The sequence below is a fragment of the Mirounga leonina genome, unplaced genomic scaffold (assembly GCF_011800145.1).
Source record: "Mirounga leonina isolate KUSES-001 unplaced genomic scaffold, KU_Mleo_1.0 Mir_125, whole genome shotgun sequence".
Lineage (NCBI taxonomy): Eukaryota > Metazoa > Chordata > Mammalia > Carnivora > Phocidae > Mirounga > Mirounga leonina.
The window spans coordinates 30,544,559-30,688,737 of record NW_023270305.1 but is presented as its reverse complement, the minus strand read 5'-3'; the positions used below and the strand labels follow the sequence as shown (position 1 = coordinate 30,688,737).

The following is a 144,179-nucleotide window of genomic DNA, read 5'->3' as shown; positions in this document are numbered from 1 at the left end:
TTTTTTATTTTTTTAAAGATTATAAAGATTTTATTTATTTGACAGAGAGAGAGATAGGGAGAGCAGGAACAGAAGCAGGGGGAGTGGGAGAGGGAGAAGCAGGTTTCCCGCGGAGCAGGGAGCCCGATGGGGGGCTCGATCCCAGGACCCTGGGATCATAACCTGAGCCTGAGGCAGACGCTTAATGACTGAGCCACCCAGGCACCCCTATTTTTTTAAAAGATTAAAAAAAAATTTTTTTTAAGTAATCTCTACACCCAACATGGGGCTTGAACTCACAACCCTGAGATCAAGAGTCACACGCTCTATCAACTGAGCCAGCCAGGTGTCCCTCAATATTGAAATCTTAAAAACATTTCAAGCGAGTTTTGTTACCTATTTATGGGAAAGGTTAAAACTGACTGTAAATAGTCCTTGTATTATGGTTCATCAACAAACACCTTAATTTTAAATGCAACTCAAGGGAATTTGGGGACCATAAGAGTTGTGATTTCATATCATATTTGACCCACCCATTGGCTATAATGCTGTAAGTGAAAAAGAGAAAAATAACAAAAATAATGTAATAATGGTTTCCATTACTGCTGATGATCCGTAAGATGCTATATGCAGAACAAACACACTTTTTTCGGGCAGTGATACGGTAAAGTGATCAAGACCTAAAGAGCTGAGATGAAATCCTGCCTCTGTTACCGTTGTGATTCTGGACAGTGACTTGACCTTGCTAGGATAAGGGTTGCTGCTTTTCCTGGGAGAGTACTGTGAGGATTAAATAGGCATGCAGATGGATTCTTAGAACAGTTTCTGGCTCAGAGAAAATACTCACGATGTCTGCTGTGGTCCTGTAAAGCATCAGACAGGTAAAACCTCATGAGGACATCTCCCAGAGAAACAACGGGGCATTTTCCTATTAATATCCCCCATGAGCATCTGGGTCTGTGAAGCTGGGCCTTATTAGTTGTTTTAGGTTGAACAAATAAAATTCACTAAGTGGTATGTAAAATATAAGTGTCCCTGCCTGAGTGGGTGCCCCCATCAGCAGTCTTGGAAATGTGCCTCTCAGCTGCATTACACCGACTCCCGACCAACCAGCACAGAGCTGCTTATCTACGCCAGGTAGCAGAACCCCGTAACGGAACTGAATTCCACAGTGGTGTTGGAGGCCACAAAGCAGAGGGAAGTCACCTGAGTTTGACACTCAGTGTGACACTTCATTACCTTTGTAACTTAGGGCAACTTTCTTAACTCTTTGGGCCTCAATGTCCTCATCTGTAGGATGGGCGTGATAATGGGAGCTCTCCCCCTTAGTGCTGTCATGAGGGTGAAAGGAGGTAAGCCTTACAGGGTGTTTTGCACAGCGTCTGACACCTACTACATAGTGAATATTAAGTTGTGTGCGGTAAAAAGTGCTTACTGCATGTCTGGCCCCATGCTGAATTTTTAAATCTGAATTAGCTCTTGTAAAGTATCTCTGAGGTAGGTGCTAGTAATATCCCTATTTTATAGATGAGGAATCTGGGCATCAAGTGTTTGAAAACGTTGCCCAAGATCAAGTGGCTAGGGAAGGAGGAAGGCAGATTCGTCTCCAAGGATCCCCACCGTACCCACTGCCCTCTCGGGCAGGTCTTTGTTAGATCAGGAATCCTCCGTGCTTGCCCCTGGCCTTGAGCTTCCAAGTCCCTCCATGCTCAAGGTGGTGGGAAAGGAGAAGGGGGAGCAAATCCCTTGACCCGGAAAGCTGTCCCTAGATCACTCAGATCCCACAAAATGTACCAAATGGACACAAAACAGTGATGTCTTGGGTTTGTCTAGCATCTTCTATACGCGGGCACATAAAAGTCTGTGCATAAGGTCTTTGCGTGTTGGAGGAACCTGGAGGAATGCAATGCTTTAAGCAGTGTTGGGGGGGGGTGGCTGGAGAGGGGTCTGAGCACTCAAGGAAAAGGATCACCTGCAGCCTTTAGGGGCGGGCCTCTCTTCAAGGTATGGTTTGCCTAAGGCAGGGTCTGAAGGAAGTTTTAAAGAAGTTGCCTCATAATTGCAGGATGACTCCCCACCCTGTTCTGCAGCCACAGAGGCTCTGCTTTGCCTTTTTGGCCCAATCAGTGTCCTCGGCGTTAACAGTAGGGGGCGTGGCCTTTGTGACACTCCCCAGCCCAGCGATCCTATCTCTCTGGCCATTAGAGGCAGTATCAGCGTAAATGCCTTCCTTCCAGGGAGCCCTTCCTTTGGCCACCTGCGTGGGCCTTGTCATTTTAATGAGATGGAGGCCCGGGTTGAAATAGCATTCCATTTTAGCTGTTCACATCTCCCCGTCTTAAGAACTAGAAGAACATATACTTCTGCTGAGATAGATGTTCTGCACACCCACTGATGGCTTGAATCATGTTCAAGTTATTTTTCTGGAAATACGTACGGCAATAAACTTGATATTTCAGACTTCACAAGGGGTCAAAGGAAGCAAAGGGAATAGCAAGCACAAAGGACATCGGTGCAGCAAGAAGGTGGTAAAGTCTTCTTCAAATACTTGTAATATCGAAGCGTACATAATGGTGTCGTGGCTGTCTCTCCTTCCAGCCTCAGGGAGGGATTGGCTTTAAAGGATGTGAAGAACTGGCTGTATTCAAAAGCTGCCTAAGCTGTTAGAAGGAATTTTAGAAATCTTGGAATTCAAACGTTCACTCGGGCGTGTCACGCCATGTTAGACTGACCCTGGCCAATGCATGCTTGGGGAATAAACTAGGAAGAAAGTCAAGGTGGCAATATGCTAAAATCAGGGTATCAAATCAAATCAAGGTATCAGTTACCTCAGTGGGGAGGGATATTTGTGATCAGGAAGAACCTTGGAAGACTGCAGGGTTCTATTTCTTGACCTGGGTAGAGGTTATATTCATACAATGTATTCAAATAATTCATTAGACAGTATGTATATCTCTTAAGCATTTTTCTTTATGTGGACTTTTTTACAATGACCAAAAAAGGAAGATGTGACTCACACAAGCCTAGGCCTCTCTCTACTCTCTACCATTTCAGTGATCCTTGGCAGCACCATTGAAGATCTAAGACCTGAGCATTATTCTTCACTCGCTTTCCTTGCCTTTCCTTCTACGCCTCCATCCATCCCATCAGCAGCCCAGAAAGTTCTCTCCTCGCTCCAGGCCTCAGCACCTCCACTTCTCCCACACTGTCCAACTCCGCCAAGCCTTGCATGGATAGCTGGTCTCTTCTCATCCACTCATCCTCCCCATACAGGCAGTGAACTTATAAAAATACCTTCTATTTGAAATGATTATAGATTTACAGGAAGTTGTAAACATAGTAGAGAGGTCTCATGTGCGTCCGGTTGTCCCCAGTATTAACGTCTTCAGTAACTATATTGTACCATTAACACCAGGAAGGTGATATGGGTATAATCCACAGAGCTTATTTGGATTTTACCAGTCTTTTTTTTTTTTTTTAAGATTTTATTTATTTATTTACTTGACAGAGAAAGAGAGAGAGAACACAAGCAGGGGGAGCGGCAGGCAGAGGGAGAAGCAGGCTCCCTGCCAATGTGGGGCTCGATTCCAGGACGCTGGGATCATGACCTGAGCTGAAGGCAGACGCTTAACAACTGAGCCACCCAGGTGCCCCTGGATTTTACCAGCCTTGCTCTCATCTGTGTGTGGAGTATGCGTGTGTGAGTGGGCAGGTGGGTCTCTGTCCATGTAACTGTATCACGAGTGTAGAATCATGTAACCACACCACAATCAAGATACAGAACTGACCCGTCACCACAGACATCTTCCCCCTGCTTTCCCCTAAAGTTCTGCCCAGGCTTCTCCCCTTCACCTAGTGCCTAAGCCGTGGCAACCACAACTCTCTTCTCCATCTCTAGAATTTTGTCATTTTGAGAATGTCGTATGCATGGAATCATGCAGTATGTCACCTTCGAGACTGGCGTTTCTTTTTCACTCCGCATAATGCCCTGGAGATCCATTCGTGTCGCTGTGTGTATCCGTAGCTGGCTCCTTTCCATCGCTGAGTAGTATTCTATGATACGAATGTAGAGTAATTTTTTTAAAAACAAAACCTGTGACTTTCATGTTCAAATAGGGCCTTCCCATTGCACTGGGACCAAACTCCACACTCCCTGCCCGGCGGGCCTGCTGCCTTGTCTCTGTCTTCTCTTGCTACCCTGCCCCTGCCCCTCACACACGCTGGCCTTCGGTCCCTCCTAAAACCCATCCAGCTTGTTTCTTCATGCCCCCCACTCCTCGGGTGACCTCCCCTACCTTCCTTGTCCTCCTGGTCCCTGCTATGTGTCACCGCCTCACACAGGCCTTCCCAGCACTCTCCTATATAAATGCTGCCATCCCCACCTTTTCTCGCTTATTTCTTCCTTTGCACTAATTACACCTGGTAACATTTTTTTTTCCTTGTTTACTTGTCTAATGTTTGTCACCCTGCTAGGAGAGTGGCCACAGTGTAACAAACTCTCACAAGGGAATGAATTGAATCAAGGAGTTGATTGGTCTCTGAAAGACAATGCTGATAATTAGTAATGTACTTGGCCTCAGATCCAATGGGAGTCCTGACAAGGGATACGCCCCACGCAGAGAAGACAGCCAGGTGTGAACACTAGGCAGCCAGAGGTGGGAGTTACGCTGCCACAAGGAACATCCAGGGACACCAGAAGGTGGAAGAGTAAAGGAAGGGTTCGCCCCTCGAGCCTTCAGAAGAGGGAGTGTGGCCCCGCAGACATCTTGCTTTTGGACTTCTAGCCTCTGGAACTGTGAGTGAGTACATTTCTGCTGTGTTAAGCCAACAAGTTCGTGGCAATTTGTTCTGGTGGGCTGAGGAAACTGTGAGACAGGGGACTGCCCACTGAAGGGAGTTTTAACTGCTCAGGCAACCACCGCCATATGTAGAAAGCTGGTTATGGCCAGAGGAATAAATTTGGCAGAGAGCTCTGAGAGAGAGGGTGGCCAGCTTAGGGGAGGGACAGAGGGTGACAGCACATGTCATGCATCCACCCATTAATAAGTGAAGCGGGCAGCCTCATTCTGCAAAGCTTATTGGAGAAAAGTAAAATTCTCTATGGAAATCAGGTGACTCATTACTAAAAATGGACTCAGTGTTTGTGAGGCAGTGGCCTAAAGTGGGGGTCATCAGGGCCTGAAGGAAGCCAGATACAGTTCAGCCCAGGGGAGGTGGAATGGGACCCCCCGGCAGAGGTGGGCCCACGCCAGCCGCAGAACTGCTCCCTCACCACACGGTTAAGGTTATTGCTGGGTCCTGCTGTGAGAAGAGAATGACTGACATGTATTTACTGAACACCTACTTAGAGGCAGGCTCGGGGGCAGCATGGACTATTGCGGAGACAAATGCTGTTCTCACCATGGGCTGGAGTTGGAGGCTGTGTGCTAATAAATCGCCAGCAGCATGATGTGTGGTAAACACCACGACAGAGGAAGTTCAGGTGTGTTAGGAACACAGTGGAGGCACCTAACCTGCTCTAGTAGGAGTCACGGAGGGCTTCCTGAAGGAAGTGACAAGCTGGAGAGGAGTTTGCTAGCTGGGTAAAGAGGAGGAGGGAGAGTGTACAGAGGCCTGGAGCCCAGAGATGGCTTGCCATGCCCGAGGGACCCCTTCAGTGCGATGTTGGAGGTGGGAGGCAGGGAGGGGTGACAGAGAGGTGGGCAGAGGCTACACCTAGAAGGACCCTGTGGACCAAGTGAAGAGGTTCAGTTTTATCCTAAGGGTAGTATGGAACACAGGGAGTTCTAATCCCAGGGCAAGGGTATGGAGAAAAATTTGAGGACTTGGTGATTAACTGGGTGGCTGTTGATTGTCTGGCTTGGCTGAAGTGTGACCTTCACAAAGATGAGAAAGAGAAGGTTTTGGGGGAGTGAAGCTCAATTTTTGACCTGATAAATTTAACAAGAATTTCAATTAATTGTATATGTAGGGTTTTTATTATTATTATTCAGTATAATTAACATAGAGTGTTATATTAGTTTCAGGTGCACAATATAATGATTCAAAAATTCTATACATTTCTCAGTGTTCATCAAGATCAGTGTACTCTTCATCCCCTTTATTTCACCCATCCCCCACCCACCCCCCTCTCTGGCAACCCCCAGTTTGTTCTGTATATTTAAGAGTCTGGTTTTTTGTCTCTTTTTCTTTGTTTGTTCATTTGTTTTGTTTTTTAAATTCCACATGAGTGAAATAATATGGTATTTGTCTTTCTCTGACTGACTGCTTTCACTTAGCCTTATACCCTCTAGATCCATCCATGTTGTTGCAAATGGCAAGATTTCATTCCTTTTATGGCTGCATAATATTCCATTGTATATATACCATCTCTTCTTTATCCACTCATCTATGGGTGGACAGTTGGTCCTATCTTGGCTATTGTAAATAATGCTGCAATAAACCTTGGGGAGCATATACTTTTTTTTTTTTTTACGATTTTATTTTATTTATTTGACAGAGAGAGACACAGCAAGAGAGGGAACACAAGCAGGGGGAGTGGGAGAGGGAGAAGCAGGCTTCCCGCGGAGCAGGGAGCCCTATGCGGGGCTCAATCCCAGGATCCCAGGATCATGGCCTGAGCCGAAGGCAGACGCTTAACGACTGAGCCAGCCAGGCGCCCCAGCATATACTTTTTTGAATTAGTGTTTTCATTTTCTTTGGGTAAATACTTGGTAGTGAAATTACTAAGATCATATGGTGATTTTATTTTGAATTTTTTGAGGGACGTACACACTTTCCCACAGCAGCTGTGCCAGTTTGCATTCCTACCAACAGTGCAAGAGGGTTCCTTTTTCTCCACATCCTTGCCAGCACTTTTTCTTTATCATGATTTTGATTTTAGCCATTCTAGCAGGTGTAAAGTGATATCTCATTGTGGTTTTACTTTGCATCTCCCTGATGATTAGTGATGCTGAACATTTTTTCATGTGTCTGTTGGCCATCTGCAAGTCTTCTTTGGGAAAATGGCTATTGAGGTCCTCTGTCCATTTTTAATCAGATTATTTGTCTTTATATATTTTGGATATTAATCCTGTATCAGATATATCACTTGCAGATACCCTTGGTGAAAAAAATTGTAGATGACACAAACAAATGGAAATATATTCTATGCTCATGGATTGGAAAAACCAATGTTGTTAAAATGTCCATACTACCCAAAGCAATCTACAGTTGTAATGCAATCTCTATCAAAATACCAACAGCATTTTTTACAGAACCAGAACAAATAATCTTAACATTCAAATGGAACCACAGAAGGCCCTGAATAGCTAAAGCAATCTTGAAAAAGAACAAAGCTATAGGTATCACAATCCCAGATTTCAAGATATACTATAAAGCTGGTACTGGCACAAAAATAGACATATAGATCAATGGAACAGAATAAATAATCCAGAAATAAACCCAGATTACATGGTCAATCAATCTTCTACAAAGGAGGCAAGAACATGCAATGGGAAAAAGTCTCTTCAAAAAATGGTGTTGGTAAAACCGGACAGCAACATGCAAAAGAATGAGACTAGACCACTTTCTTACACCATACACAAAAATAAACTCAAAATGGATTAAAGACCTAAATGTGAGCCATGAAACCATAAAAGTCCTAGAAGAGAACATAGGCAGGAATTTCTTTGATATTGCCATAGAAACATTTTTCTAGATATGTCTCCTCTGGCAAGAGAAACAAAAGCAAAATATGTAGGTTGTTTTTTTTTTAAATTCAATTAGCCAACATATAGTCCATTGTTAGCTTCAGATGTAGGGTTCAATAATTCATCAGTTGTGTATAGCACCCAGTGCTCATCACATCCTGCTTTCAGGATTTTCTCTTTATCTCTGAAATTTGCAAGCTTCACTATAATATGTTGGGGTGTCATAGCTTTAAAGATATTGATGTATGGTCCCTCCATCCCTACACTGTGGAGAGTTTTAATCAAGAAAGGATGCTGAATTTTGTCACATGCTCTTTCTGCATTAATTGAGAGGATCATATGGTTCTTGTCCTTTCTTTTATTGATGTGATGTATCACATTGATTGATTTGCGAATGTTGAACCACCCTTGCATCCCAGGAATAAATCCCACTTGGTCGTAGTGAATAATCCTTTGAATGTACTGTTGGATCCTACTGGATAGTATCTTAGTGAGAATTTTGGCCTCCATGTTCATCAGGGATATTGGTCTGTAATTCTCCTTTTTGGTGGGGTCTTTGTCTGGTTTTGGGATCAAGGTAATGCTGGCCTCATAGAACGAGTTTGGGAGTTTTCCTTCCCTTTCTGTTTTTTGAAACAGCTTCAGAAGAATAGGTATTAGTTCTTTAAATGTTTGGTAGAATTCCCGTGGAAAGCCATCCTACCCTGGACTCTTGTTTGTTGGAAGATTTTTGATTACTGCTTCAATTTCCTTGCTGGTTATGGGTCTGCTCAGGTTTTCTATTTCTTCCTGTTTCAGTTTTGGTAGTTTACAAGTTTCCAGGAAGGCATCCATTTCTTCCAGATTGCCTAATTTGTTGGAATATAGTTGCTTATAATATCTTCTTAAAATTGTATTTCCTTGGTGTTGGTCATGATCTCTCCTCTTTCATTCATGATTTTATTAATTTGGGTCCTTTCTCTTTTATTTATTTATTTATTTATTTATTTATTTATTTATTTATTTATTTAGATAAATCTGGCTAGGGGCTGATTGATCTCACTAATTCTTTCAAAGAACCAGCTTCTAGTTTAATTGACCTGTTCTACTGTTCTTTTGGTTTCTATTTCATTGGTTTCTGCTCTAATCTTTTTTCTCTTCTCCTGCTTGGTTTAGGCTTTATTTGCTGTTCTTTCTCCAGCTCCTTTAGATGTAAGGTTAGCTTGTCAACTATTGAAAGATATGAATTTAATGCCATTGAATTACCTGTAAAGTCCCTGTTTCTGTAGATTGTTCTGTTTCTTTCTGGTCTATGTTACTTTTGGGCCTCTCTTCAGTTACAGGATCCCCTTTAATATTACTCCTAGGGCTGGTTTAGTGATAACAAATTCTTTTACTTTTTTTTGTCCTGGAAGCTCTTTATCTCTCCTTCCATTCTGAATGACAGCCTTGATGGACAAAGTATTCTTGGCTGCATGTTTTTCTCATTTAGTACCCTGAATATATCATGCCAGTCCTTTCTGGCCTGCCAGGTCTCTGTGGATAGGCCTGCTGCCAGTCTAATGTTTCTACCATTGTAGATTAAGGAGCTCTTGCCTTAAGCTGCTTTCAGGATTTTCTCTTTATCTCTGAAATTTGGAAATTTCACTATTATATGTCAGGGTGTTGACCTATTTTTATTGATTTTGGGGGGGTTGTCTCTACCTCTTTCACTTGAATACCTGTTTCCTTCCCCAGATTAGGGCAGTTCTCAGTTATGATTTGCTCCAATATACCTTCTGCCCCTCTCTCTTTCTTCTTCCTCTGGGACCCCAATTATTCTAATATTGATTCACTTTATGGTATCACTGATTTCTCAAAGCCTCCCTTCATGGTCCATTAGTTGTTTTCCTCTCTTTTCCTCAGCTTCTTTCCTTTCCATCATCTTGTCTTCTATGTCACTGACTCTCTCTTCTTCCTCATTTACCCTACCTGTTAGAGCATCCAATTTAGACTGCATCTCAGTTAAGGCATTTTTTTTTTTAAGATTTTTTAATTATTTATTTGACAGAGAGAGATACAGTGAGAGAGGGAACACAAGCAGGGGGAGTGGGAGAGGGAGAAGGAGGCTTCCCGCAGAGCAGGGAGCCTGACATGGGGCTCAATCCCAGGACCCTGGGATCATGACCTGAGCCGAAGGCAGACGCTCAATGACTGAGCCACCCAGGCCCCCCTCAGTTAAGGCATTTTTAATTCTGGTCTGATTAGATTTTATTTCTGCATTAAGAGATTCTCTGGTGTCTTTTATGCTTTTTTCAAGCCCAGACAGTAACTTTATAATTGTTACCCTGAATTCCAGCTCTGACATTTCTCTTATATCCAAATTGATTAGATCTGTGGCAGAGGGTATTACCTCTGGTTCTTTCCTTTGTTGTGATTCCTCCTTCTAGTCATTTTGCCCAGAGAAGAATGGATTAATGAGAGAACAAAATCAAAAATATCAACCACAACCCAAGCAAAATATATACTGGACAAATCCAAAGAGGTCAGGAACCAAAAAAGAAAAGAAAAAGGGAAAAAAGAGAGAATATAATCTCCCAGGTTATAAACAGGGTGATCCACTTGGTCCTGGGTGTATTTGGTCTGTTTATTAGAAGACACTAAATCCCAAAATTGTAAAGAAAGCAAAACTTATATATATACAAAAATAAAATTGATTACAGTGAAAGGAAACCAAAAATGAAGAATACAATATATCTATAAAATGTAAATGTAAAAATGAAAGTTAAAAAAAAGGCTTAAAAACAAAGAGTTGATAAAGTAAGAAACCAGTTGAAAAAGAAAAAAGAAAAAAAAAAGAAAAGGAAAGTTTTAAACTGAAAGATAAAAGAATCGTGAGAAAAAACCCTTGAATTCTATATACTATTTTCCCCTAGTGCTGGAGTTTTGCAGTCCTGTGTGCTCTGTAAACTTGGTGTTCGCCTGTTGTTCCGACTGACCTGGGGAAGGGGCCTGCTGTGCTGATTCTCAGGTGTCTCTGCCTGGGTGGAGTTGCACCACCCCTTGCTAGGGGGCCAGCTCAGTGTAAGCTGTTTCTGGTTGCTCTGTATGGCTTTTGTTCCCTGAAGGCTTTCCACACCACTTTAGTGGATGAAAATAAAAATGGCCGCACCCTGATCTCCAGCCCTGGAGCTGAAAGATCACAGCCCCCTCTCTTCAGTAAACCCTCAGAGAAGGACAGTCTTCACTTTTGTGTGTGCCAAACTCTGCAGACTCCTGTGATGCTCACCCATGCCAATCCTCCCAGGGGAAGGCAGAGGGTCACTGTGTTTCTGCCCTTTGTGGGACACCCGCACGGAGAGGGGTCACCTGATTGTGCTGTGGTTCACGATTTATGGCAAACCAAGCTGAAAGCCCACTCTGGAACTCACTCACTGTAGCCAGTTTTGCCGCTCCTGGGAACTCTGCTGGCTCAGGCACCCCCAGTGCTTTCTGTGACCCCAGGAATCCTGAGACCACACTGTCCCACCTAGGATTCTGCCCTGCTTTGCCACCTGAGCACCTTTCAGGCAGGGATATCTCTCACTGGAGCAGATTTCTAAAAGTTTCAATTTTGCACTCCAGGATATATCACTTTCTGGTAGCCGGCTTACAGAGGCTCCCTCCCCCGCTCCCTGTTTATCTTCCCATATATCCCCTCAGATTCACTTCTCCTCACCTTCTACCTTGCAGAAAGTGGTCGCTTTTCTATTTGTAGAATTCCAGCAATTCTTCTCTTACATCTCAGGTTGAAATCATAGATGTTCAGAATGATTTGATAGTTACCAACCTAAATTCAAGGGACCAGATGAAATGAGGTCTCCTACTCTTCCACCATCTTGCCTCCCTCAAAAATATGTAGTTTAAAAAAAATATACAGGGTTGGAGGTTTTTTTTGGGGGGGGATGGCTATCAGTGATTGTACTTTTACTGTGTACCAGGTGCTATATATATAATATATATATTTTTTCTAATGCATTCAACTACTCTATAAGGCAGGCATTCTTTTTTTTTAATTTTTTATTAAAATTCAATTTAATTAACATGTAGTGTATTATTAGTTTCAGAGGTAGAATTTAGTGATTCATCAGTTGTATATAACACCCAGAGCTCATTACATCAAGTGCCCTCTTTAATGCCCACCACCGAGTAACCCCATCCCCCACCCACCTCCCTTCCAGCAACCCTGTTTGTTTCCTATAGTTAAGAGTCTCTTATGGTTTGTCTCCCTCTCTGTTTTTGTCTTATTTTATTTTTCCTTCCCTTCATCCAAGTTCATCTGTTTTATTTCTTAAATTTCACATGTGAGGGAAATCATATGGTATTTGTCTTTCTCTGACTGACTTATTTTATTTAGCATAATACCCTCTAGTTCTATCCATGTCATTGCAAATGGCAAGATTTCATTCTTTTTGATGGCTGAGTAATATTCCATTGTGTATGAAATCTTCTTCATCCATTCACCTGTCAATGGACATCTGGGCTCTTTTCATAGTTTGGCTATTGCGGACATTGCTGCTATAAACATTGGGGGGCATGTGCCCCTTTGAATCACTGTTTTTATCCTTTGGATAAATACCTAGTAGAGCGATTGCTGGGTTTAGGGTAGCTCTATTTTTAACTTTTTGAGGAACCTCCATACTGCTTTCCTGAGTGGTTGCAGCAGTTAAGGCAGACATTCTTATCTTCATTTTCTGTAAGAGGTTGCAGAGCTAAACTGCCTGCCCAGGAATCACACGCAGAAATGGTGGGGCAGCTGAGTTGAACCTAAATCTTCATTCCGTGCAGGGAGTCATGCTGCTTCCCAAACCACAACCATACTAGGCCTACTATGAATCAAGTGTGTTCATGACTTATTTCTAATCATTTCTGTAGTTATACCTATGTGATTAGTTATGTCTATAAAACCCATCCCAGAAAGTAGAAAGGATAGGGCATGTCCTTTGTTCACTAATACATGCCCAATGCCAGGCATATATCAGGTGCTCAATAGATATTTGTAGAAAGGAAAGAATGAAGAGAGGGAGGGAGGAAATAGTGAAGGTTCCAGGTATTGTTACACATAGGTGGTTAATTGGTTTTAACCAGTGAAACAGTCACATTCAAGGTTTTGGTAGAAAGAGTAGGGGAAAACAAAATTCTACCTGTATGTACTACATGTTACAAATGAATACAAATAGAAAATTTCTGGGAACTGAAGACAGGTTCTTTTATTTCACCAAGTTTTAAAACTTTTTATTTTTTCGTTACAAATTTTTGTATATTGCTCTGAGCTGTTTAATGTATGCTAATTAAGTGAATCAGTAAATGGCATGTATCTACACAATATGCCTTGAAGTCTTCTTATTTCTTGTCCTAATGTTGTTGTTTTTGGTGTTATGTCTCATATCGTGGAATGTAACAGAGGTGACCACTTAAATCAAGGTTCATTTATTTTTAATTATTCTCTATACCAGGGGAATGGATTAGATATAGGGTCACTTGACTACTTGCAAAAATGCTTCACACAAAGATATAGTCAGTCATAATGGGATCCTGAAATACTTGCCTATGGGCAAAATACCACTAAGGTCTTCCTCAGTTGTCCCCAAAGTTCAGGGTACAAAAGAATTCCCCGAGAGTGAGTTTCACATGCTGATTCCCATGCCTGACTCCAGTCCCCCATCAAATTCTGATTTGTAAGATAGGCAGTGAGGTCTTGTTCTTAGCAATCACTTCAGGAGGTCCGAGGACCACACTTTAAGATCCACTAACTTATCTAGAAAGTGTTTGTAACCAGACAAGTCTTTCTCAACCTCACAGTGCCAGGTTGCATCATGAGGTGTGAAGGGGCTGACCTCAGATTGACTGGCCAATCTGTCAGCACGATTCCTAGGAAAGATGCTCCTCTCGGCACTTCATTCCAATGTGATGGCATGAAGGGAGATCCCCTTGCAGATTACGCTGCCAGTGCCAGGTCAGGCAGGGAGGGACAGAGGTGTGACTTACTGGTCACCTTGCCCTTTCAACATCTAAATGGCCCGACCCACCACTGACCCCAGACTCACGGCCCAAAAGGCATTTGAAAGAACTTAGGAAAGTTGACAGAGGTCCTAAGAGACAAAATAAGGGCTGCTAATATGTTGCTGTAACTGCTGGCAGAGTAAGGTCTCTAAGGGACAATATTCTTCTTCTAATTCTTTTGGGCAGAGAATCTTCACCATTACCACCTTCATCTTCATATCATCATCAACGATCACAATAACCAATAGTTACTGAGTACCCTTCTATAGAATGCATCTTAGATTTATGATGGGCAAGAGACCCTGGAGGTTATAAATTTCCATTCCATTTCCAGGCCTTTGGGTAAAAGCATTTTATCCAGCTATCTGCAAGGGTAACAAATCATTCTTTTGTATCTTCACAGAAATGGTTTCTCCTTCTCATGAACATGGACATCCTTCCATTTCAGCTCATCTGAAGATCTATTTATTTTTCTTTAAAGACGTACTAGTATTTCATAGTGTGGGTGGACCCATATCTATTTAATCAGCTCCTGCTGATATAGATTTAGCTTGTTGCAGGTATTTGTTATTTCAAGCAACGCCATAGTGAACATGTCATGCCTATCTTTGCACACGTGAGTGATCATTGATGTAAGGGCAACATCTAAAAGCGTAATTGCCAAAGGTCAGAAGGTACAGCCATTTAAATTTTTGGCAGGTACCTCCAATTGCCTTCGAAAAGATTATGGTAGCTTATACTCATAACAATAGTGAATGAGGAAGTGCCTGTTTTCCTCACACCAGGACTGCAAATTATATTTAAAACTTTTTTTGGTGCTCTGATAGATGGAAATTTCCTATGTTTGTTTGCATTCCTTTTGATTTGATTCCAATGATGTGTTTATTGGTCATTTGTGTGTTTTTGTTTTTGTTTTTTTAAGATTTTATTTATTTATTTGAGAGAGAGAGAATGAGAGACAGAGAGCATGAGAGGGAAGAGGGCAGAGGGAGAAGCAGACCCCCTGCTGAGCAGGGAGCCCGATGTGGGACTCGATCCCTGGACTCCAGGATCATGACCTGAGCCGAAGGCAGTCGCTTAACCAACTGAGCCACCCAGGCGCCCCATTTGTGTGTTTTAATTCTGAGAAATACCTGATCTTCTACTAAACATGTGAAAAAATTTTAAATTATTAAACAAGCTAATTTTTTTGAAATATGTCATTTTAAAAATAGTAAGCTTCATTTATTGAGAAAATGTATGATATGAGGCCACTGAGCACCTCATCCCTCACCTATATCACATATTTTGAGCCTTATTGTAATAAAATAGATAGAAGCTGATAATCTGGATGGATTTTTTAAAAAATGTTTTTGAGCATGACTGAAATAACAATACAATAAAACAAATTAAGAATTGTAGTTTGAGCTCTCTCCACCAGTCACCAGGCTAGATGTAGCCTAATGTCTTAGTATTGACTCTTCTTAACAATTCTTTGGTGTTGATAAGATTCTCATCCTCACTTCAATTGAGAATTCATCTCCCTTTCTATGGGAGAGATTAGAAAAACACAAAAATGAAGCAGCCAAAGATGAGGACAGTGACCCTTTCCGGGGCCTGACAAAGATTCTGCTTCTGACTGGGAAATGGCTCGCATGCTGAAACATTGGGATTTCCAGAGAGATGTCAATGACTTCCATCCAAAGACCATCAGGAATCTGCAGGGACTTGAACAAGTTGGGGTTCTGTCCAGTTGCAAAGAGGGAGGAGACACACGACGGGAAGCTGTTAGAAGAATTAGGTGTCAAAAAGTCTTTATTTCTAGGGTATTTGGAATGATTTGATGTTCTCTAGTTGTGTTCAAGGGACAAGACCAGCCTGGGGTCCTCCTACTATGCCGCCATCTTTCCCATATGCTTTCAAAAATTATTATAGGATTTGGGTTTGTATTTGGTGATTTGAGGGTGGGTTCAAGGAAGCGGGGCTTTGCTGTGGATTGGACATTTTCAGGAAGCAGGTGACTCTGTAATGGGGTATCTTAAGAAGTCCTGTCTATCATGCAGGAGGAATGAGTTCAGGCTTCAGAAGAAGTGGAGGCTCATTAGCCGGGGTAGGGCAGTGTTTGGTCATTTTTGGGTCTAGGACAATGCTCCTGGTTTGTGTGTGTTCAAACATAATTATCCAGTTGTCTTGCTTTTGTCATGATCCATCGTGATCACAGTGGTCTTGTCCAACATAGGTATTCTGTGAAATTGTTTATGTTCAACCGGAGAACACCATGTGCTCTCCGTATGGATGCCAGCCTCTAGATCCGCTTTTCACTGTCTTAAGGAATTCAGGACATTGTTTGAAATAAAGACCAGCCCCCAAATTCCGGCATATAGCATGCCCTCTTTAGAACCCCATCCTATTTCTCTCCAGGGGTGCAGAAGCCATATGGTCCAGTGATTGAAAACATGAACTCTGGCCTCAGGCAGCTGGGGCGAAAATCCTGCCTCTGTCACTTAATACCTGTGTGGAACCCTAAGCAATTCACTAATCCTTTCTGTGCCTCATTTCCCAAATGAGGATAGTAAGGAGGATCTATATGGTAGGGTTATGCTGGAGCTGTCGGGACAGAACCCAGCACAGAGGATGTGCTCTGTTGTTAACACTATCCCCAAATGTCCGGTCAATTCTCAAGTGCCTGGCTGGTGGTAGGAGCCTCCCACTGCTGTCATTTCTTCCCTGCCTTCTTCCTCCCTGTCTGTGCTGTGCCCTTCCCCCACACTGGTCTTCTTTAAAAAGTCCCCTTCATCATGTCCTGTTGAGCGGTATGCTCCACACTCGCTCTTGTTTATTGAGTGCATGCCCGGGGCCAGGCGCTGCGCTGAGCAGGGCATTTACAGTATTGTAGTCCATTCTCCTGCCAAGTAGGTGTTTTTAATCCCCATTTTACCACTTGAGAAGGAAACTGAGAAGATAATATAAGGAACTTGTGCAAGGACACCTGGTTTTAAGTGGCAGAGCTGGGTTCAAATGCAAAATCATCTGACTCTCAAACCCTTTGCTGTCTATACCCAGCCTCCCCTCTGAAAGTCCACACTCCTTAGCCCTGCATGGAAGGTGTTCAGTGTGTAGCCTGCGCCTGACCTTTAAAAAGCCCCTGAACAACCAAAGAACACTATTGGAGGGTTTAGCATTTATCAGCCTTGTCTGGCAGGCTCAGGAGAGGCCAAAGACAGTTCAAGTCTTTTGGGGAAGTAAAAAATGCATACCTAAATAAAGGCACGGAAATGGCATCAATTAAGTGACAAATCTCTGCCGGAGTGTTATAAATGTTCAGAGAGGAGGGATGTGGGTGAGCATGAGTGGGCAGAAAGTGGTTCCCACCAGAGGTCGAGGGTTGCCTGAACCTTCAGAGATGGGCCAGATTTGGACAAAAGGAGGTTCTTCATTTAAGACTTGATTTCGTCGCATCATCTCTGCCACATGTCTAGTCCCCTCTTACACCAGATGGCCCTCACTTCTGGACCCCCTACCTGTACTTGCTCTCTCTTTGGGCACTTCCTCCCTTCTCCCCCTCACCACTTTGTCAAGTTCTACATGGCAGGAACCTTGTGTTTTCCATCTTTTATTTTCACCCTGACAATGCCCGCTTCCTACTTCTACACCCGGGACACACACAGCAACAGACGTACGCCTTGCTCACCTAAGGCCGCCAACGGTTGCATGTTGAACAAATGAAGCAGAAGACCCTACGGTCTTATCCCAGGTTAACAATTTCACAGGCTTTTTTGGTATCAGTTCTCGCATACTGTGCACATCTACCACCCATGTGCGCCCCAGGCCGGGGCCTGATTGGCTCTCTGCACTGGTACAAGTCCATGGAAGACTCTGGTCCTCACCTCCCTCCTCTATAAAGAGCTAGGGGTGGCCCGGTCATAGTTTCCTTGTAGGTGAGTTTAAGAATCATGGTAATTTCTGGTGAAGGTAGATTCTGGGCTTGGCTCCTTCTCCCAGAGTTTCCGACGCGGAAGGTTGTAGCAGCAATCTAGGTTTTAATATGTATCCAGGGGACTCTGAGGCAGGTGGTCCCTGGGCTGCACGAGGTGACCCAGCTATGGCTATGAATCTAGAATGGAAAATGTTGACAGACCCCGTGTTTGGGGCCGACAAAGGCATCTGTGTGAGGACAAACCCCTCTGAGGCACAAACAGGTCTTAATTTTCAGAGTTGTCCACTTGAAAGCTAATGACCCGGTTGTGTGAGTCCCCAGGGGAAATCTAGAAGAGTGAACCTGCAGGACAATCTAGCCTCCGGCCCCCTCTCCAAGATGAGGTCCTTCCGCTGGGCCCTCCTGCGGCCCTGAGCTGTAAGGCAGTGGCTGATTCTGATTAACCCCGAGGATCTGTTTTTGTTTGTTTGTTTGTTCTCCACGTGAAGGGGTGTCCATTTCTGTGGCCGGCCCTCCCAACTAAGGCACCCTGTTTGGGAAAGGCGACGTTTGCTAAGCCCTTTGGAGGCTCCTGGCTCCCGGAGAGGGATCGGTATCCCCATTGCTCTGGGAGGAGGCCTTTGTAGTGTCGACTTGCTGTTTGTGTTTCAGGCTCTAAGGGAAGGTTTGCTCCTAATTAAAGGCGTAAATGCTTTAATCCCTGGCCTGAGGGCTTCCCATAGCGCATTAGCCGTATTAGGAAGGAAATGGATTGTAATCCCTTTAATATAAGCCTGGAGGAACTCGAAGGCTTCTGGTTTGGGAAAAGAATTTCCTCCTGTGATTTAACAATGTTAACATGCCGAATTTGCATAGGCAGAAGCTTGGGGCCCAGCTTTCCCTCCAGAAAGAGCCAAGCCGATTCTCTCACAGAGGAATGAATGTTACAATAATTAAGCTCCTACAGCATACCAGACTCGATGCCAAGGCACTGTACATATTTTTCTCCTTTAGTTTTGTCATCCCACCCTGTCCATATGTATTTTGTCCATAAGGAAATGAAGGTAGAGAGGTGAATATTCTCACCGGAGGAAGGGGAGGAGGATCTCGGTGAGAGCCGTTGGTGTGCCTTGTGCTTTGTATGGACTGCTTATGGACTGCTCTCCACGCAATGTTTTTCTGTGGGTGCTTTTAAACATTGACTTCACCCTAACCATGCTTTTAGAAACACACTCCTAGCAGTTTCTATTGTGCAATTTCGTTTGTCTTACCTACACAATCTGAACCCAACGCTTGTATTTAGGCTTAAAAAAAACACACACAAAAACCAAACAGGATTTGCTTTCTGGTTTATTTTTCATCCCTGACAAAATGTTGAAAAGATCCCCCTTGCGTGCTGCTAAAGGCGACAGCAAGAACCATGAGAAACTTAGCTGTGCTCCTTCAGAAAAAGAACACGGATCACCACGATAATTTAAACGTTGGTACATGATGGTTTTGCCAGGCTTCGGGCTGAGCTTACAAAAGTTCCTGACTATGCCGTAGTGCGGATGGAGGAAGTCTCGACGTTTCAGTTCTCAATGAAGAAACGAGGGCACTGAGGCTCTCGGAGTGGACCTGCCCACGACGTGTGGCCACGGGTGGCCCAGCTGAAGCCCTGCCAGGCTCCTGCAGTTTGTGGCATGGACACTGCTGCATTCGCTCTGAAGCCCAGAGGTTCTGCAGAAACCTGACCGCGGCGAAATCGACAACACTGGAAACCAGAAAGAAGACTGAGTACGTGGACCCCTTCACCCTTTCCCTCCTGTGGCCGGATTTCCCTTCCTGCTGCCCTGGAGCACCCTTTTAGGGAGCCAGCAGAAAGTTCTTCAGGGCAACCTCGCACTGCGGGGCCATGTGGGAGGGAGGCTGTGCTCCCCAAATACCGCAAACCCTCTCTCTTAGCTTCAAATACCGCCTATATCACCAGCAATTCCAGAGTGTCCAGGGCTTTCTTCCCGGGGCTATAGATTCTCTTACCCAGGTGTGTACCCGCTTCTCCACCCGGAAGCCACGCAGGCCACACAGATGCCATATGGTGGTCTTACTCCCCAAGCTGGCTCCTCCGCCTGCATTTCCTACCTCACCAAAGAGCGACCGACCCCCAGTGGCTCATCCCAAAAATCTGGGAATCATCTTTGATACCTCTCTCTGTCTTGCCTCTGCCTCTGTCTTGCCCCTGCCGATTCCTGATAATGATTAAATTCTATAGAGTTTACTTCCAAAACGCCTCTTGAATCCACCCATATCTCCATATCGCTGCCATCTCCTCCAACCTGTCCCAGCCACCACCATCAGCCAGTGGCCCGATCGCCGGGATCTTGTCTCATCCTCCCCCCAGGCCATTGTCCACCAGTGATCTTTTTGATATGTTGCTTCATCCTTCTGCTTAAACTCTCCAGTACTTCCAGTACTTATTTTAAGGATAAAACCCACTGATCCTCCTGTACCCCGCTGGATGAACCACCCCCACCCCCAGCCTCACCTGGAGCCACACGTGCCCCTCTTATTCTGCGCTAGCAGAACAGCCTCTGTCTTCCACACAAGACTGAGCTCCCTTTAGCCCTACAGCAGTCACACAGACCGGAGCATGCTCCTGCCTCCCTAGGACTGAGGTAAAATGTCACTACTTGACACAAGTCTTCCTTCCCTCCAAGACCAGATCAGGTCCCTGCACCCCATTTCTCTTCCATGGCATTGTCACAGCTGTAATTAAAAACTCACTTGTATAAGATATTTATCTATCATCACCCTGTAACTTCACGAAGGCAGAGGTTACTGCTGGTTTTCCTCCCTACTCTGATTACGGGCCCTGTACCATGTCTGGCAGAGAGTGGAAACTCAGAAAATGTGGGTGAAGCCTGACCTGAAGAACACCAACGACCATCACAGACACATCCGTTTGACTTTCTACATTCATTTCAGGTGGATATTACATACCCATTTTACAGATGATCATATTGACTTCTATTGAACTTACATGATTTACCCAAGGGCATGAAGATAGCAAGTATCAGGATTTAAAGTCAGGACTCCAAAATCTACTTGGTAATAGTTCCCTGAAAATATATCCTTGAGGCACAAAAATCACTTGTTTTAGCCCAACTGTCCCTCCACTTTCAACTCCGTGGCCACTCTGTTCTTCATCCCATTCTTTGCCATTTCCTTCAGGATTATATTCACAAGCACTTCTTAAATCCCTGCATGTAAGTGACCACGCACTGAGCGATAAAAAAGTGACCAAGACCAAGTTCTTTACCTGAAAGATACCACAGTTTGTTAGAAGTAACCACTTTAGTTCTCCAACCTTGAATTTGTTGGAACTGCTTCAGCTGTAAGTTACATAAACTCAACTAACACTGGCTTCAGCAAGAAAAGGAATATATCGGCTCACATAAACTGCAAAGTCCGGATGTAGTTAAGCTTCAGGCATGGTTGTATCCAGGGGCTTAGTTAGTGTCCTCATGATGCAGTCACTCTCTGTCTTCATCTCTTGGGTCTTCTTTTCTCTACTGACTTTATTCGTGGCCAGGCTCCCCCCTTGGTGGCAAAAATGGCTTCAGACAGCTCCAGGCTCCCACAGTTCTTAGTGCCTACTATCACAGAAAGACAGAGACTCTGCCAGGAGCTGAGGGTGATGCTTATCAGCCCACTTCTGGTCATGAGCCTCTCCTTGCATCAATCACGGTGGCCTGGGGGATGGACTATTCTAGGGACAACACACTCATTTAGAGCTGGAGTAGGGTCAGTACCACACAAATCACATTTCTCCAAAGGGAAACTGGCATGCCCTTACAGAAAGGCGAAAGTCAGAGATTCCCAACACTCTTGCTCTTGGTTTCTTGCCCTCACCCACTCCTTTCCTGGGCCCCCCTCATTCCCCCTTGTTCCTGTCTTACAGGCTTTGCACTTGCTGACCTGTGCTGAGAAGCCCTGTCTTCCAGATCTTTCCATGACTGGTTCTTACACTTCAGTTCTCCACTCTAATGCCACCCTTTGCGAGAGGCCTTCTCGGACCTCCCTGAAGAGCCACTCAGTCATTCTCTCAGACTTCACTTTGTTTATTTGCTGGATCTAATGGAGCGGTTGAGCAATTATTACTTTGTTTACTCTGTGTTTTGCTCTCATCAGAATGTAAACTCTATGCAATCGGGGGGATTCCCAACTATTTTGTTCACTTGTTGAATCTGCACAGTTCAGAACAGCGTTCAACACGAAATAGTGCTCAATAAATATTGGTTGGATAAATGAAAGGAATCTGTGGTGGCATCTAGTGAGAGACCAAGGAGAGCTTCATGGAAGAGGTGGCCCTTAAAGAAAGTGAATAATTTTTATTGCGGTAAATATATATAACATAAAATTTTTACCATTTTAACCATTCAAAGTATACAATTTAGTGGTTTAAATATGTTTGCAATGTTGTGCAATCATCATCACCCATATCCTTTTCCAGAAAGTTTTCATCTTCTTAAAATGTTTCCCCTTTCCTCCCAGTCCCCTGGCACGGGGGGACTCTACTTTCTGTCTCTATGAACTTGATGAGCCTAGGTACCTCATGTAAGTGGAATCATACAATCTTTGTCCTTTATGGTCTTGCTTATTTCACTTTGCATGTTTTCAAGGTTCATTCATGTTGTAGCATGTGCTACAATTTCTTTTTAAAACTGAATAATATTTGAACAAAGGAAAAAAAAAAAGACAAACCGAAAAAACAGACTCTTGACAATAGAGAACAAACTGCTGGTTACCAGAGGGGAGGCAGGTGGGGGATGGGGGAACTAGGTGATGGGGATTAAGGAGTGTACTTGCCAGTGATGAGCACTGAAAAATGTATAGAATTGTTGAATCACTATATTGTCCACCTGAAGCTAATATAACACAGTACGTTAGCCATACTGGAATTAGAAATTTTTTAAACTTTTTACAAAACAGAATTGTATTCCATCATATGTATACATCACATTTTGTGTATTCACTCACCTGTTGACGGATACTGGGGTTGTTTCCATCCCTTGGCCACTGTGAATACTGCTGCTGTGAACATGGTCGTACAAGTTTGTGTTCGAGTCCCTGCTTCCAGGTCTCTGGGGCACACACTCAAAGGAGGAATTGCAGGATCGTACAGCAATTCTGTGGTGATGTGTAATTTTTTGAGGAACCACCGTACTGTCTTCCAGAGCGGCCGCACCAATTTGCATTCCCACCAGCAGCACATGAGCACTCCAGTTTCTCCATATCCTCGTCAGCACTTATTTTATTTTTCATTTTTGGGATCATGGTCAGCCTCAAGGGTGTGAAAGAGGGTGCAATTCTGACAGACAGAGGAAGGACAAGCCAGCCTTTCAGGCAACAGAGGCCTGGAGGGGCTCCGGTGTGCAGTGGATTGAGTCGCCCGCGGTCTGATGTCAAAATCCATGTGGGGTTCTGTTTACCTCCCTCTCCTGGAAACGACCGATTCTGTAGAGTATTGGCAAGCCCCCGCCTCCCCGGCACCTTCCAATGCCGCTGCCGGGGTTCCTGTTGGCTCAGGTGTTCTGGAAGCCAGCGGCTTGCCGTGAGAGGCTGGGCCAGGGACCTGGGCACTGCCGCACGGGAGGTGAGCCAGTCACCCATCACAATAACCAGGGACTGTGACCAAAGCAGCCTGCATCTCAAGGACAGGTGTGGCAGTGCGACAAAGTGGCGGGACTCTTCACGCAGCAGGGCACCTGGAGTGGGAAGGGCAGGAGCATCGTCATCCTCTTGGCAGAAGGAGGGGTAGGTGCTGTTTGCACTGAAGCTGGGTCCTAGCCCCAGGAGGGGAGCTGTCCATGCACAAAACGGAGGGGACATAGGGACTATTTGAGGTCTGGCAACTGCCGTGCTCGGCCACAGCGCACTGAATGGAGTGAGGCTCAGGGCGGTGTTCCGCGGGAATGGAGTGGAGAACCAGTCAAGAACTGGGAATTCAGATTGCTCCCCAGTGCCCAGCTGTGAGGCTCCCCACTAGGACTTCAGGGCTGGGGAGTGAGGGGCAGGATTGGACGTATCTGCTGCTATTGTTCAGCTGGGAAAGCAGAGCCTCACGACTTTCTTCACCTTGGATACTCCCAACCCCACTAGAAAACATGGTTGGTGCTTCTGAATCAGGGCGCCTCTAAGTCCTAAGCCCGCAGCCTGCTTCTCCAGGGCAGCTCAGAGCCCTGTTCAGTGGGACCCGAGTGTTGGAGTCAGCTCATCCTGGCTCTGGGAGCCCATTCTGTGTACATTTGCGCAACCCCACATTAGTGACATTATGTCGATAGCCTGAAATGGGCCGTGGTGGGAGCATTTACACCCCAGAAACTGGTAAATGCCACCAACCACTGCTTATTTATTTGCCTCATAAAGGTGGTTATTAAAGATTTACCAGCACACTACCTGCCCTGCTTGAGAGGTGAATCTGATGTTCTCATCGGCTCTGATTCCTTCTGGGACCTGCTCCTGCCCCTTTGTCCCAGGACCCCTGTCCACCTGCCCATTGACCCTTGCTGCTGCCATCAACCCCTGATGACGGAGGGGCTGATGGCTTCTCATGGCCCGTGGCGGAAGCAGGGCTAACCAACCTGTCTGTGTCTAGGTTGTCTACTATGGCAGGTGTGGTGTACCCCAGACAGGTGAGTGTTGTGGGTTTCTGTCGCCTGTGACCACCTCAAGGTTGAGCAGCTTTAGCAGACAGGCCCAGGCACCTTGGGCTCTCTCTGGTTGTCATTCTGGAATGATGTGTGTACGTGTGTGTGTGTAATAGGCAGAGGAAAGTAATGATGTATGGTTTTCTGGGGGCTCACTTATTTATTCAGCATGCATTTAATAGGCACCTGTGGTGTGTCAGGCCCTGTGCTGGGCTTCGAGCCTGCAGAGATGCCAAAGATTAGGTCCTAATCTAGTATACTTCATTAAATCAGTTACAATTACCATGGTAAGTGCTGTAGTGAGGGATGCAAAATGTGCTGTGAAAGCAGAGGAGAAAGAGTTTAATTTGGGGGAGGTGAATAGAAGAGTGGGATAGATGTTTTGGGGGAGAAATTTAATCTGGGTTTTGGAGGATGTGTAGGAGTTTGTCAGTCCATGAGGAGTACCACTAGCATTTCTAGCAGGAGATAAGAGCATGCGCATCTGTGAAAAGTGGAGTGTAGTGAGGCTGGAGTGCAGAAGGCATGGAGGGGAGTCAAGCAGGGCAAGATGGCAAAGGTCAGTAGAAGCCAGATCATGGGGCCTCTGAATGCCAGGCCCAAAAGTTGTTCTTGGTCCTATGGGCCATGAGAAGCCATCGAATGCCTTTAGGTGGAATAATGGCAAGATGAGGTCTCTTGTTTTGTAATCTCCCTTGCCCTTCAGGCCCCTGTGGATTTAGACACATACAAAAGCTCCTACATGGTTGACTATCAACACTACGGGAAGCACAAATACTCCAGAGTCACACCACAAGAGGTAAGAAGTTATTTGGTCTTGTCTTCTGTTCAGTCGCCCACTGAAATCATCTTTACTTCATCTTTATTATGTGTGGATATTGGGGGCACTTATTTAGAACAATATCTGATGCCAGGAGAGCTAAAGAAGTCTTTTATGTGTGTGCTTTATGTGTACATTTTATTTTTTTTAAAAAAATTTATTGTTATGTTAATCACCATACATTACATCATTAGTTTTGATGTAGTGTTCCATGATTCATTGTTTGTGTATAACACCCAGTGCTCCATGCAGAACATGCTCTCTTTAATACCCATCACCAGGCTAACCCATCCTCCCACCCCCTCCCCTCTAGAACCCTCAGTTTGTTTTTCAGAGTCCATTGTCTCTCATGGTTCGTCTCCCCCTCCGATTTGCACCCCCTTCATTCTTCCTCTCCTGCTATCTTCTTTCTTCTTCTTTTTTTTTTTTTAAACATATATTGCATTATTTGTTTCAGAGGTACAGATCTGTGATTCAACAGTCTTGCACAATTCACAGTGCTTACCAGAGCACATACCCTCCCCAGTGTCTATCACCCAGTCACCCCATCCCTCCCACCCCACCCCCCACTCCAGCAACCCTCAGTTTGTTTCCTGAGATTAAGAATTCCTCATATCAGTGAGGTCATATGATACATGTCTTTCTCTGATTGACTTATTTCGCTCAGCATAACACCCTCCAGTTCGATCCATGTCGTTGCAAATGGCAAGATCTCATTCCTTTTGATGGCTGCATAATATTCCATTGTATATATATACCACATCTTCTTTATCCATTCATCTGTCGATGGACATCTTGGCTCTTTCCACAGTTTGGCTATTGTGGACATTGCTGCTATAAACATTGGGGTGCACGTGTGTGTACATCTTAAAAGGTACATCAGCCCTAAGTCATGCACACAAGAGTGTAAATGATATACATTCACAGTTTAAATAACATTGACAAAACAAACACCAGTGTACCTGTTATCAGCCAGCTGAATGAAAACATAGCACATTAGAAGTACCCTAGAGCCCCCAGGGGACCCCTCCGTGCTCCCACTCCTCCTCCCACCTCCAGAGGTAGCCACTCTTCTGAATTTTGGGTTAATCATTCCCTTGGGGGTCTTTTAAAAAAACAGTTTTACTCTGTATGTATCCCTATAAACTGTTGAGGTTTGCCTTTTTGAGCTCTGTTACACATTGGATCATACTATTTGTACTCTGTGACTTTTACTTTTTGCCAAACATTATGTTATTTATAATATATTATTCATTTTCTGCTGGTTGTATTACATTGCATGAATACGCCACCATATATTTGTCCCCTCTGCTGTTGGACATCTGGGTTTTTACTTGTCTGCTACTTCTCCTATTGTCCCATGCTGCAATGCGGATTACACAGCCTAAGGCGCAGGAGTCCCCGGCCCAGGAGGGGAATTGCTTGTCCCAGGGAACATCGCTATTGGCCAAAGTGGCTGCGTCACTGGAGCAGGGGATAGTCCGTTCTGTGGCTCTCCAACCTTGCCATCAACTTGGTATTGAAAGACTTTCCAATTTTGGCTAATTTGGTGGGTTTGAAAGAATATCTTCTTGTGCTCATAATTTTCAATTCACTGCTTGTTAATGAGGTTCAGCATCTTTTCATATGTTTATGGATATTTATTATTCTGTGAGATGGCTGTCATGTCTTTTGCCCGTGTTTTTATTTTTATTTTTTTAATTTTATTTTTTAAGATTTTATTAATTTATTTGACAGAGAGAGAGAGACAGCGAGAGAGGGAACACAAGCAGGGGGAGTGGGAGAGGGAGAAGCAGGATTCCTGCGGAGCAGGGAGCCCGATGCAGGGCTTGATCCCAGGACTCTGGGATCATGACCTGAGCCCAAGGCAGACACCTAAAGACTGAGCCACCCAGGCGCCCCTTGCCCATGTTTTTATTGGGATGCTTGTCTTTTTCTTCTTAATTTGTAGGAGTTCTGTAAATAGACATGTTTGTCAGTTACAGAAATGGCAACACTCTTCACAGGCTGTGGTCTATCTTTTCACTCCCTTTCAGTGAATAGAAATTTTTACTTTAATATAGTTGGATGTACCAGTCTTTCCCTTTATCATTTGTCTTTTTTAAATCTTGTTCAAGAAATCCTTTCCTATCTCCACGTAGCTCCACTAAAAATAAGAAAATCTGTACAAACAAAGATGGAACAATTTCTGGGATATAGAATTTAACGGAAGCAAAATGCAGAGTGGGATTATAATGTGCATCAGTTGCATACAGGCCAGGCGGTGTAAAATTCATTGTGTGTTTATACAAACATAAGCTATATCTAGAAAGATAGAAAAAACGCTTACCTCGGTGGTTGCCTCTGGAGATGGGATCCAAGGGAGGAGGAGGGGTGGGAAAGAGACTGACTTTTCACTAGAAACCCTTTTCTACTATTTCAGTATTTCTCTGGGTTGTATATATCACCATTCAAAAACCAATTTAAATTTTTTTTAACTAAAGAGAAGTGTGCTCTGTCTTGGATGAGGCCGAGGAAGCTTGCTTGCTTCGCCTTTCACCTCTCTCAGCCATCCATTCCTGTGTGACTTATTTCCACAGCAAGCGAAGCTGGATGCCCAACTCCGGGACAAAGAATTTTATAGGGTCGTCCCCAGCTCCAAGCCCAGGCTAGAGGATGGATACCCCGCCTTCAGAAAACCCCACATGACCGCCAAAGACCTGGGACAGCCCGGCTTCTTCCCCGCGCAGGATCAGGACCGTGTGGCTGCAGCGGAGGACGAGGGCAGGTTCACCAGTATATGCCCTTCCGTGTACCCCGTTTCCCACGGCCTGTACCTGGCCCAGGGTGTCCCCAACCGGGTCCGCCAGAGCGCCGGCTTTCCGTGCCTCCTGGAGCCCGAGCTCCAGCCTGCGCCCGAGGAGGGCAAGGGCTACTTTCTGCTGCCTGGCTGCCTCTGTCCGTATCACCATGAAGTCAAGTTCCCCATCTTGAACCGATGGGGGCCCTTGGTGCCATTTTACCAGTAGGAAGGGTGAGAGCGCCTTCAGGGGAACCACGGACATCCCCCCTCCCCCAAGGAAGTCCGCGCTCAGCACTTGGAGAAGGGACAGGAGGACTGAAAATAAAACCCTGGGAAGACGTTCCAGCAGCACTGAGGGTGTTCTACCTTGTTCCCTGGCCTGTCCCGGGACAGCATCTGCACCCGCGCACCACCTGCCGAGGGGAGGGGCAGGGACGGCAGAGGGGAAGAGGGGAGGGGAGGGGAGGGGGGGAGAAAAGAGGGAGGACAACTGGTGTGTGTGGAGGCTGGAATGTGTGTGACGTCTCATGACAACGAAGAGTCCTGCTGGAAAGATTCTTGTTTTAGGCATTTACTTACAAAATGGGACAAATCTCATTTCCCATAGTTGTCTGAACGTTGAGGGTGACTGTAAAATGCTGTTGGGTACCCTTCCCTCAGACACTTAGTTTGCTCACCACGCCCACCCCATAGCCCATTTCCAGGGCATCATTTTAGACTTTCCTTCTTGTTCAGTGGAGCTTCTGTAACCATATCCACGTATGAGTGGGTTAGGAAGCAGGTAGAGCTGCCGAACTAGGAACTGAGGTGCAGTGGCTTGAACATCCTAGTTTCTCCCAGTCTAACAGTTTGGAGGTAGGCGGCCGAGGACGGTGGGGTGTCTCTCCTGTGGTTCCCATCTCTGCATCCAAGGTGGCTGCCATAGACTAAACTGTGTCGCCCCCACCCCCCAGATTCATAGCTAACCCCCAGTGTGACTGTATTTGGAGACAGGGACTTCAGGGGGTAATTAAGGCCCAATGAGGTCATAAGGGTGGGAGCCTGTTCTGATAGGATTGGTGGTCTTCTAAATAGAGGAAGAGAAAGAGAGCTCTTTCTCTCCCTCTCTCTCAGCATGTACACACACACACACACACACACACAGGAACAACCATGTGAGGCCACAGCGGGGAAGGCAGCCATCTGCAAGCTGGGAAGAGAAGTCTCACCAGAGACCAAACTCTGCCAGACCTTGATCGTGGACTTCCAGCCTCCACAACTGTGAGAAAATAAATTTCTGTTGTTGAAGCCTGCCGGCCTGTGGTATTTTGTTATGCTACTCCAAGCTAAGAGAGTGACTCATTCAGTTATTGACATTTTCCCAGGAGCAGAAAGCAAGAAACGCCCAGAGGAATACAGGTGTCTTCCCTTTCAGGGGCACAGACAGATATGATATTCTTCTTCGCTACCAGTCCTGTCCTCTTGGCCAGAGCTCAGCACATGGTCCCACCAAACTACAAGGAAGGCTGGGAAATTCACCTTGGTCCTGGGTGGCCCTGTGCCCAGCAAAAAATGAGAAATTAGAAGAATAGAAGGAGAGGATTATTTGGATGGATGACTATTTTTGCCACAATACATGAGAAGGCTTTCCCGTTGGAATCATCCTATACACCATGCTTCCCTAGGGGATCTTGTTAAAATGCAGATTCTGAGTTGGTTGGTCTAGGCTGGGGGCAAGATTCTGCATTTCCAATAAGCTCCCAGGTGCGTGGTGCTGCTGGAAAGGAGACTGTACCTGAGTAATGAGGCTCTCTACACAATACTCTGCGTCTTCCTTTTCTCTTCACAAGTCATTACTTATAGGTCTAATTATTTTTAATGGCTGCCTGGTATTCCATTGAATTGATAGATCTTGATTTATTCAACTATTTCCTTATTGGGGGGCAGTCATGCTTTTCCAAATTCCTTCCTACAAATTATGCAGCAATAACAATTCATGAGCATATATCCTTACAAATGATGCTTTTATTTCTGCAAGACAGAGTCTTTTTTTTTAAGATTATTTATTTATTTATTTATTTATTTATTTATTTATTTATTTATTTATTTGACAGAGAGAGACACAGTGAGAGCAGGATCACAAGCAGGGGGAGAGGGAGGGAGAGAAATAGGCTTCCCGCGGAGCAGGGAGCCCGATGCGGGGCTCGATCCCAGGACCCTGGGATCATGACCTGAGCCGAAGGCAGACGCTTAACGACTGAGCCACCCAGGTGCCCCATCTGCAAGACAGAGTCTTACGAGTGCTGGCTTTGTGCTGGGTCAAATGGGGTGGATGCTTGGTGCTAATAGATACCACCCGAACAGCCCCCTTCCTCCTTCCCATCTCCTCACCAGCACAGAGATATTATCAATCTTTTTTTGATTTTTGCCAATTTCATGAATAGAAAATGGTATCTCATCTCGGCTTTAATGTGCAATTACTTGGCCACTAGTGAGATACAAGATCTATTTTATCTCATTAGCCATTGGATTTCTGAGTCGCATCTTTTTTTAAGATTTTATTTATTTGTTTGACAGATAGAGACACAGTAGGAGAGGGAACACAAGCAGGGGGGAGTAGGGGAGGGAGAAGCAGGCTTCCCGCCGAGCAGGGAGCCCGAAGCAGGGCTTGATCCCAGGACCCCGAGATCACGACCCGAGCCGAAGACAGACGCTCAACGACTGAGCCACCCAGGCACCCCTGAGTCACATCTTTTGCCCTGAATTATCTTTCTTCTTACCAATTTATAGGGTTTTTTTTTTCACATGGCCATGTTAGCCCTTTATCTAGGACATGTTCCAAACATGTTCTGTCTTAACTTTTAAATATACAATTTAAAATATGTAATCTGAACATATTTTGTTCTAACATAAAATGCATACCTTCAGTAGAAAATGTTGCAAAGTGAAGAAGGTGTGAAGAAGGAAAAGAAATCACCTCAATCCCACTGCTCAGTCAAGAGACAGCTCCTGTTAACACTTTGATGCCCAGGCTGCCAGACAATGGTTAGATCCTTGGGCTGTTGAGCCAGACAAATCCGGGGTTCCACCCATGCCTCAGTTTACATCTTAGCAGCTGAGGGGTATTCTAGAAAGTTATTCCATGTCTCTGAACAGCAATGTCCTCATTAGTAGAAGCACTAATAACGCTCCTACCTTTTGAGTAAACACTGTTCTCACAGCATCTGAGATATAGTCAGTGTTCAGGGAGAACTTTTATAGGCCTTTTTACAGATCTCATACTGAAGATGTAATTTCAAATCCTGCTTGGTCTTTGTGGCATTAACTCTAAGCATTGTCACTCAACCTCAAACTTTATAAACATCCTTGCACGAACATACCATAATTACTATTGTTAGACATTCAAGTTGTTTCCAATTATGTATTTTTCTCTTGCAAGTTAGGCTACAGAATAAACTTTTTTTCTATAATTAGGGAGAAAAAGAAGCAAAGTTACTGTGTCAAGGTGTATGGATATATTCTCAATGAGTATTACCAACTCGTTTTCTAAACAGGTGTTATCTTTAATATTAAGGAATCATTTCTTAGGTGTGATGATGGGATTTTGGTTATGTTAGAGAGACTTCATTTTGAAATACTTACAGGAGAGATGATGTCTGAAATTTACTTTAAAATGCTGTAGCAAAGGGCGCCTGGGTGGCTCAGTCAGTTAAGCATCTGCCTTTGGCTCAGGTCGTGATCCCAGGGTCCTGGGATCAAGTCCTGCATGGGGTTCCCTGCTCAGTGGGGAGCCTGCTTCTCCCTCTCCCTCTGCTGCTCCCCCTGCTGTGCACTCTCTCTCTCTGCCAAATGAATAAATAAAATCTTTAATAACTAATTAAATAAATAAAATGATGTAGCAAAACAGTGTTATTAGAAAAAGGGAATAAGTAAAACAAGATCAGTGACAAAATAAAAGCTGTAGCTGGTGATGGGTGCACGGAAGTCCATTATACTACTCTCTCCACTTTTGTGTGTGTTTGAAATTTCCCATCATAGACATTAAAACAGGAAGGAAAGGAGGAAGAGAGGGAGGGAAAGGAAGAAAGGAAAGGAGGAAAAAAGAAAGATGCACCCCTTTAGACTACTGCTAGCCATTTATAAGCATGTCTAATTCACACTATCCTTGTCATCCTTCCTACTCTCAGTAAGAAAGAAAAAGAGAAAAGAAAAAGGAAGGAAGGAAGGAAGGAAGGAAGGAAGGAAGGAAGGAAGGAAGGAAGGAAGGAAGGAAGGAAGGAAAGGGAGGGAGGGAGGGAAGGAGGGAGGGACAGAGGGAGGGAGGAGAGAGAAAGAGAAAGTCTGTTAGTTGGATAGTATAGTCTCTGGTCCCTGGTGAAGTTAAATAATTTCACAAATGATCCTTATCTCTTCATCGCTTGTCAAATGCTTTCTTACCAGTGTGCATTCCCTTCTCCCTTACCTGTTACAATCCTTAGTGAATCTGTTTTATCCATAACACCTTCTACGATGTGTGTAAAAGAGTGTCTATGAGTGAAAGTTTACTACTTTTAAATAACATTTTTTCCAGTGCTGGGTCATGTAGATCAGCTGACAGTTTTGTTTTGTTTTGTTTTTTTAAAGATTTTATTTATTTATTTATTTGACAGAGAGAGAGAGAGACAACGAGAGAGGGAACACAAGCAGGGGGAGTGGGAGAGGGAGAAGCGGGCTTCCCGCCGAGCAGGGAGCCCGATGCGGGGCTTGATCCCAGGGCCCTGGGATCATGACCTGAGCCGAAGGCAGACGCTTAACGACTGAGCCACCCAGGGGACCCTCAGCTGACAGATTTAACACATAGTTACTTCCACAAAATGATTTAGTTGAGGTGAAAACATTCCTAACAATAGCTACCCTTTATAGAGCACTCATCCTATGCCAGGCTCTGTGCTGCACACATCACATGCATTATTTTGTTCTCACAAACTGATGAAGAAACAGAGGGTCAGGGAAGTTAAGCGCCCTCCCAAAGCCACATGTGGCAAAGCCAGAATGTGAATCCCAGATTTATCTGATTCTAACCCCAATGGTTCAGTCATTTTTAGAATGTTGCATGTCTTTTTTATTCTACATAAATGATGGAAAGCCCTTTAATATGATAGCTGTCTTGCTCCCTAATGTCCAAGTTTCCTGGATTAACCACCCCTTTGGGGGGAACAATGGCCCAACTAAGAAGATGGGTGGATTCAGAGCTCCCTCTGGATTCTGAATCCGAGGTGTTCAGGAAGTCATAACCCCCATCATAGACTCACAAAGGCTGCGACTCGCCGTGCTTAAGATCTGAAATGGGTCGGGGCACCTGGGTGGCTCAGTCGTTAAGCGTCTGCCTTCGGCTCGGGTCATGATCCCAGGGTCCTGGAATCGAGCCCCGCATCGGGGTCTCTGCTCGGCCGGCCGGGAGCCTGCTTCTCCCTCTCCCACTCCCCCTGCTGGTGTTCCCTCTCTAGCTGTCTCTCTCTCTCTCTGTCAAATAAATAAAATAAAATTAAAAAAAAAAAATCTGAAATGGGTCACAGAGACAAGTCTGGACGGCTCCATGGGAGCCAAGGGACACAGCCGGAAGGCTAGCTGGGGCCTGGGCCCCTTGCAGCAGAGCACAGGGAGGGACTGGCTCCAGCCATGAGGATGAGTGGAGACCCCAACACGCTGCACTTGAGACGCTGGCCACCCAGTCCCACAGAGAGGCCTCAAGGTCCTGAGCTGAGTCTGGGCAAGAGCCACTGAAGTCCAGAGAACCCGCCTCAGAAATCTCTCTCTCTTCGACTGGGCCCTCCATCAGTCCCCGCCTCGGCCAGCTTGCTCTGTCGGCATCCAGGAGCACCCCCTGCAGGCCCTCCCCATATCTCCCCACCCTCCCCACCCCCCGCCCCAGGGATCAGAAGGCAGATGTGATTATTACTCATCTCCTGCATAACCTGGCTCTCTGGCCCTCCACGTGAGCACGACCCTTCCGACCCGGGTTCCCCACGCCTTCCCCATTGCCCACCTCTGGGCCTATGCACTTGCTGTTTCTTTCTGTCCGCTAGAAAACCCTTTCGTCTGCTTTCCCCCAGCTGAATTACTGTCTTCTTGGAAAAGCCTGTCTGGACCATCCCCTGTCCCTAAGTTTGCCATTCCTGCGAGTTCCCAAGTTCTGTCATTCCTACATCTCTCCGAGGGGTGCTGTAAGGATTACAGGACCCAACACCTCGGGCCTGGCAGAGAAGCTCAATACTTCCTAGAACTTTTTCATTTTAATTTTTATTGTCTTTAAAATTGTTACGGTTGTATTTGTGTCAGAGAGTCTTTTATTTCTCTTTGTTGCTCCTGGAAGCTGGCGTAGAGTAGAGGCTCAATAAATATTGAAGAAATGAAGGGGGTAGGGCTTTCTAAGGGGAAGCACAGCAATGAGGTGGCCCAGGCCTGACCTCCAGGCATTTTCTATGGCAGCTCTCCTAGCTCTTAGCCCGGCAGCTTCGGGCTCCCTGCAGGGTTGTGTGTCCACCTGGGGAAGCTCTCAGTACCCGGTGATGTCAGGTTACCTGAGTGACCTTCCTGAGGATGGCCCACAGCTTTGCCAACTGAATTCTACTCTTAACCAGATGGAGTCATCTTTGGGAAGACTGCCCGTCTGTGGGAACTCCAAATTGGGTTTGGGCCACCCCCTGTACGTTTCTAGTCTCAACTCTGGCCTAGTGCAATAACTGTATTTATTTATTTATTTTTAAATATATTTTTAAAGGATTTTATTTATTTATTTGAGAGAGAGGGAGAGAGAGCAGGAGCAGAGGGGAGGGGCAGAGGGAGAAGCAGGCTCCCTGCAGGGAGCCCGATGCGGACTCGATCCCAGGACACTGGGGTCATAACCTGAGCTGAAGGCAGATGCTTAACAGACTGAACCACCCAGGTGCCCCAGTATAACTGTGTTTAATCAGTAGATTCAGGAGAAGCCTGTTTTGGTCAGTGGACATTGTAATATTCTCAGAAGAAGATTCCTAGCTTCTTGTCCAGTTTATTCCTGGGGCGGAACATGGTTGCATGCCAGCAGCCACCCCATCTATCTTCACTCCTCTTGCATTTTTTAAGGCCCCCTGAAACACCTCAACATGAGGGAGAAAGCACAGACTTTGGAGCAAGTGCCGTGGAGTGGACCCCTGGTGCCACCGGGCGTGCCAGCCCGAGTCGGGCTCAGCACAGACCTTATCTTATTAAAAACCTACCGTAAACGTGGAGTTAATACAGCTGCAACCCCATTTTATAGCTGAGAAAGCCGAGGGCTCAGGCGATTTGGCCAAATGTCACAGGATTTGGAGCTAGGCTTCTTCTGTGAAATCTCACTTCCATCAAAACCTTCAGTTTTATCATCTGTAAAAAGAGGGTAATTATGCTCATCTCACAAGGTACAAACAAGAATGTGCATGAATGAACTTAAAAAAAATTTTTTTTTTAAGGTTAATAAAGTGCACCTTTCAATTAGTAACGTAAAAGACAAGGAGTTGACACCTGTTTTGTGGCACTTGCTTGTAGATTTGCCCCATTCCAGCACTGTGCCCCACCCCAGCGTGAAGTCATCCTGAAGGGTTGTTTTTGTCATTCCTTGGCCTGGGGAGGAGCCCCGATTCTGAGGCTGCAGAAACAGGATTGGGAGGCTCCCAGATAATGGTAGCAGCCCTTACATGTGTATATTCTTCAGAGTTTACAAAACACAGCCATAGATGGTATCTCCCTTCAATCTCATTTCATCTCCTGACACAGGAAATCTTACCCCCATTTCACAGAGGGGACAAGTAGCTAAGGCTGAGTGGGGGTGCAGACCCCAGGCTTGTACTGCCGTGTGCCTTTTCCAGATCAAGCAGCCATTCACCATTGATCCCTAGCTCTGAAAGAGTGCCTTGCATCTGAGCACCTTGGTAAAATGCTGATTCCTCAGCTCCACCAAGTCTGAATGGAGGGTCACTAGGTGTGGAGCCAACTCCAAAAATCTGTATTTTTATCCAGTTCATGTGGAGGTTGAGTCGCTGGTGCTCTGTGGATCACACTTTGAGAAGTGGCAGAAGAGGATGCGGAATTCTTGGAAGTCTCCAGGCAGACACCAGTAAATCGCTGCTGGCGATAAACATAACTGGGAGTGGGTGTGGAAGGGGTGGACATGTGGGCTGGGGGTAGATCAGAGTAGGTGTGCATGTTGAAATATCTCAGGAATGTTTGGGCCAAGTACCATGCCAGAATGTGTTCATTAATTTCCAAACATTGAAAAAATAATATATATTTATTTATATAAATATATATTTATATAAACTTTGGCCCAAATAAAATATATTCCACTTATGTGAAGTACCTAAAGTATTCAAACCCACGGAGAGATGGTAGAAGGGTGGTTGCCCATGGCTGGAGAGGGGATGGGAGGCACAAAGTGAATGTACTTACTGCTACTGAACTATACACTTAAAAATGGGTGGAATAGGGATGCCTGGGTGGCTCAGTCAGTTAAACATCTGCCTTCAACTCAGGTCATGATCCCACGGTCCTGGATCGAGCCCCGCACCAGGTTCCTGCTCAGAGGGGAGCCTGCTTCTCCCTCTCGGTCTGCCTGCCGCGTGCGCTCTCTCTTTCTCTGTCAAATAAATAAATAAAATCTTTTAAAAATGGGTGAAATAGTAAGTTTTAGGTTATGTGTATATTTTATCACAATACATACATATATATACATATGAAAGGGAGCTTCTCTAAGTATGACCTAAAACCTGGGAACTATCAATTTAAAAAAAACAAATGCATTGCCTACATAATAATCAAAATTTCTGCATGGAAAAATTACCAGACACAAAATCGAAAGGCAAAGAACAAACTGGGAAAATATTTCCAATACAAACGACAAAAGCATCTGAGTCCCTTATCTGCCAAGAAGAAAAAGACCAACGATGCAGGGGGAAAAAAAACCTTACTTTTTAATTCAATCATTTGCTCTTTTGGCAAATATTTGTTTAACACATATGTACCCGACACCATTCTAAGCGACGGGAATGTAGCAAAAAATAAATAAATAAGCATGATATTAAGATGAGGAGAATCAATACCAGTTGGGGGAAATGACAATAAACTAAACCAGGAAAGTATATAATGTGCTGGAAAGTAACTAGTGATATGGAGAAAAGGAGGGCGGGCCTGGAGGGCGAGACAGCTGTCCTGAGGGGCACAGGTTAAGTGGTTCTCGGAGCAGGGCTCACTGTGAAGGTGATATTTGAGCAAAGCCCCGAGGGGGAGAGAGATCTTCTCACGGTGATGAGTGGGGCCAAATGACCAGGAGAGACCCCAAAGCGTCAGGCCTGGGAGGCCGTGAGGGCAACAGAATGAGGTCAGGGAAGTCACAGCGTGCTGCACAATGGTCTACAGACGGGTGAGCAGGTGCAAAGGCTCTTAGTCTTCTTTTACAGGAGATGGGACCGCTGGAAGGGAATGAGCAAAGGGACTACATAACCCAATTTTTAGAGTTTTTTTTTTTGTTGTTGTTTTTTGTTTGTTTTTAAAGATTTTATTTATTTATCTGAGACAGAGAGAATGAGAGAGACAGAGAGCACATGAGAGGGGGGAGGGTCAGAGGGAGAAGCAGGCTCCCTGCCGAGCAGGGAGCCCGATGCGGGACTCGATCCAGGGACTCCAGGATCATGACCTGAGCTGAAGGCAGTGGCTTAACCAACTGAGCCACCCAGGCGCCCGGGTTTTTTTTTTTTTAAAGGTTTTTATTTATTCATTTGAATGGGTGTGAGCAAGTGAGAGAGAGAATGCGGGGGGGGGGAGGTTCAGAGAGAGAGGGAGAAGCAGACTCCCCGCTTTCCCACATGGGGCTCGATCCCAGTACCCTGGGATCACTACCTGAGCCGAAGGCAGATGCTTAACTGACTGAACCACCTAGGCGCCCCCCGATTTTTAGGTTTAAAGACAGACTTTGGCCACTGGATTATGAAAAGACTGAGAGGGACGAAGGCAGAGGCGGAGAAGTGGATTAGGATAATCCAGGCAGGAGGTGCTGGTCATTGGGGCCAGAGCATCAGCTGGGGAGATAGTAAGTGGTTGGCTTTGGGACGCCTTTGAAGGGACAGCCAGTGGAATTTATTAACAGATTGGCTGGGGGGCACATGAGAGAAAGAGAGGCGTCAAGATGACTCCGTGTTTTGGGCTTGTGAGAGTGGAAAGGTGAGCTGCTTTTCTTTGAATGGGGAGATGATGATAGTTGAAATGGGTTTTGGGGGAAGATCAGTTTGGACCCGGCAGCATTAAGTTAGAAATGCCTCTAGGACATCCAAGTGCAGATTTGCCGAGACAGCTGGCTACACAGGAGAGGTCAGGACCAGCTGGTGATAGAAACTGGGCAGTTAAGAGCCTATGGGTGGTATTGAAAACCAGGAGACCCGACACCATTGCCAGGGTGTGGAAGTGGTCCAAGGACTGAGGTCTGGGGCCTGTCAAGGTTGAGAAGTCAGGGAGATGGGGAGGAGCTGCGAGGTGGGAGGAAAATCAGGTGGAAACCAGGTGAGGAGAGGTATCAGGGTGGGGGAGCCATCACAGGATCGGTGGGGTCAGCTGCTGCTGTAGGGTCAGGAGGCAAGAGCCCTGAGGATTCCTGCTGGATGCAGCAAGGGTATTGATGACCTGGCAAGGAGCCTCGGGTGGGGGAAGAAGGCTGGCAAGAGAGAATGAGACAGAAGAAATGAAAGCACTGACTATAGAGAACTGCTGAAAAGCTTTGTGGTAAAGGGCGGTAGGGGGGAGGGGAGCAGAACAATGGGCAAGGACATGGAAAGTTCACAGAAAAAGAAATACATGTGGCTTCTAAACATAGGGAAAGATGCTGTACTTCATAATCAAATAAACCAAATCAAATAAACCGAGATGTCATTTTATACCTATTAGATTAGGAGAAGTTAAAAAGTTTATATTGTTGGAAGGGCAGAGAAGCCAACCATCATCCCTTGTTTTAGGACTTCAAATTAGCACAGCCTTTCTGGTTGGCAAAAATGTACTTTCGCTTCCACCCAGTAATTCTACTCCTTGGAATGTCCCAATGCATAAAGTCACACAGATATTCAATGACTATGTACAGGTATATTCACATTATTATTTATAACATTTATAATAAAACCCTGGAAGAAATCCAGATGTCCATCACCGAGCCCCACTGTGCAGCATTCATTAATGGAACACGAGCAGCTGTATGTAGATGCGGCAGGATCGTTCTGGACCAGTAAACAAGGAAAGCAAGGGTATATGATCTCCCATTTGTGACGAAAGGGGATACCCATATACACGCCTGTGCAAGTCGGGGAGACTTCTAGGAACATACACAAGAAAACAGGGATGACCCTGGAAGGGTGGACCAGGGTTCAAAGGTGGAGACATATCTTACTTCCTATCCTTTTGCACTGTTGGAAATTTTGCCCACGAACATGTACTGTATTAAGAATTCACTTTAAAATAAAAACTTCGGGCGCCTGGGTGGCTCAGTTCGTTAAGCGACTGCCTTCGGCTCAGGTCACGATCCTGGAGTCCCGGGATCGAGTCCCGCATCGGGCTCCCTGCTCAGCAGGGAGTCTGCTTCTCCCTCTGACCCTCCTCCCTCTCATGCTCTCTCTATCTCATTCTCTCTCTCAAATAAATAAATAAAATCTTAAATAAAATAAAATAAAATAAAATAAAAACTTCTACAATGGGGTCATATCATGTAGAGTCGGAGGGGACTTTCAGGTGATCTAGCCCAGTGGTTCCCATAGCCCAAGTCCACGGTCGGGCTGTGTTGGAATCACCTGGGGGCTGTGAAGACGCAGAGCTGATGTGCGGAGTCGCATCTCGTGGTCCCGTCTGGTGACGTGGATAATAGCTCCTGAGGCCATTGTGAAACACAGGCAGGAGAATGCGGTGGGCACCGTGCTCACCACAGGGTACAGTTCCCTGGAGACACTGAGGGCCTTACAAGTGTCAAACCCTGCTCTGGGGGCTGGTTATCAGTAAGAAGAGACCGTTGACAAAACAATATAACAGCCTGCATTAACCGTTTTACAGAAGATAACTAAAGCCCTTAAAAGCCCTAGGAGGGCAGGCACTATTCCTGTCCCCATTTTATAGATGAGAAAACAGAGGCATAGAAAAGTCACAAGCTAATGAGTGCCTAAGCCAGCAGTCTAGCTCTTAAGGTTATAAACGTAATGAAAAGAGAAAAGAAAAGGATTCGGACAGAGTGGAAGAGCACGTCTGGTACGGTGGTCCGAGCAGACCTCCCCGCGACCTGCTAGACAGGAGAAGCTCTGCAGGCTGAGAGACTCGTGGCAAACACGAGGCCATCTGATGAAGATGGCTGGGTGCACTCACGGGACAGGAAGAAGGCCAGTGTGACTGGCTGTGCCGATTGTCAAGGACAGACTGAGGGAATATCTGATCACCTTAAAGCAGCCTTTCTCTCCTGGTATGATTACTTCTTTAGGTGGCAGTCCTGTTCTTTAGGAAATTCTTCCTTGGGCTGAGCTTTACTGATTTCTCCCAATAGCTATTTTCTCTTCTGTATCAAGAGAACCTCTATTTAAATTAAAAGAGAGAGAGAGAGAACTCCTAAGTTTTTTAGTTGGGCCATGGCCACCTAGGTGAAAGACTACATTTTGCAGCTTCCCTTGCATAAAAATGAGGCCATCTAAGTTTCAGCCAAGGGGCCATCAGCAGAAGTGATGTGTGCATCTTCCCTTCCTCCAACCTGTAGCTTAGACAGATTATGAGCCAGATGAGCCCTGTGGGTGGGAAGACCAGAGAAAAGGAGGCTGGATGCCTGAGTGGTACACAGCAGTCATATCAGCTCTGGAATGTCTCATGAGAGAAAAACAAACCACCGGTGGTTCTCAACCTTGACTGAACATTAGACTCACCTGGAGGAGCTTTAAAAATATATTCATTGGGGCGCCTGGGTGGCTCAATCGTTAAGCATCAGCTTTTGGCTCAGGTCATGATCTCAGGGTCCTGGGATCGAGCCCCGCATTGGGCTCCCTGCTTGACGGGAGGTCTGCGTCTCCCTCTCCCACTCCCTCTGCTTGTGTTCCCTCTCTCGCTGTGTCTCCTTCTCCCAAATAAATAAATAAAATCTTTTTAAAAAATATTTATTGCCTGTCCCCTCCTCCTCCATTTGATTTAATCGGTCTGAGGAATAGCTTGAGCATTAGATATTTTTAAAAGTTCCCAGCCACAGATGAGAACCAATGGTTTATGGCATTGTTGATTTGGGTTGGTAAACCTGTATCCTAACTAGTCCTCGCTAGGATGGGTTTTGGCTCTTAAAAAGCTGTGCCCAGGGGACAGTCACATTGCTCTTGCTGGACAGTTCTTCAAATCTGAAGTCAGATGACACTCCTCTTCCTAATGTCATCTTGTTCTGCCCTTCATTGGGCTGAGGGCTGATCAGGAGGAGAGTCAGACTGTATTCCTGAGATCTAATCTAGGAAGCAGGGGTTTTGGAGGAGGGGAGGGTTTGTGTGCACAGAGGGAGGAGAGAAGAGGTGACAAGCAGAGAAGCTGAGAACTAGGCAGCTTGAGGGAAGGCCAGGGGTCCGGTCATTATTCCTGAGCAGGGTGAGCACAGGGTGGTTATTCAGAGTTAAGGCTTGGCTGGTCAGCTGGTGGAGGGCCTTGTATGCCAAGCTCATGAATTTGACTTTTAAACTAAGGATGACCAGGAACCTTCAGAGGAGAGTAAGCAGGGAATAAATCGCATGGCCAGATTTGTGCTGTAAAACATTTTGTCCTATCAGTGTGAAAATCGGAGGTGGGGTGGGCAGTTTTGAGGTGCAGGGAAAGGTGATATATAGATGAATGCAACCTACTTGAGCCTGAAGTTTTACTAGACATGTTGTCGATTGACTTTAAGCTTTAATTGTCCTAGAGTTCTGACTGAATGCCCTGGTACTGTTTCTAGGCTGGTTCTCCCCCAACCTGCGCTGGCCCAGATTTTAGGGATCTGGAGGAGGGTTATAGGTCCCTCTAGAATAGCCCCAGCCCCTCAGGAATTGCCCCGGAGATACTAGCAGAATGACTCATGGCCCTACTGCTTTTTGTCTTGTTGGTGCCACCCAGAGTTCCAGCATGTTCTCTCAGCAATCTGGCTTGGGCTAGGCTACGGGAGAAGGTTGAAGCATAGCTAAGACCTCGCACACACTTCACCGCAAGTATTAGTGTGCATATGGATCACTTGGGGCTCCTGCTGAAATGTGGATTCTGACCGAGCAAGTCTGGGGTGGAACCTGAGATTCTGCATTTCTGCTGATGTTCCCAGTCCAGCAGCCACACAAGGCCCCACACAAAGCCTGCTCTTCTCAGCCTTAACTGCACCTGGGAATCACCTGGGAGCTTTAACAACTCCCAATACGTGGGCCCCACACCCAGTGGTTATGAGTTATAGGGCTGGAGTGTAGCCTAGCTAACAGCATTTTTTTTTAGAGGACCCAGCTTTTTAAAACTTCTGTCAAGATCGAGAAGAGGTGCTTTAGAATCACCTAGGGAGCTTTTTAAAATGTAGATTCTAGGGTAACCATTACAGTTTAGTAAGCGCTGCTGGAGATACTGCTGCAGGTGAATGATACACTTGGAAGCTTCCCCCTAGGAAGATGCCTGAGGGCAGGGATTCCGGAGAAAAGGTTGTGGGGGGGAGGGGGCTGATTCTCAGAATTAGCAAGTGCCCCATTGGACCCCAGCCTTCTACAGCAGCAGGGCAACAAGGAGTAAATCACTTTTAAAGAAATAATCCCTTTACTTGCCTTTCCCACTAAGGTTAATATATCGGTGTGATTATTTCTGTAGAACAGACCCCAGAAGTAAAAGAAGAAGCTGCATGAAGAAGAATTAGCTTTCAGATTAAGACAGACACCGACCAAAAAAGTCATTGAAATGCATCCCAAGTAAATCTTTTTGCCATCTAGTATTGGAGAAACGAGATCCCGTTGTGGCTTTCATTGGTATTTCGCTGATGAGTAGCGAGGTTGAGTTCTTTTCATTCATTCATTCATTTAAACATATTTACGACTCACCTCTGATTTGCCTGATTATACCCATCGGGGGTAAATCTTTACACTTCGTAACCCCCAGTTGCCTCCTCTATAAAATGGGGGCGGTCACATCTCCCAGGGTCGTTGTGAGGCTTAGGTGCGACTTCATGAAAGTGCAGTGCGGGCTACAGGACTGGCTCTGCAGCAGGCGGCCCAGAGCCCCGGGCGCAGCCGCTCAGCTGGGGGGCGGCGGCGGGCAGCCGTCACCGACCGGCGGAGGACCCGCGGCTGCCGCCACCACCTCGGGCTCCCGCGCAGCCTCTGCCCCGCCGCACGCCTCCCCTCCCCACCGCGCTCGTGCCCAGCCCGCGCTCCCGCAGCGGCCCCACGAAGGGACCCCAAACCCGGAGCCCTCGCGGGGGGACGAGGAGCCCCAGCCTTCCCTCGGTGTCTCGTCGCCCCCACGTGGCCAGTGTGAGCGCCTCCTCCTCCTCCCGGGGCCGGTTCCGCCGCGACCTTTCCAGGCGCCGCTCCCGGCTGCGCGCGAGCCAGACGCCGGGCCCCAGCCTGAGAATCCCGGGCGCATCCGCATAGCTTTGATCTCCAAACCCCCTGGCCACACTGCGCCCCGGCTCCCCGCGGAGGCAATCGAGGGTAGACTCGCAGGCTGCCCTGTTGACCGGCAGCTTGGGGTCAAAGTCCTGGAAGAAAGCAGGAATTAGCAAACACTAGCCCCTCGCCTGGCCCCACAGGCAGCCCCAAACTGCTCAGGATAACAAAGGACGCTCCTTGGTTGCTTTAATAATAACCCCACGTTCACAGCTGCATCACACGTTATCCCCACGTGATCAAATGCCAGCCTCTCTAGTCCTTGTCACATGCATATTCAGTATCTACATTTCTGTGCAATGGTTTATCTTTCCTTCTTCATCTCCTGTTTCCTTCTTTTCTGCTCCTTGAGTACCCAACAGTAATAGCCAGCGGTTCTTTCTGTATCTTTCCCTCGGGGCTTATCATCATAGAATTGCATATATGCACATATTTGTGTGACTCTAACCCATACTGTCGTTTGGTCCTCGCAATAAGTCTTGCCCAAATATGCCCATTTTGCAGTTCAGGAAACTGTGGTCATGATTTCATTTACCTATTTACTGAGTGCTTACTACTTGCCAGGTGTTTTTTGTGTTTTTTTTTTAAGATTTTATTTATTTGACAGAGAGAGACACAGCGAGAGAGGGAACACAAGCAGGGGGACGGGGAGAGGGAGAAACAGGCTTCCCAAGGAGCAGGGAGCCTGATGCGATGTCCAGGACCCGGGATCACTACCCCAGCCGAAGGCAGATGCTTAATGACTGAGCCACCCAGGTGCCCCTACTTACCAGGTTCTGTGATAAACATTATATCTTTTACCTGAATCTTCACCACTTGTTATTTGCAGTTGAGGAAACTGCAAGCGCAAAGAAAATTGTAAACAAGTAAATAGTAATGTGGCCAACAGTGATGCCAAAGCTGAGTGAGGTCTTGTCACCTGTCACTCCTCCAAATGCCCTCTGGATTGAAGGGAACTCAGGGATTGAAGGGAATTGTTATGCTAAGAAGGTGGTGGGATGATGAGGGCATTATTACAAGCTCCCTCCTGTGTTACTCTAGTTATTTTGATAATTGCCTTCCTTCCTTACATGCAAAACAGCAATGAGATCTGAGTTGCGGAGGTCCTGGTAGAATTAAACGAGACCATGTTAAATCCTTCTAGACTATAGACCGGGATACAAAGATGAGATCAATGAACATACTGTAAATGCTGTTTATTGGTTTCCTTTTTCTTGTCTTGTTAATTTAATATTATTAATCCCTAGAATAGTGCATCCGATGGAAGAAGTCAAACAATACTGAAATGAAGTGAATAGAGGTGAATAATCTCCCCCAGCCCCCTCCCCCAACTCCAGTCTCCTGAAGTTAACCAGCGTGGCATTGGGTAGGGTGTGGGTACTTCTACACTTTCTGCCTTCAGAAGGACTTCATTTAGACAGATATAGAGGTTGTTGCATTTGGTAGCAGTTGTACTGGTCACATCCCTCTGCCACTTGCAGATTTGTCATTTATCTGCTTAATAGACAGTTTATGATTCCACTTATGCTGCTGACTTGTCTGCATAATACCCATAGTATGACTCTATCCTTACTTACGTAGCCATGACCCTGAGTGTTTCTTCAAACGGAGACAGAACATCCTTCCCCTGCATTGCTTCTCGGTATCAGACCCTCTCCCTGCCTCTGGGCAAGTGTGTGACCTTTCTGGAGAGTGAACATTTTCCCAGGGTCCTCCTGGAGGCCCCCGAGCTCTGTGCCAGCAAACGACACCGTCCCTTCTCCTCTTCCCACCCACACTCTTGCTGCTAGCAGGACAGGAACTGATCCCAAAGTTGCCGTCACCCTGACAATGTTCTGTGGGTGCTCTTTAAAAGCTCGTGTTATTTCATACAGAGGCAGATAGGGAGCCATGCACTGAAGCATCCCCTTTGGAGAAATCCTTCACGACGCAACATTACAGCCCAGTGGCACAGGGTCCTCCCCTGGGCTGTTGGGCCAGCACCACGGTAATGGCGTCTTTCAGCTCCCACTGCCCTGGCCCGGGGCCTCTTACTCTCTCTGGATAAAGGCCTCCTGCCTGGGTCTCTGTCTCCAGCTAATTCCCCCTCCAGTCAACCCTGGTCCTCACTTGCCACAGTGATATGGGTGATCTTCGAATAGCCTGATGTCCTTTTTCAGCTCAGCCACTTTCAGTGGCTTCCCATTTCCTCCAGGATAAAGCCCCAGCTTTCGACCACAGAGTCCTGGGAAACTCGTCATTTTTCAAAGGGCACCTCTGTCCCCAAACCACACCCTCGTTCTTCTGGATTCTATCCAAGTTCTGGCATCCGAAATCGGGGAGCCAGCTTCTCCTTCACCTATGTTCAGTCAATTCTAGGGTCCTGGCCTTTCTGCCTCAAAAATGATCCTCAAATTCATCTATTCTCCCCACTCTCACTACTGAGAACTCTCTTCCTCATTCCTCCCCTTCCCCACAAGCCTTCCCCTGGGCTGTTCTTGCTGCCTTCCCATCTTTTTAGTGCGCCCCAGCATGCAGAGGACCAGAGCAGGAAGCCACTCTGCTGCTCAGAAGAGGGGGTGCTCAAGGGAGGGCTTAGGGATGCCAAGACTGTTGGGAGCAGTCGGGCACATACTGCCCCGTGTTTATTGTTTTAAGTCACTGTCCACTTGAATTTGAAAGCGACCTATGACAAAAGCATTATGAGACGTAGTGGGGTTGAATTTGATCATATCTGGTATGTTCTTGTCAGTCACATGTGGATACATGCTTTGTTGTTCTCATAATGTGTTGTCTGTTTGGAGGAGGGGAATACCTTTACAGGTTAAAGAATGTGGTTGGTTTTTTTTATCCCAGACCGCAACTATTTCTTGAGGGGGGGAAAAGGTGAAAACGAGCCCCCTGGTGGCAGCTTCTGCAGTTGCATGGGTAGAATCTGGAGAGGGAAGTCTAAAGCAGGGCCTCCTAAATCTAGTTATGGAAAGAGCAAATGTCCCCAGAGGTGGACCAGAAAACATCCAGCGTTTCTGCTTAGCCCTTGACTTTTCCAGGAGTAGGACCGAGTCACTCTACGGCCCGTGGTTAGGTTGGAAACTTGTTCTGTCTCCCACTTTCTTGTAGAAATAGAATTGCTTTGGGTGCAAATGCATCCAGAGAAAAGTCATCTGTGAGAAACAATACGGAAAAAAGAAAACCACCCCCAACATCATAAATGTCTGCTTTTCAGTCTACTACTGGGAGGCAGAGGGCAGAATAGGTAGCTGGTTTTCGAGGTTCTCACAGTCCTCCTGACCTCGGGACCAGCACTCCCTTCAGTACTGGCGGAGCCTGGAACCTGGAAGATGTGCGTGTGCTCCCTCCTGGCACCGTGTCAGTAGGTGTGCGTGGCTCTCCCACCGCAATCCGTCCCCTGCAGGCCCGGTTGGAGGTGGTGGATGCCTTGCCCTCCAGGGACAGCTGGGGAAGGAGCTAAAGGGGGCCCCATGGTGCCAAGTGTCCCAGCCTGTTGCTCCTCTCATTTAAATGGAAGCATAAGGCCCCCTTCCTTTAGGAAACTTCTAGGATGTGAGACTTCCGGTTTTCGCATTAGGATTGTTCAACCGTCTTTTACCCGTTTTTGCCAAAAAGTTATTGCAGTCATGGGGACATTTCTTTCCCTTTTCATTTGGCCACCTCCTGAGGGTTGCAGCTGTGCCAGCCACAGCGTACATTCTCCGAATTCAACTCCACGGCCTTGTCATCAAGCACCAAGCTTTAGGCTAGATGCTGTTGGGATGACAGAAGGTGCGCCCCTACCCTCTAGGGCCTTGGCTATTAAGAAGGCTGATGTGCACCAGAGGACTGGCTCATCTGCAGCCTGACAATGCTAAGTGCTGGAGGGAGAGGCAAGTGTGGGGGCAGGGGGCTCGGAAAAGTGCCATAAAAGCAACAGCTTGAAGGGAGAGGTAGGGTGTGGCGTCAGGAGAAAGGGTTCTTGGTGAGGATGCAGCAGACGCTGTCCTGGCGATGCTGAGGACTTGCTGGGTCCCGCTGGCCCAGCCCCTACACTTCCCAGGCCTACTTTCCTACAGCTAGCCAGCAAAGGCACACGCAGAATTCAAATGACAGAAGGCCTGGGCGCCTGGGTGGCTCAGTCGGTGAAAGTTAAGGGGCTGACTCTTGGTTTCAGCTCAGGTGGTTATCTCAGGAGTTGTGGGATCGAGTCCCACACTGGGCTCCAGGCTCAGTGGGGAGTCTGCTTGAGATTGTCTCTCTCTTCTCCCTCTGCCCTCCCCCCCGCTCACATTCTCTCTAAAATAAAATAAATAAATCTTAAAAAGAAAAGGTCCAATTCTGTCATAAAAGAAATGTGCAAATCCTTAGCTTGGTACAAGGGAGTAGGCAAAACCCTGACTGGAAACTGGAATACCTGCATTTGGGTCCTGGTTCCGCTCTGGCTTTGTGGTCCTGGGCACATCGTAGCATCCTTTCTGGGACCCGAGTTTCACCAGAAGGAGAAGGGCAATAATGATGCCTGCCATGGCCAGCTCTCGGCGTTGTGACGGAAAGGGTCTACAGCTGGGACTGAGTGGCGTGCTGGGAAGAGATCAATAGGATGCCTTCCCCGGATGAAGAGGAAAGGGGTAAGGGGTCGGACGAGGCCGACCAAGAGATGAAGAAGAGAGAGGGAGATGGGCTGGCCGGGAGCCAAGCGGAACCCCGGAAGGAAGACCACATCCAAGCTGCACTGTGCAGTAGAGAGCACAAATACCTGTGACATGCTTTTCCAGCTTACACACTGCTCATAACTTCGGGGGCAGACATTACTTGTGTGTAAAATGGAAGCAATCACGCATTTTCCGCCCTGACAGGTTGTGTCGGGTTGGTGAGTGCCTCGTCCGCCCAGCAGGCCCCGCGCCTCCCCAGGGGACGTGCCAGACACACTGGGACCAGCACAGCCGGCACTGCCCCAGCCCTGGGCTCTGCAAGGTCTCCCTTCAGGGCGGGGTCCTCCTTCTGTCTCCGGTCCCCGGCACGGAGTAGGCATCGGGCGAATGCCACCTGGTTATGAGTCCGGTGACTTTTGAAAAAGACTTGGTTTTGTCACGTCTTTGGGAAAGAACAGAGAAGGCACACCTGCTTGGAATAGGTTAGCAAAAGTTTTCTTGCAAGTAGGGTTATGACCCTTCCTAGACCCGTGATCCCATTTTATAAATTTGAAAAACTACCATTTGGGGCTAATTCCCCAAAATAAGAGTCAACTATAAATAATTTTTTGAAGTTTTATTAAATCACTTAGACTTGAAAGAAGTCACAATACTTAACACACTTAAGTGCGTTCTGTACACCACCAACCCAAATGGATTGAGTTCAGAATTTTTATAAATAAAAAATAAACATATTTACACTGAAAAATAAAAACATGTTAGCAAGTTAGATGATGAAACTGTTATCTAGAATCAGTTTTGGGGAAGTACCAACCTACAGGATTACACATAAAACATTTAAGATTTCATTATGTTTAAAAGTCCATAATTGAAGAAGTTAGTTGTAATATATGATTCATGTCTTACTACAGCTTTTTACTTCCCCAAACCAGAACTTTTGGCCAATTTACACAAAAAGCTTCATTTTCCCTTTATTGGAGGTAAAAGTACAAAAAAGCTCTTAAACTCTCCCTAGAACCATCTAAGGAATAAAGCTATGTAATGCTACAAATAACACTATAAAACTAGCTATGGACATAAACCATTATACAATTTGTGCTACTCGTCCTCCAAAATAGTGTGGATTCTTTCTTCATTTACACACCAGGACAAAAATGGAGTCAGCTTTTTTTGGAAATTAGTTTCAAAATCATCATCTTGTCTCTAGAAAGCATATTTCTAGAATACAGTTACCACACTGTAGGAACTCTCTTCTGTACTATAAAAATATTTCCCTTTTAATTCTCTCTTTATATTTTAGGGATTGTTTCTACCTCCCCAGGCAAAGGTGAGGGCTGTCAAGCTTGGCCAGCCAGTGTCAAGAGACCACTGAAGAGAAAGGACCACATATGATTTACGGATAGCCCTCTCCTGGAGTTTAGCAGTATAGAGTTGGCTCAAATTAGGTTATGTCCCTAAATCCAGTTTAAATACGACTTACAAAAAGTCGTCCCAAATAAAATTGAGCAAAGAAAAAAGTGTTCAAGTTCACAATTTTGGAGAGCCACATTCCTAAAAGGCTATTCTGGGTCACCTGTTAGGAGTGCAAATATAAGTGAAGGCTAACTGCTTGGCAAAGGGCTCCAGGAGTTGCTGGAATGTCTTGAATGTTTTGTTCCCGATGAACTCATGGAGCGAGACCTCTGTCTGAGTACTGTTTTTCCGGGAAGCCCCAAGTCTTCAAATACAGCATTTTCAATGATGGTGGTGGCCTCAGGCCGTTCCATGGGGGATGGAGAGAGCATGTCTTGAACCATCACATACTGAAATATAATAATCATTTTGAAATGAAGGGCCAGGTTTAGACCAAGAAACAGTCCACTAAATCAGGAGTCAGAAAAGTTTTTCTGTAAATATATTAAGTTTGCGGGCCAGTTTCTGATGCAACTTCTCAACGTTGCCATTGAAGTACAAAAGCAGCCATAGACAGTAAGTAAATAAATGGGTACGGCTGTGTCCCAATAAAACTTTATTACAAAATTAGACAGCAGGCTGCATTTGGCCTATAGGACATAATTTGCCAACCCCTGTCCATTTTGTGGTAATTGGTTCTTTTCTAACATATAATAAAGGGTCTTAAGTCATATCCTTGAAACACAGACATAATCTGACTTTAAAAATGATTCCATTTTATAATTGCATGTGAATGTACAATTATCTCAATAAAAATTTCAATTAAAAATAATCATGCCAGAGATCAGTACCTAATCCCTTTTCTTGATTTTTTTTTGAGCCCTTCTTAATGTAACATATATTCTTATAAGCCACCCTGGAAACTGATTCATCAGTTTTGCAAAATATATAACAAAGTAATTTTTAGTAAAACGTATTTCATTTTAGCTTAATGTATCTCTATATTATAAAGAACTTTTTTAAAAAAAAATTTATTTTAAGTAGGCTCCACACCCAATGTGGGGCTTGAATTCACAACCCTAAGATCAAGAGTCGCACACTCTATCGACTGAGCCAGCCTATAAAGTTCATTTTTTAATGCAGTCCTTCATTATAACTTACAATACTGACGGGTAAATTTAGACTTTTCCCAATTTGGTAATTAAAAGACAGTCTAACTTACTTCAATTTAATTATTTAAGAAAATTCAAGATGTATCCATGTGTAAATTTTAAAATGATGTTTGTGGACCAAACATATTATGGAATAAAAATGACAAAAGTAACAAAAACAAACTTCCAAGGCTCATTACACACAACTTTTATCATCAGGACCAGCTTAGTTTTTCCTTCCTACTCTTCTGAGCAATTTTACTGTGTCACTCACTCTGAGTGCTTTAACTCCAATCAATGGAAATTAGTGACACCCTGCCCCCTTTTTAAAGAAAGGAGCCAGTGTTTAAGATCCCTCCCAAATTCACTAAAATAAAGAAATTAGTGGCACAGTCACAGCAGTAGCTCTATTGCCCCGAGTGTGCCAGGAGTTCAGCCTTTCTGAAGGGGAAGGAGGCGAGCACGTACAACCGGAAGTCACCCGGCGAGGACCACAGAAAACCTGGCCAAAGACCCCGCCCAGGACCCCGGCCCGAGTTCCCTCCCGTCTGTGATTTTAACAAGTTGTGTGCTCTTGGGATCAGGTCCCTTTCCTCTCTACACCTCTGGCTTCCTCATCTGTAAAATGGGAAACTGGTGAATTAACTGTGAAGGACCCTTTCAGTTCTAAATTTGATTCTCCAGAAAATAAAAGATTAGAATTATACAAACCTCACGAGGATATTTCTGAGTAAATAGTGGTGGAAATTTGAGATTTCTTACATCAGTTAAGATCTAAAAAGAAAGAAAAGTGTTACTTGCTTTTAAATGTTTTGATATATGGATCCATTTATTTAAATGTATTTTTTTGATACTCTAATGAAGTGACGAAGAAGAAGGGTTGAATATTAAACAGATGGAAAACTTATCAACAGCTTTTCCTGACCTGATAATCTACACTGAAGTACTTCATGAGCACAGATCTACATGCCATCAAATTATCAAAATCTAGAAAACAATTCAGATATAATTATGCTTTTATTGTACATATTATACTGACATCTGGATTATAACTGAGAATGATTGATTTGTGTAAAAAATAACTCATTCATGAGTATACATTTGTGCCCTTAAGTGGGCAACTTTTTCTATTAGTATCTAGCCTCTGTATTTGATATGAAAGAGTATATTCTTTCTTCCTCTCTCTTTTTTTTTAAATAATCTCTATGCCCAACCTGGGGCTCAAACTCATGATCCCAAGATCAAGAGTCACATGCTCTTCTGACTGAACCAGCCAGGCACCCCTCTTCTTCTTCTTTTTCTTCTTTTTTGAGTGGGAAAAAAAAAAAAAAAAAAAACCAACAAAACAAAACCAAAAAAGTCACTCAAATCAATTGTGCTAATTACTGAGTATATAACTAAGCTTTTGAAAGTTCATTAGGAAATTTTCATACATATTATCACTCTCTTTATGTTCCAGAAGAGACAATACTTAAAGCATATAAATACACGAGATTCTCAGAGATAAAATACTGAATCCTAAAAAGAATGAAATGTTATAAAAAGGAACAATCTTGGACATTAAAAACTGGATTGTCAAAATACAAAATTAGGAAATTGGAATAACAAATTAAGGAAGTCTTGCAAAAAACAATACACAAAGAGACAAACCAATGGGAAGTAGGAGAAAAAAAGATTAGGCATTTATAGGATTAAGTCAGGAGGTTCAGAAAAAGAAAGTGGAGAAGAATTTATCAAAAACTAACACAAGAAATTTGCTAGAGGGGCGCCTGGGTGGCTCAGCTGGTTAAGCGTCTGCCTTCGGCTCAGGTCATGATCCCAGGGTCCTGGGATCGAGCCCCGCATCGGGCTCCCTGCTCCGCAGGAAGCCTGCTTCTCCCTCTCCCACTCCCCCTGCTCGTGTTCCCTCTCTCACTGTGTCTCTCTCTCTCAAATAAATAAATAAAACCTTTAAAAAAAAAAAAAAAAAGAAAGAAATTTGCTAGAACTGAGAATCACATCTTCTAACTGAAAGGACCTACCAGTTTAAGTACAATAAATGGCGGGGGGGAGAGGATCAATGAAAGGGCTAAATGTCATAACAGCACTGATAAAGGGAGAGCCCTAAGAGCTTCCAAAAAGGAAAATAAAACAGTTCCAAAGATCTCATGTCAAAGAATGAGGCACCAGCATTTCAGCAGCCTGAGTCGGGGGAGGAGCAGAGGGAGAGGGAGCAGCAGACTCCCTGCTGAGCAGGGAGCCCCATGCAGGACTTGATCCCAGAACCCTGGGATCATGACCTGAGCTGAAGGCAGATGCTTAACCAACTGAGCCACCCAGGCGCCCCTCTATGTTTGATTTTCTGAGTAACAGTAGAACTGTTTCCACAGTGGCTGCACCATTTTACATTCCTACCAGCAATGTACGGGGCTTCCAATTTTCTACATCCTTGCCAACACTTGTTATTTTCTGTTTTGTTTTGTTTATTATGGCTGTCCTAAACGCTATGAAGTAGTATCTCACTGTGGTTTTGATGTGTATTTCTCTAATGAATAATGATGTTATGCTTACTGGCCATTTGTGTATCTTCTTTGGAGAAATGTCTATTCAAGTCCTTTGCTCATTTTTTAATTGGGTTGTCTTTTTGTTGAGTCATAATAGTTCTTTGTATGTTCTGGATTACTAGAGCTTTATCAGATATATGGTTCACAAATATTTTCTCCCATTCTGTAGGTTGTATTTTTACTTTCTTGATAGGGTTCTTTGATGTAACTATATAAATTTTGATGCCATATGATTCTGATTCTTTACATATATTGGACCTGTTTCATATCCTTCTAGAAGCTTTTAGAATGTTCTGCTAGTCATTCAGGTTTTTAAATTTTCTTCCTTTTTTCCCATTTATTGTACAGAGTACTTGGTACGTCCTTTTGGTTAGGAACATCTGAGCCTTTTGGTTCTATGTGAGAACTACATCCTCTTCTACTATGGACAGAAGTCAACAGATAAGAAGTAAAATTGATATAGAAATGGCATGATAAGGGCATAAACTTTGTAAATATGGAGGTATGTACCTGGGACAATGGTTACAAATGCTGAGGGTGACAACCTATGAACGATGGGGAAAAATGTGACTGGCCTCCTTTTAAAGACTTCCAGTAGTCGTCCTTAAAAGCCATGGTCATGGTTTATTTTGAGAGGAAAAAAACACTAACTATGCTTATTTGCCAGTTTTTAAGTGTATGAGTGTATGGGCACTTGCCCTCTAGAAAATTCTTTTCTGATCAACTATCCAACCGTGTCACTCCCTCTCCATCCCCATTACCCTGCCGTCCCCCTCGCTTTGCAAGTATTACAAATTTACTGAGTGCAGGATATTGTTATGATATTGTTACAACAACAAGGAACATACAAGAAATTTTTGAAGACTGAGCTTGAGATGGAAGCAAATAGTCTACAAATCCTCCCTGTAATGCTCACGTTAACTTTTCTATTTGCAGTGAACTGCTCTGCTGGCATTAAGGGTAATTTATTCTTCTTTTAAAATGCTTTCTTACGTAAATTTAAGAGTATTTTCTTTTTCCACCTTTTTCGAGTAGGGGGGGAACTTACCCTGACTCTCTCCATCTGAGTGCCGAATGGGTACAGCAATTCAAACAGAATGAGGCCTAGAGAAAAGATGTCCACTTTATGAGAGTAGTTGTTTCCATGAATCTGAAATACCAATATAAAGAAGAAATCTTAGAAAAAAATTAACAGAGATCATAAAACTGGTAACCCGGCATTAGTGAATCCCAAAATTAACCTAGTCACTTCCTGGTCTAGAGGTAACTGTCCGGGTAAAAACGTTAGCAAAGAGTTAATGATCTCTGCAGCCTCTTTTCTTTAACTCACTACAGAAGAGTAATTAAACTACTCAGCATTACAGAAGGAAAGCCCAGGTACTGCTCGGAGATATGCATCAGTAAAAAAGGCCCCGCAGAAACCTGGAGCCTTGCAATGCTAAAAAAGTTTGTGGGAGCCAGTCAAAGCAGCTCAACTACCCCCGAGGTGAAGATTTTCAAAGCCAACACTATCTAAAGCAGATCTCTCATTTCTAATCATCTTAGACCTCACCCATTTTTATGAGAAAATCTTCATTACTCCAAACCACTAATCAACTGCGGTTAGCCCTCATTAACGCACTTAATTATGGACTGCTTTGCATTCTTAGTTGTATTTTACATGTGTCTATTTCTTATTGTTCACCACTAGATTATAAAGTCCTGGAGGGAAGGAACTGCCTCTTTGGTGTTCCCATCATCCGGCACTGGGCTAAGTATAGAGAAGGCCCTCAATAAAAACTTATTTGTCCAAATGAACAGAGGAATTGCAGCCCAACTACTCTATTAAACAAAGCCTCATTCAAATTAAAAGTGACCTCCTGGGACTCAGCAGAACCCTTTTATTTGTGAAAATTACCCTAGGCACATATTTGGCAAATGTTAGAGAAGAGCATCACTTTGAAACCGCTCCATAGAGGCATTTTTTTTTTCCTTTAAGATTTTATTTATTTATTTGACAGAGAGAGACACAGCGAGAGAGGGAACACAAGCAGGGGGAGTGGGAGTGGGAGAAGCAGGCTCCCCGCTGAGCAGGGAGCCCGATGCAGGGCTTGATCCCAGGACTCTGGGATCATGACCTGAGCCGAAGGCAGTGGAAGGCAGACGCTTAACCAACTGAGCCACCCAGGTGTCCCAAAATATATTTTAAAACAATGTCTTAGTACAGCTTCTGAAGCTCGGGTAAGACAATTCATACAAAGTATTCTGAGAGACTTTTAAAGGGACGTTTTATAAAGTGACAATTTCTATATTCTTATATATATATAAGAATGTAGAAAAATACAGAAGAATAACAAGCAAATTATTAAGAGAATTATGGCTGTCCATTTTTAACTACCATATTTTCACTACTGTGCGCTGTCAAGGGCAAAATTTCTCCAGCTATCCTTGATTTCCAGTATCTTCAACAACAACAAACATAGTATCACTTATGAACAAACATAGTTATCACTTATCACAGATCTCTCCCTTTCTCAGATGGCAACCCTTTCCTCCAACAAACACGCACCCACGTGTGTGCACGTGCGCGCACACACGTCAGCCGCAAGCCGTGATATAGTGAACACAGCAGTGTGTGGGGTGGCCAAGACCACCTAGTGTTTATGTTTTCGCTGACATTCACATTCACTCATCCACCAAACTTTTCTGCACACCTGCTGAATTCTAGCACCATTGCAGGTGTTGGGGATAAAGCAAAACAAGAGAAAAGCTAGGTCTCTCTTCTGATAGCTTATATTTTAGAGGGGAGGAAAAAACAATTTCAGAGAGTTAAAAATGCTGTGAAAAAAAATAAACAGTATAATGGGATCGATCCGGACTGGGAGTGGAGGGAGAGTCCTCTATTTCAAAGGGTGTTTGGGGCGGGGTGTGGGGGGCTGGGGGGGAGGGGCTCCCCACCTTCTCTCCTAAGCACCCAGATAGGAGTCCTTTTATTTAGTCATTCCCATTTTGTTTTCATAATACTTAAAAGTGTGAAGGTATACTCCCAGCCTCTTGAATAATTCCGAAAAAATAAAATAATGCTAAAAGCATTTTAGTATTAATTCTGATACATGCCTATGTAGAAAAATTGGAAAATACAAAAAAGTCCAAAATATTCAAAGCCCTCCACACAGAAGCAGTGGCTGCTGACATTTTCTGGCTCTTCCTTCTGATCTTTTTTCCTATGGATATGAGCATGTATTTACAGTATTTTCATATTTCATAGAGTTTTAATTTCCTCTTTCACCAAGTCCTGGCCACATCGTTTGACTGGAATGATTGAATTACTCAGGCCAATGGATTTCTTTTCCTCCTTAAGCCAGTTTGGATACCTTTGGTTGTGAATGATCAACTATGTATAACAATAGTCTCTTATAAATTAAAATCTCTGCTACATGTATCCTTGCTAATTTCTAAAGTTATTTGTGTTTTTTCCCTTTAAATAGATTTGCTAGAGAGATTATCTTTTTTATTTAAAACTCTAAAAATCTACCATCATGTTGTGACTTTATTGTTCCACTATTATCAGTTCTGGTATCAGTTCTTATTCGCGTTCAATTTGTAGCTCTTCTGCCTTTGAGGCAGAATACTGAATCATTTACACAGTAATGTGCTCATATAATGAAGGGCGTTCAAATAAAATAGAAGTTTGATAACTTCCTATGAATTTCCCTATTTTTCATTTCTTTCATTGTTTTCTTAATGCTTTGCATGAGCAGTTTTACCTTATTATCCACCAAACATTATTTAGGGAGGGTGTTTTAAATTTCCAGCTATCCAAAACACAAGCAAAACAAATAAAAACCCAAAATCAAATCACTATTATCTTTTTTTACTGCCTTGTGTTCACAGAAAGACATTTACAATGTCTGTTTTCAAATACACTCATGTTTCCTTGTGGTCTTAGAAGTTTGAAATCAAAGTAGATCTTATTTTAATTAGTTCATCAATAAATGTTCAAAGGCTAACTATATCTAAGGGCTAATATATATTTCATTTAGCTTCCCCCCCTTTTTTTTAAAGATTTTATTTATTTATTTGACAGAGAGAGAGACAGTGAGAGAGGGAACACAAGCAGGTGGAGTGGGAGAGGGAGAAGTAGGCTTCCTGCGGAGCAGGGAGCCGGCCACGGGTTTCGATCCCACATGACCTGAGCCGAAGGCAGCCGCTTAACGACTGAGCCATCCAGGCGCCCCAGGGCAAATAACTTTTAAGAAACTATCACTTACAGGGGCGCCTGGGTAGCTCAGTCATTAAGCGTCTGACTTCGGCTCAGGTCATGATCCCAGGGTCCTGGGATCAAGCCCCGCATCGGGCTCTCTGCTCGAGGGGAGCCTGCTTCACCCTCTTCCACTCCCCCTGCTTGTGTTCCCTCTCTCGCTGTCTCTTTCTCTGTCAAAATAAATAAATAAAATCTTTAAAAAAAAAAAAAGAAACTATCACTTACTGAGTTTTGATGCACTAACAAAGACGAATATGCACAATTACCTGAGGATGCTATTAAATATTCTTCCCTTTCCAACTATCTGTGCAAGGTCAGAATTTCTTCATTTACTTTAGCCAAAATAACATATCAACAGATTAAATGCAAAGGCAGATATGAGAATCTCTTTTTGTTGTTTTAAGTAGGCTCCATGCCCAGTGTGGAGCCCAATGTGGGGCCTGAACTCATGACCCTGAGATCAAGACCTGAGCTGAGATCAGAGTCAGATGCTTACCTGACTGAGCCAACCAGGCCCCCAGAGAATCTAGCTCTTTAAAATAAGATATTAAAGAGATTTGCAAAAATGTAAACAAATGTCACTCGTCTTGCTAATTTGTTTTTATTCTGCAGAATATTTTTCATAAAAATACCTTTAAGATGTGATAGGTTTAATATTGCTATTTTTAATACATAAAATTTTGGGGCACCTGGGTGGCTCAGTCGTTAAGTGTCTGCCTCGGCTCACGTCATGATCTCAGGGTCCTGGGATCAGGTCATGATCTCAGGGCCCTGGGATTGAGCCCCAGATTGGGCTCCCTGCTCCGTGGGAAGCCTGCTTCTCCCTCCCCCACTCCCCCCTGCTTGTGTTCCCTCTCTTGCTGTCTCTCTTTCTGTCAATAAATAAGTAAAATCTTTAAAATAAATAAATAAATAAATAAATAAATAAATAAATAAATAAAATTTTTATAAATTTCTCTATTTTATCCTCTAATACAGCAAATATTGATAGATAAAATCCCATAAGAAAAACTCTTGGGTTCTCAATCATGTTTACAAGTATAAACAGGTATTGAGACCAAAAAGTTTGAGAACCACTGATGTAGAAGCATATATAAGCTTGTGAGTATCATTAGCTGGGCTGGGCATGCTTCTCTGATGCTCCCAGGATGCCCTGTTCCAATCACTCTTTCAGGCTGTCCTGTTTACAGTGCTTTTCCTTTGGAGACTGAGTATCCCCACAACGCAACATATTCCAGACCATCTACCTCTCTTTCCTGCCATGGTGCATTCTAGAAGTTGCTTGTGAATTACTGGAACGAGCAGCTCAGTAAAGGACCTCTGGCTCTAGCTGGCTCTGAAACAAGTTTTTACATAGTGTACAAAAGAAGGACTGGAGTTAAATTTGGGAGAGAGGCATTCAAAGTCTTCTTCTAAATTTCTGGTTGCTGTCAGGTTCTGGCTCAGGGGTGAGTGCATGTTTTATGCACTATGTTTTTCTTAATCCATCCCCAATTCAGGTTGTAGAAATTGTACCCTGGCTGTGTTGCCTGTGAACACTACTACCAGTTTTCGTAATTTTCAGATTTTATCTTATTCTAAGAAGAATGTGGATGGAGATTCATGGGGCATATCTAGCTTGCAGCCATGCTAACTAAAAAATCCATTGTTAATTCAGAAGGAAAAGAAAAAACTTGCCTGCTCTGGGCTCATATACAGCTTGGTCCCCACTTGTCCTGTGTGTCTGGCATATGCTGGCATTGGGGTCAGAACCATCTGCTCTTCCTCATCCTGGTCCATTTCAGTCACTAATCCAAAGTCTCCAACCTTGACCACATCGTCCACTGTAAAGAATATGTTGGAAGGCTGCAAAAAGTAAGACAGACAAAAGCATAATAGGTGTGCATGGAGAAGGAGAGAAAGTGAAGAAAATAATTTAAATAACTACAGAAGAGAAGTAGAAGAAACTAGATATTCTCAAGCATTAAACAGACTAATAAGAAAATAAAAGCAATCCTTCAAAGCTAAGCAAGTACTGTTAGAGTAAGGAAAAGGGAAGGGTAGCAAAGGGAGTGAGCATTTATTGAACATCTATTTAAACTCTTAGAGAATCACATTCTCTAGCGCCCAGTCCTCAATCTCAGTATTCTATATACTCTCCTTTGGCAAGCTTTTTATGTTTATGACTGAAGCCACGATAATAATAGTAGTAATAACAGGAAATGCATATAGAGCACTGGCAATGTGCCAGGAGTTGTTCTAAGCAGTTTACTACTATTAACTCATGTAATACTTACAACCCTATTAGTCCTCTTAGACCCTCATTTTATAGATGTGAAAACTGAGGCCCAGAGAAGTTAAGTGCCCAAGGGTATCCGCCTAGCAAGTGGTAGAGCTGAATTCAAACCCAAGCGGTCTGGCTCCATAAGAAAAAGACTTCTGGTTCACGGCTGCAGGACCAGCATTCAGGACAGTCCTTGCCCTAGGGTAGCTCATCGCTTCTATTTGATGAATGAATGAAATAAGCTGGCCTTTCGTTTGTGTCTGAGAGGGGGAAGTAGGCTACCAAGGAGAATAAGAGCTCTTCACTACAACCTTGTGCTGCTCTTCTAATACCCGGACGCTCGCATGTACTCCTAGACCTCTGTCCCCAGTTCTAAACTCTCATATGTAACTGTTTATAGGACACATCCAACCAGATGTCTCATGGGCTCCTCAAACTTGCCTGTGTGAATTATATCATCTTTCCTTCAGCACCTACTCTAACCGTGGCTAACATAACCACCATTAGGAGCCCTTAAAATAAGGAAAAAGGAAGCCATTTAGCTCATGAAACTGAATTTCATCAGGTTTCAAATACTGCCAGGCATAAAGCATTTTATTCCCGAACTCCAAAATACTATTCTACAATGCTGACTTTGAAGTAATTAAGTTATTGCATATAACCAAAGTCTATAGTAATAACCTCCTGCTCTCCCACAGATGACCTTATGTGAGAGACAACAGACCGCGATGCCTTAAATTTCACATCTCCTCCTCTCCCCTACCTTCTGGTGTCAGCTGTTATTTACTAAACACCATAATAGATTTTTGGGGGGGCGGGGGGTTCTCCAGCATCTATCCCCTGTGCTTCCATCAGAAATACCTTGACTTGACTTTGGGGACTCCCTTTTTCCCAACTGTGCAGCAACCCCGTGGTTCAGGTGGACGTTGTCCTGAGGTTACATCCAGAGGTTGTAGAAGTCAATCAGCACGATTCCATCCCCTGGCCAGGAGACTGATTTAGGGACGGATAGGTGTCCTTGGCTTAGTAATTAGAAGGAAACCCAGGACTCCTTATCAGTATTGGGAGAAAGAGATAGTTTTCTCCCATGCTCTTTTCTCCCCACGCCTATCTATCCAACCACCTCTAAAGACTTATAACCTGTAGCCCTGAGAATTGCTGGCAGCTATCCTGGGACAGTGAGGGAGAGCATGCCTGAAAATGGAAACAAGAAATGGCGATGGGGCAGTGGGCAAATTCTGGGTACATCACTTGATCCTAGATAAAGCTTTCCCTGAATCTTGGACACTTCAGTTACATGGGCCAATAAATTTCCTTTGGGCTGCAAATAAAAGACTATTCAAAATAAAATGATAGGAGCATACAGAATGTGTCAAGCATTGTGCTAAGGAAATAACAGGTGAATAAAACAGGCAGGGAAACCAGAGGATAAATAATACAAATGTGATGAGAATTCAAATGAGAAATACCAGGCTCTGTGAGGACCCACTGTATTTAAGGAACTGCAAAAAGCCCAGCGTGAAGCCCAGCTAGAGGGAAGAGAAGAGACTGGAAGGAAGTCTGGAGAATCGGGGGCTGGAAAGTGCCAATGACAAAAACTGAGTAAGGAATAAAAGGGGGGGGGTGGCCAGAAGGTTTAACATGAAGCTCAGAGACTTGGGTCAGAATGAACAGAATGCAGAGCTGTTTAAACTGGGAATAGAAATCTTGGGAGGTAATTTTTCTGGCATCCTAGAAATCTTTAAAAACAATATATCCTTATAAAGGAATCAAACTTTTTGATTTCTAGAAAAACTTAGGGGAAATTAATTTTCTTCCTGGAATTTTTTTGGTACATAGACAAACACATAAAAAAATCTTTAGACAATACTGTAGCATCTAACAAATATTCACTAATATCTCATTAACATTACAAAATCAGAAGGATACTCATTATTAATGAAAACATAATTACATTGCCTTTCAACTTGGCATTTTGTGTGTATAGTAAGAGCTAAGTACAAAAAGAATGTGTATATCAGTTAATTGTTTCTCACCAAATGATAAAGGTTTACTATATTCAAATAGCCAGCCCTCTCAAGTTAGTATCTGGCTTCTCCTTTCCAACCAAAAGAAATCATCTCTGAACTTTTCCTTCAGTGCAGAATAATTCCTGGTAGTCAGTTTGGGCCCACATCAAAATCACTGAAGCACAGCGATTATATATAATTCAATAACAATTACTTTGGAAAATAGGAACGAATTCTAATTCTTATCCCCCTTATTCCAAACTCTTACAATATATTCAAGGACTAAAACATGTACTGCTGATATGAGAAGAAAATAACTTGTCCAAGTAGTTACTTTGGTGCCTGAAACAAAAGTTTTTGGCTACACAAAAACAAAACTGAAAATACTTCAAATCAATAATTAAAGCCACTTCCGTCAGAAAAGTACTTATATATTCACTATACATTTACTGATGATCACTATGAGCATATGAAATACAGCAGAAATTAGTCAAGTAAGAGTTCCATATACTTATTTCAGAAACACATACGTAGGATATATTGAGTATTTTAGTAAGAATCTTATATAATTTAGCGTATCACATTGCCACAATATTCAATATTGTATATACTGAAAACAGAATCAAAGGCTTTAAAGCTGCAAATAACCTGGCTAACTATTTGCTTTCTTTCTCCATCCAGCTTCTCACGGCCTTCCCCAGAGCCTAAATCGTTCAGGAATCAATTCAGAGCTGGCTAATGAAGCAAACTATGTGTCTCCTTCCACTTGGGTCCCTTTCACCATGCTACTTGGGGCCCTCGAGAACTTATGTCAGGGTTACCCAAAGCCATAGGAAAAACAGGGTATATCTGCTCATGGTGGATTTGTCTTTTTAGCCAGAGGACCGGGAATACTTTTTACAGTAAAATGAACATAAACACATCACAGAAGAGAAGACTTGCTCTGCCTGAAGTTTTCAAACCACGAGACTTCTTTCTGTAGCAGGTTTCTCGGGCTACTTCCCCAAGCCTCTGCTCCCCTCTCTGATTGATAACCTTTCCTCTCCTTTGCTCTTCAGGGCACTTCAGTTAAAATCTGACAAGTACCGAAAGTACTGCTCTCAATCACAGCAGGTCAGACCGAAACCCGTGGGTGAGGTTCCACGAATACAGACCTTGAGGTCCCTGTGCATGAGCCCTTTACTGTGCAGAAACTCTACGGCCTCTGCGATCTGCAGGAAGATGTGCAGACACACACTCCTCTCTCTCTCCTCTATGGTACATCGGCTGTTCATCCAGTCTTTGAGGTTTTCCTTTCTGCAGAGCTGCATCTGAATGTAAAGATATACCTTTGGGGAACTGGGCTGGAGTTTTTCTGCAGTGTTTTTAGTGAGATCTAAACTTAAAGTGGTCGGTCTTGGAGGAGAAACAGAGAAAGTAGGTTTAGAAGAAGATTTGTTACTGGAATGCTTGAAAGCAGTTAGTTTATTAGCACAATGGTTGCCAATATGCAGTCGCTTCGTTCTGAGCTCTTCTTTACTGGACGCGTTATCACAGCCAGAATCTTCAAATACTATAGAAGAGGATGTTCTCTCCCTTGACCTTTCATAAAGAGAAGCTCCAGAAGGACAAAGTTCAAAGGAGTGCCCCTCATCATTGCCATCCATAGTACCATCTTCCACATCGCATTCCGTAAGACAACTGTCTTGGAGGTTGCATGCTGCATCCATGGACTCACTGGTATCTCCACGGTCCGTTCCTGAAAATTCCAGTGGAGAGAACTGACTCTCAGATGAACTCATCTGGCCACAGGAAATCCCTACTGAAAAAGACCTCCTTTGTGAAGAAGGAGCTATGATTTCAATATGTTCCTTTGTAGAGAAAGGATCCATTCTGCGTATTTTAACCGATGGTGCATCCATTGGACTAGGAGAACTGAGTGGCCAGTCTGTGCTAAAAGTGGGAGAGATACAAAGGAAAGAGAGGGAATATGTGCTGATTAAATGATCTGAAGCACAGTCTTCATTTTAAAAGCTTCATCTATAAGAAAGCAGGTACCGAATGACAAACAACACACAGATGAAATAAAAGCATGCTATATGAGACAAAGAACGTTATATTCCATCCATTTCTTCTAAAAAATTTCAATTGGAAAGCTTAATTTTAGACTTGAAACAGTTACCTGGGACTGTCATGCCAGAGCAGCCAGGGCCTTTATGCAAAACACAAAGCACCGAGGAACTGCCACGGACAAGGCTGCTGAGTGGCCATGGTTCGCGAGCCCTTGTCCAAATTAGGGCAGCAGCTCACAGGGCCCTGCGCCATGGGGCCACCTCACTTGGTCCTTCTGTGGTTTGGCTATTGACTGTGTCTATAAGTGTCATCTTAACATGTTACTTCACGTGGATCTAGGGCTGTGTTTGGTACTTTTCGGTAGGAATTTTACTGGTAAATGGTCTATATGCAGCCTGCTTCCTCTTTGTTCTCATTTACTCATTTTTAAAAGAGCCTTCCTTCCTGTAGCAGAGCATACTTAATATGGGAATTATCTTCAGGTTGCCCAAGTTTAAGTATTTTTAACTGCAAATAGCTTTAAACTAGTTTAATAGTCTTAAAGGAATTGTAAACTGTTAACTACCGAGAAACTGAAAATCTAAAATAAAAAAGTGGTAATGAAAGCAGACAAAACCTCTTAAAAAGTTTAGAAAAGCCACCATAAATCCCTTAGCAATTTACAATTCATACAGCCCTATCTACAAATAATTTTTAAAATTCATATTCTAAAAAATAAACTTTTCTTTCTTTTTTTAAATAAACTTTTTAATAAGTGGCTAGAGAATGTTCCAAAACATGACAGAGAACAGCATTTTTTTCCTAAAATAAACAAGCAAAATTCATCTCTAGTTATAGAAATGATATTTTATTCACATAAGCAAAAAACCAGCCTAAAAGTACTAGATTTTAAGTCTATGTCTAACCAAGTTACCTTTCATCTTTCAGCCAAATTTCATCCATTTTTTCTTGCCACTTCTCTGGTGGTGCTTCCAACCAAGCATTGAAATATCTAACAATCCCTGGGTGGTCAAGCTTGGCTAAGGCTTTAACTTCTCGCATTACCTTTTCCCGAGCCAACTCCCTAAAATACAGAGACAAAGACAATACTGAAGGTTGCTTTTACCTGAAAAAGTAATCATATCTCTAGTGAGAAATAAGAAAATAAAGTTCTCTCTTGAATCTAAAATTAGAAACAGATGAGTTAGCCCTAGTGGTACAATTCTAAAAAGCCACACGGTAGGTTTTGTAGTTTAAAAAATACATGTATTTAGGGTTTTTTTTTCCTTCTAAATATAAGTGCTACGAACACATTGCCTCATTCAAACAAAGCTTTCCTGGACGACTAAAAATGAATGACTACAGATCGTTACAGTTATAAAGACTGCTTAATGTTAAATCAATAAGAGGATGAATAGGTGTACGTGAAGTATTTGGAAAACAGCTCAGGATGGCAGCTCAGAAGGATGGAGAACGACCCTACTGGTACATATGTAATTGGCACATATTACCATCCAAAAAACCTGTATTAGCATGTTTGTTTGTTTAAAGCAAGCCTCAAATACTGACTATCACAGGCAATGAAGTTTAATTAGAAAAGCATCTGGATTTGATTTTCTGCTTTCACAGCTTTTCTGGTAGATCTAATCTCACATTTCTAGGGATCCCACTAACTATTCTCTATACCACCTCCAAGTGCTTTTCCTTGAGCCTTTGTCAGGCCATTTTGTGTAGCTGGCCATCCCCCGCCTACACATCTGTCTACTGAGCGACAGGCTACTCTTGAATACCCAGCACAAATGTCACCACCTCCAAAAAGCTTGCCTTCCTTGATTTCAGTTACATCTGCACTTTTTCATGAGAAGCTATTTACTAATCTACGCCACCAGGTCACAACCTTCCTTGCATTGTAGTTATTTGAGTATATATGCAAAAGCCTCAAAGAGTTATTGGTTCTTGGGGGCAGAAGCTTTGCTTAATTTCATATCCTATGTGGTGCCTTGCACATATATTTAAACTACTCAAAAATTATATACCAAGGAAAAGAATTAGTCCCAAGGAAAAGAATTAGTACACAAATCCATCCCAATCTTGTGTCCCTAACTGTTGGACAGAATGTTTAAGCAGTTACAAGGACAACAGAGCAATTCGTACACATTTAATCAAGACTCAGTAGGAGCTTACAGGCGCCTCGGTGGCTCAGTCAGTTAAGCGTCTGCTTTCGGCTCAGGTCATGATCAGGGTCCTGAGATCGAGTCCCGCACTGGGCTCCCTGCTTAGTGGGGAGTCTGCTTCTCTCTCTCCCTCTGCCCCCACCCCCACCGCTGCTCCTGCACGCTCTCTCTCTCACTCTCTCTCAAATAAATAAATAAAAAGTCTTAAAAATAAAAGAATCAAGGGGCGCCTGGGTGGCTCAGTTGGTTAAGCCACTGCCTTAGGCTCAGGTCATGATCCTGGAGTCCCAGGATCGAGTCCCGCATCGGGCTCCCTGCTTGGTGGGGAGTCTGCTTCTCCCTCTGACCCTCCCCCCTCTCATGCTCTCTGTCTCTCATTCTCTCTCTCTCAAATAAATAAATAAAATCTTTAAAAAAATTAAAAAATAAATAAAAAATAAAAGAATCAATAGGAGCTTGAGTCATGATCCCAGGGTCCTGGGATCGAGTCCCATATCGGGCTCCTTGCTCAGTGGGGAGCCTGCTTCTCCTTCTGCCTGCCACTTCCCCTGCATGTGCTTTCTCTCTCTCTGACAAGTAAATAAATAAAATATTAAAAAAAAATAAACTAGATGGAAAAGAAGGCATTACTCAAAGCCCATCATCTTAAGCATGACACTGTTCTGAGTTAGAAATGCTACTTCTGGGAATCTATCCTATGGAAACAGATGTGGTCAAAAATTTATATAAAAGATGGACACTGCAAAGTTGTTTTTAACTGCAACAAATACGAAACCCAAATGTTTAACAATAAGAAACAGTTAAACAAAATATTTCCCATGTATCAACTGGACTAATACCCAGCCATAAAATACTTCGTTTATTTTAGCATTTATTCTCTTAATAACATGGAAAATGCCAAGGATACAATAAAGGAAGCAACAGATTAAACTGTATTGTATTGGTAACTATGCTACTAACTAGGTAAATTTATGATCAGAAAAAAAAATCAAAGGAAATACCCAAAAATGGTAATAGTGAGCATTATTGGGAAGAGAAGACACAGATGATTTTTGTTTTACTACTTTTCCCTGTTTTCCACAATATATAGATTATTCTTAAATGGTGCTATGTAGTAAATATGATTGTCACCATAATCCACTGCGGAAAAGTCCTGAGTGTTTAAGAATCAAAAACAGGGGCAGATTTTTTTAAGTTGAGGCAAAGCAATCTAAATAGATCACCCCTTTTCGACGGGTGGTTATCTGGTGGCACTTAGAAGCTAAGATTCAGAAGGTCAGAAACTCTCTTCTATAGGATGGACGGAGTATAGCAAGAAGGACATATTGCCTATGAGATGAGCAATATGGCACTAGTTGCAAGCCCACTAACAATGCCCTCCCTTACCTGTTGGGGAGGCGAATTCTCTTGATAGCATAATTGCAGTCATCTACTTTGTTTCTGGCTTCAAAGACGACTCCAAACCCGCCACGACCCATGCACTGAACTGGTTCAAAATCTGTTAGATAGCTTAAAAAAAAAAAAAAAAAGGAAATTTAATAAGGCAATAGTTCAATCTTACTTTATGATGTATAAAAAGTACATAAACTCAGTGAGTCTCAGAGAACTTATTTTAATAGAGATTATAGTTTAAATTTGACTACTAGTATTCTTTGTTCTAATTTTTTCCTAGGAAATTTATAAAAAATAAACAAGTTTCTGTTTAATTGGGAATTGCTTGTTAATCACTTGTTCTTACAGCAACTGTACTACTGATCTAACCTGTCCAGAACTTTCCATCACCTACCAAAATATTCCATCCTTCGTTCTCTAAACTTTTGCCTCCTGTGGCATTCTGCACTCAGTTAGAAAAACATAGCTTAGGGGCATCTGGGTGGCTCAGCCAGTTAAGCATCCTGCTCTTGGCTTTGGCTCAGGTCCTGATCTCAGGGTCCTGGAATCAAGCCCAAGTCAGGCTCCACATTCAGTGGGGAGTCTGCTTGAGGATTCTCTCTCTCCTTTTCCCTCTGCCCATTCCCCCCGCCCTCCACCACGTGCACTCTTTCTCTTTCTCAAATAAATAAATCTAAAAAAAAAAAAGAAAAAAAAATAGCTTAATCTTATGTCAGTGCCTGTAAATTTTATGGAAAAAAATGTAATCAATCCTATTAAGTATTTATTTATTTTTTTTTAGCCAGAAATCTTTCTAGGAGCCAAAGTTGTGTGAAATTGGCTGGGTTGCCTCATGAGTCAGTATGCTCATCACCAGAGGAATTCACACAGAAGCTGACCCCGCATCTGTGACTTACAGGTCCCAAATGACAAATGACAAAGTTGAGACTTGAATTCATGACTGAACCCAGGGCTCAGGTTCTTCACAATGCCTACAATATAGTAGGCATTCAATAAACATTAGGTATTATTATAGAGCCTCCCGGATTTGAAAAACAATCAGCTGTACTCGCCATATTGAATAAAGTGAAAGGAAAATTAAATCTAATTCAGTTTCAGAGTATATTATTCCAGTTCTCTTCACAACAGCCTTATAGATGTATGTTTATTCACTCTACCCTACTCTTCCCTGTCTTTACCTAATTCTTCCTTACTCATAATTTAAGGTTCAATGAAAATGTGACCTCATTTATGATGCCCTCTTGAATCATCACAACCAGTGACTGAGTCACTTATAGTTCATGGCTTTTTCCTTAGCTGTTTGTTTTGCCCAGTATTATCTTCCCTCATAGACTTTAAGCCCCTCCAGAATAGGCCCAGTCTTTTTATTTCTCCCAAAGCCAGAAATACTGTCCTGTGCTCGGTTGTTCAGAGTAAATGTTGAATGAACCATGAATGGCTTTGGTGGTGGATTACCTCGTGAGATTTGTCAGGTCTCTAGTTCTCTCCCTTTCTCTGCCTGCTCCCATATTAGTCAGTATCTTTATCAGAAGGGTACTAAAGCCTTTGCCATTTCTTAGTCACCTAGTAAATTCGGCTTTGGGAAACTTGTAGCTAAAACAAACTGATTACAGTCAATTCTCAATCTGTGATAATACAGTATGAATGCAGCTTAGATAAATTAGGTCTACACATCATGCAAGTATCACACATTTTTGCTGTAATTTTCAATCTTTTCTGTCATAAAACCATTACCCTAGATATTAAGCAGTAAGGTTCTGTATCTCTTCCTTGTCCCCATATCACCAAGTGCTAAGTATGATATCAAAACAAATGGAAAATGTAGCAATAAATCATGTAATATGAAGAATGAACCACAGAACCACTTCCTGTACCACAGAGCATAAAAACCTGTACGCCTGACAGATGCTAACAGATTCTCTACTTTTATTTTACCTTCAAATTATTTGAATTGCCTACTTTTTAGGTGACTCACCTCCCTCTTCTTTTTTTTTTTTTTTTTTAAGATTTTATTTATTTATTTGAGAGAGAGAGAATGACAGACAGAGAGCATGAGAGGGAGGAGGGTCAGAGGGAGAAGCAGACTCCCTGCCGAGCAGGGAGCCCGATGCGGGACTCGATCCCGGGACTCCAGGATCATGACCTGAGCCGAAGGCAGTCGCTTAACCAACTGAGCCACCCAGGCGCCCTCACCTCCCTCTTCTACTTTTAAAATTACCTACTGGTGTATTTCCCCTCATTTTTCTACTTCTTATTCCAGACAGAATAAAGATGAAATAAATAATTGAAGATTAAGTTAACATATAGAGATTAATATCATACTCTAATAACACAATAATAATCCGGTACTGGTAATGCCAAGCCCAGGACACAGTAGACCCTCAATAACAAAGTTGTCTGAATAAGAACTTTTTTTTTTTTTTTTTAAGATTTTATTTGTGGGCGCCTGGGTGGTTCAGTTGGTTAAGCGACTGCCTTCGGCTCAGGTCATGATCCTGGAGTCCTGGGATCGAGTCCCACATCGGGCTCTCTGCTTGGCAGGGAGTCTGCTTCTCCCTCTGACCCTCCTCCCTCTCATGCTCTCTGTCTCTCATTCTGTCTCAAATAAACAAATAAAATCTTTAAAAAAAAAAAAGATTTTATTTGTTTATTTGACAGAGAGAGAGACAGTGAGAGGGGGAACACAGCAGGGGGAGTGGGAGAGGGAGAAGCAGGCTTCCCGCTGAACAGGGAGCCCGATGTGGGACTCGATCCCAGGACCCTGGGATCATGACCTGAGCCGAAGGCTGATGCTTAACGACTGAGCCACCCAGGCGCCCCTGAATAAGAACTTAATTTTGAACTTCTGTAACACTATCTTTATCCTTTTTAGGGCACATACCACTTTGGATAAATTTAAGTTACTTGAGGGTTAAGTCTATATTTTATTTCCCTGGATATCGATACATTAAAGAAAAAGTTAAACAAGATCTTAGTTTAGAGGTCATTTCTTCCTTGATTCAAACAGTTGCCACCAGAAGCTGCGGCACCCACATACATACTTTATATATGACAAGACTCTTACCGTGATACATATCCAGAATTTATAATGTCATTCCAGCTACTGTCCTTAGCTTCTCCACTGACAGAATCATATTTACTTTCAGTTTGACACTGAGTTTCAGATTCCTTCCTTTGCTGATAAGGTGGGGGGGGGGAGAAAAATCACTGTCAAAGCTGAACTGAAGTTAGCTAACAATCTTAAGCTATAAAATAACATTTAAAAAATAAGCAATATGGACAAAAAGAAAAGTATTCTAAGAACACAGAATACAGCATTTCCCTTTCCATGGGAAGTGAAATGGGATGGGTGAAGGCCAGATGGGAACAAGTTGAGGAGTGAAGGGGTGGTAAGTCAGGAGAGATGAGAGGATGGGCAACAATGACTTCATGGTGAAACTTAAGTAAATGTCCCCTTAGCCCCCACCACACACACACTTTCTCCCAACATTCTGAAATACATTAGATTCTAAAAAATGTCTTACTCTGTGAGGATGAGGATGGAAAAGTCTACGCACAATAAAAGTTGTTGCTATGATACAAAACAGAATAGTTCCAACTATTTCTTTCCACCAGTGTAAGAGGAGAACAGGATCCTTTTTGCGAATGTTCTTGCTGTAACTTGGGTTCTCGAGAAATCGGACTGTGATCTGTGTGCTCCGTTTGCTCCTCTCCCTCTTGTAGTATGGTAGATAATAACCATTATCTTCAAAAACAGACATTAAAAGATTTTTTTTTTAAAGATAAACCAATACAGGTCCACTTTTAATTGTTAAAAATTATCTATTTTCCTATCACTTCTATTACTAATTCCTTTTATTAAAGTTTCATCTCTTCTTTAACACTTTTCAATAGCCTCATTATCCTATTTTTTCTTTTTTCCTACACAAACATATTTTCCTTTATTCCATAAGCATCACAGATTTTCTTTTTACTGAATAATAAAACTAGAAAAAAACCTTAAGGGCCACCCTATTTATTACCTCTTTATTTTTTTTTTAAAGATTTTATTATTTATTTGACAGAGACACAGCGAGAGAGGGAACACAAGCAGGGGGAGTGGGAGAGGGAGAAGTAGGCTTCCCGCCAAGCAGGGACCCCGATGCGGGGCTCGATCCCAGGACCCTAGGATCATGACCTGAGCCGAAGGCAGACGCTTAACGACTGAGCCACCCAGGCGCCCCTTATTACCTCTTTAATAATCCAATTCTTTAAATGCAAGAAAGCCACCCAGGCGCCCCTTATTACCTCTTTAATAATCCAATTCTTTAAATGCAAGAAAGAACTAGTACTCAATCTTCCTTCAAGGTTTTTAAGGTTTTACTCTCATTTGGCATCAATAAAATACAAATTTTACCATAAATTATTCTTGGCAAACTCAGAAGAAAACATCTCCAACAGTCTCCTTGGTTCATTTCAAGCTGTCAAAAGGAGGTTGTCCTAGAAAGCAGCCTGCCTGTTTGGCTTCTATTTTGTACCATGTGGACCGACTACACAATTCTCTCTTACCTTGTATTTTGATCAGAATCAGACAAAGACTGTTGCTTCTAGGTTAGAGCCCTCTGTTTTTGTCAATTTAAATTTTACAATAACTTCCCAGTGCTAGCATCTAGGGTGAATGGTGAGGAGTCTGTTTTGTCTCATGCAGATTTGACAATTTTTTTTATATCTAACTATTCAAAGTCCTTTCATATCTGAATACATCCTAACTTTAAATACCCAGGCATGTATTTCCTGTCAAATTTCACCTACTCTTGACTTTTGCACTAATTTCCCTTGTTGGAGGACAAAATTAAAATCCCCTCATTCTATAGCATTTTCATAACCTATTTTCTTCATTATATAGGCTGATATTATATAGATTTTATTAAATAGGCTGATAACTAAATGAAAGCTAATCACAAGAATTAATGCTTACTGAACACTTACTATTTGCCAGACACAGTGCTAGTTAAGACTGTATGTGCATTATCTCATCTAGACCTCATAACAACCCAATAAATAAATATCAGGATTACTATCCTTGCTTTACAGATGAAGGAACCAAGATGCAGTTAAATTAGGTGTGCCCAACCTAGTGTGGCAAAACTGAGATTTGAACCCTGGCAATCTAACTTTGGAACTTGCACCTTTGGCCACCATTCATACTATTCCTCCAAAGATATTTTCTACCTTCCAAAAACTACCTTTCATTTGAATTCTACTAATTAATTTCAAATTAATAAATAAACTAAAAGGAAAAATAAAACAGTATTTTCAATACAAGCTTCATCACACTTACCATATGGGTATTGCAAGATGGAAAGGGCGCCATTACTGTACTCTTCATGAGAAAACTTATCATTACTAAGACATTTGTCAAATTCATCAGACCCTACCAAGACAGGAGTTCTAGAAGGAGAATCTAAAAGAAAATGGTAAAATCTTAACTGTTGAGACTTTAGTGAAAATGCATGTACCTCATTAATTCAAAAAATAGATATTCAACCACAGTTCTGTTTAAATATGTTAAGTAAATGGCTTAAGGTTCTTCCCCCTTGAAAAACAGTCTTGTAAAGAAGATGAGTCATTTAAACAAGTAATTAAAATAGGATGTGACATATGTGATAAAAAACACATACAAGTCACGGAAAGATAACTGAAGGAAGTAGGTGGCCTACTATTTGAATTCAACTCATTTAAATGTCTCAAAGAATATGATGTAATAACCAGATAATGTTTCATAAATATTCTTTAAAAAATTTTTTTTATTAGAGAATAATAGAGAGAGAGAGAGAGAGAGAGAGCACATGAGCAAGCACAGGGGGGATGGGCAGAGGGAGAGGGAGAGAGAGAATCTCAGGCAGGCTCCATGTCCAGCAAAGAGCTCAACGTGGGGCTCGATCCTACGACCCTGAGATCATGACCCAAGCCGAAATCAAGAGTTGGCCGTTCAATCAACTGAGCCACACAGGTGCCCCTGTTTCATAAATATTCTTAATATGTTAAGAGTTAAATGATACTTAGGTATAGTCAGTGAATGGTAAAGAGTGTATCTAGGTTGTCTAGAGAAATATTTTATTAACACTGATTTCTTTAGGAGCAGCTGCTGTTTCAATGAAATCATGCTGTAAATGATAATTAAAATTCACTGACGTCTGAAATACCTTCCTAGTTTGTCAGAAAATAAAGAGTACATAACAGCTCTAATCTCTGTGGTATTCAATACTAGGACAAAGACAGAATCAGGCCTCTGCAGTCAAATGCTCTACCACTGAGCTATACCCCCAGAATAAGGCCTCTGAACACCTCAATAATAGTACAAAAGTTCATGATTCACTTACGAATTAAGGGTTTCCATTTGATTGTTGGCAAAGGCATAATTGCATGCTCATTATTGACAGATTCCAAGGCCTTGGGACTTGTAGGAAACTTTTCTGAAATTCTGACTGATGACTGCAGATACAGCTGACCTCTGTACATTCCTGAGTCAACGAGAACACTGTCAATTAGGTTTAGAATCAAGTACCAATGATTTTTTTCAAAAAGGTTCATTTTGATTTAATACAATTAGATTTATTTGTTATTTCTTCACGTGCTACATAACTCTTTCCAAAGAAGAATCAAGCCTGAAGTATTTGAATGCAACCTAAAGGTTATTTCACAAAAACAGGAAAGGAAAGTTATACACGAGTTAAGCTGTTTCTCACTGAACAATAATTGTCAGTAATTACTGGAACACTTCCAGTAGGAAAGTTCAAAGAAAAGAAATCACTGCACACTTATAAAACTGACAGCTTAGAAGAAGTAACTTTCTTTTTAAGGAAACCAAAACACCTGTAATTCCAGAGATACTGCTAACACGCCAGTTAAATACTATCATAATACATGTGTGACATGTTATTCTTCCAAATTCTTGCATTTCATTGAGATTGAGGGGTGGGTGGCACATTGATAGAGCTTAAAGAATTTTATGAGTATTTGACCACCAACACTAGTGCAAATAATGAGACTCAAAAGTTTGCAAATTTTATTTTGTAAAGGCCTCCAATTGCCCAGAAGCACACAAGAATTTTATTACTATTTTTCAGATAAGTTGTAAAGATACATAGAAAAAAATAAACATACACTTTAAGAGGGGGGGCAAATTGACATAGATGCAAATACAAATGTAGAAAGTTTTAGAATCTGAGGATAATTTACAGCATGCTGTATGATGGCAACATTTCCAAGCCTTTCTAATAGGGTCTCAGAGGAAAAGAATATGCCATAGTAATTGAAAGTTTCAGAATTGAATAAATGGAAAAAAACAGCAGGAATGGAAACCAAAGTATAAATCTTAAGGGCAATCTAAGGCAGGGAATGTTTTTAGGAATTAAAACTGCTATAGGCATACCAGAGGCAGAAAGGAACAACGTAGGAATAAAACTTAAATGTCCATATGTCCTATCACTAGATACGAGACATCTACTCACCTAGGTAAACGCTATTTTCCGTGGCTCCTCGAGCAGCTTCTACAATGTCTTCTTCATCTTCTAACACTTCATTGTTAGATGCATAACTTGTATCATCAAAAAGACTGATGGGAATGACTTTTCCATCCTTAACCAACCAAGCAGATGCAATGGGAGTACAAAACTAAACAAAAATAGAAAAGAAATTTTACATAATTTCAAGCAGTACTTATGTAAATCAACTCCTAAAATGACATTTAAAAATCACAAATTAAAAAAATTTTTCCACCTTTACAAGTATAATTGACAAATAAAAATGTATATATTTACAGCATACAATGCCATATTTTGACACATATATACATTATGAAATGATTAGCACAATCAAGCACCTGGATGGCTCAGTTAGTTAAGCGTCTGCCTTTGGATAAGGTCACGATCCCAGGGTCCTGGGATCGAGCCCCGCATCAGGCTCCCTGCTCAGTGGGGAGTCTGCTTCTCCCTCTCCCTCTGCCCCTCCCCCTGCTTGTGCTCCCTTGCTCTCTCTCTCTGTCAAATAAATAAATAAAATCTTAAAAAAAAAAGATCTACCCTCATTTCACGTGTATGCATATCAATTATCATGCTGTACACCTCAAATATATATAGTTTTTATTTATCAATTATACCTCAACAGACAAGAAAAAAAATTTTTTTTCAAGATCTACCCTTGGGGCACCTAGGTGGCTCAGCTGGTTAAATGTCCATCTGACTCTTGATCTCAACTTAGGTCTTGATCTCAGGGTTGTGAGTTCAAGCCCTGCATTGAGATCTACTCTCAGCAAATTTCAAGTATACAATATAGTATTATTAACTATAGTCACCACACTGTACATTACATTTCCAGAACTTATTCACCCTGCATAACTGAAATCTTGTACCCTTTGACCAACATCTCTCCATTTCTCCTACTCCCCAGCCCCTGGCAACAAGCATTCCACTCTCTGTTCTATGAGTTCAACTTTTTAAAATTCCACATGTAAGTAAGACCATGCACTTTTTATCTTTCTGTGCCTGGCTTATTTCATTTAGCATAATGTCCTCCAGGTTCATCCATGTTTTAGCAAATGACAGCATTTCCCTCATTATGGTTGGATAATATTCCACTGCGTACATATACACACCCCATTTTCTTTATCCATTCATTTACTGATGGACACTTAGGCTCCTTCTATATCTTGGCTACTGTGAATAATGATGCACTGAACATGGCAGTGCAGATATCTCCTTGAGATACTAATTTCACTTCCTTTGACTGTCTTCCCAGAAACAGGATGGCTGGATCATAGGGTAGTTCTCTTTTTAATTTTTCGAAAGCACCTCCATACTGTTTTCCACAGTGGCTGCACCACTTCACATCCCCACCAGCAGGGCACAAAGATACAAACATCCTCACCAGCACTTGTTTTCTGTAGTCTTTTTCAGAAGAGCCACTCTAGCAGGTGTGGAGCCACACATATCTTAAAGCATAGAGAACAGGCTGAGAATCCAAAATGACAGTTATTTCCCTCAACCCAATAAGTCTGGTCAAACTGGGAAAGGAAAAAACATATTTATAAATGCTCAGTGGTTTCAGGTACCTGGTATTCCCATTCCAGATGTCCTCCCTTCTTGCTAAACGCCATAACCTTCCAGTCAGCAACTGAGACCTTTATCACTGTGTCCATCATGGCGGCTTCCTGTTCTTCCACATCTGAAATAATTTTAGACCCTTCTTTGCTCCCTCTGGGCTTTAAGGTGCTTTCAATAAATCCGGCTCTAGTTTCCATGTCTGGAATATACCGAAGTTCAAAGTGGCCAACACTGAAATTCCACCTTAAATTTACAAAGGTTTGTTTTAGAAATTTACACTTAAGTAAAGGGACCAAATAATAAAGAACCATTCTAGATTCAAGAAGCAAACACTAAAATTTTGTGATGAGAAAAAGAACTCAACATAATTTTCTGGAAGTGTTCCACTGGTTTATGCCACAAGAGGGCATCACTTTGTTCTGGTCCTTTATAAACAATGGTTCTACCTTGTAAACCAACAATGGCTATGGGACAGATTTTCCCTCAAAAATTAACAAATGTTCACATTTCCAAATCAGAACGATTTTCTCCAGACACATCAAAGTTACCTTAAATTAAGGGCAGCAGCAATCTGCTTTCTTTATTAAAGTCTGGGCACATTTCATTCAAGTGCAGATAAATTAATACATCCCAGTAAACCAATGGTACACAGCAAGTTGAATGCATCAATTTTATATTTATATGAAAACATAGCCCTGAAAGGCAATGTGACCCAGCGTACCAAGGCTGAAGGCCATACCACCTCAGCTCCAATCTGAGATCTCTCCTGAGATCTGGCAAGTCATCGAACCTTTCCTGAGTTTCAGTGTCCTCATCCATAAAGTGGCAATAATAATGTTTCCTCTATAATCAATATATAGAAAAATCACTTAACTATTGACAGTATAATGACTTGTCACTTAGATATAAAGTGGTTTAATAATTCTGATGTCTATTAAAAAAATATACTTAAGGAACATGGATCTTAGACCCCAGACTCTTCCTATTCCGGTAACTCAAAATTCTGTTAAGTTGGACATCTGTTCCTATTGGTGGCTGGACACCCAGCGGACACTCAAATACTTAAGGAGACAAAATCCCATCAGGATAAAGAAGGTCAGGTTGCCAGCAGATGCAAAGCCCTATTCATAGTCCAGTGAACACAGAAATATTTTCTTAACTGAGTTTGAGAAAACAGGAAAGGAAACTGAATTATATTGCATCAGATTAGACAAAATCTGAAAGTCTGGTTCATTTTCAAAAGATAAAGATGAGATCTCCAATGATTTTTACTACAGGCAAGTTAAAATTTAAAAAAGGTTTAAAAAAAAACCAAGCATGTGATTTAGGATCAGCACATGTCATCTCATCATCTTACTTTTTAATCACATATTTAAATGTAAAAATTACATAAAGAATTCTTTATTTGAAAAGGGAAACAAAAAGGCATTTGACAAAATAAATTATACTTTAAGAAAATAGACTAAAACATATTTTAAAATTGGGGTTGTCAAACACACTGTGAAATTACTTACTAGAGAGAACTACAGAGTCAGAAATGCAAGTTGAAATAAAGCACATTAACTTTGTCTTAAGAGTGCTCTGCATTCAAAGAAATTCGATCAGTGAGGTTTGCTATAGTCATCGTATGGGCCTTTTCCCGGTTACCACCTCCAGAGCCTATGGTGGGAGTTTTCAATTTGGGATTTGTTGATAATCATGAGACCATTTTTAATTTAGGGCCTAAGTTTCTCTTAAAAGAGTTGTATGTCTTTAGGACAAGAAAATAGTTCAGGAAATCTCCATAAAGAAAAATCTGATAAATTTGGGTTTTGCTGAACCTGTAATTATCAACAGCAGCATTCTCTGAATACATACTTCTCGTTGCCACTGCGAGGTCCGACAGCTCTAACAGTTTTCTGCGAGCGTTGCAGAAGCAGGATGTCTTCTTGTTCCATATCATCATTATCCCATTGGCGACAACCCAAAGCTGAACAGATGTACCTCACCTGAAAAGACAGATATAAATTTTGTGAAGAATACAGGTTATAGGAGATCAGAGACATTAAAAGAATCAATATAATTTATAAAAAATTGAGCTCTCTAAGTATTAAGAAGCATCAGTTAAACTATCAACTCCTAAAATGAGTTATTTAGAACCATAAAGGAAACAATAAATATTTTGTTCAGGGAATGATTTTAAGGATTTAGGAAATTTTAGTTTTATTTGGGGGGTTTCCATGGAATACACGAAAAGAAACAGATAACCAGTTGTGACCTCCTAGCAATAATATCATTAATAAAATTCCAGGTGAATTAAAAAAAAATTAGCCTCAGAGTTTCCATTTGATGGAAGTATTAGGTTTTTAAAGACTTAAACCTTTCCTAATAGCTATAGTATTTAAAAGTGCCTCCTTCAAAGAGCCAAGATGTCCATCAACAGATGAATGGATAAAGAAGATGTGGTATATATACACAATGGAATATTATGCAGCCATCAAAAAATGAAATCTTGCCATTTGCAGCAACGTGGGTGGAACTAGAGGGTATTATGCTAAGCTAAATAAGTCAATCAGAGAAAGACAAGTATCATATGATCTCACTGACATGAGGAATTCTTAATCTCAGGAAACAAACTGAGGGTTGCTGGAGTGGTGGCGGGGGGAGGGATGGGGTGGCTGGGTGATGGACATTGGGGAGGGTATGTGCTATGGTGAGCACTGTGAATTGTGTAAGACTGATGAATCACAGACCTGTACCTCTGAAACAAATAATACATTATATGTTAAAAAAAAAAAAAGATAGTAGGAAGGGAAAAATGAAGGGGGGGGAATCGGAGGGGGAGATGAACCATGAGAGACTATGGACTCTGAGAAACAAACTGAGGGTTCTAGAGGGGAGGGGGGGTGGAGGGATGGGTTAGCCTGGTGATGGGTATTAAGGAGGGCATGCATTGAATGGAGCTCTGGGTGTTATATGCGAACAATGAATCATGGATCACTACGTCAAAAACTAATGATGTAATGTATGGTGATTAACATAACATAACCAAATAAAATTTTTTTTAAAAGTGCCTCCTTCAAATCTTCATTAGAAAGAAAAAGGACTCAGCATGGTCTGAACCTAAATCCTCACAGAGAGTAGCACACCCGGGAGAATACCAGAGTTTTGTAGCAGCACATCAAATCAGAGAGCCGGACGATTGGGTTCAATCTCACTGTTTTACGGGTGAGAATACTGAAGGCAACTGAGGATCTATCTCCCTGCCTCCTCAGTACAATGTGGATGCGGGCAGTGGGGAAGGCCGAGAAACACCCGCAAGAGCAAGACGGGGCTATGGGCCTAACACTCAGATAAGGAATCATTAACGTTTGAAAAACTCAAGGGTCAAAAGATCATTTTTCTACTCTTCCTTGTTTTATTCTTAACTCTCTATATAAAATATTCACATATCAAGGTTAAGGGATTAAAATAAAAGATTTTTTTAATCGTTTATTTTATTTTATTGTTTTTATTTTTAAAAGATTTTTTTAAATTTTATTATGTTATGTTAATCACCATACATTACATCATTAGTTTTTGATGTAGTGTTCCATGATTCATTGTTTTCGTATAACACCCAGTGCTCCATGCAGTACATGCCCTCCTTAATACCCGTCATCAGGCTAACCCATCCCTCCACCCCCCCCTCCCCTCTAGAACCCTCAGTTTGTTTCTCAGAGTCCATAGTCTCTCATGGTTCATCTCCCCCTCTGATTCCCCCCCTTCATTTTTCCCTTCCTACTATCTTCTTCTTCTTCTTCTTTTTTTTTTTTTAACATATAATGTATTATTTGTTTCAGAGGTACAGGTCTGTGATTCAACAGTCTTACACAATTCACAGCACTCACCATAGCACATACCTTCTCCAATACCCATCACCCAGCCACCCCATTCCTCCCACCCCGCACCACTCCAGCAATCCTCAGTTTGTTTCCTGAGATTAAGAATTCCTCATATCGGGGCGCCTGGGTGGCTCAGTTGTTAAGCGTCTGCCGTCGGCTCAGGTCATGATCCCGGGGTCCTGGGATCAAGCCCCGCTTCGGGCTCCCTGCTCGGGGGAAGCCTGCTTCTCTCTCTCCCACCCCCTCTGCTTGTGTTCCCTCTCTCGCTGTGTCTCTCTCTATCAAATAAATAAATAAAATCTTAAAAAAAAAAAAAAAAGAATTCCTCATATTAGGGGCACCTGGGTGGCTCAGTCATTAAGCATCTGCCTTCAGCTCAGGTCATGGTCCCAGGGTCCTGGGATTGAGCCCCGCATCGGGTTCCCTGCTCGGCAGGAAGCCTGCTTCTCCCTCTCCTACTCCCCCAACTTGTGTTCCTGCTGTCGCTATCTCACTCTGTCAAATAAATAAATAAAATCTTAAAAAAAAAAAAAAGAATTCCTCATATCAGTGAGATCATATGATACATGTCTTCCTGATTTTGCTTAGCATAAGACCCTCTAATTGCAAATGACAAGATTTCGGGCTTTTTGATGGCTATAAAGAACTTATCAAACTCAACACCCAAAGAACAAATAATCCAATCAAGAAATGGGCAGAAGACATGAACAAACATTTTTCCAAAGAAGACATCCAAATGGCCAACAGACACACAAAAAAGTGTTCAACATCACTTGGCAGGGTAATCCAAATCAAAACCTCAATGAGATACCACCTCACATCAGTCAGAATGGCTAAAATTAACAAGTCAGGAAACGACAGATGTTGGTGAGGATGCAGAGAAAGGGGACTGCTCTTACACTGTTGGTGGGAATGCAAGCTGGTGCAGCCACTCTAGAAAAACAGTATGGAGGTTCCTCAAAAAGTTGAAAATAGAGCTACCATACGATCCAGCAATTGCACTACTGGGTATTTACCCCAAAGATACAAATGTAGGGATCCAAAGGGGTATGTGCACCCCAATGTTTATAGCAGCAATGTCCACAATAGCCAAACTATGGAAAGAGCCACGATGTCCATCACCAGATGAATGAATAAAATAAAAGATTTTTACCTTTCTACAAAGGATGTTTTTAATTAATTATTCCTAGTAAGAGATTTATAGTATAAGACCCAATCTTAGGAGCACATTATGATTATATCCTAAAAACTAACATTAGAGAAAATCTAGGTCTTAATAGTATGACTTTACCATCAGACAGACCTAAGTCAAATCTAACCTCAGACGTTTCTGAACTTTTTAAAGTCTCAGTTTTCTCATCTGTAAAATGAGTACAACTTTCCTCTTGGATTACAGGATCAAACTAGATAAATAAATTAATAGCAATTATTCTTATCGGGATTATTATTAATATTTGGAGGAGTCCTCATCTGTCCAAATGGAAACAAAAATGTGTGACCTTTAGGAATACTGTGACGATTTCAAAATAATGTATGTAAAACGCAACTGACACACACTAGACCTTATTTATTAATTCTCTTCCTCCTGCTATTCCTGGCTCTGCTGTTCATTCTGTTGTCTTGGATACATTTAGTTTTCTTAATATTTTGCCCTTTCTACTTCATAGTTCTTTTATTAAAACAAACGATATCCTTGAGGGACAAATAATAATAAACTTCAACCAGTAATAGTATAACTTAATAAATTATTTCTTCCATCCCTATTTATTCTGATTTCTCCCCAAATAATTCAACATTTTCACTCACCTTTCCACTGTATGCACTGAGTCCATATGTTGTGAGAGACTTTCCTCCAACCAAAACAACATCATCTCCAAATTTATAAGAAGATTCGAGAAGTGATTCAACTGTAAAAGGAACTGTTTCCATGCTCTCACGGTCCCGGTCCCACTGGAAGAGGTCTCCATCCAGAGAAGGGATGATCATCTTATTCCCAAATACCTAAAACAAAAGCTAACTTTTAAAGGGATAATCACTTTAGTATCTAAGAGCTGGAGTCTTGAGCCTGACATTCTCCAGCCTCCTTCTGAACAGTATGTGAAATGGTACAGTTCATCAACCAAAAAACAATTTAAAACAACTGGCCAGTCTCTCCTGGGGCCTACATATAATATTCTAGTATGGTTTTTCTCAAACTCTGTTTGCTATGGGTGTCCCATAATGATAAGTGAGCTGCCAAAAGAAAGTTTTGTGATCAAGTCAGTTCAAGAAGAGGTTATTACAGTTGTTCTTATAGCAATTACTATGCTAATGTACAGGGGCACCTGGGTGGCTCAGTTGGTTAAGTGTCTGACTCTTGATTTCAGCTCAGGTCATGATCTCAGGGTTGTGAGATGAAGCCTCACATCAGGCTCTGCTTTGGGCATGGATTCCGCTGAAGATTCTCTCTCTCCCTCTCCTTCTGCCCCTCCCTTCCCAGCCTCCCCCGTGCTCTATTAAAAAAAAAGCTAATGTGCAATATGATTTTCTAGTAAAGGGACAGTATATGCAGTATCTTCCAGACCTATTTTATCCAGGGCAATTACTGTCACAGGCTCAGATCCATGGAACACAGGTTGATTCAAGCAGTATCCCATCCTTTACTTACTTTCTCAAACCTGCTATGCGCCACAAACCTGGGAACAACGTTTACTGATTTTAGGCTCAAAGTTGTCCTTCCTTCTTTTATCAATGTGTATTGAGGGCCTACTATGTGCGGGCATGAGTATGCTGCTTGGGAGAGACCAGTGAGCAGAGCAAAACCAAACCAAACCAAACCAAAATAACTGCCCTGTGGAGTTCAAACTCTGGTGTCGGGAGACAAACAACATAATGAATAATCACAGAGTATGTGAAGTGATAAATACCACAGGGAAAAAAGGAACACAATAAAGTGGGACTAGAAAATGTGCGTAGGGGAGGGGAGGGGACTGCCAACAGGGAGCTCAGGGTAGGCCCTGCTGAGAAAGTAACATCTGAGCAAAACCTGAACTTGGGGGGGGTTAACCATGCTTATATCTGTGGAACAGCCTTTGCAAAGACCTTAAGGTGCAAGAATGCCCTTCACGTTGGAGGAAGCACAGGAACACGAACAAGCTATAGAGGCAAGGGTGGAGGCATTCTCCATGCAAGAGATGATGATGGCTCCAATTAGGATGACAGCACTGGAGGTGTTGTAGGCAATCAGATTTGGGATATAACAGGAAGGCAAAGCCAACAGGATTTCATGGAGGACTCCCTGTGTAGTATAAGCAAAAGAAAAGAGTTCAGGGTAACTCTAAAGTTTTTGGCCATGAACATCTTGTTTCTTGAGGAAGAGTTATTAGTGCATGGCTTTGTGACGCTGACCTTTTGGTATTTAAAAATATATACATCTTGACTTACTTCAGCTAATAACACAACTATTTTCCTGACCAGGCTCAAAACCTTGGAAAAAGGGAATATAAAGAAGTATGAGTTTAATAAACAAAAAAACAAGGGGTGCCTGGGTGGCTCAGTCAAAGTCTGGCTCTTGATTTTGGCTCAGGTCATGATCTCAGGGTTGTGAGATCGAGCCCCATGTCCAGCTCTGGCTCTGGGCTCAGCAGGGTGTCTGCTTGAGATTCTCTCCCTCACCCTCTGCCCCTTTCCTGCCCCTATCAAAATAAATAAATAAATCTTAAAAAAAAAAAAAAAGTCCAAATGTTGATCTTAACTTTTTTTTTTAAAGATTTTATTTATTTATTTGACAGAGAGAGAGAGACAGCAAGAGAGGGAACACAAGCAGGGAGAGTGGGAGAGGGAGAACCTGGCTTCCCACGGAGCAGGGAGCCTGATGCAGGGCTCGATCCCAGGACCCTGGGATCATGACCTGAGCCAAAGGCAGATGCTTAACAACTGAGCCACCCATGCGCCCTGATCTTAACTTTTTTTATAGCAAAATTTCTCTATGTACTTCTTTGTTCCTCAAGTAGAATCCTATCTTTAGGGCACCTGGGTGGCTCAGACGGTTAAGCGTCTGCCTTCGGCTCAGGTCATGATCCCAGGGTCCTGGGATCGAGTCCCGCATCGGGCTCCCTGCTCCTTGGGAGCCTGCTTCTCTCTCTCTCTCTCTCTCTCTCTGTCTCTCATGAATAAATAAATAAAATCTTAAAAAAAAAAAAAAAAGAATCCTATCTTTAAAGGGCTATTTACCTGAAAACGCCCACATAGTCACTACAAGCGCTCACACAATCCTCCCTTCCCTCTAGCTTGGCCCCTATACCTTGGAATTCTCAAGAGCTGGTAGAAAACCATTCTTCTCATCTACTTCTTTCATGTTCTAGTTCAAATCCCTATATCTCCTGCCTGAACTATTATAACAGCCTCTTTACAGTTCTGAACTGGCAATTTCCTCAATCTAAACTCTACGTATCTTCTAGATTAATCTCTGAGTCAGAGTTAAGCTTGTTATGACATTATTCAAAAATCTTCAACAGTTCTCAATTATCTTCTTATTAAAGACGCCAAATCCTAAATCTGACACTCAAAGTCCTCTAAACGTGACCTCAAACAACCTTTTCTTCCTTGTCTTCCACTTTTGGGCAGAAATAGGGCATCACCCCTTACACGTGATATTTAACGTTACTGTTACTGTTCAGTGATATCATTGTCAATGTCACTTCTTCTCCCTGAAACACCCTCCAGTACCAACACTGCCCACTGAAATCCCATCTGGCCTTCAAGTGGGCCTCACTTATGCTTTTGCTTTGAAGTCCAAGAAAATTTTAGCAGTGTAAGATTGCTGACAAAGATCTTCCCATTCCTTAACACTGTACTTTACCTTTTGCTGTAACTATAAACTGAGATAGCATTACATTCTCAAAAACTGTTTACTGTACCTCTAAAAAATATTTACCACATACACTAACATTTCTACATTTCTGTTTCTACAATGTTTATACAGTGGCTGTAAAAGCAATGCACCCAGACCTAGTGCCTAGGTTTTGTTTTCCAATTCTACTGCCCACTGAAGGAATCAAGGCTCCTCAGAGAAATGTCTAATTCCAGAGCTGGAGCAGGGGAGGGACAGGATGAGACTTTAACATCTTATTATTCTAGAGAGTAAGGATGTGCACAGAAAAGATAGAAGTACACCACTGAGCAAATCTGGAACAGCTTAAGTACCAAAATAATTAAGTACTGAAGGGAAAAAAAAAAAGAATTCATGAGTGCATACTGATAATAAATAGATAAATAATACATGGGGGAGAAGGGAAGGCTCTTACTACAATAAAATGCCAAGTGTCTACTAGTAAATATGAAGGGAGGGGTAAGGTTGGAAAAATTAAAATTTTGCAACCATCATAGTAAAGACTACATCAAGCAAAAATCAGCAATGGTGTTAAATCGAGGAAGGTGGAAATTTTGACAAGGAGTAGGATATTTGCACGGTCTTAAAGGGTCTACCCATGGACTGCTTATTAGTTACAAGAAACTAAAAACAGAAGCAAACAAAAAAACCCAGTAATTACATAGTGGAGAATTTAGATAATACCTTGACCAGATGATCAAAATTAACATCACCAATGAGGGACAGATGTGACACCCTGAGAGAGGGCACTTCCCCTGTGCAGGATTCTAAGCCAAGAATGAACAACCTAGATCTAATCACCAGGAAACACTGGACAAGCACACAGTGTAACTTCTCTTTTCTTTTTCTTTTTTTTGAGAGAGAGCAGGTGCACACAGGAATGTGTGCGCACATGTGGGGGGCGGGGGCGGGTGGAATGGGCAGAGGGAGAGGGAGAGAGAGAATCTTAAGCAGACTCCACACCCAGCACTGAGCTTGTTGCAGGGCTCGAACTCACAACCCTGATACCACGATCTGAGCTGAAAGCAAGAGTTGGACACTTATCCCACTGAGTCACCCAGGTTCCCTGAAATGAAGAAATTTCTACTTTTTTAAATAAAAGGGCAGAGAGACCATATTCTTCAGAATGTCGGCATCATAAAAGACACAGTCTGTGGGAAAATGTAGATTAAAAGAGTCTAACAAGACAAATAAATGTACTACCTGACCCTAAACCAGAGGGTGTACTGGAGGTAAAGGACACTATAAAAGATATCATGGCATCCTTTACGGATATTGTGGGTTTGGTTCCAGACCACCTCAATAAAACAAGGCAAATTAATTTTTGGTTTCTCAGTGCCTGTAAAAGTTACATTTATGCTATATTGTAGTCTGTTAAATGTGCACTAGCATTTGTCTACATTCTATTTGTATTTGTAGCATTCTGTCTACAAAATAATGTACATACCTGAATTAAAAAATATTTTATTGCTAAAAAAAATGCTGTCATCTGAGCTTTCAGCTAGTCACAATCACTGATCACAGATCACCTTAACAAATACAATGAAAAAGTCTGAAATATCGTGAGAATTACCAGTGGTGACACAGAGACGTGAAGTGAGCAAATGCTGTTGGAAAAATGGTGCCAACAGACTTGCTCGATGCAGGGTTGCCACAAACCCTCAATTTCTAAAAATGCAGTATCTGCAAAACATAGTAAAACGAGGTACACCTGTTCGAGATCAACTGCAATATATGATAAAACTGCAATATGGACGGCAGATTAAAGTATCAATATAAACTTACGAAGTTGAGAACTATGTAGTGATTATGTAGCAGAATATCTCTATTAGGAATACACACTGAAGCATTTGGGAGTACAGGGCCATGATGGATGGATAGCTGATTTATCTCCAAATGTTTTAGGGAAAAAAAAATGTGTAGGAGAGGTTGGGGGAAAGAAAAAGAAAGAGAGACAACTCAAATGATAAAGCAAACAAGGTTTGGGGTAGGTTAATCTTGGTATATAAAGATTGGTCTTTTTTTTTTTGATATCATTTCTATTTGTGCAACCTTGTGTAGTTTGAAATTATTTCCAAATAAGAGGTTGAAAAGAAAAGAAAAAGGCTCAAGAGCCTTACAGGAGCTCTGTAATTCAACTCAGAAGGCCATAGCATTAAAACAAAAGTTTGTCATAATTTTGGGAATTTATTTATTTTTTTATTATGTTCTATTAGTCACCACACAGTACATGATTAGTTTCTGATGTAGTGTTCCATGATTCATTGTTTGTGTATAACACCCAGTGCTCCATTCAATACGTGCCCTCCTGAATACCGATCACCGGGCTAACCCATCCCCTCACCCCGCTCCCCTCTAAAACCCTCTGTTTCCCAGAGTCCATAGTCTCTAATGGTTCATCTCCCCCTCCGATTTCCCCCCCTTCATTTTTCCCTTCCTTCTCCTAATGTCCTCCATGCTATTCCTTATGTTCCACAAATAAGTGAAACCATATGATAATTGACTTTTTCTAATTCTGGGTATTTAAAGATCACTATTATTCTTTATTGAAAAAACATTTGGGGGTTTTTAATAAACTCTCAAATGGCATCAGTATACCGCCTCTTATTACCTTAGAGTTTTCACATCACTATCTTATTCTTTGCTTTCTTATTTTATTTTTTTTTAATTAAAACTTTTCTTTTTATCTTTTGTAGAATGTCCAACTTGAAACTGTCATTAAGAACAGAGTTAGGTCATTAGTAAACATACCCTAGGAAAACAATATGTAGCCAATATGATCTCCCATTTTGAGTTACATATCAGTTAGAAAATCAAGTATTTACTGCTTTCTACCTTTCATATTATGTTAGGTATTCTTTATTATTTTTTTTTTAAGATTTTATTTATTTATTTGACAGAGAGAGAGATAGCGAGAGAAGGAACACAAGCAGGGGGAGTGGGAGGAGAAGCAGGCCTCCCGCTGAGCAGGGAGCCCGATGTGGGATTCAATCCCAGGACCCTGGGATCATGACCCGAGCTGAAGGCAGACGCTTAACGACTGAGCCACCCAGGCGCCCAGGTATTCTTTATTTTATTCACTAAAACAGTAAATTCAAATTATGATAGAGTTAAAAAAACAGGTATTTCAGTCATCTGGTCATATCAACAGTAGTACTAGTTAAGTACAAACAAGGAAAGCAGGTGTGATCACTAAAAGAAAGAGGAAGAGGGGTTAGAGGGTCTGTAGTAAACAGATAACATTTATTTTGACTTGTTTCCTCTTCCATTAACCACCTCTTTTCTCCTAAAGTAGTAACAGATCCTTAAGAAACAGAATGACTCCTAAGTGCTGCAAAAAAACCCCAAAAACTAAAAAACAAAATACTGTCAAACTAATATGGACTAAAATTCATCTCTGCTTTAAAATTAATCTATATGCCTCCAAATGTAAAAGAAAACAAACTTTTCCACAATAAAAATAAGCTTTAGTGCTCGCTTCAGCAGCACATATACTAAAAAAAAATTATACACGTACATACATACATAATATGTGGTTTAAACAACCAAGAAGATTTGACATGATGGACCATATTGAGAAAAGTTGCCTTGTTTTAAAAGTGAAATCTTCAACAGCATGAACTCAGCGAGAAAAGTGCAAAACCCAAAACAACAAAAAAAGCATTATGATTCAATACTTAATCATCATGTCGTATTTCTGCATTCTGATTTTAAAAGCTCACTTTGAAATAGCTGCTCTTCGCTAATTGGCTGCTTATGAGTCATCCCCACGGCTGCTAACCTTGCACCAATCTTTGTGAAGTCTTTCAGGCAGCGTATGTGAAAGCAGATGGTGCTTTTCCTTGAGAACCACAAGAAATGCTATATGCATGCAGTTCAGGTAGTGAGATGACATCAGCCCTCACCAGAGCATTACCTCACCCGCCCAGCACAGGAATGAGTCACTCGGAGAGTCAGCTGCAAATCTCTTGGTAGAAAAAATGTAGGTTATGGTGATGCGATGCATTTTCACATTCCACTGATTCGTCTCTGTGAGCAGCTGTTTGTTCTGATTCGCTGCTCTGCCTCTCAGACTAATTGCGTGACTTGCTTCCTCTATCAGTCATTTTTTTAAAAATATAAATTGTTGTTATTTTATGCGGTTTTTTTCCCTCCTCCATTTGTTTATTTCCTGTTCATAATTTTAAAATAAAAGGTTTTCACATTGGTTGGCAAACTCAGGGCCAAAGAGCCAATCAAGATCTTTATCCATGCAATCACAAAGCAGTCTGGTAAAATAATTCAATTTCTATTTCTGAACAAAACCTAAATTGCATAATGAATACCAGTGGCACATGTAATCAGGGAGCGCTATTTGAAATTAGAATGTGAATATAAGAATTCTATTGCCAAATGACAGAAGGAACTTCAACTGAGAAAATGTAGGATGTGCTACTACTAAAATAAATATAACCAGCAATAAAAACAAAAATTCTTCTAACTGTATAAAATATATTTTTTAAATTTGGTTCTTCCTTCTTTTTCTATGTACCCCCACCCCCACCATTGACACGTATACTTTTTGGGGTATATTCAACTTTATTTTAACTTATTCTGAACATTTTGAAACATATAAAGTATAAAGAGACTAAGAAAACCTCATGAATCTATCATTCAGTTTCAACAATTATTAAATTTTGCTAATTGTTTCATCTGTCCTCCATCCACCCACAACATATATTTGTTTACTAGCATGTTTTAAAGTAAATCCCAGACACCATGCCATTTCACCTATAAATACTTCAGTATTCATTGCTGAAAAATAACTACCATGCTAATATCACATCTAACAGAATTGAGAGTAATTCCTTAAAATCATCTAATATTTAAACTTCCCTGGGGCGCCTGGATGGCTCAGTTGGTTAAGCGACTGCCTTCAGCTCAGGTCATGATCCCAGGGCCCTGGGATCGAGCCCTGCGTCGGGCTCCCTGCTCTGCGGGAAGCCTGCTTCTCCCTCTCCCACTCCCCCTGCTTGAGTCCCTCTCACGCTGTCTCTCTCTCTCTCTCTGTGTCAATTAAATAGATAAATAAAATCTTAAAAATAAAATAAAATAAACTTCCCTGATTGTCTCAAAGATATACAATTGGCTTGTTCCAACAAGGAATTCAAACTCCACATATTACATTTGATTCTTTTTTCCCCCATAGGAGCCCCTTTATTTCCTTTTTCACACACTGATTTGCTTGAGAAACCAGATTATTATTTATCCTATAGAATGTCCCACAGTCTGTTTTGCATGTCATTTAACTTGTTCCTTTATCCCCTGTGCTTTCTGAAAAGTGTGTGATTAAACCTGGAGCTTTGATCTGATGCAGGTTTGGTTTTCTTATAAGACTACTTCATAGGTGGCGCTACATACTTCCTATTACATTGAAGGCCAGTAAGCTACAGTTTACAAGCCAAACCTGACCCACTGCTTTCTTTTTTTTTTCTTTTTTGAGACTGTTGAATCACAGACCTGTACCCATTGCCTGTTTTTATAGGTAAAGGCTTCTAGGGCCACAGTCACACCCATTTATTTATGTATTGTCTATGACTGCTTTTCCCCACAACTACATAGACCATCTGGCCCACAAAGCCCAAGATATTTACTGTCTAGCCCTTTACAGAAAAAGTTTGCCAACCCCTGTGCTATGTCATATTTGTTACTATTAATTAGTAGATTTGGGGGAGTCAGCCTGATCTCTCCATTTTAAAGTGTTCCATCAACTTTTCATAACTGATGACCTATTATTTCAATAAAGGGAATAAAACAATGACTCTAATTCTATATTCTTCCTGCATTTATTAGTGAGAGTTTTTCTATAAATAAGAACTTTCCCTCCTGTAGCTTTGGAAGCTAGATTTGCATACACTGTTATTTTCTCAGTAGTGACTTAAGACATTAAACCCTTTCAAATCCAAAGAGTTGCATCCAACCAGGAAAGAGGGAAAAAGAACACGCTGGCCCTGAGAGCTACAAAAGCCAAGTCCCAAGTACAAGCTAAGAAGCAATAAAGTTAAAAGGAGGGCAGGGAAGGGAGTTATAAAAAGCGTGTGGAGGGGCGCCTGGGTGGCTCAGTTGGTTAAGCGACTGCCTTCGGCTCAGGTCATGATCCTGGAGTCCCGGGATCGAGTCCCGCATCGGGCTCCCTGCTCAGCAGGGAGTCTGCTTCTCCCTCTGACCCTCCCCCCTCTTGTGATCTCTCTCATTCTCTCTCTCTCAAATAAATAAATAAAATCTTTAAAAAAAAAAAAGCGTGTGGTAAGACTCAGACTTGTCAATAGTACAGATAAGGAAGAATGAACACAGACTATAAGGGAAAGGACAGAAAAAAACTATTCTAGAATATTCACTAAAGGGGCACACAATCTCTGTCCCACCTCAAGAACTCCAAGCATTTCTAGAATAACACAATAGTTGATGCTTCCAACGATGATCTCAAAGAATAAAAAGATAAAATTCACGAACACTGGGAAGATGTAAAATACAAGAAAAACATTCCATTGGAAGTGTTAAATTGTTGGCTTTTTTATTATGTGGAAATCCCCTTTTCCCTGAACAATTACTTTCCTGGCCATGCTAGCTGTTTTGCTAACATGGGGAAACAGCAGGCATCCAACGTATGAAATGGAGCCGTGTGCACAGGGTGATGAGCGCACCTCATCCTGCCTCATTCCTGGGTCCCTGACTCTGCATGCCACTTGCTATGTGACCTTGGACAAAAACTAACATTACAGCGTTTTACAAAACTCCCCACATTAACTTACTGTACTTGATCCTCAAATTCAGTCTCCATGGCTATTTTTTTTTTAAAGATTTTATTTATTTATTTGAGAGAGACAGAAAGAGAGCTAGCACAAGTGGAGAGAAGGGGCAGAGGGAGAGGGAGAAGCAGAGTCCCCGCTGAGTGTGGAGCCCAACACGGGGCTCAATCCCAGGATCCTGAGATCAGGACCTGAGCCAAAGTCAGACACTTAACTGACTGAGCCACCCAGGCGCCCCTCCACGGCTATTTTAAAAGGTGTGTCTTTTTGGTCCCCAGACTACTGATGTTTCTACCACTCTGGGGATCCATAGGCCTCCTGCTTTTCTCCACTCCTATACCTATTGCCCCAGCTCTTGACAGTCAAAACAGAAAGGGATTTTGACATTCTCTGGAATTAAACTAAGACCAAAGGAGGATTTAGGAGTGACTTAGGAACAGGTACAGAGAGGAAGAACAGGAGTGTGTTTACATATGATGAGTTCTGAGTGACTGAGAGCTCTCCAGGCAGAGATGTTAAGGAGGCATTTGCCTGTACAGGTCTGCGCTGAAGAGAAAAATGAGAATTACTGCTGCCATAGGAACAGAGACACAATCCCCTTGAAAGAGAATCGGGTGAGAAGGCGACCTACACCCAAACTTCTAGAACTCTAACATTTAAAAATTCCAGGAAAGTTGGTAAGTAAGAGAAAAAAGTGCTTCAAGAGATTGGTTTTAGTAGAATTTTAGGAATTTTCCTATTTTCTTCCAGGTTTCCCCAACTGCTAGTTGGTGTTTATAAATACTTCCACAGTTAGCGATAACTGGCTTGTAATACAAATGCCTCACTGAGACAACCATTTGCTTTATCAGAGTCTCATGGAAAGTCTCAAAGCAAAAAAGAATGTCGAGAAACCCTTTCCATTTTGACTGTGGAGGAATCTCTCCCACTTAAAATCCTTCATTGGTTTCCGATGGCTCAGGATAAAATCCAAAATGCTCAACACAGCTTGCCAGGCCCTGTATCAGCTGGCCCCGGCCTCCCTCAATAGGCTCACCTCTCCTGCTATCCCCCAGCCCTCACTCTTATTGCCATCCTCCGATAATTCCCACCGCAAGGCCTCCACACAGACCATCACCTCTCCCAGAGCAGTCTTTCCCTGCGGCTCTACCCATCTCTTGCCTGGGCAGCTCCTTCTCCTCATGGGATCTCAGTTGTAAACATCGCCTCTTCTGAGAAGGCTTCTCTGGCCTCCTATCTAGGTGGGTCAGGCCTCCTTGCTAAATCTCTTAGTTCAACCCTTCCATGTGGCCGCTTCCACAACTCAACTACATTATTTACACTGTAATTATTCTGTATCTGTGTTCCCAGCTGGCTCCACATGATGCCACATGAGTTCCACGAGGGCAAGGATCTCATGTATCTTGGGCACTGCTGTACCCCAGTGCACAGTCCTGCCAGACTCCCACCCCATTAAAGAGGAGTTCCGTTTGGGATGTGTTCAGTTCAGGTACCTCTGACTCTCCCACTAGGGATGTTTAAGAGGCATTAAATGCTCACAATATGCTGAGCAGCAAGCTAAGTCTGCTCTATACATGATGTCTTTCAGCAATTATTCTGGATAAAGCACATTAAGAATTATAATTATTATTATAGAAAACACAAATACATGGGTAAGTACTGATGTATTTCAAAAAGCATGAAGCACTGTTGTTTAAGATACTGAATGAAGCCACTCTGGCCAGAACACAGGAGAGAGGAGGAGAGAGGATGGGGGACAGGCCCAGAGCTCAAAGCCTGGCCAGCTCTTGTAAGACCCAGCAGGGAATGGTAAGCAAGTTGAACCTTATTTTACACGTAGTAGGGAACCATTGGAGGGCTTTAGGCAGAGGAGGAACAGGTTGATGTATTCTTTTAACATCATTCAGATGGCAGCATGGACAGTGATGACAGCAGACAATAGACAAAACAGGGGAGCAACTGGGAGGCCTGTGCAGTGGTCCAAGGGAGGTGGTAGGACCTTGCATCACGAGGAGCAATGGTGCTGGAGAGCGTAAATGGATTAATGGTATGTTTTGGAGGAAGAGCAAAGGGACTTGTTAATGGAGCAGCCTGGAAGACAAGGATATGAAAGGAACTCAAGGATGACTTGTAGGTTTCAGCTAAGCCACAGGGAAGACTGAGGTTGAGGTGGCAGATACTAATTTGATGTGACTTTTAGACCTTCCTCTGCGTATAGATGTGAAGCCAGCCTTCAGCTCTACCAGCACAGATGTGTATTTGGGGTGTCAACAGTGCCCAGGTTCTGTTTAAATCCAAGAGCCCAGAGATCATAATGTATTAACCAGCAACCTTTTTAGGAACATAAAGGTTGTTTCTAAATTTTAAAATTATGAATAACACTATGATGACATCTTTTGTATTTCAGATTCTTTCTTTATGAAAGACTGTCGGAAAAGGAACTCTTGGGAATTTTCCCCCAATGTATGGATTTTTTTAAAATTGTAATTTGAAATAATTTTAGGCTGACAGAAAAGTTGTAAAAATAGTGCAAATAGTTTCTATAAATCTTTCATCTAGCTTCCCCTAATGTTACCATCTTGAAATTTAGAAATTGGAAGAATGCCATTAACTAAATTATAGACTGTATTCGAATTTCACAAGTATTTTCATTAATGTCCTTTTTCTGCTCAGGATCCAGTCTAGGTTTACATATTGTATTATCATATTTTTCTGTTTCCTTCAATCTGTGACAGTTCCTCAGTCTTGCTTTGTTGTTCAAAGCCTTAGACCTTAAGGCTTTTGAAGAGCACTAGTCAGGTATTTTGTAGAATGTCCCTAAATGTGATTTTGCCCAGTGGTTTTTCGTGATTAGATTGAGGTTATACATTTTTGGCAAGAAAACCACAGGAGTGATGTTGTGCCCTCCTCAGTGCATTATATCTGATAAGTCTTATTTTTGTTGATGTTAACCTTGATCACTTGGTTAAGGAGATGTCTGGGGTCTGCCAAGTTTCCCCACTGTACAATAACTATTTTTCCCTTGTAATGAATAAATATTTGGATGATGGGAGATTTTTTAAGACTATGCAAAAACAAAACAACAACAAAAAAAGCATGAAGCATCAGAAAGAGGGCAAGGGCTAAGTCCAAAGATCTAGGGTTGAGTCTTGGCTTTATTACATCAGACAGATCTCTGACACATTTTGAGCCCCAATTTTGTCATCTGAAAAACAGGGGCTAATAAGAATATTTATTTTATGGGGCACCTGGGTGGCTCAGTAGGTTAAGTGTCTGACTCTTGATTTCGGCTCAGGTTACGATCTCAGAGTCTGGAGATCAAGCCTTGAGTTGGGCTCCATGCTGGGCGTGGAACTTGCTTAGGATCCCCCCCCCCACACTCACGTGCACTCTCTCTCTAAAACAAACAAAAAACATTAAAACATTTTTTTGTTTGTTTGTTTGTTTGTTTTTTAGATTTTTTTTTAAATTTATTTATTCATGAGAGACAGAGAGAGAGAGAGAGAGGCAGAGGGAGAAGCAGGCTCCCAAGGAGCAGGAAGCCCGATGCGGGACTCGATCCCAGGACCCTGAGATCATGACCTGAGCTGAAGGCAGACGCTTAACCATCTGAGCCACCCAGGCGCCCCCAAACATTAAAACATTTAAAAAGAATATTTTACAAGGTTATGTGAGGATTAAATAAGAATGGGTTTGGTATCACTTTACACACTATAAAGTACTTATCAAACAGAAGTTGTTATGTATATGTAATGCTACTTTGAACCTCTAATGAAATTCATGTGTATATGCATATATATGCATACTTATTAAAGAAAAATGTTCAAAACAAAAATATAAACTCTTCATCTGAGTAGTTATAAATTCATCATGAACCTTCCTTTATTCTCTATAAGGTAACTTCAGAAAGTAACTATGGTTCATGAACACCAAATTTCAAAAATTGCAAAAAAGCTTTTAGAATTTAAATAGCTTCTCCAAAAGTAAATTCAAGAAGAAAGCAGAAAGCTTAACTATGCCGTATCAATTATTTCTTTCCCAACCTGGATTTATAACACCCATTTAAAAACAAAGCCTCAGGCGCGTGGGTGGCTCAGTTGGTTAAGCGACTGCCTTCGGCTCAGGTCATGATCCTGGAGTCCCGGGATCGAGTCCCATATCGGGCTCCTTGCTCAGCAGGGGGTCTGCTTCTCCCTCTGACCCTCCCCCCTCTCATGTGCTCTCTCTATCTCATTCTCTCTCTCAAATAAATAAATAAAATCTTTAAAAAAACAAAACAAAACAAAGCCTCAAAGCCAAATACAGATGAATCCAGTGTAAGAATTAAATACATCAAACTGTTACCAGTCTTGATTTACCAGAAATCTCTATCAACCCTAAAATTCTCCTTTATCATATAGAAGTTCTGTACTTTATTGATCACAAAGATGAACAATATTAAAGTTAACAGGCATAGTTTTGTATATTTTATTTCTTTAAAAATGATACACTGTGTATGGGACATAAAATGGTAACTTAAACAAAAACCAGTAAGTGACTAGATGACAAGATGCCAGAATTGGCTATTGGTGATGTTAAGAGAAAAAAAAAGTTCCAGCACTGTGCTAAGGAAAAACTTTATTTCCCTGAAAACCCTGAAATTACCATGATGGGGAGAATAAAGAAAGCTTTTTTGCTGAAAATAAAGTGTTCCTAGGAATCATACCTCACAGACTAAGGAAGGGGGCCTGGTTAACAACTCCTTAGATGATCTAACATGAGGGATTATAAGATCTTCCAGTAGATCTGGCTATTAGAGAAGGCATCCCATGTGACCTGCTTAACAGGAAATGTAGACTTTTTTTTTAGTTTTTTATTTTTTATAAAGGAAATGCTGAAGAAAAAACAAATCCTGAAGCAATTTGGTTATTTATTGTCATCAAAGATTGTGAATTAACACCTGAGAACAGTGAGATGCCAAGGAGATAGTAACTATTTCATTCTTTCTTTCCTCAACCTATAATCAACCTAAAGAACAAAATACCTCAAGGAAAACTATCAGACTAACTTTTAAGCATACTTTTCACATTCATGATGAAAACACAGATTTTAGCAACTTCTCTCCCTTATTTAGATCATTATACATTCATGAAGTAGATAATACGCATGCGAAGTCAATTTCCTAAAAAATAAGGTCAAATCAATTTCTCAGTTGGCAACATGCATGCTAGAGTAAACTGGTTTAGTTCACAGCAACGCTTTCAGCCATGCTAAGGAATTAATAAAACAAAATGAAATCAAAGCACTGTTCCATTTCTTATAATTAAAAGAAAAGCAATTAACCTAAGCAATTATTTACATATTGCCTTGCTATGTGACTCAAACGACAGTGACTTTTCCAAATAAATCGCAATATTCAATGACAGATCCAGGCTCAAAATGTGCTGGTTTATGTACAAATGAAAAAAACGCAAAATGACCAGACATCTTTCGGTGTAAATTAGAGAATCTTTAAGAGAGATTATGGATCTTCTCTTAATAAAAGCACTACTCTGAGGGTCTACTGATGAACTCTTTGTGAACAAATCACGTTAACCATTAAGAGTATCCCCTTTTCAAAGGATCCCCCCACCTATGAAGGCCCTTCTCAATGAATGGAGTCTGATGAGGGGTGAGGAGGAGGCTGGAAAGCTCTAGCATCATAGTTGTCTGTTTCTGCACCTGTCTGAAACAGAAAGGCGGTGTCCCTTGGGGAGAAACATGCCGAAAATAAAACAAAACCCCAAACTCTAACTATAGTCTTATAGTAGAGTTGTTTGTTCTTTTTAAGAGGGGGGAGAAAAAGGCATTTTAACAGAAAACTGAAACAAAAAACAGATATGGTATCTCTAAATAAAGAAAAGGTACAGGTATCATCTAAGGACAAACCAGTTATATGTATACAATTATAACATGCACTCTAAATAAAGATAAGGAAGGTCTCTGTGTGTTTGTGAATGTGCGCTCCAAAGCACAAAAAGGTTGATAGTTCAAGGATATTATATCTACTTAGGTTTGAAGTGTGATCCAAATGTCACCCAGAGACCCCAAAGAAAAAGTATGCTAATATGTCACAAAACAAAATTTTAAGACAACCAATGAGAGATGCCCGGGTGGCTCTTTCGGTTAAACGTCTGCCTTTGGCTCAGGTCATGATTCTGGGGTCCTGGTGAGCCCAAAGTCAGGCTCCTTGCTCAGCGGGGAGTCTGCTTTTCCCTCTGCCCCTCCTCCTGTTGGTGCGTGCACTCTAGCTCTCTCTCTCAAATAAATAAAATCTTAAAAAAAAAAAAAATAAGACAACCAATGAAGAACCACAGCCGAATCTCCTCAGCCCTTTTCAAGGTTTAATCTGCATATAAATTACCAGAGGAAAGCAAATCAGATTTCACCTCAGGTGGTCTTTTCGAAAATTAAAAACAAAATTCTTAGCTACTACTATGTAAGTATTAGGCTTAGAACCTAGGGCACACTTGCCTCACACACACACACACACACACACACACACACACACAGGGTTTTAGCTCGGTTTATCACTATTCTTTTGAGGAAGTTTGTAACTACCTAGTCAAGAGCAAAGAGTGGCAAATCAGATCTGTGTCCCAAGACACCTCAACCTCCCTACAGCATACCAGTCTAAATATAATGTAAAACACTTGTTTAATGGAACTGTCAGTCTCTCTTATCCTCTAGGAATTTATTTTTTCATTGACATAATCAAAACACCACTAAAGCAACATAATATACTATTTTATATGCCTTTTGGACCAGAGAAGGTTAAGGACGATATCAGAGCAGGCCAGGAGGCAATAATATATGCACCTAATAGTAATTTCTAATGAATTTGTGCTTTATTTTTTAAAGAATCTTTAAATGTAGTTAAAAAAAAAAAAGTGGGGGGGGGAATTGAAAACTCTAGATAATTTATGTGTTTCATGTATCTGACGGTACCTGATTCCTGAAGTTACAACAATCTTTAAGATTTAGTGCAATCCCATAATTTTACAGAGAAGGAAATTAAAGCTCTATTCAAGTGAAGAATTTAGCCAGGCCATCTAGTCAGTTAATGGAAGAATCCTGACTAGAACTCAAGTCCCTGAATCCCAGCCCCTCCTCCACACTCCCACACATTGTTCTTTTGTTTTTTTTTTAAAGATTTTATTTATTTATTTGAGAGAGTGAATGAGATAGAGCATGAGAGGGTGGAGGGTCAGAGGGAGAAGCAGACTCCCTGCCGAACAGGGAGCCCGATGCGGGACTTGATCCCGGGACTCCAGGATCATGACCTGAGCCGAAGGCAGTCGCTTAACCAACTGAGCCACCCAGGCGCCCTCACAATCCCACACATTGTAAGAAGTTCCTGTGATTCATCACCAATTCCTCTATCATTAATAAGTTAATTTTTTTTTAAGATTTTATTTATTTGAGAGAGAAAGAGAGAGAGAGTGAGAGAGCACGAGCAGGGGCGGGGGAGAGGGAGAAGCAGGCTCCCCGCTGAACCCAGGACTGGATTCCAGGACCCAGAGATCATGACCTGAGCCAAAGGCAGACGCCCAATTGACTGAGCCACCCAGGCACCCCAGTAACTTAAAAAATTTTATATAGTCAGGGTGCCTGGCTGGATCCTTTGGTAGAGTACGCAACTCTCAATCTCCAGGTCATGAGTTCAAGCCCCATTGGGGGGTAGAGATTACTTAATAAATAAAAGTTTAAAAAAATTATTATACAGTCTATCAAATCCTCTTCATTAGATTAGTAAGTAGATTTACTAATTGCTCCACAGGAAATACAACTTCCCTGGCCTTCTAGGTTTTATCTGTTTCATCTTCATACCACTCCTGATGAAAATGTGGAGAAAGCAACATTCTAATACAGGATCCCCACAGGGACCCATGGATCTACCTACAGTCACTGGGTGGCTTCGGCTTTACCTCTGTACCAAACGCTGGGCTTCAGACAGAGAAAATTAACTATTTCTCACAAAAAGTTAGGTACCTTCATAAAATACTGTATCAGATGCATTTAAAAAGGTATTATAAGTCTATGCATCATATTCAGGGCATTTCAAATAGCAGTTTTTGATCCTCTTTCTGTGGTTTTTTTTTTTTTTAAGATTTTATTTATTTATTTGAGAGAGAGAGAACGAGCAGGGAGGAGGCACAGAGGGAGAGAGAGAAGCAGACTCCCTGCTGAGCAGGGAACCCAACGCGGGGCTCGATCCCAGCACCCTGGGATCATGACCTGAGCCGAAGGCAGACACTTAACCGACTGAGCCACCCACGTGTCCTTTCTGTGGCATTTTGTCCAACTTCTGAACACAACTTATAGATGTTGAGCAACACACACCTTGCAGAGGAATAGATGACTCAAGCTCACAATACATTCCTTTGTATCTTACAAATATTCTTATATTTCTATCACATACTAGATCAGCAATTCTCAAACTGTGGTCTGTAGATGCTTTTAGAGGTACAGAGAGTCAAAAAGTTTTGCCACTAAGGTGTTATTTGCTTTCTTACTGTGGTGATATTTGCACTGAGGGTATAAAAGCAACGGTGACTAGAGGCGCCTGGGTGGCTCAGGTGGTTAAGCATCTGACTCCTGACCTCAGCTCAGGTCTTGATCTCAGGTCTTGAGTTCAAGCCCGGGAACTAGGCTCCATGCTCTACTAAAAAGAAAAGAAAAGAAAAGAAGAAAAGAAAAGAAAAGAAAAGAAAAAAGAAAAAGCAATGGTGACTAAAACTGCTAGTGCCTTAGCACGAAAATTAAGAGAATCAAGCATCAAACGAGCAGTCATTGTATTCTTCACTGGCACACGCTCACAGCAAGAAGAAAAAGAAAAAAAGAAAAAAAGAAGAGGAAGAGAGAAAAGCTTCACTCAGGAATGTTCTGATGAAGCAACAGAAAGCACTAATTTCATTCTTTCTGGGACCTGAGTACACATCTTTTTACGCTTCTAGCGTAACCACGGAGGAAGTACACACCAGCACCTCTGCCACATACCGAATGAAACACGTCTTGAGGAAAAGAACTTGTGATCGAGTTGTGAACTGTCTGTTCACAGAGCTCTGTTTCTACTTAAAAAACTGAGGGGAAAAAGATGCTTATGAGACTTGGGTATCTGTCAAACATTTTCTCAAAAATACACAAAGTGAACCTCTCACCTCAAGGAAAACAACTGATCATATTTGTGGTAAAATTCAAGTTTTCAAGTGAAAATCAGGTTTTGGAAAATCTCTCTCTACCAATGGGAGCTCAACAGTTTCCCAATACTTAAAGACTTTTCTGATGAGATCAGTGGCGATAATAGCAAATTTGATTTTTAAAATATTCTATCAAGAAATAGGTCAACACCTGGAAGATCTGTATAACTCATTGAATCAACATTTGTCAAATGATGTTAGAACATCATGCATGAGTAAAAAAGGCAAGACAGACATGGATGTTAATGTAACAGAGGACAAAATGTTCACTGATATGGTTTCAGATTCTACAGTGCAACTAACCTTTAAGAAACTTCCACTTGTTTTGGTATAGTATCAAAAAAGAATGACCCAATCATCTGAAAAGTCTTCTAAAATACATCTTCCTTTTCTAACTACGTATATGTATGTGTCTGGATTTTCTTCTTCATATAGCTCAACCAAAACAACAATGCAACTCACTGAATGCAGAAGCAGATATGAAAACTGTTTTCTTCTATTAAACCAGAAAAAGAGATTTATAAAAATACAAAACAATGCCACCCCTCTTCTCACTAAAATATTTTTAAACTAGAAAATATTCTTCATAAAAATATGTTTTTATGCTATCATCAATGGGTTCATTTTTTAAATGATTTAATAACAAGTCTTTAAAATTTCTTTTTTAATTTCTAACATGGTTTAAGTCTAGATAGACATAACCCATGGAAAAAGTTCTTTGGAACTCTCCACAATTTTTAAGAATGTAAAGGGTCATGGGACAATACAGTTTGAGACCTGCTATAGTAGATGAGCAGTCTGAGTTTGTAATGAGGAGGTGCACCCACGATGGGGTGATGGCCCCAGAGCAGGCAGAATGGAGTACAGTCAGGCAAGCCTGGGTTCAATCCCAGCTTTATCATCTAGCTGGTCTATCATCTCAAGCAGGTAACTTCTCAGAGCTTCAGTTTCCTCTTCTGTAAAATGACACCAACACATCAACCTCAGGAAGATCTTTATGAGGCTTACACTGTGTGTAAAGTACATAAGGTGTATATTACAACCCCGGAAACAGTGTTGTTTCAAGAAATGGTCTCAAGAACCTGGGGCAGCCGTAAAGTCTAGTAAATCTGTCACGTTATCTCAGATGGTCAATATCTAGATTTTTTATTTTTTTCCATAAAATAGAAAATGAAAATCTAGATAATGCGAAGAGGCTTCAGGATTCTTCTCCTGCAATGGAAGGTGGCCAGTGAGCTTGTCATTTATTGTGTAAGAGTGACACAATGAAACTTTGCGAATATACTTGAGATTCAACATTTCACAAGTATTCTATCCAAAGGATCTAGAGTTTGCAGTGGGTGGGAAGGAGGGCACTTAAAACAAGAGAGCCCTAATAAACCACAGAAAATGGTATGGACTAGGGACAATGAGAAAGTTGAACTGTACTTAAAAAAATGGCTAACATAATTTAAACACACTCAATAGCACTCGGGATATTACAACTATTTGCATCTACTTTGTCATAACATGCAATTTATCTTTCGTTCATGTGTCTATTTTATTGCAAACACACACCTGCTTTGTACCACCACGACACACCATATCATTACCTCAGATGTAAACAGCTCACAATCTTCTGATTTTGCTGATCATCTTTTTATGTCTAGTTTAAAAAATAAAGCAAAACATGCAAACCCAAGCATAATCCCAGCAGAACACAAATCAATGAATGTTTAGCTTGAGTAGTAATTCATTTGAATAGTATACCTGATTCAAATTTATTAATGTAATTTACAATAAAATTGCTATTTATATTAATAATTCCAAAAAACAGAAGTTCCGTATTCTTGACAGATATAACAGCAAACTGTACTGTTTGATAAATAGTATGCACTGTGAAAGCTTAGTCAGGGCTTAGCCCACACAAATGTGGAGACTGGGCAGTGCTATTTCCCTAAGCACCTCCCTGGGTGCTTCAGGAAAGTGTCCAGGCTGGGTTTATAGAAGAGCAGATAGGGCACTGGTTGCAGTATCCCCATCAGAAAATTCCATCACCACAAATCAGGTCATTCTTAAGCCCCTCATGTTAGGTTTTGTCTTTTTCAAATTTGATACCAGCTGGAAAGCTTTTTGTTTTGTTTTGTTTTTAAGTAGGCTCTACACCCAGCATGGGGCTTGAACTCATGACCCTGCAATCAAGATCTGAGCTGAGATCAAGAGTTGGGACACTTCACTGACTGAGCCACCCAGGCGCCCCTAGAAAGCTTTCTGAAAGGGAACAATTGATGATGAAAGAAAAAAAAAGAGCACCCGGAGAGATTGTCCCAGAGGAACAGACTGCTTAGATAGAAGGCTGAGGGTATTCTGGAAAACAGAGGTGATAGATTCCATGTCAGCAGTCATAACTCAACAGAGGGCCTTACTTTAAATGACTTAAACTAGAGAATAAAGCTCTAGAATAGGACAGAAACTTCATCTATCAGAGTCAAGACAAAAGGCGAGAAAAATTAACTTCTCTCATTTAACCTGCCCCCAACCTCAACAAAGTAGGCAGTGTCCTTACTTATTGATGAGGACACTAAAGCTCTGAGGAGCTAAGTTGCTGCCCAAGTCTTGGAGTCATGTGTCACAGGAGTTTTTGTTTTTGCAAATAATCAAATTTGTCTAAAATTACATTCTAAGAAAATTTCATGTTTACAATTAGGATGTATGCTTGAGGGAAAATGCAGGGAATAATTTATAGGATTTTGCAGTATATATTTCAAACTATTAAGATTAAGTTACTATATTTGTTTTTTTATTCCTAGGCACCTTGTGATAATAATAAGGGGGAAGAAATGATGATCATGTTATAGCTTAATGAGCTATATTGTATTGATACAGCAGACAGTATTCTCAGTTACTCATGTATACAATGAACTCATTTAATGTTCAAAACAATCCTAAGAAGTAGGTGACATTAGCCACTCGTTTTAAAGGAGGGGAACTGAGGAACAGAAAAGTTAAGTAGTTGCTGGAAGGGGACATAGTTTGTAAAAGGCAGACAGGCCTCGCACCTAGGCCATCGGGCTCTGAGCCCCAGCTCTATAAGCAAATGCATACTACTAGTATCAGCAATTGTTCATTATAGCTGTTTCCAATCAACATTTAATAGAAAATTCTTACCTCTGGTTTGCTGAGGCTGGATGAAACCAAGGAACCGGATCCCACGTCCAAATCCCACTGTTTTTTACCATGATTCTCAGGATCCAAGGCAGCAATTCGCCCATCTAAAGTGCTGATAATCACTAATGATCTATAAATTTAAAAATTAATAAGACAAAGTTTAAAAAGTATTTACAATATCGGGCACTTACTGCATACACTGCAAAGAAAACCAGGCCATCCCCAGACCTCTGTCTGCTGGGGGAGGAGGGCCCACCTCCTCACAAGACTTGCAGTCTTGCTATCTCTATCTGGCTAAAGCCCACCAAGACCATTGCAATTTGCCTTTTATCTGTTTATGTCACTTATGAAAAGCCCCAGACTCCTAGGTCACCCCTCATTCTCACACTGTAATCCCCACATGGAATTCAACATTCCCAGTGCCGTCCTCTTCTTCCCTTCCCAAATCCCTGAAAGCCTTAACCCTGAAACACAGTATTCCCTGAATGTCTACTTGCCTTCTTGCTTGAGTAGAAACCTGGCTCTTCCTGAGACCATCACTTCTGAAGCAAAGAGAATTCTTTGCTCCAAAACCCTTAACCACTGGGCCCCGTAACAGGGTGGGGATGCTCCTTGCACCTCATTGCTGTTTCCTGACTACTTTCTTTCTCTCCTCTCTAAAAATCCTCAGGATCAGATTGCTCCACCCACTACCCCTCCTAGTAATTGGCTACTGACCCTTGGGTCACTAGCCTCACTCCTTGAGGATTTCAGCTCCTGGTTTAACTGTCACTATTAACACGTTCTTTGGGTTTTCATTATCTGTTTACCCTGCCTCATCCACTGCCATGGTGAGATCCTAGCCCTTGGCATTACCAATCACCACAACTCCCCCGCCCCACTGAAATTTCAAGCATTCCAGCCCCTGCCACCAACCCCTTTCTGGCCCATTTCCTTTGCTTCCCTCACTCCCACTAATCTATGACCCCACCTGAGCATACAAGCCATTGATCCTGTCACTTTTACCCTAAGCTTCACCAACATTAGGCCCTCATTTTTTTCTTATTGAGTTTAAATCCCATAATCCTTCATTTTGAGTACTTCCTGGCCCCTCACACATCACAAGTGCCTAGCAGAACTCCAACCCTAGTTAAATCCAATGCTCTGCATTTTCTCACTCTCGCTTCTGTGCAGTTGAATGTGGCCAAAGAAAAACATAATCATGCTGACTGGACTCACTTTAATCATGACCACCAATGTGAAAAAAGCTATTAATGATGCTCCACCATCACGGCATACTTCCCTGGTCTATCTACTCACTCACTGGCCTAGGTTAAACTATGTTATTTCTCCTTTCTCCTCAACTTCCAACACAAGCTCCTCCAAGCTCATTCATCTTAGGGATAATCAAAAGAAATCCCACCATCACGCCTCTCTTTATCACCACCTGGACCGTGAATTCTACCTTCCCTCCTATTACTGCAGGTGAATTGTTCATGGTCCCATGCACTACCAACACTTCTGCTTAGACAACAGATCCCTTTCTGCCAGTCCTCACATTTCTCCTCTTGCTCTCACATCAATTATTCCCCCTCTACCAGAGCATTCCTCTCACCGTTCACACCTGCTATTATTTCCCCCAACCTAAAAACCAAACCAGTTGAACAAAATGAGCCATTCTACCCCCTCTAAGCTTCCAATCCACTCTGCCTGCCTCTGGATCAAAACTCGTTGAAAGAGTTCTTATACATTCTGTCTCCAAGTCCTTTCCCCTTCTGTCTTGAACTATTTCTAATCAAGATGTTGTCTCTGCCACTTCACTTGAAAGGTTCTTGTTGGGGTCATCGACGACCTTCCTATTGAAAAATCCCATGGTCAGGTCCCAGTTCACTTGACCTTCTAGCAGCACCTGACCAGTGACATCTCCTGCCCTTCATGAGACACACTCTTCATGTGGCTTCCAGGACACATGAATTTTTTTTTTTCCTTAGTTGTAGGCTACTCTTTCTCAGTTTCATTTTCTGGTTCTTCCTCATCTCTTCTATCTCTCAAAGTGTTCTCTACTTACATGTACTTTTTTTTGATGGTCTCATCCAGTCTCATAGCTTAAAATACCATCTATATGCTGGCAACTCTCAAATTTGTATCTCTCCCTGAACTCTGGACTTATATACCTAACTGCCTACTAGACTTATATGGTAAATGACTTCTCCAATTATTCAAACACATCATGATTTTCCCTCAGGGCCTCTGCAGCTACTGTTCCTTCTGCCTGGAACATATCCTCCCAAATATATAACAGGCCCTCAATAAATATTTCTTGAATGAAAGAATGTGTTATACAGTTGTTCTATGAATTTGTTAGGTATATTGGTCTGCTTCAAAGACCATGCAAATTCCAAGTACACATATTTATGTTCCACTTTGAGATTATAAAATACAACTTTTATCTTTTCTATTTCATTTGCAGTACAAGGTATACAAATTCATAGTGAAGCTGTAAGTTGACCAAGACAAAGCAGTTCAATAAACTCATTTGAAACCTTTCAAAGAACTTAATTGTTTATCAAATGAATAAATTTATCAAGTGAATAAATACAATTGTTAATTTAGTTCCCAAACTATACACTAATTCTAATTTTGAATTTTTCAAATGGTAACTCTTAGTCTAATTTGTGAAAATAAAGATTTTTGACACATAACAAACTCTAGTAATTTTAGATAACTAACCAAAAGAAAAGGAACAACTCAACTCCCCTCCCCACACATTACTCTGCTTTCTAAAGAGATGTATCAGGAACTAGGGGAGAAGACGGATACTGTATGGAAGAAAGTTATTTTATAATGAAGGGTATAAAAAATTCATATCTTAGATGTGCCAATTTACAAATAAAAGCAACAGAATCTAATTAAGTTAATGATCGAAGGTTCAGAGCCAAGTTAACTCTTTCCTAGTACCATTATAGAAATGTCTAATTATTCTGTTTGGTAATCATTAACCACAAATAAATGGCTAAATGAAAATTACTCTAATTGGAACAAAACTTAGTATAAGCAAGCAGTGTTAACCCATGAAAAATTAAGTAGACCCCTGCAACACTTGAGATACTATTTTTTGTTTTTAATTCAGAATGAACATTGTTTTTCACCCTAGACGTTCTACTTATAAAAAAAAAACAACCTGTAATTTTTTGAGTATGTAGGTATTTGGGCTAGAGGTATGCAGAGAATGGTAAAACTCTAGGTCTCATCTTCAAAACAAAGAAAAACCCAACAATAAAACATGCATATGTGTCTTATGTGTATATAAAAACACATTTTAATAAGTCACTTGGAGTTTAATGTTTAACTATTCTTTCACTGACAACTTATCATATAGGGTGCATTTAACTGAGTCAAGGATTCTGTTTTTTTAAACAAGATAGTTTCAGATTTTGTACAATATCTAGAGAATAAGTGTAAATTTGAGTAATAATTAAAAGAAATACAAACATGTGGGCAGGAACAATTAAGTATATTATTCTCTTAACTGCTTTTGATACTTAATGTAATCTGGTTTTTAGATTTGAATGGGGTACCCTTAATTATTTTAACCCTCTTAATGGGAAAAACAGTAAATCCCCTATAACTCTGTCAGGCATTTAAAAAAACAAAACAAAACAAAACAAAAAAACCCCTTCACTTTCTTGTCTGCTACAAGCTAGCCATAATATTCACTGTGGGCTCCTTCCCAAGCATGTTTCTGGAAGGAAGTACCCCTTCTGCTGTGGCTGAAATTGAGCAGCACTACAGGGCACAAAAGAGATGCTACAATTTAGACTATTATGTCTAATCACATTCTAAGAGAGAGATGCTCATGGACATACTATTGATTGAGAAAAGCATCAAGCAGATAGATAATGCTAAATGCAGGGATAAACAGAGGACAGCAATAAGTGTTTAGAACAACACCAATCAGAGATGAAAAATGAATCCCCCCTCCCCAAATAGGGAGACTATAAGGCCATTTTATCTCCCCACAATCCATTCGCTCTATTTTCAGGTTTCTATGAACAAGATGAAAAGCCCTTTACTTATTCAAGAATTGAAGGGACTGCAGAGGCAGCATTTCCAGTGGAAAGAACTAGAGCATTTTTTTTTTCTTTTTAAGAACTGGAGCTCTGAAGTCAGACCTGTGTTCACATCCCCATGACTCTGCACTTGTTCTGCTCACAGCTTCATTCCACTTGCTTTCTCACAGGTAAGACATGACTACTTCCCTGGGTCAGCATAACTCAAACTTGCCTGATCATAAAAATTATCTGGAGTGCTTGTTAAAAGCCAGTAAACATTCATGGGTCCCATCCCCATAAGGGGCTTGGGAGCTAGAGCTTGACAATACCCCAGTTGAGTCTTGCAATAAGACCAGGTTGGCAAATACTGACTTAGCTCAAAGGGCTGTTTCCTTAGAGTAAAAAAATAATCTATTACCTGGATGAAGAAGGCCTATTGGCCAACTCTGCCAATAAACTCTTTAGAAACTCCTATCTCTCACTTACACCTTGCTCTAGTTTACAGAGGCATTTGTTCGGATGATTCAACAGCAAGCGCTGTTCTCTTACGCATGACCCAATTCTTCGAAGCTATTCTCAAGAAGGTTTTCAACAATCTCCTCCTGCCAGATCTATTCTCCTCATCAAGTCTGTCCCGCAGCAGCGCTGAAAAAGTGGCCGGCTCCTCATTCTGGACCTTCTCCTTTCCCCGGCTTCTATAAGGCCACTTCCCTTCACCCCATAATTCCTAGTGCTCTCAATCTCCAGGAAGCAGGCCATGGAGTTCTGGCTTCAGCCAATACCCACAGCTTTGACTTTACCTGTAACATGACAGCTCCCAAACCTATTCGGTGTTTACAGTCCACTGTCTCTCTCCCTGCTCTAGTTCTGCATTTTCAGCAGGGCATGCTTGTTACCCCCAGTGTGTTCAGATAAATCTCCTCTCCCACATCCTTTTCCATCTACCCTGTCACTTAACATTTGCATCAGACAACAAGTCTACCTTCTCCTTCACGCTCTACATTTAGACAACAGTCAGTTACTATTGATTCTATTTCTGAAGCTTTTGAATCTTTTCCTTCTTCTTCATTACCACTGCCCTTGTCCTAGAACCAATTCTCACTTCTCATCAGAACACGTTCAGAATCCTTTCAGACATATTTTCCTGCCTCAGGTCTCTGTCCCCTCTGCAGTTCCAATAGTTTTGTTTCTATAATAGAGATCTGATAAACTTCTGAAGCTTCCTGTGCTCACAGAATAAGGTCCACACTGCTTCGTATAGCACACAGAGCCTTTCATAATCAGGCATAATCCCCCACCCCACTGCCACACACCCCCACACACCCCCACACACACACCCACACACACCCACACACACGTTTCTTAACTTTTCAACAAAGTTCCATTTAATTTATTATCTCACATCTTAAATTATTTCATTTGCCCCATAAACATTATTTCTAATGAACTCCCCCATTTTTAGAGGAAATATTTAATACCAATCAAAATAGTGAAGATTTCTGAAAAGATATAGCTAAGATTACTATATTAAGTTTGATACAATTCTAGTTCAAAGTCAGGAAACTTGACTGTTTAGCCTTCTCCTCATTGGATATCCAATTCCATTCAGTTATTTAAAAATACTGACAATCTCATGGATCCCCATTTTTACCTTTGCAGATCCATAGATGTCCAGGAGCCCTGGCTTGGGAATCACTGCTCTGGGCTCTGCAGCCTAGACCTGCCTTGACACTTGACATTCAAGGACTCACTCACTTGATACTTCCATTGTCTTTACTCTCAAACTACTCCTATGTCACTCACTATCCATTCTAGTGTAGTTAATTCTTTAACACAATGATCTCCCTGTCAGACTTGGGGCTCAAGGGCTAGCTCAGCTGCCCATTTATCTACTCGTGAAATGCAATAAATGTTTGTTGAATGAAACACCTTAGTAGGGCAGACACTATGGTACATATAAAACAAAAACAAAACAGAAGCTGAGAAAGATGTGAAAATATGTGACTTGCCTCAGTCATGCACTAAGTAAGAGGTTTTGGACAGAAGCATGAATTTAGGTTTTTAAACTCAATCATTCTGTTAACAGTACGTTTTCATTAAGTAGCAACTACTATATTACTATAATGTGCAGCTTTTATTCATTCCAGAAATCTCATCAAGATGCCATTTATCCTGTTACTGCTCTGATTTGCCCTCAACTGAGCAGAAATAACCTTATGCCAATGAAGATCCTATTTTAAAAAACTGTTTGCTCTCACTTAAGTCACCCAGAATACCTGCCTATTTACAATTAAGTTTATCAGAGTCTGAGAAGTAGATGCTGAATTCTTTCATACAATAATTCTAAAGGAGGCTTACCACCTGTAGAAATTTCCCATGTGAGAGAGAAGCAGGTGACAGGAGAACACTGTATCGAGTGAACAGTTTCTACATTAACAACTGCTTATTTTTAAATTGCACATTTTCTTTCTTTGGGGAGAGGGGAGGAGAGGAAAAAACTCTACAAAATTAAAAATGTGATTTGGTTAAATCTGCTTTTTTTTTTTTTAAAGATTATTTATTTATTTATTTGACAGAGAGAGAGACACAGAGAGAGAGAGAACACAAGCAGGGGGAGTGGGAGAGGGAGAAGCAGGCTTCCCGCCGACCAGGGAGCCCGATGCGGGCTCGATCCCAGGACCCTGGGATCATGACCTGAGCCGAAGGCAGACGCCTAACGACTGAGCCACCCAGGCGCCCCTTAAATCTGCTTTTTGATGTAGCCAGAATCCTCCACCTAAACACATGCTCTTATTCAAGAAAGCGTATGTTCTTGTTCAAAACCAAACTAGTACTAATTGGACTATACTTCTTAGTCCTCACCTACTAAGTAAATCTTCAAATCAAACTTCCTTTATTTAAACATATCACAAGACTAGCCCTGCCCCAAATCAAAACAAACATGTCAAAAATTACCAACTATATTTTATAACTTTGACATATCAGCTACACCTTAAAGAAATACCATTTAAGTTTTCAATGTTATAGACATGAGTGACATATATCCTTTATCAGATTAAAACATTTTTGGACACACTTTTTCTACTTTGTTCTAGGAAACATTTTTAATCAAAATGGTCATTTACAAACAGAACAGGGTGAAAAAATAAAAAATAAAATTAATTTCCCCCCTCACATTTAGTTCTGTAACTTACAAGTTCTCCTCTTTGTATTTTAAAATATTTTGTAGTAAAAATGTTCAGGAACTTCTCTCTTACAAACAGAGGAAAAAATCAGATGGAGTTCTCAGGCAGTATTTAGGAAATGAAGAGGCATGTCGGAGCTACAGCTCACAGCAGCTAATGAAGACCCAGTCCCTTTCCGCAAAATGCCTAGGTGTGTAAAGGCTTCGGAGTTCAAATAAAGAACAGTTTCTTCAATTCTCTCACATATCATATCTAGAGCCCAGGTGTCAACTAAACTAAAAAGACAATTGTAGACAGGAAGGATAATTCATTACTTGCTTAAAGTATGTTTATTTTGGCTTACAACTTGTCTTGAAAGTTATGCATAAATTCTTCTTTAAATATGATTTCTAGTTAACTTTAAAAGTCTGGTGTCAGAAAAGTGAGCAGTGTTGGGACCAGATGACTGAGTTCCCTTTCAACACTGTATGCTGAGATTCTATTATTCAATAGGTATATTAGCGGGGAAAAAAAAAAGCTTAACTATGAATCTGAAAATCTGAGGATGACCAGATTCCGTACCACGATTCACATCCAATCAGTTTGTGAAAGGATAGACAGGAGAGAGAAATAAAAAATGAAATCATCTCACATTTGCAAAATATTTTCATGTTATCTCATTAAATACAAAGAATTCAGTTTACAGGTGACAAATTAAAGAAGCACCACAGATTAACATCCAACTTAGTAATACTGTTGTTAGCGGGGAATTAGAGGCAGGGGAGGAAGGCAGAAATATGCTACAAATTAGTGTGACAGTTAAGATAAAATTAGTTCTTTACAACTCTTGAGGTCATTAGAGGCCGTCACTATGAAGATGCCCATCCCATCCCCAAAACCCCAAGTAACATTTAGCAATTTGCCCATTTGTGCTGGAGTCAGGAAACTGGTAACTCATAACTATGCCAATGTGCACAAAATCTAGCAATGAGGCGAGATTGCAACTTTCCTCCCAGCTTTCCTTAGCGAGCATCCCATTTAAATTTCAACTAAATGTAATGTTTAACAGAAGCACTAACAAGGCTGCTATCAGAAAAACAAGTTTATTTTAGCTACTTTTTAAAGAAAAAAAGTTTATTCACTCATTCACATGTTCTTGAGATGTAGAGTAAGCAGTTAGGATAAAACCAATGAAAACTCCATCAAGGGAAGAAAAATGAACCAGAGTCTCATACTGCTTCCTGGGCATCAAAAGACAACATGCAAAAATAGCGACCTTAATTTCCCATCTCCCCCTTTTTAAAAGTTTTGCAAGTACCATAGCTCTTCACAGCTGTTTGTGATAAACGCTTGGTTAATTCAAATCTGTTCCCCTAATCCTCCTCCTTTAAACAAACAGGATATTGGTCTGTTATTATGGAACACTGATATTCCCTGGTTTTTCACTTTTTTAAAGAGCACTTAGGAAGAAGTTTTATAAACGTTGCATACTGATCTTCTGTTGACTCAATCAATTTACTTATCCAAGGCTTCTCAAACTTTCCACACTATCTCAAGCTACCTGGCACACCCCTAAACACGGTCTATCTCTTCCTAGAGAATTCTGTTAGCCAAAGATCACTTACTCTCTGCCAGGCCCAACTCTTCTATTTTCACTCTCCTTTCTGAGAAGGAAGTGATCCTCCTGTTTGCCAAGGAGATCCTCTTCAACTACCTCCACTCCCTCCTCTATTCCTTTCTTTTTCAACCTGTCTATACAGGCTCCTTCCTCTGAATGTATAAACTTGCCTGCTGTCAGGAGTCAGTCCGAAGAGTGCCGGAAGGAGGGAGTGGGGCTTTAAAAGGATGAATCCTTACTGTCTTGCAATCTGAGCACTCTCTGCTGTTTGACTTAAATTCTTTACATGCGCTCACCACCAAATTCCTCCTCATTGTTCTCAGCCCTCACCCTACACCTCCATCCCAGCCAGCTGGATTTCTGTTTCCTCTGCTGGCTCATCTTCTCAAAAATATAAGGCATTTGTTGAGGTCTTCTTCTGAGCCTCCTCTTTCTCACACCTTCACCTCTTTACCCTGATCTCTCTCCAACTACAATCATTTCTACCTGCCTCCCAAATCTCTCCCTCTGGATGGACTGCCTGCACCTCCAAGTCACCATGTCCAACAACAAGCCCTTTACCTTTTCTTCCCTGCTCTCCTCAATTTCCCCACTTTCCCATGTGTGTTCCCATCTTCTGACCATCCCATCTCAATCTGTGGACGGGGGTACCACAGGAGGAATCAATTCATTTGCCAGGAACCAAGATTCTCCCTCAAATCTCTCAAATCTCTCCCCTCTGTGCTATACCCACTTAACAACAAACTGTAATCAGACCTGGCTTTCAAGATACCCTATACAACACTTCTGAAACAATAACTCTCAAACTGTCATGTGCATGGGAATCATCTGGTAATCCTGTCAAAATGCATATACTCCTTCAGTGGATCTGGGTGGTGCCAGATTCTGCTTTCTAACACGTCCCAGGTGATGAAGATGCTACTAGTGTTAGACTCGACATATACAATCTGGTCCCAGCCTATTGTTCTAGCCTCATCTTCCACAACTCCCTGCCCAGCACACATGTGCATGTTTGTATCTCCCTCGTACACACAGACAGACAGACAGACACACACACACACAGGTATACAAACAAAAATGTTCCCTAAACATACTTTCCAGCTTCTGTGCCTCTTGCTGTTTCCTCAAGTCCAGTGTCTGCTCATCATGATCCTACTCACATTTCACAAACCAACTCATTCTGCCACAGCCTTCTCTTACCTTTTTACCTACTTCACCCCCATACCCCCACCCACTGAACACCACAAAAACCTTGGGACAGTCAGGGCACTTCATTTGCACTGCTTCTGCTCTGTAATATCATTATGGGTCTCTTCATTCAATCCTCACTGCTAGGCAACACCCTCCTCCCGGAAGACAGGGACTATCTGCCTAACCTTTGTTAACCCCAGGGCAGCCTGTGGGTTGTAAGTGCCAATAAATACCTGCGGTGGTGGATCTGTACTCTAAGAAAAATGAAACATCTCACTTTACTTCAAGTAACTTACTTTGAGCAGGTGCTTCAGAAACTTAAGATAAACAAAAACACTCTTCCAGGAAAATTAATCCATCAGCAAAATCTATCAAAATATTGTCAAATATGTGCTACTTAAAGGAAAAAAAAAATCTATACATAAACATTCATATGGTGCCTAGAAAATTTTAGTACTTATCCAGTTTTAGTAGTCTGCAAGTATATAGATCAAGGTTCTGATATTTAGCTGAAAATTAAATCTAACTTGTTAGGATCTAGTAATTGCTACATTATAAGCTTACAATACTTTCTAATCCAGATTCTAGCCCTCTCTGGTTTAATTTGCGTAATGCTCCTTCTATCACTCCATTTGTTAGATGAGACATCACTTTCTCCCCAGTTGTGCTGAGATCAGCTGCCTGCAAAATACTTTACCATTAAAATACCTTACATTTGTGTCCAGGTTTTGAAAAGTATTTAAAAACCTGTACCTTGCAGTAACATTTTTAAGGAGGCTAAGCAAATCAACCAAGACAACCCTATTTTAAATGTTTACGTATTGTTAAGCCCTCTAAATATCAAAGAACTGCCAAAATGCAAGACCTATCCGCAGCTCTTAAACTTTAGTGTGTTCAAGACCTGCCTGGAGTGCTTGTTAAACTTGCAGATTCCAGGTTCTTGCCCCAAGAAAGTCTAATTCAGTACAACTGGGGTAGGGCCTAAAAACTGTACAGTTAACCAGCATCCCCAGGTGATTCTGATGCAGATGTTCTGCAGGTCTCAGTTCGAGAAATACTGACCTCACCCCTGGTCCAGGGGCCACTACAGGGTTGTGTTGAAAGGGAAATGTAGAAATGTCATTGTAAAGTTCTTTTCCCAAACAGCTGTCAACCCAGCAGGGATATGGGATGACTCATGGAAGAAAAAGGGGAGGGAGTCCTTGCAGCGCGAATAAAGTTCGAAAACAAAAAAAGAGGGAAAGTGACGTTTCTTTCCCACCTCTGCGCTCCATTCTCTGATCATCCCCCAGACACCTTCGAGGATGCTGCTTTTGCCTGCGAACAAGGACCGGAGAAAAGGCCCGTCGCTGGCCAGGGGGATGGGAGCACGGCCCCGCGCTCGCTCCCGGGTCACCAGTTCTCCATCCTCTGAGAGAGACCACAGCCGAGGGGGAACCCCGGACCTCCGATCCTCCGCGGCACACGTGCCGTAAACAAGTGGCCTCCGGGGTCGCCGGCCCCGGCGCTCAGCCTGCGCCCCTCACCTGCCGCGCGGCCGTAGCTCGGCCTCGTCGTCGGGTTCCGGGTCCCGCGGCTCCTGCTCCGTAGCGGCCGCCGGCACAGCTTCGGCGTCCTCCACGGTCACTTCGGCCGTAGCCACGGCCCCGGCCGCCGGCACCCGCGCTGCAGAAGTGGGAGCGGCCGCTGCGCCCAGGCCAAACACCGCCTCCGCCTTCGGCGCGGGGAGGTCCGGGGCTCGCCCCGCGGCCACCGTGCCCGCCGCCAGTCCCAGCAGCAGCAGCAGCAGCAGCGCCCGCGCGAGCGGCCCCGGGCGGGTGGCGCGCTCCATCAGCGTCCTGCCCCGCGTGCGGGCATGGAGGTGCAGACGCCGGCGCCTGCCTCTCCCGCTGCTGGAAGCGCCCGACCAGGACGAGGACGCGCTAGGCACCCAGCCGCCGCCCCGACGGTCTGGACAGCCGAGCGGAGCTCCACCGGCCACGTCTTAGCCCGGCCTCCGCCACCGCCACCTGAGTGACAGCCTCCCTCAGTCATCGCCCATTGAACAAACTTTCCGCGCGTCTCCCCCCTGATTGGCTGCGGCCACCGTCACTCAGGAGACCCAGGCTGGTCCTCTTGGAGAAGGTGGGCTTTCGGATGTCAACATCACGCCTGCCAATCAAATCGTATTGCCCTCTCCCGAGGCCCAGCCCTCTTCCGGACGCGGTTACCAGTGAAAATCGCCCCTCTCCGCAATCCTCTCACCTGATTGGTAGGCGCCGCAGTACCGGAATACATTTTCCCGGAGCAGATTGGCCATCGCTGCGATTGGCCTCGCCCCTCAAAAAAATGAGGCGCTAGAGAAGAGTTGGAAGATCATTGGTAGAAGTGGATGCCCCTCCAAAGGTCTGAGGTAACTTCTTCTTGATTGGTTGGAAGCAGCACTCAATACGTGGCCGATTCTGACTGTGGAGGTGGATTGTCCCAAGTGAAAGCAAGGGTGGGAGGCGAGTCCCTGGTGGCGGGGAGGCGGCCGACCTTAAAGGAGCTGTCTTCTAAAGCCTGCTGTCTTTGGAAAGGCAAAAGCGAAGCAGGAAAAATAAGTGACGGTACAGGAGGTGTGGTCCCCCGAAGTGGAAGGGACAGGGCGGGCTCAGGAGAGTATCCCGCTTGTGGCCATGCTGGTGCTGAAATCATAGCCCGGTAGAGATGCCGGTGACCTCCAGAGGATCCAGTCTACCTGACACGCTCCCTTCCTCGTTATAAAGGAGAGGGAGCCCAGGCCCAGTGCATTGCCCTCACTTGTCTAAAGTCACACACCTAGCCCTTACGGCTCCGTGACTTTATCCAAGCCTTCCGACCCTGGTCTGGCATGCTTTGTACCTCACTATAGGGCTATGACGAAAAAAGATAAAACTGCAAAAGGCCAAACTGCAGAAAATTTGAATGTTCAACTAAGGCATTGAAACTTTTCATACAACAGTTAAAGAGACCCTGAAAATTTTTGAGCAGGTGAATGAAAGGGTAAAATGCGTCCATCGGCAGTGTATTCAAAAGAGTAACACCAAAGATGAGGAAGCTAGCTGGGAGGCTATTGCCTCATCAAAACTGAAGGTTTTTTTCTAATTTCTTCCGTCCAAAAGCAAAACAAACAAAAAGCCCCACTTCCTGCTCCACCTCCTGACCACATTCCCTGCTCTTCAGTACAGCAAAACTCTCCAGTGTTCTAAACTCCTTGTCTTCAATTCCTCTTCTCTCCCTCTCAAACACACTACAGTCGGGCTTTCAAGCTCACAATTCCACCAGAACTGCTCTCACTGAGGCCGCCATTGCTAAAAAGACAATTCTGTCTTCATCTGATCAGCTATATTTAACCCAGTAACTCTTCCCTGCCAAAACACTTTTCACTGGTTTTCCTGCCCCATAGGCCAGGTCATAACCCTCATTAGGTGTCATTTTAACTGAATCACCTTAAAGGCCTTATCTCCAAATACAGTTACAGTCAGAGGTACTCAGGGAGTAAGGACTTCATAGGAATTTGGAAATGGCGGAGGGTACACAATTCAGCCCCTAACACCCAGATATCTTCACTTCTTTCAAGGCTCTGTTACCTTCCCAGTGAAGCCTCTCCTGACCACCCTTTTTAAAATTGAAACATCTCCCACAGATCACTTCCTAAACTCCTCCCCTGCTTTATTTCTCTCCTTAGACTTTAAAATACTGTAATATATATATCTGTTTTGTTTATTGTCTGTCCCCTTCTACTCCTATATAAGTTCTAATGAGGATTTGCTCATCGATATATTCCTAAATAGAGCCTAAAACAAAGCAAGGTGTTTAGTATTTGATAAATATTTGTTGAATGAATGAATGAATTCATTCATTCAACAGGACAGAATGGAAAGAGACAGATGGAAAGGGAGATTGTAGTTGCTGTAGATCCAAGGGGTTGATTAAGGAAGCAAGATCCCAGAGTATCCAGGAAAGCAGAGGCATGCCGTCCATGTTGAAAGTTGAAGAAGTGCCCCTAAAGAATAACTTACTTTGAAAGAAAAAATAGGTGAGAGAGTTCAAACTAGCTGATCATGATTTACTCAGTAAAATAGAAAATAAGATTTCCTGCCAAAGTGATATTTAGTAGATAATATAAGAAAGGTGTCAAAAAAATTAACAGGAGCTGAAAAATGATTGTTGACTATTTGTAATGGCCCATTTGAAATTAGCTAGTGTGTATAGGTTAGTGAACCTAGTCTTCATGTTTTTTTAACTTTTTCAAAAAATGATCATGGCATGAACTGTAATCTGAGCTAATGAATTAGGAGTCTGCTTGCCACCTACAATTGATGTGGAAGTTTTGTTTATTCATTTATTCATTACCATTTAGCAAGTACCATGGGAATAAGGTTGTGAACAAAACAGGCATGATCCCTGCCCTTCTGAAGCTTAACATTTCTCTAGTTAAGGAGACCGACACTACTTTAATAATCACACATATACTTATATTATGAAAACAAAGTAAATGCCATGAGGAAAAGGCACAGACAGAAGAGCTCAGTGGTGGAAAATGTCAGTAAGGACAGTCACAGTTTATACTCAGAAAAAAACACGTGAATATTTCCATTTTGGAAAAAGAAGAGTCATAATCATGAGTCAGGTTCAGCTGACTAGGAAAAGAACTTGAAGGGGTGAAGAGAGAACCTGCCAGTTTGGGGACAGCATGGAGAGTCATGGTGGCTGCATGGGAACCCTGGACTATGAGTGTGAGTTCCTCAGGGAAGTGTAAGAGTAGCTGGAACCAGGCAGGATAGCTGATCAATGAACCTGAGCCAGGAAAAGAAGCTGATGCTTAGGTATCTGAGCCAGGGTTGCCAAGTTTAGAATTCAAATTCTAAAACTGAGCATGGTCTAGAAGATGAGCAAAAGAGGTCAGTGATTTCGAATCATAGGCTCAGACTATTAGCAGAGAAAGTCTGTACCTGGTGCTGCCTGAATTTGCCCTCTGTCAAGAGCTTTCCTCAAAGCCCCAGTAAGGGACTTCTGCTTACCTTTCACAGGCCAAGAGCATGTCAAATAGTCATCCAGAGCTAAAAAGGAAGCATACTGCCACTCTGAACAAAACTAGGGTTCTGCTGGTGAGGATGAAGGAGAGAATTTGTAATCCACACTATTGCAGTTTAATACATGTACCTATAGAAAGTGCCTGCTTGGATAAGTTTCAACAGATGTATACACCAGCCAAGGTAACAGAACATTCCCGCCATGCTGAGAGCTTCCTTGTATCTCCTCATAGGTCCTTCTTCCACCCCAGGGCCCGGGTAATCACTGATCTGTCTTCTGTCACAATAGATTTTCTAGAATTTTTAATGTAATTGTACAGTACATACTCTTTGTGTCTGGTTTCTTTCACTAATATAATGTTTTAAAATTCATCCATGTTCTTACATGTAGCAACACTTTCTTCATTTTTATTGCTGAGTCGAATTCCATTGCCTGTTGGTATACATTGAGATACTTCTAATTTGGGGCTATTGAAGATAAAGCTGCTATGAAACTGCATATACAAGTCTCTATGTAAGTGTAGGTTTTTATTTCTCTTGAGTAAACCCTAGAAGTGGAATTATTGGCTCATGTGGTTGATGTATGTTAAATTTATATGAATCTGCCAAACAGTATTTGTGCTCTGCCTAGATCAGTCAATCCCCACGTGAAGGTTGTGAGGGTATAAATTTCTGTTGTTTTAAGCCATTGCATTTGGGGATGGTTTCTTACACAGCATTATTATGGCAATAGTCAACTGATACAGCACTGTATATTTTACTGTGGTGGCAAACTCTGTTGGGTGCCCACCCATATAAATTCTTCCCTTTGTAAATGCTTTGACTTGCAATATCACTAAAAAAGACATAAATGTCCAATAAGCCAAACCATGTTCCAAAGTGGTTTCATTTTATACCCCTACCAGTGGCATATGAGAGTTCTAGTTCTTTCATATCGTCAACAACATTTGATATTGTTAGTCTTTTAATTTTTGTTTTTCTAGTGAGTATGTGGTGGTATTTCTTTGTGGTTTTGGTTTGCATTTCCGTGATGACTAATGATTTTGAGATTCCTTCGATGTGCTTGTGTAACATTTATACATATATGGAACTCATACCCTTCACCTGGGGGGTTGGTCTAGCAAGAACATGTCTTTTTTTTTTTTTTTTTTTGAGAGAGAGAGAGGAGGGGCAAAGGGAGAGAGAAAAGAGAGAATCTTTTTTTTTAAGATTTCATTCATTCATTCATTCATTCATTCATTCATTTAAAGAGAGAGCAAGCAGGAGGAGGGGAGAGAAAGAGGGCGAGAGAGTCTCAAGCAGGCTGTACACTCAGCACAGAGCCTGATGTGGGGCTCAATCCCATGATCCTGAGATCAGGACCTGAGCCAAAAGCAAGAATTGGACACTTAACCAACTGAGCCACCCAGGCGCCCATGGAACACATCTTCCTTAAGGCAATGGCAGAAACAGAAGAAAGATGAGTGGAAATTTACAGGGCCTATTAAAACCTGGAGTCAGAACGGCAGCGCTGTCACTTCCATTCACATTCCGTTGACTAAGTGAGCATTTGACCAGGCCCAACATCAACGAAGCAGGAAAATATGCCTTGCCACTAATGAGAGAAACTTCAAAGTCACATGACGAAGGATGTGGGCATAGGATTTCAGAGAGCAAAAATCCAATCTAGCACAAGTGCTATGAGAGTAATCAATTATATCTGTGCCTGAGTCTAGCATGAACAATTCGCCTCAAAGCAGTACACACAATGAGATCGCTCCATGTCTATTGGAACAGCTCTTTGAATAAAAAAAAAGGAGCAAGTGCTGTTGAGGATGTGGAGCAGTTGGAACTTTCATACATTGTTGGTCCAAATGCAAAATGGTAAAACTATTTTGGAAACATTTTGGCCACTTTTTATACAATTAGACATACACTAACCATATGACCTCACAATCCCATTCCTAGGGTTTTACCCAAGAGAAATGAAAACATATGTTCCCACAAAGACCTATATGTGAATGTTTATAGCAGCTTCTCTCATAATTGCCCAAACTGGAAACACTGATGTCTATCAACTAGTGAATGAATAAACAAATGGATGTATAGCCACGTGATGGAATACTACTTAGCGATAAAGAATTGCACCACACGTACATATTTCAAACCCCTGCTTTTATATGTCTGCTAACATCCCTGTGGCCAAAGTACGCCACACAACCAAGTCCAAAGTGAAAGGGCAGGGAAGTGGAGCCATTACAGCAAGAGGCCATGGCTATAGTGGGGATGTGTATTGCTACCACAGGGGAGAGAAGATTTGTGACCAGGCTTTAGTCCACCACACCCATGGTGAGTATTTGTTCCCTTATCTGAGTGACTGAGTCTAAAGAAATGCCTTGAGGCTTCACCAGGGTAGTAACTGATAATTATCAACTTCTGAATTTACATAGTTGGGTCTAGTCCTGGACAGATACAGATGATCCTTTCTGGTCCCCTTGGAGATCTCTCTAACAGTGGGATCTACAGGCATGTATGCATAAATGCATGAACAAATCCCTACGTACATGCCCACACACGTGCTATGTATGTGTGTGTACGTGTCCAGTTATATGTGGTCTTCCTCCAAAAGAAGTTGAGTCTCAGAGATTTTCAGAGGCCAAACTCTTAAGTAGAAAAAGGATTTTTCCTAACTGCTCTATAAATTGCAAAGAATCCTATTTCATAATGATATCAAGATTTTACATTATGCTGAGAGATATCAGTGCCTTTTCTTCAATCTTACCTTTTCATGATCAAATGCCTGTGGGCCTGGCAAGAACAGGAAAGCAGCGAGCATTCCCTTAAATGCATGAAGACCCTTGCACTGGAAAATTCTTACTCAAGGCCTTCATTGCTTTTATTTTCTATCTGAAGGAAAGGGAGGGGTAGTTTTATATGTAATTCTTCCAATTTAAGGCAAAAGAGAGACATTAATCAGCACTAATTTTGGAATGCCAAGTGTGCTCTGGGACAATCTGTGTGCTCATGTGGTTGATGTATGTTAAATTTATATTTACTAATATAATATTAGTGTGCTCTGGGACAATCTGCTTCTTCCTGAATCTCACAGTGTCTGCTGTGGTCATTTGTCCCAGACACCCTTCTGTCACTTGCACCAGGGACTTTCTTGGGTCACTTACACCAAGCTCTTTGGTAGCTTGGTTCTATTTTTCTATAATGTTATGCCTCTTTTTTCTATAGAGAATATTTATACAAATTTACATATAAAAAAAAAAGTCTAGGGACACCCGGGTAGCTCAGTCGGTTAAACATCTGCCTTTGGCTCAGGTCACGATCCCGGGATCCTGGGATCGAGCCCCACATTGGGCTCCCTGCTGAATGGGGTGCCTGCTTCTCCCTCTCCCTCTGCCCCTCCCCCTGCTTGTGCTCTCTCTCTGTCTCTCTCTCAAATAAATAGAAAATCTTTAAAAAAAATCTAAGCAACCAGGTAGCAATGAGTAAACACAAATGCAAAGTATCACTTTATATCACTAATCATAGATGAAATCATTTCTCTCCTGGGGCCACCAATATATTCTTTATGGTCAGCAAGTACAGAATAAAATATTTTTAATTTTGTGTTTTTATTTGGATGATAATTTTTTTTAAGATTTATTTTATTTATTTTAGAGAGAGGGGAGGGACGGAAGGAGACAGGCAGTCTCACGACCCTGAGATCATGACCTGAGCCGAAACCAAAAGTTGTATGCTTAACTGACCACGCCACCCAGGTGCCCCTGGATGATAATTTTTTTAATAAAAATTAAATATAATTATTGACTCATCTGGCTAAACTTCTTAGATATTCAGGCTTAAGCTTGCATTTGTGTTTATTGAATTAGCACCAAGAAATACTATTTTGATTTTCATAAACAACAGAGAAAAAATAAGCTGCATATTTATATATGAAAGATTCATTCCTGTCAAAAAACAAAAGACATGGTGTCCTCTGAGAGCGAGTGTTCTACATGGTTCAAATAAAGAAAAGTGGTGGGAGAATCAAATCCTCACACCACACATAATTTTATAAGGGGGCCAGACTGAAGACTGTATCTTAGCTGTCAGTATTTGAACAACTGCTTCCAGCTCTGATGTAAGAGCTGGTTTTAGACCAAATATCTCACTGAGAATGACGGTAAATTAGATTTTTTTAAAAAACAAAACTTCAAAGGTATCAGAGAGCAACCAAGTCATCTAGAATTCAAAGGGCTAAGAATAAGAAAGAAAGAAAATATAATGAGATCAGGGTAACATTCTCCATCATTCCCTGCCTGAGACATTTGCTGAATTATAAGCAAAAAAGTGCAGGGACTAGAACCCAAGCAGAGAAGTACCTCTCAGGGAGCTTTGAGGAGTCTCAGGGCTACCAGAACAAAATGTGGAGTTCAAGGCTAGAAAGAGAGCCAGGATTGGAAGGGTTCGCATCCCAGAGAAAAGAGAATTATTGAAAAGTGAGCTGATATTCCAACTCCTTTTCCCACCAAGGCATTTGCTGATTCCTTAGCCATGCACCATGCAGGTAAGAGATCAGAAGCCCAAGCAGAAAGAGGCAGATAACAGGCTGACGAGTGAAACAGTTTCATTGGGCTGGAGAGTCAAAAAGTGGAAGTGAAGGCCCAGCAAGGAGTTGGAGCTCTGAAAAACACCTCCAGTTGAGACTCTAGACACACAACAAAGGGAAATAAGGACAAAGCGGAAACAAATTTGCCTTAAAAAAAAGTGTCAAAATATTGTATTCCCTAATTGGATTAGGGTGACCTGCCCCTACTCTTTCTGCCAGAAGAAAGTTAAATTATCTCCGGAGAAGGAAAGCATTATATAGAACTTCTACAATTATTCATACAGAGTGTTTAGCATTTACACAAAAACCTACAAATTATGTCAACAAACAGAACCAAGTGACAGAAAATCATAAGAAAAACACAGAAATAGATCAGATCCACAGGAAATTGAGATATCGAAGATATCAGACACAGGCTATAAAATAATTATGATTAATATCCTAAGTGCATTTGCTTCCTCCATGTCATTTCAGGGTTTGATAAATAGTTCATTTCTTTTTTTTTTTTTTTTTAAGATGTTATTTATTTATTTGACAGAGAGAGACACAGCAAGAGAGGGAACACAAGCAGGGGGAGTGGGAGAGGGAGAAGCAGGCTTCCTGCGGAGCAGGGAGCCCGATGCGGGGCTCGATCCCAGGGCCCTGAGATCATGACCTGAGCCGAAGGCAGACGCTTAACAACTGAGCCACCCAGGCGCCCCAATAGTTCATTTCTTTTTTAGCACTGAGTAATATTCCATTCTCTGGATGGACCCCAGTTTATTTATCCGTTCACCCACGGCAGGACATCCTGGTAGCTTCCCGGTTTTGGCAATCATGAATACAGCTGAATACTTGCATGTGCAAGTTCTTGTGTGGACATAAGCTTTGAATTCCATTGGGTAAAAGGTAAGAGTTTATTTAGTTTTGTAAGAAGCCAGCAAAGCGTCTTCCGAAGAGCCTACACCATTTGCATTCCTACCAGCAATGATCTAGAGTTTCTGTTGTTCCACATCCTTGCCAGAATTTGGTATCATCAGTGTTTCGGACTTCCGCTGCTGTAATAGATGTGTAGGGGTATCTTGTTTTGATTTGCATTTCCCTAATGACACATAATTTGAGCATGTTTTTATATGCTTATTTGCTTTCTCTATATAGCAAATAGGTGTTTGTTCAGGTCTTTTGCCTATTTTTTTTATTGAATTGTTCTTTATTTTAATTGTTGAGTTTTAGGAGTCCTTTGCATATTTTGGATAATAGTCCTTTATCAGATACATCTTTTGCAAATATTTTCTCCCAGTCGGTGGTAAAGTCAACTTTAAGGTAAGAAAGATTACTAGAAATGCAGGGGGAACATTTTATAATCATAAATGGGTCAGTCGCTCTCTTTCTGTCCCAACATGGCAGCCCCAGCAAAAAGAAGAATAAGAAGGGGGAGACTATCTTCCTAACAGACTTTCTGGTTGAGAATGGGATACTGGTGGAGGAAGCACCTAAGTCCCTGAACCAGTCATCTGGGCTGATGAAACAGATAACCTGGAAGGAGATGTTTCAGCCACTTGGCACAGTACTGATGACCATGTGTATAGGACTCCTCCAGTTGACCATTCTATCCTGCCTCTGCTCCATGGGCTGCTCAGGAACCCAATATTGAGCAGACCTATCTTCCCAAATTGCCACCCTCACTGCTTTTCTAGGGAACGTGCCCTGTGCTGTGACAGAAGACGTTAAGGAATTCTTTGGACGATTAAATATCAGTGCAGTACATTTACCACGTGAACCCAGCAACCCAGAGAGGATGAAAGATTTGGGTTATGCTAAGTTTGAGGACCTGAGTTGGAATTCCTTGCTCAGTGCCCTGAGCCTCAAATGAGGAGTCTCTAGGCAACAGGAGAATCTGAGTGGACCTTGCTGCTCAAACACAGGATAAAAGCAGGAATGATCGTTTTTCTGGTGGAGATAAAAATCAGGATTCTGACAAAACAGATGTACACTGGAGGGCCCATCTTGAGACAGACAGCTTTGATGACTACCTGCCTAGAAGAGGCGATGATAGCTTTGGAGACAAGTGCCAGATTGTTATGATTCTGGCCAATATCATAATGGGCATTGGGATGTGGTACCATGATGGCCCACAATAGGATATGGATTGATACGGGGGCTGGGATCACTGTGATGACTGAAGTAGCCGAGACTATGACAGAGGTTATGATTCTAGCGTAGGCAGTGGCAGAAGAGCATTTGGTAGTGGGTACCACTGGGATGATGTCTATAGAGGAGGAAGAGACCACTATGAAGACAGATATGACAGAAGAGATGATTGGTCATGGAGCTCTAGAGATGATTACTCTCAGGATGATTAGAGGCATGATGATAGAGGTGCCCCCAACAAACCGAGTCTAAAGCCTTGGAATACTTCCAGGGAGGATAGTTCCTCTGCTAGCACATCACAGCCCATTTGAGCAGCCTGTCTATGGAAAGGCAAAGCCTGATGACACAGGTGCTAGAGAAGGAGAAGTAGAAGAGTAGCTACAGAAGGGACAGGGGAAAGAAGGAACAGAAGAGTGTCAGCTGGATGAAGCAAAACTAGAATGTCAGCCTCGGAAGAGATTCTAAGCTGGCAAAATAAAGAAACTCAAGAAATGGAACAGTTGAAGACAGGAAGTGAGTCATCACAGGCTGGGACCTCAGCCCCACCAGGCAGAAGTGCACCAAGGAGAGAGCATGAGAAGTCTCTAGAAAATGAAACACTCAATTAAGAGGAAGACTGTCACTCTCCAACTTCTAAACCTCCCAAACCTGAACAGTGTCTAAAGGTAATGCCAGCTCCTCTACCAAAGCAGAATGCTTGGGTGCAGCGAAGTTCTAGCCCTCCTGTTGGATCTCAGAGCTCAGACACAGAGCAGCATCCCCCTATAAGGGGTGGGGTAGTTCCTGCTCAACGTCTGAGAAAGGACCAGCAGGGAAAGATGAAAATTCAGTGTGTGGGATGAATGCCCAAAAGGTCAAAGTGGGAACTCCAGCTGTAGTTCAGGAGATGAGGGAAGAAAGACCACTGGAAGGAGTCACATAGGAAAGATGGCAAAAGAGGTCAAGTCCCCTGATCTGAACCCGAGACAGAGAACCTGAAGAAGACCTGGCCTCCAAGTTCAGTTCCCAGTTCGGTTCCGCAAGTAGGCATGCTGCTGTCTCCGTTGATAGTGGAGATGGCACCGAGGGAAAAGATTACATGGAATAGATCTCTACATCCTGTGCTTCCTCCTGGTCTCACCACCCTGGAACATTCAAGAGCAAATCAAAACTCTATCCAGAAAAGATAAATTAAAACTCACCGTCTCCTGGGGAGAAAAAAAAAAAAAAAAAGAAAGGGGATCAATCTACTAGGATGATTTAATAGTTCTGGGACTGGGGATTTTCTGGAACTTGTTTTAAAACAGAAAGTCCTATGCATACTGGGATATGTTTGTCACCTTTTACAGTGGCAAAAGACCAGGGAGCCTGGATGTCAAACTAAGCAAAGTCTTCCTTGCAGTCTCTGGTTTGCTGCATCTCCTACCCTTCCACCAACACAGCTTCAGCTCTGCTCACAGGCACAGGAGGTGCCTGCCTGCCACCTCCCCTCTGCAGCCACATGGCCAGTACATCTACCATCCCGGTAGTCAGATTCCATCTTTCTCAAGGATTTTGTATTCAGAAGAGGGAGAAAGTACAGCCTTTTACTGCTCAAAAAAACAAAACAAAACAAAACAAAAACCAAAAAGTGTGAAGGAAACAAATATATAGATACATATTTCTGTATCTCTGTCTCTATATCTCTGGAAGAAGAAAACTGGTCACAGGGTTGCCTCTGGGAAAACAAACAGAGTGGCCAAGGCATGAAGGTGAGAGGATAGGAGGGAGAATTTTTCCTTTTTTAGCTTATTTATTTATTTATTCACATACCATTCACCTGTTTAAAGTGTACAATTCAGTGGTTTCTAATATATTGACAGATTTGTGCAACCAGGAGTGAGACTTTTAAATATAAAAAAGTCTTTTGTATCTTTTGGATCAGGAACCATGATAGTATATCAATAACTACAATTGAAATTAGTTAATTAATTAATAAAAACAAAAAAGTTGCTATTACCCTTGTGGTCTGTCACATAATCTGTAAGGAGCACATAAACTGACTTCAGTATTTTCTCCTTGTTTCATATATTCATTCAATTTTCTTTTTTTTTTCTAAAGATTTTTTTTATTTATTTGAGGGAGAGAAAGCACCAGCAGGGGTGGAGGGAGAGGGAGAAGCAGACTCCCTGCCGAGCAGGGAACCTGATGTGGGACTCCGTCCCAGAACCCCAGTATCATGACCAGAGCCAAAGGCAGACTCTTAACCGACTGACCCACGTAGGCACCCCATTCATTCAATTTTCAACACGTATTTTAAATTCCTAGGCTGTGGCCAACCCCATAGGCACTGAGATTGCATACTCAGAAAGAAATCTTGTCCTCAGGAGCATATAATGTTCATTTTATATGTTCCTGGCAAAATTGGTATCCCTATGGAGGAGCAGCTGATCTATATCTCCTTTTGCATTCTGCACCCCTCAGTAGTTGGGGACACACATTTGGTGCTTATGGGATACATGCAATGAAAAATAAAATAGGGTGCAAGACATACCCCAAACAAAAGGACTCCTCAATGTTTTAATGAAAACATTCATTGGGTAACTTTTGTTGCCAGCAATTAGAGAATGGAGGGAAGCTCCTCTAAAGACTGGGTTCCAGGTTTACCCCCTCTTACCTCTCCAGTGACCTGTCTCTTACAGAGCATTGATTTCAGAATAGCACTCAGTCAACCTTTTCAGGTGCTTGTCACCAAGCATGGATAGCACCATATACAGTGAGTGATCATACATTTGGTCTCATAACTCCCTCCAACTTGGCACAAGTTAGAGCATTTTCTTTTTTTTTTTTAATTTTATTATGTTATGTTAGTCACCATACAATACATCATTAGTTTTTGATAAGTTAGAGCATTTTCAAAAAGGTGTTTATATTCATCTTCAATGTTCTTTCTTAATTCACTCTAATTTGTTGTGGTGAATCTATGTTACCTGTGGGGTTTTTTGTTGTTGTTTGTTTTTGTTTTTGTTTTTCTAGAGAGAGAGAGGCCGGGTGGGGGGCAGAGGGAAAGGAAGAGAGAGAGAGAATCTCAAGTAGGCTCCACCCCCAGCACAGAGCCCAACTCGGGGCTTGATCTCACAACCCTGAGATCATGACCTGAGCTGAAATTAAGTATCAGACACTTAACCAACTGAGCCACCCAGGCGCCCCTACCTGTGTATTTTTTAAGTTAAAAATAAGTTAAAACTTAAGGCCTCTACAAGAACCTTCCTTGACTCCTTCACCTCCCCATGGTAGTTTTGGTTCCTTAAAACCTATACTCACCTCTAGCACAGCACTTACTATAAGGCATTTTAATCACCTGTTTAATTACCTAGGTCCCCTTTAGACTGTGATTTCCTCAGGGCAGGTGCTGTGCCTTTCATAAGTGGATCTCTAGGGTTTTGCATGGAGACTAGTGCACAGAGGCTTTCATCTTTCTACCTCCCCTAACCGTCCTGCTTTTCACACCCAACTCAGTCAACAACTAACACCACACCTAGTCTCAAGGAGCCCAAAGAAGACTTCTTGTCTTCAATTGGCTGACATGTATAAGCCCTGAGAACCCATGTGCAATGAATATGAGAAAATGAGGATTCCAGACAGACTTGATGGGCACACCCATCTCAGGAATGCTAGAAGTTAAGGCAGCAACTCAGGCATGTGATTTAGGTGAGAGCTATATTCATTGATACGTTCATACCTATGGAATGAAAGGTAAAGAAAGGGAAGGGGATGGTGAGTTACGTACTGGAACTAGATCTTGAGAGAAGATATTAAATTTGGAGCTGGAAAGGCCAGGAAGGCATGAATCTCTGCTTTGGAAGGCAAATTGATGGAGGACAGACAGAACATCATACAAACACTGAACTTAGACAAAATTCAATTAGGTATACTTGGCAGAAAGGGAGGAAGAGGGAAAATACAAAAGGGGGAAGGGTGGAAAAAAGATACAAGAGAAATAATCATTTAAATCACACAGGTTTTTAAAAAATTTATTTGAGAGAGAGAGAGAGAGTGGGGGGGTGGGGGGGGGAGTGGGGGCAGAGGGAGAGGGAGAGAAATCTTAAAACAGATTCCCCACTGAGCACAGAGCCCAACACAAGGCTCCATCCCAGGACCCTGGAGATCATGACCTGAGCCAAAATCAAGAGTCGGACACTTAACCAACTGAGCCACCCAAGTGCCCCAATAATACAGGTTTTTAATTTTTTTAATGTACAGGTGATCCTATACAACATTTCACACAGTGTTGTTCCTGAAGAGTTTGAGAAGGAAGAAATGACATCTACTTCACCTTTAGTGCGCAGGGATTCAGTTTTGACCACTTGGATTACCAGGAGAGCTTAAAAAAAAAAAATACAGATGCCTGGATCCTACCCTCAGAAAAGTCTGATGTAATTAACTGGTCAGAGGTACAGCCTGGGCTTCAGGTTAAGAGCTCCCAAGTGTTTTTTTTTTTTCCCAATTTTAAAAATTGTGGTAAAATACACATAAAATTTACCATCTTAACCATTTTTAAGGCTATAGTTCAGTGGTATTAAATATATTCATAATGTTGTACAACCATCACCACCATCCATCTCCAGAACTCTTTTCATCTGTAAAACTAAAACTCTATACCCATGAAACAACAACTCCCACCCCTCACCCCAGTCCCAGGAAACCATCCTTGTATTTTCTGTCTCTATGATTTTTTTCTAAGTACCTCATATAAGTGGAATCATATAGTACTTGCCTTTTTTTTCTGGCTTATTTTAATTAACATAATATCCTCAAGGTTCATCCATGTTGTTAACATGTGTCAGAATCCCCTTTCTTCTTAAGGCTGAATAATGCTCCATTGTATGTATATAACATATTTTGCTTATCTATTCATCTGTCATTGGACACTTGGGTTGCTTTCACATTTTAGCTATTGTGAATAATGCTTCTATGAACATGGGTGCACAAATATCTCTTTGAGACCCTTCTTTCAGTTCTTTTGTATATATAGCCAGAAGTGGAATTGCTGGATCATATGGTAATTCTACTTTAATTTTTGGAGGAAGCTCTATACTGTTTTCCATAAAGGCTGCAGCAATTTACATTTCTCTTAATAGTGCATAAGGGTTCTAATTTCTCCCCATCCTTGTCAACACTTGTTATTTTGGGGGTTTTTGGTAGTAGCCATACGAATGGGCATGAGGTGATATCCTACTGTAGTTTTGGTTTGCATTTCTCTAATGATAGTCATGTCAAGCATCTTTTGATGTGCTTATTGGGCATTCATATATTGTTTTAGGAAAAATAGCTATTCAAGTCCTTTGTTCATTTTTTAATTCAGTTGTTTGTTTTTTTGGCTGTTGAATCTTAGAAGGCCGCTATATATTCTGGATATTAATACTTTATCAGATAGGGGATTTACCCATATTTTCTCCCATCCTGTGGGTTGTCTTTTTATTCTGTTGGTGGTATTTTTTGATGCATAAATTTAAAAAAATTTTTCATGAAGTCCAATTTGTTTATCTTTTCTTTAGTTGCCTGCACCTTTGAGGTCCTATCCAAGAAATCATTGCTAAATTGAACATCATGAAGCTTCTGCCGTGTTTTCTTCGAAGAGTTCTATAGTTTTAGGTCTTACATCTAGGTCTTTGATCCATTGTGAGTTAAATGTTGTAGGTGGTGTTAGGTAAGGGTCCAACTTCATTCTTTTGCATGTGGATATCCAGTTTTCCCAGCACCATTTGCTGAAAAGGCTGTCCTTTCCCTATTGAGTGGTCCTGGCACTCTTGCCAGAAACCATTTAACCATATATGTGAGAGCTTATTTCTGGGCTGCCTATTCTATTCCATTGGTCTATATGTCTGTCTTTATTCTAGTACCACATTGTTTTTGATTACTGTAGCATTGTAGTAAGTTTTGAAATCAAGAAGTATGAGTAATCCAGTTGTGGACTTCTTTTTCAAGATTGTTTTGGCCCTTCATGGTTGCTTGAGATTCCATATGAATTTTAGGATGGGTCTTTCTACTTCTGCACAAAATGTCACTGGAATTTTGATAGAGATTACATTGAATTTGTGGATCACTTTGGGTAGTATTGACATCTTAACATTTTAAGTCTTCCAACCCATGAACATGGATGTGTTTCTATCTGTGTCTTCTTTACTTTCTTTCGGTAATGTTTTATAGTTTTTTATACAACTTTTTAACCTCCTTACTTAATTCCTAAATATTGTATTCTTTTTATGCTATTGTAAGTGGAACTTTTTTTTTTAAGATTTTATTTATTGGGGTGCCTGGGTAGCTCTGTTGGTTGAACGCCTGCCTTCACAGGAAGCCTGCTTCTCCCTCCCCCACTCCCCCTGCTTGTGTTCCCTCTCTCGCTGTGTCTCTCTCTGTCAAATAAATAAATAAAATCTTTTTTATTTATCTAGAGGGAAAGAGAGCACAAGCAGGGGGAATGGCAGGCAGAAGGAGAGGGAGAAGCAGACTCCCGCTGAACAGGGATTCTGAAGCGGGGCTCCATCCCAGGACCCCGGGCTCATGACCAAAGGCAGGCGCTCAACCAACTGAGCCACCCAGGCACCCTGTAAGTGGAACTTTTTTATTAATATTCTTTTCAGATTGTTTATTGTGAGTATATAGAAATGTAACAGATTTTTGTGTGTTGACTTTATATCTTGCTACTTTGATTCATTTAGTTCTAACAAGTGTGTGTATAATCTTAAGGGTTTTCTACATATAAGATCATATCATCTGCAAACAGAGATCATTTTACTTCCTCCTCAAGTGATTTTACTGTACAGCCAGGGTTGAGAATCTCTGTGGTTGGTCTTGATTCCTAATCACTGCTTTTAGTTGGGACTTCATGCTGTGTTGAGTGTGGTTCTAGTATTTAAAGACATGTATTTGTCACTCAAAATGACCCCCCTCCCCATTCAAGCCTATAATTTTATCTGGTGTTTGCCAGAGGAAAAAGTAACCTGTTACAGTGTTGACTATGTCTGACTTATTAAGAGTTTATACATCTGTATTCTCTTCTTTGTGGTATTTAAAGGGTTTTTTAAAAAGCTGCCCATTACCCCCTCCTCTAACCCCTCAAAGGTACCACTTTTATTATTTCCTTATGAATTCTTCCGAGCTTTGTTATGCAAATTCAGCTAATGCAAATGTTTAATATTTTCCCACTTTTAAAACATACCATGCTCTCTTTTGCACATTTTTAAAAATATTTTATTTATTTATTTGAGAGAGAGAGAGAACACAAGCAGGGGCAGAGGGAGAGGGAGAAGCAGACTCCCTGCTGAGCCGGGAACCTGATGTGGAGCTTGATCCAAGCATCCTGGGATCATGACCTGAGCCGAAGGCAGACACTTAACCAAATGAGCCACCCAGGTGCCCCTGCATCTTTTTTTTTTTTTAAGCTTTATTTATTCATTTTCTAGAGAAAGGAAGAGAGAGCAGGTGGGAGGAGGAGCAGGGGGACAGGGAGAGAATCCTCAAGCAGACTCCCCGCCAAGTGTGGAGCTGTATGTGGGGCTTGATCTCAGGAACCCCGAGATCATGACCTAAGAGTCAGATGCTTAGCGGACTGAGCCACCCAGGCGCCCCTGCATCTTTAAATTTAAGAATATTTTGATATCCTAGCACCCACATCTTTAAATATCAACTTTCACTTAAAGGAACCAGGCATTCTTGGAAAAACAACTCATTCCAGATTTGAGCAAGATATGTGCAAGACGATTTTAGAATAACTTGTTCTGTAAGAAAATAAGATAGCTCTCAAAGACCAGTAGACGATGCAGAGGCTACCTCTGGTAAAAGATGGGACAAGAAGAACATCAACAAGATTGAAAATCATCAAATGTATCAAATCCATAATTGTAAAAGATATTCCAAAAATATGTCACTGTTGGAGGATTTAGAGAACCTTAGTTTAAAGCTGCAAAAAGTGGGAGAGTGAATCAAGCATTTCAGTACAAACTATACAATTTTAGTTCAAACATGACAAGGGAGACTTCTCTTTATAGAAGTATTCTACTAATGAAGAAGTAATGATAGAATTCAAACTCTGCCATTTTGTACTTGTGATGAATTAATGGATGTAGAGCCTAGAGCCAAGGCAATGATATCACAATAGATAAACATCCAGATGTAATATGCCACCTGATAAAAGTACACAGGACTACTTATCAAGTCATCCTGCTACCAAAGAAATGTTAAAAATTAAATTAATTGGGTCAAACCTATAGATATAACTACAATATAATATCACTGCATTGTAGTTATTGTAGTATATTGTATAATATACAATAACTACAATATAATATAACTACTATAGATATAACTACAAACCTATAGATATAACCTCCAGTTCATGGGAAAGACAAGGGACAGAGGAATATTTCAAACAACTCCACAGAGATACAATAAGCAAAATCCCGACTATGGGAAACAACAAATAAATTACAAGGGGTAAAAAGAGGTGGAGGGGATCCTGTAGATTAAAAGAGATTTAAGAGATATCAACCAGTTGCAATATATGCAACTATGGAGAAAAGAGTTAACTCAGCAGGCCTGAGAATGCTACCCTTACAAAGGCCTGCTTACAAGGATGGCCCTTGACTGGCATCTGGGGAGGGTTAGATTGGGGAGGGTTCTCACCATTCCCTAACTAATAAGAATGGCTCACTGTGCATAAACTATAAAAACAATGTAATCTATGCTAAATACCTGCTTTCCTACTGGGACTCTGGATTTTTGGTATATGCTAGGCACTGGGTGCCTATATGATCAGCCCTAAGTAAAAACCATGGGCACAGAGTCTCTAGTGAGTTTCCCAGGTAGACAACATTTCACGTGTTGTCATAATCTGATGCTAGAGGAATGAAGTGCATCGTGTGTGACTCCTTTGGGAAAGGATTTTTGGAAGCTTCCTTATTTCCTCTGGACTTCATTCCATGTGCCTTTTCCCTTTGCTGATTTTGCTTTGTGTCCTTCCTTTGTAATAAATCATACCTATGAGTATGACCATATGCTGAGTCCTATGAGTCCTCCTAATGAATCACTGAACCCAGGAGTGGTCTTGGGGACCCTAGACATCATACTTTATTTGGATCTTGATAAAACATACAAGCAAACAAAAAAATGAGGGGGGAATGAGAAATCAGGGAAATTTGAACTCAATGTAATGATACTGAGGAATTAGTTTTTAGATGTAGTAATAGTATCATAGTTCTGTTTAAGAGATATGCACATATATTGAAATATTTGTGGGTGGAATAATATGAAGTCTAAGATTTGCTTCAAAATAATCTGGAAGGAAGGATTGGAAGTGGGTAAAGGTATAGATGGAAAAAGATTGGCCATGAGTTAAAGGCTGTTGAAACTGGAACATGTGTCTCTGGGGCTTCATTGTGCTATTTTGTCTACCTTAGTATATGTTTGAAATTTTGTGCAATAAAAACTTTTCTAAAAAATATATTTTGGAGTTTTTTAAATTTCAGCTCAAAGATAGCTTCCTTGTTTCTGTTTTTGTTTTTGTTTTCCACTGATGCAGAATATCCCACTATATAGGGTGGTCTCAGTTCTATGTGATTTGCCTTGCCACTGTCTTTAGGACCTGACCCTCATGTCACGTGCAAGTACTCTTAGAACTGCTTCTCAGCTGAGCTCATAGAGGCTTGCCCCAAATCCCCCAAACATAACCATTAACCTGAAAGAGCTGTAGTGTTGGCCATTCCATACCAGGTGAAAAATGCAGTGATTCTTAAGGGACATCCTACTTGAGGCAACATGAACAAAGACAAGCAGTGCAGTAGAGATTGATTGTTGTTCCCACAGGAGACCCAGAGCTTAGAAGTGTCCAAAAGTATCAAGAGTCTGCAGTGGTGCAAACGTGAGTCTGAAGCACTATCCTGGTAGGGTCTCCAGGTCTTTGAGAAACTAGAGAAGGGGAATTGTATGGCCAGAGGATAACAGGTCTGTCTTTCCAGGGTCTCCAGATTCCATGGCTTGTGCTATCTTAGGGTAACCGATCCCAAGGTTTTGGAAGAGTATATTAGTCAGGATTCTTCTGTGGCAAGCCACAGAAACCAACTCTAACCACTTTAGGAGAAATTCTTAAAAGGTATATTGTTGTTGAAAGGATGTTGGCTACTGGATAGCTCACAGAATTAAAGGAAAAGTTGAGCAACCAAGTCTCTGAAAGTACAGGAACTACAGCAGCTTTGGGGGAATCTAGAAAGCTGTCCCCATAGATAATCTCTTAGAGATGAGTCATCAGGACAGAACCACCTCTATCATTGTTTTTTCCTGGAGTCACACTGTCAAAAGTTTATTGTCCCTAGAGAGAGGGATCTTTGACCTAGCTTGGATTATCAGTCCATTCTCAGCTTGAGAAGGGCAGGGCCCCCCTGGTCAAAAGACCACTCAAGACAGCATTCAGTGGGTGGGAGAGGGGTCCGTTCCCATAAGGAAATCAGAGTTCCTCTATCAGTTGATGGGGGATGGATCCTGGGCAAACAAAATGACAAATGTGTAATACTGAGGAGAGGAAGAACTCTGGGGTGGGGCCTTAGCATGGCCAACTGTGGAGCTAGAGCTCCAGGAAGATTGGGTGGGCTTTAGCAGGTCAATTTCTTGGGCTATAATCTGGGCCCTTGATTTTCTCTTCATTGGTGTAGCCTGAGAAGCAAGGGCTGTGCTTGAGAAATAGATGACCAATGACTGTCCTGCCCTTTCCTGTTCAACAGAGGTTTTAAAACACTCTGGACATTAAAAAATATAGTAAAGGGGCACCTGGGTGGCTCAGTGGATTAAGTGTCTGCCTTAGGCTCAGGTCATGATCTCAGGGTCCTGGGATGGAGCCTCATGTTGGGCTCCCTGCTCAGTGGGGAGCCTGCTTCTCCCTCTCCCTCCCCCTACCCCCCGCTTGTGCTCTTTCTCTCTCTCTCTCTCTCTCTCTCTCAAATAAATAAATAAAATATTTTTTAAAAAATATAGTGCAAATTACTAAAAGAGAAGAAAGAACATGAAAGATTCCTGAACAGGAGCTCAAGGCAAGAGTTCTGCTATGTGCTGTTGACAAAGACGGTTCCATCCATTGGCCCAGTTATCCAGCATTGTGTTCAGTCCCTTCCCAGTTCCCCTGTACCACCAACTCTTGCAAATCCCACTGCTTGAGAAGCTTGCATTGCCCACTGAGGACTGTCGCACCATGATGCTGAATTGTGAAAAGAGAGAATGTAGCAGTCCTGGTCACAAAACCAGAGCATATAAATAAACTCAGGAAAATGGACTTAGGGAAGTTAAGGTTATTGAACAGTGAGGTGATTTATCTAGGAAGCTGTGGAATTTCCTTTCTAGGATATCTTAACTACACAATAAAATAAATTTCTAGCTAAATACCAATTTCAAGATGGTGTTCTGGGCGTCTTCAGTTCTAAGGCTTTTTATTCTCTCAAGAGCCAAAATGTAAAAATAGAAAATATAACATGCTTTTCATTTATAATTTTGGTGCCTCTTTGGGCATGATGCACAATTCCTGGCTTCCACATTCTGAAGCTTTGTTGCTTAGATTGGAGAACAAGTGGCTGTTATCTTTACTCGTCAGTTTTCAGAAAGATCTAGAACTTTGGTCAGTGGTTATGAGAGGCCCAGGAGACAGCATTAGTAAATTCTAATCTTGCTTTATCTTCTTTCTTAGGAAGCTCCATTTCTTTCTCCTCTTCTTCCCTACCCATTCTCTTCCTATCACTTGTACATTTCTTTTGATCCAGCCAAGGCACTAATGGTATCAGGGACATTATTTAATTCTTGGTTATCTTTGAATGTGCACAGCAGGAAAAATAACCACTTAGCCCCCCTGCCTCCTTTTTATGGTTATACAATATTTCACATTTTCTTTAAAATTAATGCAGTCAGCCATAGATCTCGCTGGTAAAAAGGGTTTGAATCAGTGCTGATCCAGAACTGGAAAAATAATTCCGTGTTCACACTCTCCTTCATGAGTCGGTTGGTGCCATTTCCCTGGGTATAATAGAGACAGCACTGGTAGTCAGAAAATGAACAAGTCAAGAGGTAATCTTGACAGTCCCTTCCGACCCAGAGGTCATTTGGCTGTCCATTTTCATCTCTTTTCGTGGCTAATCCTTGCATGTTTCCTTGGCGACATCCTGTCTAGTCTCCTGTAGCTCAGTGGGTGACGCTGTCCCCAGCCGGGGTGCAGGCCCTCTGGCTAACTGCCGTCTCTTCAGCACCTGTGTTCAACCAGACACATGGTAGGCTCTGGATAAATACTGGTTAAGGGACAAGTGAATAAATGAATGACTTGAAGGAGCAGTGTTTGCCTGGACTTGTTCTCCAGCTGTGATCACAGGGACCTCTGCCCTCCTCTGAGTGCTGAGTTTGGAGAACCTCGAGGGAAAGGAGTTGCAGAGGAAAGGCCAGCATCATCCCACACCTCACCCTTCCTCCGACAACAGCGTGGATTCTGACGTGACTGGCTGTCAGCCTGCCAAGTCGGCTCCTCTGTTCTGCCATAGGAACACAGGCTTCCTCTCCGGCTGCACTTTAAGGTAAAAAGTATATTTCCATACTCGCCCTTTGCCAACGCTCTGTAGTGTTCCTCCTTTTGCTTTGAAAGCAGCTTCCCGGCAGGGCCTGAATTCCAGGAGCAGGTGGTGTGTGCTTATAATAAACTCTTCCTGTTGGCTTGATGATTGTGTTTTCAGTAGGGTGGCAATCGCCTGACCCCAGAGTCCGGCCCCAGCTTCACTCAGAGAGGCCAGTAGTGACTCTGATCTGTATCTGCTTTTCTTAAGGCAGATGTGACTGTGGCCTGGCCGCTAATGGGTGGGGCCTGGAGGAACCATGCCTTTCTTTACCAGTTTATTCTGGGCGAACTAGCAGGATCTGGCAAAGCCAGACTGTAAGGTGAAAGAGTGTGCCTTTGGCCACCTCCCTGATGACCATCTCCCTCTTTGCTAAAGTAGGGCGGAAAAGTGTTGGTTAATAGAAAAACTTCAATCTTCGTTCTGAAAAGAAGGCAGAAAGAAGGGTGGTTTTTAGACATAGCTCTGGCCTCCCACATTCCTCAGAATTGTTTTAAGTTTAAAGGCCAAGCACACCATGAACTTCAATGTGTAACAGGTAGCCATAAGCAACTCAGCTTAGCTCAGTAGGGAAGAGCAGAGACAACCCCCAACTGAGGGTTCCTGGAGCATGGCAGAGTGAGAATGTTCTCTCTGAAAGGAAACTTTTGAACTGTAATACCGTAGTACCAACGTGGTACCATTCTGCACAGGCATTTGGGTATATTTCTCTGCCTATGGAGATACCAGAGACTCCTTTTTTGTTTTGTTTTGTTTTGCTTTGCTGTGTGACTAAAGGAGGAAACAATAATTGGTCCTCTGCATACCAAAGCATGCAAAAAACCAAAACCACGAAGAGGGAAACGTTCAGAAAAATCCTTTCAATATAAACCCCAGCTCTTTTTTTGTCCTTATTTTATTTATTTCTTTATTTAACATATAATGTATTATTTGTTTCAAGGGTACCGGTCTGGGATTCATCAGTCTTACACAATTCACAGCGCTCACCATAGCACATACCCTCCCCAATGTCCATCACACAGCCACCCCATCCCTCCCACCCCCTCCACTCCAGCAACCCTCAGTTTGCTTCCTGAGATTAAGAGTCTCTTATGGTTTGTCTCCCTCTCTGGTTTCGTCTTATTTCATTTTTCCCTCCCTTCTCCTATGATCCTCTGCCTTGTTTCTCAAATTCCACATATCAGTGAGATCATATGATACTTGTCTTTCTCTGATTGACTTATTTCGCTTAGCATAATACCCTCTTGTTCCATCCACGTCATTGCAAATGGCAAGATTTCATTTTTTGATGGCTGCATAATATTCCATTGTATATATATACCACATCTTCTTTATCTATTCATCTGTTGATGGACATCTAGGCTCTTCCCATAGTTTGGCTATTGTGGACATTGCTGCTATAAACACTGGGGTGCAGGTGCCCCTTCGGATCACTATATTTGTATCTTTGGGGTAAATACCCCAAGAGAGACTTTAGACCAAACTACCAAAATGCCATGCTAACAAAAGCTGGTTTGATGCACTTAAGAGAAGGGCTCTATCCACCTGACACACCACCATGACTGTAGTGTGGACCCACTGGTTGGGGTTGTAGGGTAACTCTATTTTCAACCTTTTGACGCTTTCATTCCCACCAACAGTGTAGGAGGGCTCCCCTTTCTCTGCATCCCCACCAACATCTGTCATTTTCTGACTTGTTAATTTTAGCCATTCTGACTGGTGTGAGATGGTATCTCATTGAGGTTTTGATTTGTATTTCCCTGATGCCGAGTGATGTTGAGCACTTTTTCATGCATCTGTTGGCCATTTGGATGTCTTCTTTGCAGAAATGTCTGTTCATGTCTTCTGCCCATTTCTTGATTGGGTTATTTGTTCTTTGGGTGTTGAGTTTGGTAAGTTCTTTATAGATTTTGGATACTAGCCCTTTATCTGATATGTCATTTGCAAATATCTTCTCCCATTCTGTTGTAAACCCGAGCTCTTACAACTAGTTCTTAGTTCAGATTAAGTTTTTCAGAATTATAAGGGCCTCAAAGAATCTAATAGTTCTCCATATTTCTTATTTAAATCCAGAAGGCCCTTTACAAACACACACTAGGACAGGACCTGTGGGCATAGGCCTTTATTGTCACAATAACCCAACAAAGCCTTCTTTAGTGAATGAAAGGTGGGCTGGGTCTTGATGGGTTCCAGGAATGGTGAGTTTGGCTACAGAAGCCCATCACTACACAGAAAGTGTGGGAAACACGCCTAGAGAGGAGGAGGCTAGATTGCAAAGAAAAGAACCTTTCACATCAGACTAAGGGATTTGTTCTGTAAGCAAAAGGAGCAGAACTCTGGGGAGTAATAGGAAAAACATCTTTAAAAGAAGATCGCTTTACAGTTATTTCATGTGTTCTATGAAACACTAATCCCAAACAATGCTTCTTGAAAATGGGGACAAAGAAGTTTAGGAAACCCAATCCACTCTAGGCCTGGAATCTCCTGGACATTCATAAAGCACATTTGTTTTAAAGTCTCTGAGAAGTCACAAGAAACTGACTTGACTCTGCTTAACCCAGGTGGAGAATGTATTGCTGAGAACCTGGTTCCATTTTTCTAGCCAATCTCACAACAATGAATTTGTAAGTAGCTTCTTAGTACCAGGCAAATATAACTCACATGTAAAAACCCCACTAGCAAGTGACCTCAGAGTAAAGTTCCATTGATGGTTATGTTACAATCCTCAACGCTCAGTGCTTCTAACACAAAGTCTTGTGCAAATATTCCTGGGACACTCATAGGTATAGTCCCATTGCCCCCTAGGCTTGGCTAGTTTGTAGTTCTAGGTAAGTTTCTTTTGCTCTCTGGTTTGAAAAACGAAAGGGTTAGAGGGACAGTGCCCTGCCTTGCTCAGACCCTCCCCCTGCTCACAAGGTCCTGCTCTGCTGCCCACTCACTGCCTGCCCACATTCATGGGGACCCTCTACATGACTCTTCATCATGTTTGCCTCCCCTCTGACCAGCACAAAAACTATTTCAGTGGGGTTGCTCCTAGGAGAGCTGCAGGGCCTCTGTGTCATGCTCTTCCCCTTAATGCCACACTTCTCCTCTCACAGCATAAAACCCACCAGCATGCTGGATGTGTGTGATGGGTAAAACCAGACCTGGTGGAAAAGTCACCTCCTGTATTACCCAGGGTTCTCCAGAGAAACAGAACCAATAGGATGTGAGTATGTAGAGACAAAGAGAGTGAGAGAGAGAGAGACATGTATTAAGGAACTGGCTCATGTGACTGTAGGGGCTGGCCAGTCTGGAGTTTCTCTGGCAGGCCAGCAGGCGGGAGACTCAGGGAAGAGTTGATGTTGCAGTCACATGACAGTTTAGAGGTAGAATTCCTTCTTCCTGGGGAGACCTCACTCAGTCTTTTCCCTTAAGGCCCTCAACTGATTGGATGAGGCCCACCCACATTATGAAGGATGATCTACTTTATTCAAAGTCTATTGCTTCAAATATTAATCTCATCTAAAATCTGTCACCCCATGATATCTAGACTGGTGTTTGACAAAAAAGTGAGTACAATGGTGTAGTCACGTTGACACATGAAATTAACCGTCACACCCTGGTGTGCTGTGGAGTTGGGCCAACTCTGCCAGGCTCCTGGGTCACTTTGGACAACACAGTGACTTTCCTCTCAGGCTGTTTGTCCCTCTCTGCAATCTGGGTCCACACTACAGTCATGGTGGTGTGTCAGGTGGATAGAGCCCTTCTCTTAAGTGCATCAAACCAGCTTTTGTTAGCATGGCATTTTGGTAGTTTAGTCTAAAGTCCCTCTTCCAAAGAGTTTCTTCATTCTTCAAATACTAAAAGCTTTAAGTTCAGTTATCTAAACACTAAATAGCATGACAGCGTGGAACTGGAAAGTGAGTTGCTAGCTACCAGACAACAGCAGGAAGGCAACCACACCATCTAATACCTTGACGTTCGGAGCATGAAGGAGATTTGCAGATGTCAGTGCGGCATGGGGAAGGATGGGTTGTACACAGTCAGGGAACCTGTGTCATGCTCTGTGGGTCCAGATGAGGGCAGAGAATATTTGTAACCATAGCGATTTGGTTAGGCCTGCCAAGACTCTCAGCCTCAGATTCATTAAGACTTTTTTTTTTTTTTTGCCATTTTATGGTTTCATCTACTAAATATCCTCTAAATTTCACTTCTCTCCTCTCTTCCCATTCTGAAATCTTACCCTTGCCATTTTTTTATCTTTCCTCTTTAGAGATGCCAAGGCTAGAACTTTTGGAATCCAGGCCTCTGTCACTAAATAGTACCTGGTGTCTAGTCATCCAAATGGATTTTGATACTATTTGTTCATTAAACACAATAAACTAGCTCGGGCATCATAGTCCATTGTGAAATGTTAACTTTTCTAATTCTGGCTACTAACAACATATAAGTGGGGTTTGGGGGGGGTGGGGGCACTTAAGTCTTGTCAAAAATCAAAAGCTTTATCTAATCCAAACTGGCCTCATTATGGACTATAGAGGCCATGGTAACATGAATGCCAGAAAGGTGAAGGGAGAATGCACATACATTTTGGGAAGTGAACAGCACTGTTCACCACTGTAGCTCCACTTCAGTCTTTGTAGGTGGGATGTATCCAGCTTTGAATGAGAAAGCAAATGTAGCCAAAGCCAGAAAATATTTTTGAGCAAATAGCCTGGATAAGACCCTCTATTGATGTCTATATCTTGTAACACATAACACCACATGTTCTTTTCCTTTTTAATAAAGAATTTTATTTATTTATTTGACAGAGAGAGACAAAGCGAGAGAAGGAACACAGCAGGGGGAGTGGGAGAGGGAGAAGCAGGCTTCCCGCCGAGCAGGGAGCCCGATGTGGGACTCGATCCCAGGACCCTGGGATCATGACCTGAGCCGAAGGCAGACGCTTAACGACTGAGTCACCCAGGTGCCCCACACCACACGTTCTTGAATGCCATCATGTTTAAAATTTTTTGTTATAGCGTGGGTCTATCTTGAAGCTAAACCAAGGGATTAACTGCTGTAAAATATAGTAGACCACACTAGGCCCTAAGACATGGAGCCCAAAGTATCATCATAACGAAAATTGTTCTAATCCAAGTGTATAATTGCATGTACAATGCATATTCTTAGGAATATGACCAGTCTGAAAGCATTTGTACCCATGAGGGAACAGTATGTCATCAATATCCAATTCACGGCTGAGGCCACTTCATGGACATATGTAATGTGGTGGGTATTGTGTTAAGTATCTAAGCAGGTGACTTTAAGAAAAGGGTGTAGTCCAATTTGCAACTCTCTTGTCTTGGACTATACTTCCCATGGTAATGTGGAAATTTTAGTATTCAGTACCATTCTGATTTTCATGGTCTCTCTAACTAAACAGTGAGTCCTTAGAATAGTAACATAGCTCTGTGGATTGCTTGAGACCCTTAGCAGGGCTAAGAGAGGGGGTATTAGCATCCAACCTCAGTGAGACCAGTGCAAATGCTCAGCACTGTGGCCAAAGCACAAAGCACAAAGTGTTTTTCTTTTCTCAGGTTAGTAG

The 144,179-nt window shown here is 42.1% G+C and overlaps 2 protein-coding genes and 1 pseudogene across 4 annotated transcripts; 2 read left to right on the top strand and 1 right to left on the bottom strand.

Annotated features, from left to right (window-relative positions):
- The first annotated feature begins 24,212 nt into the window (after positions 1-24,212).
- TEX37 (testis expressed 37) lies at positions 24,213-28,155 on the top strand. The gene is made up of 3 exons (XM_035000467.1): positions 24,213-24,239; positions 24,961-25,053; positions 27,654-28,155. The coding sequence occupies exons 1-3, from the start codon at positions 24,213-24,215 to the stop codon at positions 28,080-28,082; spliced, it is 549 nt and encodes a 182-aa protein (XP_034856358.1). The 3' UTR covers positions 28,083-28,155.
- Positions 28,156-48,715: 20,560 nt separating this feature from the next.
- On the bottom strand, positions 48,716-116,554 carry EIF2AK3 (eukaryotic translation initiation factor 2 alpha kinase 3). 3 transcript variants are annotated; one of them, XM_035001098.1, is made up of 17 exons: positions 115,534-115,789; positions 104,269-104,398; positions 82,052-82,246; positions 78,240-78,370; positions 76,391-76,625; positions 74,793-74,955; positions 73,662-73,802; positions 72,620-72,742; positions 70,824-71,044; positions 70,364-70,476; positions 67,294-67,416; positions 64,668-64,817; positions 62,857-63,634; positions 59,108-59,275; positions 54,236-54,337; positions 51,356-51,418; positions 48,716-49,903 (listed from the first exon to the last, which is right to left on the bottom strand). In XM_035001098.1, exons 3-17 carry the CDS (start codon positions 82,229-82,231, stop codon positions 49,703-49,705), a joined length of 2,892 nt encoding a protein of 963 aa, XP_034856989.1. In that variant the 5' UTR covers positions 82,232-82,246; positions 104,269-104,398; positions 115,534-115,789; the 3' UTR covers positions 48,716-49,702. The 3 variants fall into 3 exon arrangements, with proteins under 3 accessions (XP_034856989.1, XP_034856988.1, XP_034856990.1); XM_035001097.1 differs by lacking the exon at positions 115,534-115,789 and adding an exon at positions 115,799-116,554 and having other exon boundaries at positions 49,405-49,903; XM_035001099.1 differs by lacking the exon at positions 115,534-115,789 and adding an exon at positions 115,335-115,520 and having other exon boundaries at positions 49,405-49,903.
- A 7,285-nt stretch (positions 116,555-123,839) lies between these two features.
- On the top strand, positions 123,840-127,104 carry LOC118007530 (annotated as a pseudogene).
- Positions 127,105-144,179: the final 17,075 nt, after the last annotated feature.

Coding starts and splice junctions, on each gene's coding strand:
- TEX37 (XM_035000467.1), top strand. CDS start 24,213: ATGGCAGGTGTGGTGTACCCCAGACAG. Junction 24,240..24,960: donor GTGTGGTGTACCCCAGACAG/GTGAGTGTTGTG, acceptor CTTGCCCTTCAG/GCCCCTGTGGATTTAGACAC. Junction 25,054..27,653: donor CCAGAGTCACACCACAAGAG/GTAAGAAGTTAT, acceptor TTATTTCCACAG/CAAGCGAAGCTGGATGCCCA.
- EIF2AK3 (XM_035001097.1), bottom strand. CDS start 116,103: ATGGAGCGCGCCACCCGCCCGGGGCCGCTCGCGCGGGCGCTGCTGCTG. Junction 71,045..72,619: donor CATCTTGCAATACCCATATG/GTAAGTGTGATG, acceptor CTGTTTTTGAAG/ATAATGGTTATTATCTACCA. Junction 64,818..67,293: donor AGAATTCGCCTCCCCAACAG/GTAAGGGAGGGC, acceptor TCTGTATTTTAG/GGAGTTGGCTCGGGAAAAGG.